General features: G+C 42.6%; 2 protein-coding genes and 3 long non-coding RNA genes across 8 annotated transcripts; 3 read left to right on the top strand and 2 right to left on the bottom strand.

The window, feature by feature from the left end:
• The first annotated feature begins 7,409 nt into the window (after positions 1-7,409).
• On the top strand, positions 7,410-12,693 carry ACTC1 (actin alpha cardiac muscle 1). The gene is made up of 7 exons (XM_005559097.5): positions 7,410-7,468; positions 8,116-8,266; positions 9,379-9,703; positions 10,381-10,542; positions 10,671-10,862; positions 11,624-11,805; positions 12,364-12,693. The coding sequence occupies exons 2-7, from the start codon at positions 8,138-8,140 to the stop codon at positions 12,505-12,507; spliced, it is 1,134 nt and encodes a 377-aa protein (XP_005559154.1). The 5' UTR covers positions 7,410-7,468; positions 8,116-8,137; the 3' UTR covers positions 12,508-12,693.
• A 1,112-nt stretch (positions 12,694-13,805) lies between these two features.
• LOC123574410 (uncharacterized) lies at positions 13,806-22,564 on the bottom strand. The gene is made up of 2 exons (XR_006699265.3): positions 22,415-22,564; positions 13,806-16,656 (listed from the first exon to the last, which is right to left on the bottom strand). It is a non-coding gene; the product is annotated as an uncharacterized lncRNA (long non-coding RNA).
• Positions 22,565-25,055: 2,491 nt separating this feature from the next.
• On the bottom strand, positions 25,056-54,016 carry LOC135971773 (uncharacterized). Of its 2 annotated transcripts, none has more exons than XR_010588007.2 (4): positions 53,912-54,016; positions 52,305-53,090; positions 39,310-39,544; positions 25,056-25,607 (listed from the first exon to the last, which is right to left on the bottom strand). It is a non-coding gene; the product is annotated as an uncharacterized lncRNA (long non-coding RNA). The 2 variants fall into 2 exon arrangements; XR_012414740.1 differs by lacking the exon at positions 25,056-25,607 and adding an exon at positions 31,041-37,239.
• GJD2 (gap junction protein delta 2) lies at positions 52,529-56,451 on the top strand. Its single transcript, XM_005559096.5, has 2 exons — positions 52,529-53,103; positions 54,097-56,451. Exons 1-2 carry the CDS (start codon positions 53,033-53,035, stop codon positions 54,989-54,991), a joined length of 966 nt encoding a protein of 321 aa, XP_005559153.1. The 5' UTR covers positions 52,529-53,032; the 3' UTR covers positions 54,992-56,451.
• Positions 56,452-86,240: 29,789 nt separating this feature from the next.
• LOC123574409 (uncharacterized) lies at positions 86,241-91,705 on the top strand. Of its 3 annotated transcripts, none has more exons than XR_012414738.1 (3): positions 86,241-86,459; positions 86,761-86,878; positions 91,556-91,705. It is a non-coding gene; the product is annotated as an uncharacterized lncRNA (long non-coding RNA). The 3 variants fall into 3 exon arrangements; XR_012414739.1 differs by having other exon boundaries at positions 86,270-86,341; XR_006699264.3 differs by lacking the exon at positions 86,241-86,459 and having other exon boundaries at positions 86,657-86,878.
• The last annotated feature ends 30,191 nt before the right edge of the window (positions 91,706-121,896 follow it).

The following is a 121,896-nucleotide window of genomic DNA, read 5'->3' as shown; positions in this document are numbered from 1 at the left end:
TTAAATAAGAGGTGGTTAAGATGAACTGGTTATTCGTAGTCTTAGTTAAGAACGATTTTGATCATAAAATAGCTGTAAAGATGTTTTCCTAAAAGAAGTGCTTTCAGACTCTCCACATGAAGACAAAGCCTTCAGCAGTACATTCATATGGTTTAGTTTTATGTTTGTGATAGACCAATTTTTAAACTACAAGTTCAACAGCTGACTTGGAAACCAGAACCCACCCTCTGAAATATATAAGTGGGATATATACAGATGGTATAATCCCAAGGGCAGAGCCTGCTCTGATTTTGACGTTCTTTACTTCCAGCTGTTGACTAGAGATAATTTACATTATAATAGTAGGACCAAGAAATGCTTTTAATGCAAATTCCTTGCATTGCATGTCTCTCTTTGAAGAACAAGTGGACATTCTTGCAGACTACCAGAATAGGAGGCTGTTTGTCTTTTCCCAGCCCAGCGGCTATAAGTAGATATGGAAGCCGAGGCCTTATGAATTTTATGCCACATTTAGTTTTATCTTAGGGAGGTTACAATATAGAGCTTTACAAACTCCCCCAGACACATTATTTTCTTTGTACTTTTCTGTTCACTGTTTTTCCTAGTTTATCACAATGAACACATACTATATTAATAATGAGGGAAATATTATCTTAGATTGCCAGTTATACTTACCATGTTAAGAGGAAAATCAAAATGATATTATAGCTTACAGGTAATTGTTTTTTCATTAAACAATATATGCTATTTATTTATTTATGTTTGAGTCAGGGTCTTGCTTTGTCACTCAGGCTGCAGTGCAGTGGTGTGATCACGGCTCACTGCAACCTGGACATCTCAAGCTCAAGCAATCCTTCCACCTTAGCCTCTGGAGTAGCTAGGACCACAGGCATGTGCCACCATGCCCAGTTAATTATTGTCTTTTTGTAGAGATGGGGTTTTGTCAGGTTGCCCAGACTGGTCTTGGACTCCTGGATTCAAGCAATCCCCCTGCCTTGGCCTCCAAAATTGCTGGGATTACAGGTATGAACTACCACATCTGGCCTGTGCTTTCACTGGGATGGAAAAAATTACATATATATATGCAAGTAATGGTGGACTGTTAGCTATTTGTAAAATGGCCATCCCAATTGTAATTTCAAATGTTCTCTTCATTGTTCTCGTAAATTCATTCTTATCTATTCATTCATTCTTTGTTTTGTCCCACACAAGATTTGTGCCAGCTTACAAAGATAGAGAGAAAAATGAAAACTAAAAGTAGAAGAAAAATTAAAAAAAAATAGAGATGGGTGTGTAAAACAGATCAAAATGACCAATAATCGCTGTAACAATTGGGCCACATAAGTGGTTCTCTAAAATTTTTCTTAGCCAACACCAAAAGTGAAACCTTAGCTGGTCACTAGATTCAGGGACCACAGATCAAAACAAACTAGTTGGTTGGTAGATGTGCTTCTGCCCTTGGTACTGGAGTTAGACAGGGAATTCTCCCAAGGAGGCTTATAAAGAAGATTGTGTCCTATGATGAATGTCCATGAAAACATCCTTACAAGGTCCTTACAATAGAGACGGTGACCTACTCTCACACAGCCCCTCAACATAGGCTGGTGACATCATATCAAAGAACAGTTGGGGCTGGGGGCTGGGTGCAGTGGCTCACACCTATAATCCCAGCACTTTGGGAGGCCAAGGCAATGGGATCACCTGAGCTCAAGGGTTCGAGACCAGCCTGGGCAACATGGGGAAACCCTGTCTCCATGTACAAAAAAATTATAAACAAAAAAAAAAACAGAGAATAGTTGGGTAAAAATGGCTTCTACATAGAAGTCTGCCCAGCTTCATCTAGAAACTGACCTTGTTGACCATACACACATAGAAAGTGGCAGGATAGTGCCAGCCTCTAGGAAAGTCTCAGGAAATGTCAACGATTAGTGTTACCATTACCAACATTGTGTGTCAGATGAGCGCCTGATCTTTGCTGGGGAAGAGATGGGCGCTACGTGACGCAGGTGAGTGAAAGTGGCCCGCAGGTGGTTTTCCGAGCTCACAGCTCTTACTTCTGATGCAGGTCTTCCAGCTCTTCTACTTGCAGGTCAGGCTTACATTGGACATTGTCATGGTTGGGCTCTCTAGGATAGATGGGTTTGCTCCAGGTGATACTTGAAAAACGGAAACTCCATAAACAAAGCCACTGCCAGTGTGCAGAGCAAGTCAAATCTGAGCTAAGAGCAGTAGCTTCCAAGCAGAAACCCATGGGCGTGAGCATTTCATTCTTCACAGACAAACTCCTTTTAAGGAATTTAAAAGGCTATCTAGAAATCCTTTCTGACTCTTCCCCCTGACTTCACCAGGATAGAGGAGAATACAAATGTGGTCTTTAGGCTGAGTGCGGTGGCTCACGCCTGTAATCCCAACAATTTGGGAGGCCGAGGCGGGCAGATCTCTTGAGGCCAGAGCTCAAGACCAACCTGGCCAACCTGGTGAGACCCCATCTCTACTAAAAATACAAAAATTAGGCAGGCATGGTGGTGCGTGCCTGTGTTCCCAGTTACTCAGGAGGCTGAGACAAGAGAATCACTTGAAACTTGCAGTGAGCTGAGATTGCACCACTGCACTCCAGCCTGGGGGCCAGAGCAACACTGTCTCCAAAAAAAAAAAAAAAAAAAAATGTGGTCACCAGGATCCAGAGAAGCATCTCCAGTCTATGTTCCCTTCTATATTCTCCCTCCCCCGTACCCCTTCCTCCTTCCCCTGTCCTCCTTTTCTGAATCGTATTAACTGGTTCATTACAGTTGGTCCTATCATGTTAGAAGACAGTGACGGCTGGGATCTACCAAGAGCAGAATCCATCTGGGGCCAAATACCCTCTGCCTGGGTTAATCCTCTTGGTGGTTGCATATAAAACACGGGGAAGTATGCTGTGAAGATTAGCCATGCCTCATATATTGGATTCTGAACACCAGGATGCGTGGGGGCCTGCAGCCCTCATCATCCCGTCACTTTCTCCTTTTAATGAAAACTGAAACCCAGCTCCAGTCAGAGGGCGGAGGGGGTGAACAAATGTGTAGGCAAAGAAAATAGGAATGTTTAGGAAGGCTAGATCCTCCCCCCCCGATCTGATCTAAACCGAGGCTCTCCCTCCCTCTGGCACACAGACTGCAGGAGGGACGGGAGGGGATGGGGAGGGCTCATGGGCAGGAATTAAGTGTGGCTCTGTCTGTTTCTGGCTTCTCTGTAAATACTGTGACACCTCCGAATGGAGGAACAGCTGAGATAAGTGACTGCTAATCCCCCAGTGCCGGGGAGGAGGCCGGGCCGCTCCCTTCCAGATCCCAGCAGATGGTGGATGAAACAGACTTCCCCCTAGGCAAGGGCAGTGGGAACTGTCCCACCTTCTGTTCCTTCGGTTTGCCCTGCACGTCTCCCTCATGGCCAGTCCATGCCGAGAAGGGCCTCGCTGGCCCTCGAAAGCCCTGGGGACCCGCCCCAGCTCTGCCATCCCACTGGGATCTACAAGGTCAGCCAACCTGGCCTCCAGCCAGCACTGGCAGCTTGTACAGCATCCAGCAAAGCTCTGTGGGCTTCGGAGAGAACAGCCAAGCAGTGCCGCTAAGTTTTTCACTCTGCAGAGAAACGTACCTGGGGGAAAAGGGTTAGGGCTCATTGAAAATGCAGATTCAATCTTCCAGGGTGGAACCCAGGAATCGGAATTTCTATTAGGCGGTCTAGGTAATTTGGCTGGAGGCAGTTTTAGCATCACATTCTGAGAAATAGCAGACCAAGTATATGTGAAGGTAGTTTTGGTGGTGGTTGGGAACAGGGCTTAAAGCCAGGTGCCCGAGTTTGAATTGTCACTCTACCATTTGCTCACCTGTGTGACCTCGGACAAAAAAGGCTCAGTGGTTCCCCAACTCACAGGATAGAAACCAGTCTTTCTCAAACTGCAGGAAGCACAGTTTCGTCACAATTAGCAATAAAAAAATAACATTGGGACTGATGTGAATGCACTGAGCACTTTTGAACTGTGTATTTCTAAATGGTTAAGAGAGTAAATTTGATATTATGCATATTTTACCATAATAAAAAAAAATCTAGAATGCACCAAAGAGGAGATGTCACTTTTTTTTTCTTTGTTTTGTAATTTTTTTTGGTTTTGAGATGTCATTTTTATATACTTAAAAAGCCAATCTCAATTTTCAAATTAAGTGGATCCATAAAAAGTTGTTTAAATAAAAGTCAGTCATGAAATCTTACTTTCCTGTTGCTTTACATTTTAAAATATATAAAATAAGGTTCAAAGTTTTTAAAATGTGGAACTCAAGGCTGGGCTTGGTGGCTCATGCCTGTAATCCCAGCACTTTGGGAAACTGAGGCTGGCAGATCACTTGAGTCCAGGAGCTTGAGACCAGTCTAGGCAACACAGTGAAACCCCGTCACTTCAACAAATACAAAAATTAGTTGGGTGTGTTGGCGTGTACCTGTAGTCCCAGCTGTTTGGGAGGCTGAGGTGGGAGGATCAGCTAAGATGGGAGGATCACCTGAGCCTGGGAGGTCGAGGCTGCAGTGAGTCCTGATTATACCGCTGCACCTCATTATACCTGATTATACCTGGGTAACAGAGGGAGACGCTGTCTGAAGCAAACACACAAATACATAAAAATAAAATAAAATGTGGAAATCGAGCAGTAATACAAATAGTAAATATCAAATAAGCATTCTTTCTTGCCACACACATAATACATATGAAAATACAGTGTTTTGAGTGTTAAGCGGTGAAAATGAGTGGAATGGGAAATATATTTTTCAAATATTTTAAGGGTGAATATTGTTCCACAAAACTGCTGTGAGTCCTCCACTGTTCTACCCGCCTCCCACTAGAGCCAGTGGGCCTGAGATGAGGGAGCTGGAAGTGGCCTCCTAGGCCCCGGAAGCCTGTGTGAAGGACTGAGGTCAATAACCATGGTTTTCCATTCCTGAGAGTGCTTGCACCTATAGCAGTGAAAGTGGGACTCTCTCATCAGCCGTTCCCATGTAGAAACTCTTTTTCTCACACAAATGTTCATAAACTTCAGTTCTGCTCTACTTTTAAAAACGAACAACATTCCTCAGGAAGCCTTTCTTGGAAACTCTTTCAGACTCCCCTTCCCTTTTTGTGACTATCCTGCTGATACCTCTTTTTCCTTCCCAGTTTGTGCCATAGCTGTCTGACTTTGCTGTAATTGCCACGGAGGATGAGTCCTGTTCTGTTTTATTTATCACTGAATCCTTAACTAGTACAGTTCTCGTCCTGCAAAGATTTGCTGAGTCAATGAAGAATGAAATCAACCTGATTCTTTAAAAGGCAGAGCTACTACTGCCTCCAAAAGTATCATTATTACGCATACAATTTGCTTTGTATCTTCCATCTCACATACAGCATTTGTTTCTAATTATTACAATACACAATCACCTCTGCGGGAAGTGTTAGGGTATCGCTTTTGAGAGGGAAAACTTGGGGCTTGGGAAGGTTAAGTGTCTTGCTCAAGACCAAACAGATAGTAAGTAGTAAGTGATGGAGGCAGCATTTGAGCCCAGGTCTGTCTGACTGACACCAGTCCCATTTCTCCTTTTCCTTGGTTTTTCTATATTTTCACGAGAGGAGGCAGTTCTACCCTTGGCATCCTGTCGATAAACATTTTTACTGTAAAATGCCTGCTGTGCTGCACGGAGTAATCTCAGCCAGGCCTCTTACCCAGTCCCACCACACAGCTGCCCTCGCGTTTCTTCTCCAGACCAACCCAAACATGGTTGGGGAGTTCAGAGGGGAGGGCCCAGCATTCCCCAGTCGGGACAAGTATCTAATCAGCAGGCCTCCTCAGCATATCAACCCAAGACCACTCTAGAGAGAGATGCCAGTGCCCAGTTTTCTATTTTTAACTGGTGTGAACTGGAGGAAAAACACAAGCATTAAAAATCAAAGCGCCAGTCAAGAACTGAGAATGCAGGGCACCCCAGGGCAAACTAGTGATCTGTGTCCTTCTTACATCTCCCTCTTCCTTCCCCCTCTCCTTATTTCATGCCATTTTTCTTTTTCCTTCTCAAAACTTCAAGATCCTGCAAAATCTGTTTTCCACAGAGGAGTTGATATCTGTCATTTACGCCAATGCTTCTCACACTTTAATGTACACACCAAGCAAATGAGGATCTTGCTGAAAAGCGGATTGGGATGGCACTTGAGACTGCATTTCTAGCTCATTTCCGGGTTATGACAATACTGCTTGTCCACAGGCTGCACTTTGAGTGGCAAGGATTGGTGTATTCTCAGTTTAAGTTGCTGCTATGTTCTCCATCAAAGTATTTGCCTTTTCAGTCTTGTCTCCACCTGGAATGAAGGCCTCTGCCCCCAGTTGAAAGATGCTCATCTCCCCACCATCAGGTGAGCAAGCTATTTTTGGCATTTGTTCCTTTATTCACTTTGGCAGCAGGGGATCCTTTTCTGACCTGAAGACCAGAGTCTGAATTGGAGCAAGACTCCCGCAGCATGGATGAGGGCTACCCAATAATTGGGCTGGGGTAAACCTGGTCCCTTCTCCAGGAAGACTTGGTCAAGCTCTCACAGAAACCCTTTTCTGACTCTTCCCTGGCCAGACCCTGATCCATGCATGGGCCGGAACTGGGGTGGCCTTGGTTAATCTCAGCTTTCTGACCTAGATGAGCCCAGCCCTAGCTCTCTGAGTAAAGCCATCCAGGCTGGTGGGGAATAGACGAGAAGGGTGCCCTGTCCCGGGTGCCCCTTTTGCAGCCACTCAGATGTGCTGCTGTGGTGTCCTTTGTGCTCCTGGCAGCCCTGGAAGATGAGAAGCCGCTGTTGCTCCCCTGCTGCCCTGGCCCAGCTGTCAGGACCCCTCAGCAGAGGGCAGGGCGCCAAGCCTTCCCACTGCATGTGGCTTATTGTCCCCAAGGCTGGCTGGGCTGCGGAGGACCGAATCCACAGCCCATCCAGGGAGCACCCCCACCCCAGAAAGGGGGAGGGGAGGGGAGGGGAGGGGAGGGGAGGGGAGGGGAGGGGAGGGGAGGGGAGGGGAGGGGAGGGGAGGGGAGGGGAGGGGAGGGGAGGGGAGGGGAGGGGAGGGGTGGGCTGGCGTCACTCAGTCTTCCCCTGCCCCCTACCCTTCACCGCCTGCCCCTCCCCAGCTCCCTATTTGGCCATCCCCCTGGCTGCCCCCTCCCCTTCCTTACATGGTCTGGGGGCCCCCTGGCTGATCCTCTCCCCTGCCCTTGGCTCCATGAATGGCCTCGGCAGTCCTAGCGGGTGCGAAGGGGACCAAATAAGGCAAGGTGGCAGACCGGGCCCCCCACTCCTGCCCCCGGCTGCTCCAACTGACCCTGTCCATCAGCGTTCTATAAAGCGGCCCTCCTGGAGCCAGCCACCCAGAGCCCGCCGCCGCCCGAGCCGAGCTGAGCCGAGCCGAGCCGACCCGCCCCGCCGACGGTGAGTCAGCGCCCGGCCTTGCGCGCTCACTTCTCGCCAGGTCCGCGGGCCGCGCCGGACTCCAGCCCCGCGCCGCCACCTGGCCCGCTCGGCCGGTCCTCAGCCAGCGCCCCGGCTCCTGCCGCTCTACGACTCCCTTTTTTTTTTTTTAAGCCCACACTTTATTTGGTTCTAGCTTATTTTGTCCTGGGCGTCGGTCCTCGCAGGACCTCGCAGGGGCTCTAAGAAGGGGAATTTTGTGGCTCCCCAAGGGTCGTGCTTTCCCCTCCATCTGGGGCACAGGCATGGCGATACGGACAGGGCTGGAGATCGTGCTCCCAGTTGGTGAAAAGAAAGAAAGTTAAAGGGCTGGGGAGGACTAAAGGGCTGGGTTTCATGGGTCCCTCCTTGCACCTGGCACCCTAGGTGGAACTCTTGGCCAGGGAGCCTGGGTGGATTCCTCTGCCCTTCTCTGTCCCCAGTCTCTTCCGCGGTTTCTTCCCTCCCTTTTTTGACTCGAGGGGAAGGGAGGTGGCAGGAGTGTTCCCCGCCCAACCCCCTGTCCAGTCCCCACAAACCCCCTTCTACTCTGTCCCCTCCTCTGGGTGCGGAGAAGGCCAGCTGCACAGGCAGCTGAGCGTGGTCCGCCTCTCCTCCTCAACCTGCAGAACCCCCTGAAGCTGTGCCAAGATGTGTGACGACGAGGAGACCACCGCCCTGGTGTGCGACAACGGCTCTGGGCTGGTGAAGGCCGGCTTTGCGGGCGATGACGCGCCCCGCGCTGTCTTCCCGTCCATCGTGGGCCGCCCGCGGCACCAGGTAAACTTCCCGCGGAGCCCCCAGTCCCACTTGTGACCCTTTCAGTCCAGCGATCTAGGAAATGGCTCTCACCTGACCCTCTTGTTCGATGAACTCTTTAGGCCCAATTTAGAAAAGGCGGATCCACTTCAAATCCAAGCCAAGGCAAGCAATACCACCCCCCCCCAAACCCCAACATACTGAGAAATGTACACCTGAGTGGCAGGCCTCTCAAAGGGTGGCACTCCCGGGTGTGAAGGCCACCAGTTTCTCTCCACTTACGGCCTTTTGGACTTTGAGTCCTTAGTGTCTCCTCTGCCTTATACACTTCATTTTCTTCCTTGTCCTCTCTTTTCAGTCCTGTTTAAAACTTCTAACAATATAACCTCTCCCAACCGACCAGGACCCAATCCACATTCCTCTCTCATGTTCGCAGCCAGTTTACAGGGTTCCCCAAAGGTGTAATCTATCTCCTTCCTGGCTGCTGCATTTTTAGAAGCCAGGCATGACAGAGGCAGCAAGTGCCATGGTGATAGCGACATACCACCTCGTTTATTAAAAGAAATGCCATGCTCTCTGGGTTTGTCACATGCCTGGCCAGACAGGCTGCCAAGGAGGAGAGCTTAGTTCTCAGAGCTGACGAATGACTCCAGGACAGCTCTGGACAGGCTGAATTTCACTGTTGGAGTGAGGATGGCATAGCAGCCCATCATTATGTGTTCACTTGAATGTCAAAATCTTTTTCTTAGGAGAAATACAATGTGTCATTAATTCAGTCATTCCAAAATGCAGTCATCTATATCCCAGTTGACATGGGTGATGAGCTTAATAATTTAATGAAGGCATATGATATTTTTAAGGTGAGGTGAGGCTCTGCTTCTTCAGTGAAACAGCTTCATTCTCTCCTGAGTTCTATTCTCAACAATAGAATTATACATCTTTGGGGGAGTGGGGAGAAGGTAAAAGACTGATTTTTAAATAATTCTTCTAAATTGGGATAAAATCCTATTGCTTATTATTTCTGGTATTTAAATATGTTCCTTGACTTGGGCAGTTAGATATAAATGGACAAGACACTGATTATATTCTTGACATGGCGAGGACATGATTTTCTCATTTTTTCCTTCTCATAGGGAGTTATGGTGGGTATGGGTCAGAAGGACTCCTATGTAGGTGATGAAGCCCAGAGCAAGCGAGGCATCCTGACCCTGAAGTACCCCATCGAGCACGGTATCATCACCAACTGGGACGACATGGAGAAGATCTGGCACCACACCTTCTACAACGAGCTCCGGGTGGCTCCCGAGGAGCACCCCACCCTGCTCACAGAGGCCCCGCTGAACCCCAAGGCCAACCGGGAGAAGATGACTCAGATCATGTTTGAGACCTTCAATGTCCCTGCCATGTACGTGGCCATCCAGGCAGTGCTATCCCTGTATGCTTCTGGCCGCACCACAGGTATGCAGGGCTCTGGGGACAGTTACTGACTAATCACATTCCCAAGTCACCGACCTTGCTGTGAATCAGATCCCCCAATTGAAAAAGGGATAATTCCTTTCCTCCCATTCCCTAGCAAGGTCTGTGCTAAGAGAGAGAGGCAACAATAGTGCCCTGAGGTTAGATTCAGAGCACACTTACTGTGGGAGCTGATAGCTTGTGGAGTTAGGTCTTTCCCTTATTTAAAGCTCAGCGCAATGTAGCAACTTGGAGTGCAGCAGTCATTGTTATGTGTTTAAACCATCATATCACCTGGGCAAGCATCCCCAAGGAGAATACATTCCCTGTGGGGTCTGAGTCAAAAGAGAGAGAAAGATGTAAGTTCAATAGGAGCAAAGAAAAACACACTTGGGTGCTTACATAATGTGCGCTCATGGCTGATAAGAAGGATGGTCATTTGAAAGTGTCCCTGGGAATTTTTTCTACTATAATAGTTAAAAGGATGAGCTGCAGTTTTCTTCAGATTTAGTATCCATGATGCTCATTTTTATTCTTTGTGTGTAAGGAATCTAATTTCATCTGGATCAATGCCCATTGCTAGCATCTCTTAGCCAAGATTGGAAGCAGGCTTTGCCATGGCTAAAGCAGTGGTGTTGTCCTCAGGAATTTACCTTGTTCTTGTCTGCTTCCCTGGGCAGGCATTGTTCTGGACTCTGGGGATGGTGTAACTCACAATGTCCCCATCTACGAGGGCTATGCTTTGCCCCATGCCATCATGCGTCTGGATCTGGCTGGTCGGGACCTCACTGACTACCTCATGAAGATCCTCACTGAGCGTGGCTACTCCTTTGTCACCACTGGTGAGTGTGTGTGTGTCTCATCTGCCACAGTGTGGGTCTGCTTTCTTCCTCCCTCACTGAATCCACCTACCTCCCGACAGTTGACTTCTTGCTGCAGAGCATGACTGTGATACTCTTTATTTCTGCAGCTGAACGTGAAATTGTCCGTGACATTAAGGAGAAGCTGTGCTATGTCGCCCTGGATTTTGAGAATGAGATGGCCACAGCTGCCTCTTCCTCCTCCCTGGAGAAGAGCTATGAACTGCCTGATGGCCAAGTCATCACTATTGGCAATGAGCGCTTCCGCTGTCCTGAGACGCTCTTCCAGCCCTCCTTCATTGGTGAGTTGTAGGGTCTGGTGCAGAGGCACGATTTTCCCTGGAAATCTTAGGGTCTCCCAGAGTGAAATCTAGAAGGCTCAAGAAGCTCTTGAGTTAAAAGAAGTCAAAGTTTGGACTCCCACACAGCTCAACCTCAAGTCCTGATGGCTCATTAAAGGGAAAGTCTATGTTCTGCTCTAGTGATATAAAGGATGACACACTGAGTTCATCTCAAAATAAAGGATGACACAGAGTAGTAACTGAATATCACATATCTGCAGGAAAAGGGCTATTTCACAAGAGCTGACTTATTCCAGTAAGTTTCATTACCAAGTAGCTGGATTTTCCAAGTTACTCATCATTAAATGCAATAACATTCCTACTCATATTAATAACTGGACACTGGTATGTCAACAAATATCCTTCCTAAGCAATGCTTTCCACGAGGAACTTTGTCAGGATCTGATTTAAGTCCATAAAATCACATTCATTGTAAGTTTAAACGTGTATCTTTTCCTTTTCCAATACATCTTCATACATCTGATAGTTTCAGGAGGTGTTTACACGAAACAGGTGCTAAGCACAGTTGCTCCTTTCTTGGCATTGTATTTTGGATTAACTGTGAGGCATCCATTGCACCCTGCAGTGTGTCTTATAGGGCAACATATGTTTCAGAGACAAATGGTGACAGCTCACCCACACAAAGAAGTCCTGTTCTCTTCCCCCTACCTTGACCCGAATGCACTGTGATGTGTGTGTGTGTGTGTGTGACTTGTTCCTAGGTATGGAATCTGCTGGCATCCATGAAACAACTTACAATAGCATCATGAAGTGTGACATTGATATCCGCAAGGACCTGTATGCCAACAATGTCTTATCTGGAGGCACCACTATGTACCCTGGTATTGCTGATCGTATGCAGAAGGAAATCACTGCCCTGGCTCCTAGCACCATGAAGATTAAGGTAAAGAACTTTTGTGAGTGGGAGATCCAAGGCAAGTCTTGGTATTCTAAGCAGAATTACGTTCCTAATTCCTTTTCCCCTCATACTCAGTTTCCTGTCTCCTACAAACTTTACCTATTAGTTTTTCTACCACTTTTTCTGATTTTCTTAGCACTTTTCCCAAGATAGGTAACTTCCAAAATGCTTTTAAGCAGTGAATAAAAATAAATCTTTGACCAAAAAAGACACACACACACGCAACAAAATCTTTGAATACATTTTTAAAGCCCCAACTTTTGGGCTAGCCTCCACTATATATTTAGCTTGTTGCCAAATTATACTCTAGATAAGTGGAGAAATTCCATTTTAATAATAGAATATATCTTTAATAATAGAAATGATGAAATAGAGGTGAGTTCATATAACTTGATTGGCCACATTATTTTGTGGTATGACATATCCCACATTGTAGCGAATTAGTATCTAATGTTTTTTTTCTGTGAACCCTCCCAACAATGTTATTTGCTCCCTTGCTTGGAACTTCAGAGTTCACTGGAAGTTTTTGTTTTCTTTCTGCAGATTATTGCTCCCCCTGAGCGTAAATACTCTGTCTGGATTGGGGGCTCCATCCTGGCCTCTCTGTCCACCTTCCAGCAGATGTGGATTAGCAAGCAAGAGTACGATGAGGCAGGCCCTTCCATTGTCCACCGCAAATGCTTCTAAGGTGCCTTCTCTCTCTATCTACCTTCCAGTCAGGATGATGCTATTATGCTTCTTGGAGTCTTCCGAACCACCTTCCCTCATCTTTCATCAATCATTGTACAGTTTGTTTACACACGTGCAATTTGTTTGTGCTTCTAATATTTATTGCTTTATAAATAAACCAGACCAGGACTTGCAACCTATAAAGGCCTCTCGTTTGTTTTTGGGGTAGGCGTGGGACGGGGCAGGTGTTTGCTTTGACACACTGAGCATTGTCAGAGTTCAGTACCACAAAATTCATCCAGATGAATTAATATGACAGTTAGCTGGGAGTTATAATACTAACTTTTGATTTCATATTTTGAGACAGAATCATGAATATATTTCATATCTGAAAAGCAGATTAAGGTTTAGTTCCATATAAGTAAGAAAAGCTATTGAATAAGACAATTCTCTAGAATTAGTTGCTGCAGATGCCACTGAAAATTGTTGTTTTAATGTATGTTCCAGTTTTTGTAACCTTGCAGAAAATACACATATATATTGACAGAGAAAGTCAAACATTATTTTAAGTAAATTGGCTTAACTTCTCAATTCTTTGAACTCTTCAGTTGACTTCCTGGGGGCTATGAAAAACATGAAGGTTGGCTGACAGTTGGGCCAGCCACATCCCGTTGCAAATACCCACTAAATGTATCAAGACCATTGTGTGTGTGCAAAACAAACGTGAGGAAGCAGGAGCCAAACCCTTCTGCCTCATCAGTGACTAACTTGCGAGACAGAAGCCTTCAAGCTCTTCATTTCTTTGAAAACTTGAGATCTTGGGTTGAGTGAACTGAAGGCTGCGAGGTCCTGAGGGAACAAGGGGAGGCGAGAGCCACAGTATTTGCTTTGCTCCGTGTATGGTGGGAAGGCTGCTTGGGGCAGTGTTGAAAAGAATTGAAGGTGTTCCATCCTCAAGGAGTTCACACACCTACACATAATCCCCTAGTGCGTGTGGGCCTGGAGGCTTTAAGGAGATGTATGTGGGTCTGAGTCTTAAAGAATGGTCAGGAATTCGGGAGGTGAGAAGAGCAGAGAGAACATCTCAGCAGAAGGAAGTGTGGCAGAAGCCAGGATATAAGACATGGGACAGGCTGGTAGGTGCTGATGAATTTTAGAAAATCCACTGGGAAAGGTAGATTTCAACTAGATTGCAGAAGCCTTACAGATTTTTGTTTTCAAATTAATTGCCAGTGAATTGTTAGCATTCACACAAATGTTTGAATGAACTTAATTGAGCTTTATTGATGAGGATTCAAGACACATAGATTAAGCAACTGGTGCAATGTTATAAACTTTATTGGTGGAATATGCAAGACAGGAACTCAGATTTTCTGACATCTACCCTGATGGTGTTTCTAAAATAATCTTTCTAACTTTAGTTACAGTTTATCAAGGGTAACCCCATTCTATCACATGCCTTTTGAGAATTTGGGTTCAATATTTGCAGTACTCTGGACTCAGTAGACATCTTTAATAAATTGTAACACATTGCCACTGTCATTCAAGGTCATGTGTGTGTCTTTATGCCCTTTCATACCAAAAATATCTTTTGATCCCTGATTCTGGGTTGGGCGTAGTATTAAGGGCAGGAGACACAAAGATGGATGAGAGCACACTTTCTGTGATTAAAAAGCTTAGAGTTTAGAGTTCTGTATCTAGCATGTCCAAATGGAAGGCCTTCTATGCAATAAAGGCTAAACAATACATTAATTTGTTGGCATTATGTTAGGGCATTATATTCATATGAAGCCCTAACTCCCAATATAACTATTTCTTTAGATAAGGTGTAAACATTATTGTAGATCCACTCCCCGCCCCCGCCACCCCATTGTATCCTATAGCACAGATGAATTGGCTTAAAAGCCATGGATGGGGAGGTATGATTTCACTAGTTTTTGTGTCTCTTTCTTCTCCTCTGTACAAATGAGCGCATAAATATTATGAATTGTATCCTCCGAACACAGTATTAATGCTTTAACTGTAGACGATTGGCTGGGGTATCACCTCTGGCTCTTTCCATTTGTGATTAGAAACGGAGTGGATATTTTTACTTCTATGTAAAAGTAGAAGCTTTGAGAATCAGCTTCTGATATTTGTATCAGAAGAGGTAAGCACCCAGATTCTTGAATTTTGAGGTCTTCTCATCTCTGCTTGATTATAGGGTATAAATTATTAGAACAATTGAATCTTAAAAATTGCGCTTAAGGAAGGTACTAAGACAAAAGTGTCTGCTTAAGGTGATCTTCATATGTACACAATAACTAAGATGTGGATAGTGCCTATGTCTTTGGATAAAGTGCAATAAACAAAGAACTATATAAATTATATTTCTTCTTAATTTATAATGAAGTATTATTTGCAGTTTCTAATACCATTTCTTCACTTATTTTCACTAAACAATGACCATTATGTAAATGTGTTTAAATATTTAAGCGAGTGCAGTGGAGAGAAAAGAAATATTACTGAAGAAAATAAAATATTTCGAGGGGTAGGGCTGACTTATTGTATCCAGAGATACAATGTGAACAATGTGACTGGGTCTCCACCTTTCTTTCTTAGAATTTATTCTCCCATAGAATTTATTATGGTCTGAATTGTGTTCCCTCAAAACTCATATGAAGCCCTAACTCCCAATATGACTGTATTTGCAGACAAGGCCTTAAGAAAGTGATGAAGGTTAAATGAAGTCATAAGTGTGGGGCCCTAATCCAATAGGACTGGTGTTCTTCTAAGAGGGAGAAGAGACACCAAGAGTGCGAGCACAGAGGAAAAGCCACGTGAGGGCAGAGCCAGAAGTGGACCCATCTGTAAGCTGAGGAAAGAAGCCTACTGACACCTTGATCTTAGACATCCAGCCCCCAGAACTGTGAGAAGTAAATGTCTGTTTTTTTAAGCCACTGATATGGTTTGGTTGTGTCCTCACCCAAATCTCATCTTGAATTGTGGTTCCCATAATCCCCACATATCGTGGAGGGACCCAGTGGGAGGTAATTGAATCATGGGGGCGGTTACCCTCATGGTATTCTCATGATAGTGAGTGAGTGCTCATGAGATCTGATAGATTCATAAGGGGCTTTTCCCCCTTTTTCTCGGCACTTCTCCTTCTGGCCATCACATAGAGAAGGATGTGTTTGCTTCCACTTCCACCATGATTGTAAGTTTCCTGAGACCTCCCCAGCCATGCTGAACTGTGAGTCAATTAAACCTCTTTCCCTTATAAATTGCCCACTCTCAGGTATGTCTTTATTAGCAGCATGAAAACAGACTAATATAGCCACCCAGTCTATGGTATTCTGTTATGGCAGCCTTGGCAGACTAATATACGATTTCTCCACCATCCTATAGGTGATATAGGATTTACCAGCTTAGCAGCCTCTGAGACAAAAGAATACCTTCCCATATAGTACTGGCAGAAGCCCCAGGAAAGAGCCTGAGCCTGGTCAGTCTTAGGAACCGAGTCATACCATTCTTACCACAGGGGTTGATCAATAACTATTTATCAGGGGAGGGGTGATTCTCCAAAGGAAGAGGACAAAATAGTGCAAACGCCATACCCAATGAGCTAGAGGAGGAGAAAATTCTGGTGGCTTATAGGGGAAGAACTGATTGTTGGATGGCTCCCACCTTCCAGCTCAGGAGTTTTGATGTGGCAGGTCCTGAGAAGGACTTGAGAAGAGCAATGACTTCATGCAAACAAAACTAGGAGACAAGACTGAGAGTTTTTGGATAATACATTCCAGTGTGGCCTCAGGACTCAGGAACCCAGTGATCTCTATACGATCAGACTATCTGGATTTTTAAAAGGAAATAATAAGTCAGATTCATTTTATGGTTAATGTGATACAAATGCTATAAATATATACCAGTAACTAATAGGGAAGGAAAAAAATTGGGTCTTTTAGGCCTAAAACAGCAAAAGTTGTCTATGTTCACCTTAAGGTCTTCCAGGCTCATTATACAAGAAATCTCTCTTCCAAGCAGAGCTTCTCTGGCTGTTGCTATGGTAACCAAACTCATGGTAGGAAGACATCCAAAACAAAGCTCCTGGGGAGGTTGCAAAAGTACACCTCTGGTCACTGATGAACTTGATGTTAGGAGCCATTCTTTGAAGTTCATTCATTAGCCCTGGGTGCAATAGATGCAAGAAAGGTTGACTCGGAGGATAAAGAGCTTCATTTCAACTATAGTTCTCTGAGTTCTTGTGGTTCTGGGGTGCTTTCCCTCCCTGGTTGAGGCTGGAAGTGAAGGGGAGCTGGGTCAGCTGAGAGTTAAGTAGGAGTGGCCTGCATGTCCTTCAGCAACATTGTCTGCTTATTTTCCTGCATTGTTTTACTGTAACTTCCATGGAAGTCAGGACTAAAGAGAGGAGACAGAAAGAAAACGACCCCAAGGGAAGGCTGAAGTAAAGCGGAATTAAAAGAGGGCTTAGATAGTAGATGAGATGCAAACTCTAGAGTCAACTGTAAGCAAGGAATTGGGTCAACAGGGTAAGTGTTTAACACAGGAAGATGACTTTGGAACTATTACTGCAAGTGGCCTGGAGGCATCATGGAGGTCAGGATATGGTAAAACAGGCATCATGTAGGAAATTTAAGAGCAAATCTGCCTTAGGCAAAATAGTATTCTCCTAAGGCCTCTTGAACTCTAAGATATACACACGTTAGACTTCTTTTCCAGTGTCTTCCACCAAATGCTGGCCATCTGGGACATTCTCCCTATCGCTCCAGTTACAAATTGAAACTTACCTGTTATATTAGTCCATTCTCACATTGTTATAAAGAAATACCTGAGACTGGGTAGTTTATAAAGGAAAGATGCTTGATTGACTCATGGTTCTGCAGACTGTAAAAGAAGCATAGTAGCTTCTGCTTCTGAGGAGGCCTCAGGAAGCTTCCAATCATGACAGAAGGCAAAAGGGGAGTGAGGCATCTCACATGGTGGGAGCAGGAGCTAGGGACAGGGAGGGGCCACACACTTTTAAATGACCAGATCTCATGAGAACTCAGTCACTAACGTGAGGACAGTACCAAGGGAATGGTGCCAAACCATTCATGAGAAATTTGCCTCCATGATCAAATCACCTCCCGCCAGGCCCTCCAACATAAGATTTGGTGGGGACACAGATCCAAACCATATCATCCATCGTTTACCTGCATCCTTAAAAGAGCAGACTGTGCCAATTAAGCAATCTGTTACCTAAACTATGTTCCCAAGGGAATGCTCGAACAGCTCTCCCTGCCAGAACACAAGCATAATTTAACAAAAGTTTTCTACATATAGTTTCTTATTAGACTGCCCAAAGGATTGATGTTGCATGGGCGTTGGGTCAAAAAGATTTGAGTTTAAATCCTAGTTCTGCCACTGATGAGTTGAGTGGTCTTTAAATCACCTAGCTTCTTCAGGAAAGAAGAGCTAATTAAAATCATGTTCTCAGAGTTGTCATGAGAATGGAACAAAATGTGCTTAAGACACTCAGCACCATGCCCAGTACGAGCTGAATTATTTCAACTAGTTAACTCTCCTTCCTTCCCCATTTCCCTCTTTTTAGCATGAACTTTGGAGACTGGGTTGGGAGGTGATGGAGAGGGGCAGAGGTGGGCTACAGAAGTCTCTTCAAATCACATTGTTATGGTTTCTCTATGTTGAGTTTCTCTTGAGAATAGGAAAAATGAATAGGAAACATGAAGGAATAGAAAGCTGAGTCGGGAGAAAACCATTAAAGGGCATTTATAACAGGATGTGAAGGAAGGCAAAGAGGAACACAAAGTCTCTTTCTTGGAGACCTGAAGACAAATTACAGAGAGTCATAGTGTGGGCAGGAGGAGCAGCAGCTATGTGTGTGCACGTGAGTGTGTGCTCCCACACATAATACAGGTGAGAACAATGAACAGAGGGTTGGGCTGATGGCCATGCGAAAAGGATTTGCCCGCTGTTTTTCTTTGCTCTTCAACTCCCATTATTCTCCCCATCCCCTTCTCATCCACATTCAAGAGTCTGGCCTTTCCTCTTTTCCCTTTGTATCTAAGGAATCAGCATAGATGGACAAGTAGATTCACTATTGTCTAAATAAGTTGACATGAGAGAATTTGATTCCACAAGCCAAGACTTCCAACTAACTCCTTTTCCTGCCAGCCGGATCTGTACAGGAGCAGGCACTTAGGGAGAAACACTGTACCCACTCCTACTCCCACTCAACTCCCTGGCTTTGTGCCATGCCTCGGCCTCATGGAATTTCTTCTGTGTTTTTAGGGATTTGGGTTTCATGTTCTTTGGCTCTAGATCCTGGTCAATGCTCTCAGTCTTGAGGAACAGAACTCTCCTCAAACTAGGGAGTTAAGTTAGGAAAGGAGTTTATTAAAGAGATATAGAGGAACTCCTAAAATCTGAGGATATAGAGTTAGACTTCATAGGAAATGGGAATTTAGAACTGCAAAACCATCAGGAACAGCAGGCATTCTGAATTCTCTATCTCTTCAGTTCCCCCTTATAAATGAACTGTACCCATCTCTCCCACACAGATTTACTCATGTAACTCCTCCTGAAGGAATGGCCCTAGGCAAACAAGTTTGTTTCATGAATGGCCCCAGGACTAATGGAACCAGAGGGGAATATGTCTGACATGAGGACTTGTATAGCTAAGCACCAGCAACCAATCAGACATTTTTTTCTCTCTTTAGCTGGAACTAAGAAGCACAGGTGGTGCTGTTAGTTCTTTGTGGTCTCTGGAACTGACACATAGCAGATGGTGGCCAAGATGGGTTGAGAAAGCAAAGAAGGCAAAAAGTTGCCAAGAGAAACAAGAACATGGAGCTGCTACAGCTCAGGGAAAAAACAAGAATGCCTGAACGTACCTCTTGAGTAAGAGTTGTATATGCATGTGGATAAGTTGTTCCTGTATTATGCAGGCATTTTGGTGGAACACCACCTACATATATATTATATCTGTTTTCCTTTAACTCTGGGAAGTATTAGAAACATATTCAAAGTTCAGTTTGAGTAGAGAACAGCCTACATGATCACACCTACTGGAGTCTGCATTATACTTCAAATGAATGAAATGACTAGGTAGGATTTTAGACATCTTCAAACAAGTGGGAAGGATTAGGGTACAGTGGGTAAGGGCTGTCATCTAAAATACCACCAGGATGGCTACATAGTAGAAAGGAGAGCTTTATTGCAGATGTCAGTTTGCAAACCAGGAAGAAATAGACTCCAGTCTGGAGCAAAGGTACTCTGTCTTCAAGGAAGGAAAGGGCAAGTTGGGTTTTATGACCCACACAGTCCATATTACACAACCATGTCATACACATTTAGCAGGTGTGTGGGGAGGCTATCTATATTTATGAGGGGAGCCAAGATACGCACAATGGATAAACACATATGTAACATACATCCCATGTTCACTTTGGGGCAGGGTTTTAGCATTAAAATGAAGTGAAATTTGGCTGTTTACACCAAAAGGTGAACTATAGGACACAAAGACAGTTTGCATATAACCTTTATATGCTGGCAGAAACTGGTTTGTGGTCTGCAATTGAAGAGGATGTTTATAAGGCTGGTCCTGTGCCCCGTCAGAGTTGTAGTGATCTGGGTTGTAAATCAGTTAGGAGAGGTCTGGTAGCTCTTATTATTAGGGAGTTTAGCAAGCTGTAGCCAAATTCTACCAGATCAGACTGAAACTATTCCCAAAAATGGAGGAAGAAGGACTCCTCCCTAACTCATTCTGTGAAGCTAGCACCACCCTGATACCAAAATCTGGCAAAGACACATGAAAAAAGAAAACTACGAGCCAGTATCCCCACTAAACATAGATGCAAAAATCCTCAGCAAAATATTACCAAATCCAACAGCACATCAAAAAGTTAATTCCCCGTGATCAAGTAGGCTTCATTCTCGGGATGCAAGGTTGGTTCAACACAGGCAAATCAATAAATGTGATTCACTACATACACAAAATTAAAATAAAAAATCATAAGATCATCTCAATAGATTTTAAAAAAGCTTTCAGTAAAATATAAAATCCCTTCATGACTAAAAACCCTCCAGAAACTAGGCACTGAAGGAACACACCTCAAAATACTAAGAGCCATCAATGACAAACCCCCAGCCAATATCATACTGAATGGGCAAAAATTGAAAGCATTTCCCCTTGAGAACTAAAACAAGACAAGAATGCCTACTTTCACAATTCCTATTATTCAACATAGTACTGGAAGTCCTAGCCAGAGCAATCAGGCAACAGAAATAAATAAAAGACATCCAAATAGGAAAAGAAGAAGCTAAACGATCTCTCTTCATAGGTGATATGATTCTATATCTTGAAAACCCCAAAGACTCCACCAAAAGGCTCCTGGAAGTGATAAACAACTTTGGTAAAGTTTCAGGATATAAACTCAATGTATAAAAATCAGTATCATTTCTACACACCAATAACAGCCAGGTCAAGAGCCAAATCAAGAATACGATCCCATGCACAATGGTCACAAAAAATTAAAATACCTAGGAATACATCTAAACAAAGAGATGAAAGTTTTCTAAAAGGAGAACTACAAAACACTACTGAAAAAAAATCATAGATTACACAAACAAGTGGAAAACATTCCATACTCATGGATTGGAAGAATCAATATTGTTATCATACCACCCAAAGCAATCTACAGATTCAGTGCTATTCCTATCAAATCACCAGTGCCATTTTTTCACAGAAACAGAAAACACTATTCTAAACTTCATGTGGAACCAAAAGAGATCCTGAACAGCCAAAGCAATCCTAAGCAAAAAGAACACAGCTGGAGGCATCACATTACCAGACTTCAAATTATACTATAAGGCTACAGTAATCAAAACAGCATGGTACTGGTACAAAAACAGACACATAGGGCAATGGAACAGAATGGAGAACCCAGAAATAAAGCTGTACACCTACAGCCACCTGATCTTTGACAAAGTCGACTAAAATAAGCAATAGGAAAAGGACTCTCTATTCAATAAATGATGCTGTGATAGCTGGCTAGTCATGTGCAGAAGAATAAAATTGAACCCATACCTTTCACCATATATAAAAATTAACTCAAGATGGATTAAAGATTTAAATGTAAGACCTCAAAATACAAATATCCTAGAGGAAAACCTAGGAAACACCATTCCGGACATTGGTCTTGGGAAATAATTTATGACTAAGTCCTCAAAAGCAATAGCAACAAAAACAATGATGCGTGGGACCTAATTACATTAAAGAGTTTCTGCACAGCAAAGAAACTATCAACAGAGTAAACAGACAACCTACCAGATAGGAGAAAATATTCTCAAACTATGCATCCAACAAAGGTCTAATATCTAGAATATATAAAGAACTTAAACAATTGAAGAAGCAAAAAACAAATAACCCTATTAAAAATGGGCAAAAGACATGAACAGACACTTCTCAAAAGGCAGCACACAAGCAGCTAACAAACATATGAAAAAATGCTCAACATCACTAATCATCAGAGAAATACAAATCAAAACCATAATGAGATACCATTTCACACCAGTCAGAATGGCTATTAGTAAAAAGTCAAAAGTTACAGATGCTGGTGAGGCTTCAGAGAAAAGGGAGCACTTGTACACTGCTGGTGGGAATGTATATTAGTTCAGTCACTGCAGAAAGCAGTTTGGAGATTTCTCAAAGAACTTAAAACAGAACTACCATTTGATCTACCAATCTTATTACTGGGTACACATCCAAAAGAAAATAAATCATTCTACCAAAAGGATACATGCATGCATATGTTCATCACAGAACTATTCACAATAGCAAAGGCATGGAATCAACCCAGATGTCCATCAATGACAGATTTGATGAAGAAAATGTGGGATATATATGTCATGGAATACTACTCACCCATAAAAAAGAATGAGATAATGTCCTTTGCAGCAACATGGATGCAGCTGGAGGCCATTATCCTGAGTGAATTAATGCAGGAACAGAAAATCAAATACTGCCTGTTCTCAAGGACATTGCATACTCATGCACATAAGGATGTCAACACAAGACACTGGGAACTACTAGAAGAGAGAGGGAGGGAGAAAAGGAGGGAGGGAGAAAAGGAGGGAGGGAGGGAGGGAGGGGAGATCATTTGAAAAACAGTCAGATACTATGCACAACCTGAATGACAGGATGAATTGTACCCCAAATCTCAGCACTACACAATATACCCAAGTAACAAACCTGCACATGTATCCCCTGAATCTAAAATAAAAGTTGAAATTATATTTTTAAAAAGTAATACAGATTGTTAGAATTCAGAAGTGAAATATCATTTAGAAAGTAGAGAACAGATAAAAATAATGTTTAAAAATATAGTAAAATTTTTATATAAATAAAATTATATGTTTATATTTACATGTAAAATTTATACACTTATAAATTTATATAAATAAAAGTTTATAATCACAATATTACTATATTTAAATATATTTATATACTGTATATATAATATATATTACAATGTACATACGTGTGTGTGTGTGTGTGATGTGCAAGAATTTGAAAGACAAGTGTGGAAATTTGGATTTCGTATGAGAGAATATGTGCTTTTACTCAGGAAATGATGACATTTTTTGAGAAGTGGCCCGCTGGAATGATGTTTAAAGAAGGCAAATTCTGGCATTTGTGTCCAGAATGGTTTAGTTAGTGGAGATCCTTATGGAACAATGTAGTCCAAGAGCAACTAGACAATTTAGGTAGCACATACTCTAAAGACCAACAACGTAGAGTCAGATTCTTCTTTGTCTTCCAAAGGAGAGATTGATCTAAATCAATTTATGAAGCAAGAAAGTGTGACTACATGATACAGGGTTTAAAGAGCTCCATTAATAATTACCATGGCCTTACACCGCAGGGTCTATTCAAGAAATCTAAACTGGCTTTCTGAGTTCTCAGTTTAGAAAGGACTTTTCACACCATTTGAATCTCTTTTTGAAATTGAAGGAACTTATTTTAAAACTGTATAAATCTTACAATAAAGAGTAGCCAGATTCCCTTTTATATCCATTACCCTAGAGCGTCAATTCCATTGTGTTATAATAACCGGTTTGATTTTAATACATAAAAGGGAGCTCCATCATTGAAATATATTATAAGGATCCTAGTTTTTAAAAAGAAAACTGTAGGTTCGTAGGGATGGAGTATTCATCAAGAAGAACTTGATGAGTATTTGCTCTAAATATACATCTTAATAGGGAAGATATAAAAAATTATACATATATATATATATATATATATATATATATATATATATATATATATAAACTGGAAGAGAATGAAGCATGATACAAAGAATTTAAAAATCAATTGCAGGACCAGGCATGGTGGCTCATGCCTGTAATCCCAGCACTTTGAGAGGCCAAGGTGGGAAGATCACTTGAGTCCAGAAGTTCAAGACCAGCCTGGGCAACATGGTGAGACCTTGCCTCACCTCTACAAAAATAAAAAATAAAAAATTTGGCCAGGCATGGTGGGGCGTGCCTGTGGTCTCAGCTACAAGAGGCTGAGGTGGGAGGATCCCTTGAGCCTGTGAGGTGGAGGTTGCAGTTAACCAATATTGCACCACAGCACTCCATCCTGGACTACAGAGTAAGACTCTGCCTCAAAAAAAAAAAAAAAAAAAAAAAAATTCCACTTCAATAGTTAAATGTTGTTTTGAACTCTCCATCAACCAGGGTTCACACAGAATTAGAGTGACCAGGGGCACGGCCCCTGCAGACATGAAGCATGAATGAAAAATAAACTGCTGCCATATTAACCACTGAGATTGTGTTCATTACCACTGTGTGACCTAGCCTATTCTCACTGTTATCCTCAGCTTTAGCTATTCACCTCCCCAAGATTTCACTTTTCATTAGGGCTCTTAGGTGATTTTATGCCAGCTGAATAATATATTTAAAATAATAAATGTGACTGGGCACGGTGGTTCACGCCTGTAATCCTAGCACTTTGGGAGGCGGGCAGATCACTTGAGGTCAGGAGTTCGAGACCAGCCTGGTCAATATGGCGAAACTCCGTTTCTACTAAAAATACAAAAATTAAGCAGACATGGTGGCACGTGCCTGTAAATCCCAGGTACTCTCGAAGGAGGCTGAGGGGCAGGAGAATCACTTGAACCCAGGAGGCGGAGATTGCAGTGATCCAAGATCGCACAACTGCATTCCAGCTTGGCGAGAGAGCAAGACTCCGTCTCAAAAACAAAAACAAAACCCAAAAATTAGCCAGGCACGGTGGCGCATACGTGTAATCAAAGCTACTTGGGAGGCTCAGGCAGGAGAATGCTTGAACCCGGGAGGCGGAAGTTGCAGTGAGCCAAGATCACGCCATTGCACTCCAGCCTGGGTGACAGAATGAGACTCCATCTCAAACAATAATAATAATAAAAACAATAATAATAATGTTATCCAGAATTTCTATTTCACTTAAGAGGGTTGTTCAACGTATCCAAAGTGACATGCTGTCAAAAACAGAAGTCTCCTACTGGGTAAAGTTATTCCATTTTTTGGAGGGAGGGGAGTTCAATTTTCCTTTGGCATATGAATGAAATAGAAAATATATTTAAATTTACTCTAGTTACATGTTGTTACTTCAACATATATGATGCTACTAAAATCAAAATGAATGATTTTTTTTTTTCATGTGTTCTTTGCTTTAGTCCACGGCTAAAGTTCACATCCTAACCTTTAAAACTTTAAAAAATTAATAATTTACACACTGTACAATTCACTCATTTAGAGCATACAATTCAATTGTTTTTGGTATAGTCACAGATAAATGCAACCAACCATTAGCACAGTCAATTTCAGAACATTTTTATCACCCCCCCCCCAAAAAAAAAAACTTTGTATTCTTTAGCTAATACTCTCCTATCCCCCTACCTAGAAGGACTTTGGTGGGATGTTCTGGTTGCATTACCTTCTTTCCAGGGAAGAGTAAAAATACTAAAAATACGACTTTCATTTTAATAAAAATGGTGGGTTTTGTCTTCTATGGCAAGGAAAACAATCAGAGCCTTTGCCTACGTGATTCCGCGTTGAGCTCTTTCCTCCTGTCAAAAGATGAAATTTGAACAAATTGAGTTTAGTGACAGAATTGGCTTTTATTAGTAATTCGTGAATCAGGCAGCACCCCATCTATGAAACTTAAAGGTGCTCTGATGAGCTGAGCAAAGGAGGTGAACTTTATAGGCAGAAAAGCCTGAAGAAAGCAGACATAGGGAATAAAACACAGATCACTCATTGCAAAGCTACTTTCTTTATGGGGTTAGAGCAGAGGAGACTTTCTTATCATGCCAGCTCAGGTTGACTGGATCCCTTTGGACTGCTGATCTGAATCTCCTGTTTTCCTGAAAAATGGGCCTGTTTGTAAGTTCAGTGATTACGTAGCAACCAGCACAAGTGACTCACTCAATTCTGATTTGGGCTGGTGTCCTGGGGTCTAGAGCAGAACTTCAGTCCAAAACCACAGTGTCCCATACATTTTATTTAATACTCCTTCCAACAGAGAATGTTATTTGCCAGAAAAGACTTCTCGAGAAACCTCATCTAAGTTGACATCAACTCCACCCCGCTATGTTATCTGGGTTTGCCTCCTTCACAGCATGTGTCACATAATTTTCTGTTTTAACTTAATTTTATTGAAGTGTAATTTACACACAATAAAATGTGTTCATTATAAGTATGCAATTCAATGAGTTTTGACAAATATATATAACTTCCATCCCAATCAAAATATAGTACATTCTAAATCACCTCCCCATATTTCCTCCCGATCCTCCAAATTCAATCTTCTGTACCTTAACCCCAGACAATCCTCTATCACTATAGATTAATCTCGTCTGCTCTGGCATTTCGTATTAACCATAATTCAAGCTATTTGATTGCTTATCTATTTTGTTTTTGTCTCTACTACTGGCCTTTTTTTTTCACACCATGGTTTTCTAGCACAGAGTGTCTAGTACAGAGCCAGGCAGTGCCAGAGTGAATGAATCCGAAATTCTGTTTATCAGCTTTGATTTTAACAATGAAAGCATCTATACATTTGAAGATAACAGTGGGGACTTTATTGTGAGGGTTAACACACAGGAACCTCTTACATCTGCCTTCTTTCCCCTCACCTTTGTCATCACAGCAGTGTCAAAAACAGTCTTAAATAAGGAAGAATGTCATGACAGGGGTCACACTCTTTTACCTTCGGCCACAATGTGTTATCATTTTAAACAAACATGTTGAAATAGTCTCATTTAATTGTAATGTTTTAAAACTTTGACCTTTCAACTTAGTAGGATAAAGACGTTTCTAACGGCATCTTGCAAATCATAATGGGACAGGAGATCAACTCAAAGCACATCCCACTTCTGAAAACATACTCAAGATGCATGTGTTCTTCCTGCAGTGTCAGCTCTGTTAATTTTTTTTTTTTTTTTTGAGATGGAGCCTCGTTCTGTTGCCCAGGCTGGAGTGTGGTGGTGCAATCTCTGCTCACTGCAACCTCCCCCTCCCAGGTCCAGGGGATTCTCCTGCCTCAGCCTCCCGAGTAGCTGGGACTACAGGTGTGCACCACCACACCTGGCTAATTTTTGTATTTTTAGTAGAGACGGGGTTTCACCATATTGGCCAGGCCGGTCTCGAACTCCTGACCTCGTGATCTGCCTACCTCGGCCTTCCAAAGTGCTGGGATTACAGGCGTGAGCCACCCTGCCCGGATGAGCTCTGTTAATTTTTGATAAAAGATTTCTCTTACTATAATATCATCAAACCTTGAATGATATCTATAACTGCTTTTCTCCAAGTGTTTGAAGCCTGTGAACTGGCAGGTCTCTTTCACGCCTTGGGGAGGGAGGGCTCAGTTGGGCATGCCTCCTTCACAGGTGGAGAAGCTGAGGTGGAGTGTCCCTGGTATGGAGTGATTTTCCTCGCTTCCTTTGCATGTCTTCATTTCCGGCATGGCGGTCTGTGCATTCCCCTTCAGCTGAAGTTCTAAATCTCTTTTTCTCTCAACTATCTAGGACACATGAGAATTAACCTACTCATGTAGATTACAGGGCCCAGCCCTCATTAACCTTAATATTGAAAGAAATACAGCTTTTGCAGTTGGAGAAGTGGAACTGCCCTTTCACTCAGCACATCTCCCATGGGCTGAGGAGATGGGGTTTTTAGGGAGTAGTTCATCCAACACCAACTTTTGTTTCCAGTTGGTGAAAACATCACATATATAATACCTCTGGATTTATGGATCCCTTTCTAAAGCATTTAAAATTACATGCCTGAGGTTCTTTTATAGTAGATCGAAGTGCTGTCTATTCTGTATTTTCTTTATGTCTTTTGAATGAATAATTGGGTCCTGAAATTCTCATCTTCCTTCCTAGCAGGTAGTGGATTGCTATTTGTTGACCCTTCATTCTTTTTTTTTTTTTTTTTTTGAGACGGAGTCTCGCTCTGTTGCCCAGACTGGAGTGCAGTGGCCGGATCTCCCTTCATTCTTAAACACTGAAGTCGAATGAACTCTAGACCTCTTCTTTTCCAGGGATCAGGCTCTCTTCTGTCTGTGCCCTGCTTTTCTAGTCTGATCTTTGCTTTAATGGGATTTAAGTGCTGAGCGAATCTCAGCCACGTCCTTATCCCTCCTCTTTGGTAGGTGTTGCTTTTGTCAATGACATTGGGTTTAGGAGGAGAGTCACCATATGGGGGGGTTGGGAAGGGTAAGAGGGGACAGGATGTAAATTCATAACCTGGGCAAGTTGGAGAAATAAATCTCAGAGATGGCAAAACCAGGAAGGATGACTGGGAGTGAGGAGGGGCAGGGAGGGGGAATAAAAGCTTCTCGGAAGCAGGCCAGGCTACAAACTCAAGCTGGTAGGACAGTGTCTAAAAGCAATGAGTCTGTGTAAGAAAGGTTGGGCAACTGGGCCTTGTACACACAAGTGGTAGCCTGTGAAACACTCTCATTTTGGTAAGCCCTGATGACACTTGCCCCCCAAGATAAGGAGCAGATCCTCCCAAGAAGGCTGGTGAAATTTCCATGACTGTTCATTCTCTCTCTCTTTTTTATTATTATTTATTTTTGAGACAGTCTTGCTATGTCGCCCAGGCTGGAGTGCAGTGGTGTGATCTCAGCTCACTGCAACCTCCGCCTCCCTCCTGAGTTCAAGCGATTCTCCGGCTTCAGCCTCCCGAGTAGCTGGGACTACAGGCCTGCACCACTATGCCTGGCTAGTTTTTGTATTTTTAGTAGAGATAGGTTTTCACCATATTGGCCAGGCTGGTCTTGAACTCCTGACCTCAAGTGATCTGCCTGCCTTGGCCTCCCTAAATGCTGGGATTAGAGGCATGAGTCACCGCACCTGGCCCATGACTGTTCATTCTCTTTCATTTCTCTTCAAACAGCCAATTCTCATCTTTTGACCTAGGCCAACAGGCACATATTGAAATATTCCATTTGATTGGCCACCAGAATGATTTGACACTATTAAGATCTATGTTTTTAAAACTATAGGTCACACAAGCCTGGAAATCAGTTGAGTAGGGTCCAACAGCATTTAAAAAAAGTAACCAAGCAGGGAAGAGAGTAGAAGACGTCAGTGTATATTGTAATTAGCGAGGGTAAAGATTTTGTGGGACCTTGTTTTAGTTTATATGCATAGTATGAGGTTACAACATAAAATGTCTTTGTGGATCATGGTGGAAAAAAGTTTGAACGTCATGGGTTTACAACAATCATTTTTGAGATATTCATTTTTTTTGTTGTTGCTTTTCTTTTTTGAGACAGAGACCCTCTCTGTTGCCCAAACTGGAGTGCAGTGAATAACTCACTACAGCCTCCAACTCCTAGGTTCAAGTGATCCTCCTGCATCAGCCTCCTGAGTAGCTGGGACTACAGGTACACATCACCATGCCTGGCTAATTTTTTAAATTTTCTGTAGAGACAGGGTCTTGCTAGGCTCAGGCTGGTCCTGAACTCCTGGCCTCAAGCAATCCTCCCACCTTCGCCTCCCAAAGTGATGGGATTACAGGTGTAAGCCACCATGTCCAACCCAGATATTCCTTAAGAAACTTTTTATTAGGAAAATGTTCAAACATACATAAAAGTAGCAGCAATAGTAAAATGGACCTAGCTGTATCCTCATCCAGTTTCCAAATTGTCTTTTGTAGATCCCAATAATCCCATTCATTTCCTTCAGCAATTTATTTTTATTATTTCTTTGTTCCATCCTACCAAGAGCAGGGAGATTTCCAGCAGAATCAATGTAATCCTTCCTGATGGAGTTGTGAATACACTTACCTGGGAGTCTTCCTGAAAGGCCTCAGGAAGCTGCTGAGAAAAACAAGCTGCTTCCACGGGCTCTTCGCCTTTTGTGAAAGAGACAGTCAGATTATTTGATGGAGTTCAAAATTTCCCCTTCCCCATTCCCGTTTGCCTCATTCCATTTGGAAACAATGGAAGTGGACAACAGGGAAAGGTACAGCTGGGTGCGATCTGAGAACATCTAACCTAACCCTTTGGTTTTACAGATGAAGAAACTGAACTCTAGGTGTGGAAACTGAGTTTTCTAAGAGAGCTTCCCATTTAAAGCTGTCTCTAACAGCTCCGATAAGTATCAGGAGTCTGGCGTGGGGATCGCTCTGTCAGACAGGAAACCAGTATACAAGGAATCAAGCACATCTCCCAGAGCCTCTGACAGCATCATCAGTGAATCAGGAATAAACACGATGGCTCCCTCCTTCCCTCTCAGTACTTTGCTTTTTAGGGTTGGACCAAGTGAGCCATGGTTTGAACACAGTGTGTATGTGTTGTAAGACACCAGTGCATATTGTAATTAGTGAGGGTAAAGATTTTGTGGGACCCTGTTTTAGTTTATATGCATAGTATGAGGTTACAACATAAAATATCTTTTTGTGGATCATGGCGAAAAAAAGTTTGAACGTCATGGGTTTACAACAATCATTTTTGAGATATTCATTTTTTTTTCTTTTTTGAGACAGAGACCCTCTCTGTTGCCCAAGCTGGAGTACAGTTGTGGGGGGAGATGGAACAGAGTGGGGAGTCACCAATGTCCCTGTGGTCCTGCCTTTTTCTCCAAGGCCACTTCAACCAGCCCAGCAGCTTTATCAGTATTGTCCCATCCACTTCTGTTTGCTCAGTTCTTTTCTTGCTCCACTGGGTAGCACTGCCCAGCATATTCCCCAGAATGGCTCTAGGTGGTTTCAGAAGTTATAGGAGTTGGTCATCATTTCATAAATGCCAGCTTCATGTGCAGTGTGGAATTTGAACTAGAGAGTGGACTCCCAGAGAGAAAAAACTAAATTGAATTAAACAAAACCTCATGACATTAGAGACATCATTTGTACCCCTATGTAAGTAGATAATGCATGTAAGCCTAAAGATTCATGTAGAGTCTATGAACACAGAGGAAACAGTCAACAACTGGTAGGCATTTCAAACCACTCTTAAGCTTTTAAACAATTACTCTCACTCATCCTCGTTCTTTTTTGTCCTTCATGACTTGCCCCTTCCAACTCTAAAAAGAAAATTGAAGCCAGCACCTTCAGTTTCTCACACTATGCAGGTTCAAAAGTCTTCCTATTAGAAACCACTCTGCCTAAACCCCACATTCCATTCTAGCCACTGCTCTCTTTCTCTTTTTCATAGCCAACCCCCTCAAAAGGCCTGCTACCTTTCTCTTACTGCCCAGGCATTTCTCAGCCCACTCTGCTTTGCCACTTTATTCCGGCAACATAGCTCTTGTGAAGGTTGCTGATGACCTTCATGTTGCTTTTTTCAATCTTCATCACAGCTCACCACTGCCTCTTGTTGAAATATCCTGTTTTCTGGCTACTTTCTCCTGCTGTTTCTTCAACCTCTAGCTTTTCTGTATCCTTTGTTTCTATCTTCCATCTCCCAGCCTATGGCATAGGCCATATTCTCACGCCATAGTCTCTCCCTAAGTTCGTTTACCAATGCTCCTGTTTTTAAATATCACTTTATACTTTTAACTTTTATATTCAGTTGTCTCCTTGAATCTCCACTTGCATGTCTCAAATGCACTTTAAATTCAACTTGTCCAAAACTAAATTCAAAATCTTATCCCCAAACCTAGTCTTCTTCCAGTGTTCCTCATCTCTCTGAAACAGCAACTGTCCATACAATCATGCAAGGAACTCATCTTTGCCCCCTTTTGCCCATCACTTCCTCATGACCAATCTATCAACGAGTCCTTTGCAATGTAATTCTAAAAATCTCTGGATTCTGTCACATGAATTTCATCTCCTCTTCTTTTTTCTCCCTCATTTCCCCAGTCCTAGTCTCAACCAGACTCCTGCAATAACTCCCACATATCTCCCTCTTGCCCCTCCAGCCCTCCAGTCCGCTCCCTCTTCACTGTATTAAGAATGATCTTCTAGGGCCAGGCGCGGTGGCTCACACCTGTAATCCCAGAACTTTGGGAGGCTGAGGTGGGCGGATCACTTGAGGTCAAGAGTTTGAGACAAGCCTGGCCAATATGGTGAAACGCTGTCTCTAATAAAAATACAAAAATTAGCTGGGCGTGGTGGTGGGTGCCTGTAGTCCCAGCTTCTTGGGAGGCTGACGCATGGGAATTTCTTGAACCCAGGAAGCAGAGGTGACAGTGACCCAAGATCATGCCACTGTGCTCCAGTCTGGAGGACAGAGCAAGATTCTGTCTCAAAAGGAACAAAGCAAAAGATAGTCTATTGTTCTTGTGTTTAACATGTATACAAATAGAGTCATGTACTACTTATTATTTAACATCTTGCTTTTTTCATTCAACATTTAGTTTCAGAAATCTATTCTTATTGATGCACAGATCAATTTCATTCATTTTGACTACTAACTGGTATGCCATCATATGAATTGATCACAATATATTGATACTCCTATCATTAAATTTTGTGTTTTGTTATTGACCATGCTTTTTGTTGTGTTTCCTATTAGCTCTTACTGACCTTTATGAACTGAATGTTAATGTCTTCCTAACTCATTGATGCTCAATGCTCAATGAGCATCCCAACTCATATGCTGAAGCCCTAACCCCCAGTGTGATGATATTTGGAAATGTGACCTTTGGGAAGTAATTAGGGTCAGATGAGGTCATGAGGGTGGGCCTGTCACGATGGGATTAGCATCCTTCTAACAAGTGACACCAGAGACCTTGCTCTCTCTCCCAACCATGTGAGAACACAGCAAGAAGGTGGTGTCTGCAAGCTGGAAAGAGTGCCCTCAGCAATAATTGAATTGGCTGGCACCTTGATCTTCACTTTCAGGCCTCCAGAATTGTGAGAAATAAATGTCTGTTGCATAAGCCATTCGTTATGGTATTTTGTTATGGCAGCTCAAGAAGACTAATGTTCTCACTTCCACTGAATTGTTTTCTTTATTCTTCTCATCTCCCATTTTCATTCTCGACTAGCATGGAAGTTGTACATTCTATTTCTATTCTTCTAGTGCTTGCTCTTAAGCACTTAATATATGTTTAACTCAACACAATCTAAAGTTAACTTCTCTGCTCCTTCTGTTATGATAGTCTTGTATTTATTCTCACTTTACTCACATTAGATACTTAACAATAGATTCTTTTTGAAAGAGGGTTGCCTTTCTTTCCTCATCATTTTTTTCTCACATCCCACTCTGGCTTTAATTTTTTTCTTGACTGACATCTCTGTGTAATTATTTCAGTGAAGTTCTATGAGTAGAAAACCCTTTCCTACTTTGTCTCAAAAAAGAATCTTTATTTTACCCTCCCTCTTGCATATAGTTGGGTATATAGGCATAGGAAAATAACTGCAAGGCAGTGCTTATATCTGAGTAGACAGACTACTGGTAATTTTCCTTATTTATGTGCATATTCTAATTTTTCTTTGCTGAATATTATTTGGATAATTTCTTAAAAGTTAAAAGCTGTACAACAAAACGTGATAAGAAATGAATACTTTGATCACTGGTTCATCGAATCAGTGCCAAATCCTCATGTATTCTGATCCTGTTTCTGCAAGATTTTCTTCAAGAGAACCATGGAAGGTGATGCTGTTGCCATGGCACCATAAAAGTAGTCCCCTTAGATGTTCAAATGGAGGAGCCACATCGTTCTGGGTTCAGATTTCAGCTGCTCTGGGTTGCATTTATTTGCACTACTTCAATGCAAATGTGCCTTTAATCCTGCTTTTCTCTCCTTCCCAGTGCTGGAATGTAGTATCTGCCTTCATGTAAGACCCGAAGCTGGAGTGTGAAAGAATCTTAGCTGGCACCCACTGTACCTGGGATGTATGGCTACATCCCCTCTTTGCTTTCAAAGCAGATTTTTTCTTTTTTTCTTTTTTTACATGAGTGATGCTTCAGCTGGCATTGCAAGCAGCATCTGTTCATGGGATGGAAATCCAGAGTGTAATCCAGGTCTCCTCCAGAATCACCAGCTTTCAAAGGACCATAGTGAAAATCAAATTTCTAAGGAGAGCTCAGAGCCGGTGACATTGAGCTAAAGTCATTTTTCCAGCTGCTCAGGGAGCTGGTCAGCTGGAGAAATCTGAATTCTCTTCACACAGAACTTCAATGAGTCAATTAGTCCACACTGCTATTTTATTTTTAGCAGATTGTGTTTGGATTCTTATTTTCTCTTGGGTTTTGGTTAAAACATTTTTTTCTCTGCTCCTATTACATGAATCCTGCAGCTGATAGGAGCTCCAAATTAACCTCTGATATTTATAATCAGTAGATTTCTTTAAGAGAAAAAAGCAACCAAATCACTCCTGACATCAAAATCCATCTGGTAACATGCACCTCCAAACTGGCCACAAGAGATTCAACAGAATGCAGACATTTTGCCCTGTATGTGGCAGGTGTTCAGTATAGATGCATTGTTTTCATTTGATGATGGGCTTATTGTACTTAGGATTTCCTTTTTGGAAAACACCAGTAAATGCTCAACATGAAAAATAAAATTGTGGGACCTCCATATAACAGATGGAGAAGACAGCACGTGCATTTGCTCTCATTCCCTTCAGAAACCTCACTATTATGGTAGCAAATACATTTTTTAAGAAGCTGTAAATCTATAAAAGCAAAGAGAATAGAAAGCTGGAAGGCAGATAGATGAGTGATATTGACTAAGCAGGCAGTTGTAGAAAAAGCTGAGGTACAGTCTGTTTTATACAACAGAAATCTGCTAGTCCCAAAGGTTCTGGAACTGGGGCTGAAGAGGAGGTAAGGATGTAACTAAAAACAGGAGGATTGTTTGAAAGTCTGTTGAGGAAGAAATTCAAGTTCTATATCCCCCTTCACCATTCCATGTAGACAAGTAATTGCCTTTCCTCCACCACATCAGAAGACTAGATGTTTAGCCTCTGGAGAGGGCTTCTGGACTGGGAGAACACTGGCCTGAGTAGATGGTGAGGAGACAGTATTGTAACAGAGTGATTAAGTGACTTTTATGTACGGGCTATTGAAACCACCAGCCCATTTCACCCTCCGGGCTTCTAGAATGGTGGGAGTCAAGGTTATAGCCCTCAGGCAGGAGACTGGAAGGTTCTTGCCTGCAAAATCTAACCAGCCCAGGAGAAAGATAAAAAATATTAATATCAGGGGTGACTTAACTTAATGGCCCATTGTGATATCTACACTTGGGTTTCTCAACAAAATCTAGTGACCTTTTGGGCAGCATCACTCTGTTATGGGGGCTGTCCTGTGCATTGTAAAATATTCAGCAGCAGGCCTGGCCTCTACACACCAGATGCCAGTACTATCTCCCAGAGTTGTGACAATCACCAGTGTCTTGCCTGCTGTCCATAGCCCTATATTGCCCATAGTTGGTAGGTCCGTCTTGTGCTCTCAGATTTCCTATCAGTTTCTTAGTGTTTTATTCATTCCTAAACATGAGTTGACAACCAAAAGTCAGCAGATATCTGAAGAGAAGAGCTTCTAAGGTGAAATACGGAGATCAAAATAAATATTTAAAAAAGTTTAGAGGAAAGACAGACTATAAAAGGAGATGAGAATGTCAAATATTATCATTATTTTCCTGAGAGCAAGAAAAGACAATGCAAAAGAAATCTCAGAAATTAAAAATGTGACCATAGATATTTTAAAAATGCAACAAACAAAACACAAGAAAAAGCTGAGGAAATCTCTCAGAAAGCAGAGCAAAGAGATGGAGGATTAAAAGAAGATAAAAATTAGAGGATGAGACCAGGAGGACCAAGATTCAAGTGATACCTTCTAGAAGGAAAGAATGGAGTAAATGGAGGTGTTGGTTAGAAGTAAATCAGCAACAAATAATTCAACAACTTTTCCTGGAACTGACGGGCATGAGTTTTGTTGTTGTTGTTGTTGCTGTTGTTGTTTAATTAAAGGACCTCCTTCGTATCTAGCACAGTAGATTAAGCAAAGATTCACACCAAGAAAAACATACTATGGTGAGATTTTAGAATACTAGGGTCGAAGAAAAGATCTCGAAAGCTTTAAAAGAAAAAGTTGCATACACTATTTCAAAAATCAGAATGACTTTGTTTTCAGATGTAACATTGGAAGTTAGAAGACAGTGGAGGAATGCCTTTAAAATTCTGAAGGAAATGATTATGTAACAGTAGACTGAATTCACTTGCAGATGTGAGAGGTCTTTAAAATGTTCCTCCCGTGGACTCTTTCTCAAAAAGCTACTAGAGGAAGTGCTTCACCAAAACAAGAGAGAATATCAAGAAAAAATAAATTACACAGAACTCAATCAGGCCAATTTGAAGAAGTCAGAATGTTGCAAAAGACATTTCTTCATGAACATGTAACTGGTAGAACATGATGTATTCAAATATTTCGAGAGGTGATTGAGGCAACAGAGGAAAATTTGGGGTTTGACGTAGTGATAAGTCCTTAGAAAACCAAGCATACACACAAACAGAAATTTTCATACCAGGGAGAACAGAATTTTGCACAGGAAAGAAAAGAATTATGGAATATAACACTACTAAGTTGTGGACACTGTTTATATAGCTACCATAATATAAACTCTATCTGTTCAACAAAATTATATTGTACCGTAGTTATTTCAGGAAGATGGTAGAACCAGAAAGGTGAGGTATGTGGTGGGGCAGGATAGTGCTGATAGTGATAAACACTGAATCCACTTCTTCCATGTGGGCAAGTGAGACTGTCTAGTACTTGATATCTCTTGTGGGGCCACACCTGTGTACATGTGCACAGATCCTATTGCATGGATATAGGTTTACACTATACACTCATCTCATGGTTTAATACTGTGTGAAACAAGCATTGGCTGAAGCATTAGATTGATGTCGTGGTTCTTGGCTTAACCATTTTCTTGCTGCATGATTTGAGCGGGTCATTTCATCTCTGTAAGCCTCAGGTTGATGACCAGTAAAATGGGAAATTTATTCAGTCCACAGTCATTGAGCATTTCCCGTGGGTCCTGTGGAAAGACAGCTAGACCATACACTTCTAGACTTCAAGTCCAAGGAGGCAGGCAGACCAGGGAGTTAATGGGATATGTCCAGGGTCGAAGGGAGCACAAAGGAGGAACGGAGACCAACATTTATTGATCACTTACAATGTGCCGGGAAATATGTCACGCTATGCTCCCAGAAACCCAGTGATACTACTGGCCTTTTAGTGGAGGATGTCGATGCTCAGAAAAGTTAAGTAATTTAACTTCAGTTGTACAGCTGGAAACAAGTGGCAGAGCAGAATTTAGGCCCAAATTTTTCATGATCCCATTAAATTATCTCTTCAAAAAGAAGCGCCCTCCCATGGACATACAGAGAAGAGCAGACATTGCAGACTGCAAAGACTGGGAGAGTAGTAGGGGGTGAAGGTGAATGCTGAAATTCTACCTATTGGGTACGTTGTATACTGTTCCGGTGCTGGTTACACTAAAAACCCACACTTCACTGTGCAATATATTCATGCAACACAACTGCACTTGTACCCCTAAGTCTATACAAATAAAACAATTCAAAACAGTAACATGTGCCCTCTAAGGGGCACCAAGCCTAAACAAGAAGAGGAAGGGTCAGAAAGGATTCCTGCCGAAGGCTGTGCCTGAGGGGAGGGTTAATGAATGGATTCTGCTGGTCATGGAAAAACCTGGGACATGAAATCTCTCACTCCTGGACGGGCAACCTATGGCTGCTCTATTCATAAAGCTTCACTTAGCAAATATTTGAGTGCCTATTACATGCAGGGCCTATGCTAGGTACTGAAGGAGATAAAAGGAAAACCAAAGCAGAACAGAACAAAACCAAAGCAATTTCCGCTCTGGATAAGCTTATAGTCTATTGGTGAGGACATTTATTATATGGCATAGAAAATTACATGTTGGAAGGAGCATCTGACACAAATACGCAGGGATGTGGTGGGGTAGGAGCAGGGGAGTCTCCCTAGATAGCTAGCTGGACTGAGTCTGGAGGGAGAAGTAGCGGTTAGGAGAAGGCTGAAGAATAGGCTTCCTAGGCAGAAGGCATAGCACATGTGGTGCCCTGAGGCATACTACCGGTGTGAATTTGCAAAACTGTGGCTAGGTCAGTATGACTGAAACTTAGGTGCTCAAAGAGGAGTGGTAAAAGATGAAACCGAAGAGATAAACAAGAACCAGTTTATGTAAGGCCAAACTGCTAAAGACATGGAAAGTTTTACATTAATGGCGAACCATAAATAAGAGAGGAAGGACTGGCCTTTCAATGCAGGACGATCACTCTGCAGCACAAAGGGTGCACGGGAGTGAGACTGGGAGCAGGGAGGCCTGTGGGGAGGCAAATGAATTATTCAGGGAAGAAAGGATAAGTGACCTGAATGAGGGCAGTGATAGAGATGAAGAAAGGCAGATGGATTTGAGAGTGCCACAGAGGTGCTTAGTTCCTGCTAAGATTTCTGACCAATTTCCCCTGACAAAAACTGGTCTGGAACTCGTGAGAGCAGGAAGAACCTATCTGCAGCACCATTTTGTCCACAGTTGCCTTCATTCATGCCATAGCTGCCCTCTGAGGCTACAGAGGGAAAGAAGGCTTGAGGTCAATGAGCTGGAGCCAGCCGGTGGGAAAGGTGAGGAAGGGGCATTCCCTGCAGAGGGAATAGCATGTGTTTTGGGGAACTGCACAAAGATCCCTATGGCTGGAATGTAGGGAGTATGTGGGAAGAGGACAGGTAATTAGGCTAGAACGATACTTTCTTTATTCAGCAGCTTTCTTTATTGGCTTGCTAACGGGTCTGGCCTTTCCAGAAGGCTGTAGGAACCACTGATGAAATGCAAATAAGTTGACCAGATTTCATTAGAGAAAGACCATTTCATTAGCAGTATGAAGGATGTTTACAAGGTAAATAGGGAGGCTATTTTGAAAGGCTTGGGCCAAGTAAGTTATAAAGAGAAGAGAGCAATGAGAATGCTTTTAGAGATATTTAGCGGATAAACAGGTCATAAAGACTTCATATATGGGTGAGGAAGTAGGAGTGGACCTCCAGATTTCTAGCTTGAGCAATTAGTTATATTTTGTGCAATCAGGCTGGCATAAAAATAAACTAAGTAAGGATGGGTGTATATCAGTTAGAGTTCCAGCAGGGAACACATGACTCACTCAGCTGTGATTTTTGAAGAAACTTTTCAATCAAGGAACTTTCTATAGATGTGTGGGCAGGTTTAAGGAACCAACAAAGAATACTGAGATACCCAAGGTCTAGCAACAGTAGGAAGCTTTTACTACCCAAAGGTTCACAGGGACAAGGGAAAGAAATAGAATTACCTGAATGCTGTAAGACCTGGGGCCCACGGAAGAAACTGAAACTCTAGTCACAAAAAGATGGGGCCAGAACTTCACGAAACAGGGAGGAGTAAATGCCTGAACTCGTGCCTCGTCCACCTCTCAATCTTCTGCCACGGCTTCCACTTGGCCAAACTCAAACGCAAACTCCAAGTTGCAGTCTGTAAAAGTCAGCTCCCAGGACACAGATCAGGGCTGAGAATGGCAGAGAATGGATCTGGGGGACAACAGAATAGGAGAGAATTGTGGAAGAAAATAATGAGTCCTGTTATCAACGTTTTGGCTTCTAGGCATCTGTGGGGCAATCACGTGGAGCTCGGCAGAGTTCTGGGCTGCAGATAGGTAACTGGGCACCAATGTCCAGTTTGATGATGACCTATGTTTCATATTCAAGGACTGTTAGGGAGATTAGACATGATATCAGTGCTTTAAAAAGTGCTCTGGATTAATAGGCATTGAATGACCCTCAGAGAGACTGCAGTAGTTCTTGCAGTTTATACATTTAACTAGCAGTAGCTTGAGTATTTCTCTCTCCAGTAGTTGGCAAGATGTATAAAATTATATGGAAGAGAGGGACAAACAAACAAAGCCAGTCTTTTTGGCAGAGATTAAACCTGTTCAATATCTGTTACATTTAAGCACATAGGCATCTAAACTTTTTGCTTTAGGTAATTTATTTTTCTCATACATGTTTCTTGAAGTTTTAAAGACTGTACTAAATGATAAATATCAATTATGTATAATACTTGAGAACATAGTTCCAAGATCTTCTAAATAAAATAAGATATTCTTATAAAAATAACACATCAATAATTAAATAAGTTTTTCCAGGGGAAAAAAGTGCTCTGGAAATGCTAAGGTACTAAGATATGAAGCAAACATAAGGTGGTGATATTGTTGTTGCAATACCATTCTTAGGAAACACACTTTGAATGAAAGGTAAACCTATTCAGTATGATCTGTCCATTCATCACAAAAGCCTGCGCGGACTCTTGCCCCATCTCATCAACACACATAAAGCTTGGTGTGCATAACCACATACTTCAAAGCAGCCCCTCTTGAGTACCATTTGGAAGGTCATGTACATATTACAGCATGCTGCCTCTGCATAGAACGTTTTAGGAACTCATCCGCTGTTTGTTCTGGAGCTGGCAAACATGTTTATAAATATCCTCAGTAAAGGCAAACTCATTATTTGAAGGGGAATTTGATTTTGTAAACAAACAAAAGTCACTGGCTATTTAGTGGTCAACACAAGAAAACCTCCCAACGTGTAAGCTGGAGAACCTGAATCCCAGCTCAGAGTTGGCGAGAAACTCTACATGATACAGGTGTAAATCATTTTGTCTCCTTCCTTTAAATCAGACTCATTAAAATAGGTATTTTCAGAATCCAATAATGAAGAGTAATTGGATAATGAACCTGGCATATACAACTTACAGTAAAAGAAATTAGGTGTGATTTTTCAAGTAATAAGGATTTTCTTACATAACAACAAGGGACTCTGAAAACAGTTTCAAAGGAAGAGTCTCAGAAATTGAGTTATTGCACCAAGTTTGGAGAAATCTATATATTCTTAAGGAGACAGTTTTTATTTTGTTCTGTTCAGGATTTGTTTATAAATAGCAGTATTGATCTCCTTAGTCCTAGTTGGTGATTGTGTCATCTATAAGTAATTTTATTCAAAAGGAACGACCAAATTTCCCAGACATTAATGTCTTAACATGATCTTTATCCTCCAACAAACCCCACCTTCTACCTAGACTTGGCCCTAGCCTTGACTGAACTGTAGAGCTCAGGCAAAACCTGGGTTTCTAAGGAAAAAAAAAGGTGCACAGAAGCCCTGGCCTCCCTAATTGGGGAGCCCACTCTCGCTGCCTCGTTAAAATTGCTGGATACCAGGGGACTGCCTTCTACAATGTGTTTACTGCACCCAGAGAAAAACATGTTTGAAAAAGGCATTGCAACTAGTAATTACCGCTTAAGATTCAACTAATCATGAAGGTATTTATGTTGACCATTATAATTAGGGCTTATTTATTTCCTACATAATTACGATGGTTGACGATGGCTCTGAGGAGTCATCTCTCTTATTTACCTGGCAGCAGACAAGGCTAAATCCTAGAGGTGTTTCTAGTCCTCAAAGGAAGGAAGCTAAGTGCATATGGTTGCTACATGCATACCTTATTTTATTGCACTTTGCAGACGCTGTGCTTAATACAAATTGAAGGTTTGTGGCAACCCTGCATCAAGCAAGTCTAGTGGTGTCATATTTCCAACAGCGTGTGCTCACTTCGTGTCTCTATGTTACATTTTGGAAATTTGAGTACTTATTTCAAGTGTTTTCATTATTAGCATATGTTATGGTGATCCGTGATCAATCATCTTCGATGTTACTATTACAATTGCTTGGGGCACCATGAACTGTGCCCACACATGCCCATACGTGAACGTAATCTATAAACGTGTGTGTTCTGACTGCTCCACTAACCAACCATTCCCTCATCTCTCTCCTTCTCTTTGGGCCTTCTATTCCCTGAGATACAAGAATATTGAAATTCGGTCAGTTAATAATCCTACAGTGGCCTTTAAGTGTTCAAGTGAAAGGATGAGTCATATATCTCTCACTTTAAATCAAAAGCTAGAAATAATTAAGCTTAGTGAGGAAGGCATGTGGAAAGCTGAGACAGGCCAAAAGTAAGGCCTCTTGCTCCAAACAGCCAGGTTGTGAATGCAAAGGAAAAGTTCTTGGGGCCGGGCGCGGTGGCTCATGTCTGTAATCCTAGCACTTTGGGAGGCCAAGGTGGGCGGATCGCGAGGTCAGGAGATCGAGACCATCCTGGCTAAAACGGTGAAACCCCGTTTCTAATAAAAATACAAAAAATTAGCTGGGTGTGGTGGCAAGCGCCTGTAGTCCCAGCTACTCGGGAGGCTGAGGCAGGAGAATTGCTTGAACCCAGGAGGCGGAGGTTGCAGTGAGCCGAGATCGCACCACTGCACTCCAGCCTGGGCGAGAGAGTGAGACTCTGTCCAAAAAAAAAAAAGTTCTTGAAGGAAATTATAAGTGCTATTCCAGGGGACATACCAATGATAAGAGAGTAAAACAGCCTTATTGCTAACATGAAGCAACTTTTAGTGGTCTGGATAGAAGATCAAGCCACAACATTCTTTTCAGCCAAAACCTAATCTAGAGCAAGGCCCTAACTCTTTTCAATTCTATGAAGGCTAAGAGAGGCGAGAAAGCTGCAGAAGAAAAGTTAGAAGCCAGCAGAGGTTGTGGTTCATTACATTTAAGAAAAGAAACTATTTCCGTAACATAAAAGTGCAAGGTGAAGCAGCAAGTGTTGATGTAGAAGCTGCAGCACGTTATCCAGAAGATCTAGTGAAGATCATTGGTGAAGGAAGCTACACTAAACAACAGGTTTTAAATGTAGACAAAACAGCCTTCTATTGGAAAAAGATGCCATGTAGGACTTTTGTAGCTAGAGAGAAGTCAGTGCCTAGCATCAAAGCTTCAAAGGACAGGCTATCTTGTTAAGGTCTAACGTAGCTGGTAAGTTGAAACCAATGCTTATTTATCATTTCAACAATCCTAGGCCCATTACGAATTATGATAAATTTACTCTGCCTATGCTCTGTAAATGGAACAACAAAGCCTGGATGACCGAATATCAGTTTATAGCATGGTTTACTGAAAATTTCAAGCCCACTCTTGAGATTAGTACATCTACCACCACCACCAACAAAAAACAAATAAAACTAATTCCTCTCAAAATATTACTGCTTATTGACATGTGCATAGTCACTCAAGACCTCTGATAGAGATGCACAAGGAGACTAATGTTTTATGTCTGCTAACACAACATCCATTCTGTACCCCGTGAATCAAAGAATAACTTTGACTTTCAAGTCATACTATATAAGAGATACATTTCATAAGACAGTAGCTGTCTTAGACAGTGATTCCGCTGATGGATCTGGGCAAAGTAAATTGAAAACCTTTCTGCAACAGATTCATCATTCTAGATACCATTAAGAACATTCATGATTCATGGGAGGTGGTCAAAATTTTAACGTGAACAGGAGTTTAGGAAAAGTTGATCTCGACCCTCGTAAATGATTTCAAGGAGTTCAAGACTTCAGTGGAGAAATTAACTGCAGATGTGGTAGAAACAGAAGAGAACTAGAATTAGAAGTGGAGCCTAAAGATGCAACTGAATTGAAGCAATTACATGATACGATTTGAAAAGATGTGGAGTTGCTTCTTATGAATGAACAAAGAAAGTGGTTTCTTGAGATAGAATCGACTCCTGGTGAAGATGCTGTGAACATTGTTGAAATGACAACAAAGAATTTAGACTACGACACAAGCTTATTTGATAAAGTAGTAGTAGGGTTTGAGAGGGTTGACTTCAATTTTGAAAGAAGTTTTACTGTGGGTAAAATGCTATTAATATTGCATGTCATAGATAAATCTTTTGTGAAATGAAAAGTTAATAGATGCAGCACACATCGCTTTTGTTTTTGTTTGTTCGTTTTTTGTTTTTGAGATGGAGTCTCACTCTGTCACCCAGGCTGGAGTGCAGTGGCATGATCTCGGCTCACTGCAACCTCCGCCTCCCAGATTCAAGTGATTCTCCTGCCTCAGCCTCCCAAGTGGATGGGATTACAGGCGTGTGCCTCCATGCCCGGCTAATTTTTGTATTTTTAGTAGAGACAGGGTTTCGCCATGTTGGCCAGGCTGGTTTCAAACTCCTGACCTCAGGTGATCCTCCCACCTCGACCTCCCAAAGTGCTGGGATTGCAGGCATGAGCCACCGTGCCTGACCTTTTGTCTTGTTTTTAAAAATTACCACCGCCATCCCAGCCTTTGGCAACCACCACCTTGATCGGTAAGCAGCCATCAACATTGAGGCAAGATCCTCTACCAGCAGAAAAGTTATGCCTGGCAGAAGGCTTGGATGATCATTAGCATTTTTAGCAATAAAGAATTTTGAATTAAGAAATATCCATTGGTTTTTAGACATAATGTTATTGCACACTTAATAGACTACAGTATAGTATAAATATAATGTTGTTGTTTTTGTTTGTTTTGTTTTTGAGACAGGGTGTCACTCTGTTGTCCAGGATGGAGTCCAGTGTCCAGGATGGCACACTGCAGCCTCAAACTTTGGGTCTCAAGTGATGCTCCCACCTCAGCCTCCTGAGTAGCTGGGAATATAGACACGCGCCACCATGCCCAGGTAATTTTTAAATTTTTTGTAGAGACAGGGTCCTCCCAGTGTTGCCCAAACTGGTCTCAAATTCCTGGGCTCAAGCAATTCTCCCGTCTTGGCCTCCTAAAGCACGGGGATTACAGGAGTGAGCCGCTGTGCCAAGCCTAAACATAACGTTTATATGCACCGGAAAACCAAACATTCATGTGACTCACTTTATTGCACTATTTACTTTATTGCAGTGCTCTGGACACACACGATCTCTGAGGTGTGCTTGAACTTGAGTATAACCAATCAGCAGTGTTAGTATTGTCACTAGTTTTCTTGCATGCACTCTTGCCAACCTCCTCCAATGTATTCTAACTGTAATGCAAATAGATTGAACTTAAAGAAACCAGTATCATGACACTTCCCTCTTACACGCCTTCAAATGCTGCACATTACTCTTAGGGAAAATGCCAACATCGCTCTCCTAGCCTATATGGCCCTGCCTGTCTCTTCAGCCTTGTCTCAAACTTCTTTCTCCTTTGCTGTGAACCAGCCAGAGACACCTTGCAGTTCTCTGAATGTGCGACTCTTTCCTGCCACAGGGCCTGTTTACTGCTGTTCCTCCTGCTCAGAAAGCTCTTCTTCCACCTCTTTCATCTGGCTTCCTTTTCCTTTAGATCTCAGCTGAAGATTCCCTCTCAGTCCCTAACCCTTTCCCAGAAAGTAGGTCAACCCCTCCCTGCCCCATTCCACACTCAGGGCTGCACATCTCAGAGCTATCTACAGAAGTTACTTACCACAGTTTTAAAATTACACTTTAGTATTTTAGATTACTTGGTTAATTAATGTTTGATTAAATCGTCTATGCCTCTCTTGCTCGATTTTAAACTCCATGAGGTCAGGGACCATGTTGTTTTGTTTACTGCTACATCTCCCTGGCACCTAGCAAGCAAAGAATAAATCTTCATTCAACAAATGAATGAATGAGAGGGCTAAGAATCTATATGTGCAAAGATTAAATATTAATGGGCTGGAAGAATTTGGTTGTAGCGATGCATGTATACACACAGTAGATATCCATGCACATCTATCCGTTTTTAAAATATGTACTCCAGAAAGGTAGAGGCATAAGAGAGAATGTGACTAGTTGATAGAGACAGAATACCATGCTATTAACTCATTCATCCATTTTTTATTCATATTTGTTCATTCAAGTGTCACAAGAAGGAAAATTTGTTTTTATTTGAACAGCTGGCACTATAATTTTCCTTAGGAAGGGAATTGCCTTCGTTGCAACAATAACACAAAAGGTTGTGGAAAGTATTTGGGTTAAGAAGTGAGTCCCCTTCCCCCACACCATTCGCTATACCACCAAGCAATGAGAGATTAATACCAGTCTAGACATGTAGCTTTCTGATCATCTGACCTGTTGTAGAGACAAAGTTCAGCGAAATTAGAGAAAAAAGTGACTAGCTCAGCTCTTAGTGGATTCCTCCTGTATATCAGTTGTCACAACTTGGTCATTATTATGAACTATTCAACAGACATTTTAAAATAGAGGCCACTAACAAGTATCTGGCTCAGGAAATTCTATGCTTTTGATTGAAACATCTATTCTATAGGACCCCAGACAGCAGTACTGAAATTGTATTGTAAGCAACAACACATTTGATTTATACTCTTACCTTCATGGAAGACCATCCCACTTCTGCATAAAATAGAAAAATGTAATTATTGACATCATGACAGAAACAGTGATGCTGGAGCACAAAATCCATTCTTCTTGTGCTCTGAATAAAAGATGTAATCGGATGCAATCATTTCATTAATACACACATGGCCCTGTAATGGGAATACAGAGGACCAGATGGCCAGGAGTAGACTGAGATGAAATGAGATGGGTGTTTGCAGTTTAGCAACTAACTACTTAGCCTGTATGGATTATATTAAGTACATACAGAGCCACATGAACACATTTTCAGAATGAAATTCTCACTTTGTGTCCAGAAGCACCATTCCCAGCATGGGGGAAAAGCCCTGTAAGGCTGTTATGCCTGAGTAGTGGGTAGCATATATTATTGCATTAGTGCTCAAACGTGACTGCATATTGAAATCACCTGGAGAGTTTTAAAAATATATATTAAAGCATAGATCTCACTTCCAGAAATGCTGAGTTAATTGGTCGGGGTACAGCATAGGCCCTGGGATTTTTCAAAGCTCCCCATGTGATTCTATGGTGTAGTAAAGTTTAAGAATCATTGCATTTCTGTAATTTCTGTATTTCCACAAGTAGGAGCACTTTGTTGATCAATAAAAGAAGCAAGTGCTTGTGTGGTGTCATTTGGGAGGGCTCACAACACTACACCCTTGCCCGCAAATAGCTATTCTCTCCTTATGCATAGCGTTTGGAAAACGACCTAGGAAATTTCATTTCTTTGGATGAAGGCTTTGCAACTTAAATGAGGATAATTCTTCTGAGAAGGATAATACATTAAGTGGTTATCAGTTATTAACACTCTGGTGTGTGCTTGTTTATCGGATTATTTTCCTTTATGGTGGTGGAGTGACATGCAGGGACTGGGTGAAGCACAATGGTGGGAGGCTCTAAGGTCAATAGGATATAAATTCAAGGTGAGTTCCAGGAGAGATTTGACCAAGGCAGTCTATAGTCAAGGTGGAATGATGAGTGTATACCAAAAAAGGACAGTTAGTGTGAGAATCTGAAAGTCAGAAATGACTGAACCAGATCACATGGGCAACTTGGAGTCCATGCTGGTGACAAACCCTTGGCTGAGCATGAGGTGAGTGATGAGTGGGTGGTAGCTCCTTTCCAGCCTCACCTCAGCTGTAGAAACGAGAGGCTCTCCACACTAGATTTGAATGTTGGTCCCTAAGAGTTGATCAGAAGGCAAGTAGTTGACAAGAACTAGAAAAATACAAAAACCTCTGTGCTAAGTAATGCCTGAGCCCCCAGAGTCCCAGCAAAAACAGAAATTAGCTGAATTTCAGGAAGTCAAGATATCAGGCAACCAAGGGAGTCCACATACAATCAGGAGCACAAGAAGGAACCTTGAATGTAAGCTTCAGATCTTAGAGAAGTTTCCTTTGGGATGAATACCAATTCCGCATAATAATCTCGGTACCAGGATGGATCCAACTTTTAGCTCTTGTAGCACTACACTCTGATGTGGAAGAGCAGGAAGGGCACATGTGGGAAAAGAAATATATTCTCCCAGCTTAACAATTCTGTCAAGGGCAGGTGCTACCGATGTGCATTTCCCCTGCAATTTCCTCATCTCTTTCATACAGATTAGAAAGGCTCTCAGCAGGAAGCCCTGCTATATCCTTCCTTGCTGGGCCTCTGGCTGGACAGCAACAATGAGAGTGAAGGGAAGGGTGCCTAGACACCAGGCAGGCAGGCTCTTCTGCACTGTAGCTGAATGCTATTCATGGGAATAGCACTGACTTCAAAGAAATCTCTTTGTGTGGGTTTAATGAGCCCCCCTGGGAAGCTCCTGATGTGAATGGGAATCACGACTTGATATAAAAGTGAAAGATTATGTGTCAGCAGGGATGATTTGATTCTTAATGCAGTGTTAATTTATTTGCTGTGATTTCACACATCTGCTTTGGCCACAATACCATATTACATTAATCCCTGAGATATTATTACACATAGGTATATTCCGTATATACAAGGTAGTCAGGGAACGGGAGGATTTGTATATGTAATTGTTGAAAAAGGAGATATACTCTTTTATTCAACGAACTAGCAGGCAGAGGACTCTAGATTTCCCTACCATTTGGATACATAATCTCTTGGTTATAAGACATGATTTGGCATTTGGGTCCATGAGATGGCAAAATAATTTTGAAGACAGCAGATTCTGGAGAATCTTAGATCACAAAGCAAGCCACTACATTTAGGGCTACTTAAGATTGGTAGGTTGGACAGCTTTACTCTCTTTGGAAACATTACTTCATAAATTTTGTCTGAACAGCAAAAACAAGTGTTTCCCTAAACATTTGAACTGAGGCTTATACATAGGGAAGGACACACGAAAGAAAAAAGAGAAAAACCATTCTGCAACAAAGAAAAATAGATTCCATCTGCCACTTATGTCCTTTTGAGTCTCCCAAGACAGGTTGGGGTTGCCCCTTAAGAAGACAATTTGATGGTTTCATTAGGAAACAGATGTATATAGGCCACTGGGGGAGATAAAGCTCAGTTAATCCTAGCTGTTTGTGAATGAAATGTAGGAGAGCTCAACACAGAGATCAATTCCAAATCAAATGCAGTCCCTCCCAAGCCACACAAATTTCAGGAGGCTACAGATGCTGGCGCTTCCCAGGGCAGAAGTATCCAGGACTGAGCTCAGCTCGCCGGGGTTGCCTCCCTGATGCTGCAGCCCAAGCCTTACCTGCTCAGCAGCACTCCCCGGGTTAGTTCAGCAGGTGTCTGGACTGCAGTAATGAGAGAAGAATGGAAGTGAGGGCAGGGGGCTGGTGGTTAGTAAGAAGGCTTTGTACTGAGGGGTCCAAGCTATCCTAAGTGTGTAGGAACTTTCACTTTGCAAAGGGAGCCCCTTTCTTCTCTGTGACTTGAATATTACTTGTGATTATGGAGGAGACCCAGGACACACTTCTCTTCAGGAAAAGTGCAGCTCTGCCAGGCGGAGGCGACTAGAGAGCCAGAATAGCTGACCTTCTCTTTCAACAAATGCTTGAGTTTAAAGACACTATGAAAAGAACCATGATATATGAGCATGCTCTCTGATCTCTAGGAATTTACGGTCCAGTAGAATAGAAGTCAGTAGATTAATGTTCATTCTTACAACATATACAAAGCTCCTATGAGGTTTCATTTACCAAACATATGAAGCTGCAAAGCTAAAAGGTTCACCTGGGAGTCTGTGGTTGAGAAGAGAATGAAATTTTGAGCACATATAAGGATAAGAGCAAATCCAGACACCCCATATAGTAAATGGAATCATTGTTAGTAGCTCTACATTCTCTCCTGTATTATAACATTCAACCACACCCTTTGCTCCATGCCTTTGCAGTTTTTCCCACTAGATGTGGAGAATATTTCCCCACTCTGTTAATGGAAAATACTCTTTGGTAAGACATAGATTTGCAAGGTCAACAACCTAGGTATTTTTTTCCTCTGAATGTTCGGAGGTGAGCATGTTCCCACTTTAATTCCCCTTTCCTTCTTCAAATTTCACATTTTTTTCATACTTTTAAATAATTTTGATCTTCTCTAGGATTCTGAATACCACATTCTTCATAGCTGTTCCTTTGCTACCCATGATTTTAAGGAAGCGATCTAAACTTTGGGTCATTTTTAACATCTATGAAACAAGTGGATGATAGATTTCCTCGTCCCTAGGATTCATTCCTGCCCTAATAGTCATGGAACTAAAAGTTCTCAGGTTTTTGTTGTTTTTGGAGCCATGGAGGAGGAACCTGTTAATAATACAGCTACCTCAATCTTGTTTCCACAGATTTCAATTTAGCAGAGTTGGTATGGGATTGCAGCATCTGTATTTTTGGTGAAGATCCCCAGACAGTCTGTTTTGCAGCAAAGTTTATTCTATGAGCATTCTATGAATTTCAGTGTTTTTCATCCAAAACTATTACTTTAATAAACAGAATGGTTTTAAATAAGAGGTAATGGAAAGAACTTTCCAGTTCCCTTAAATGGGCATTTTCAATCAGAGGGAAGTTGAGATAATCAGAATCTATCAAGATGATATAATGCCCTGAGGAAACAGAGATGCCTGGATCCACAGAGAACCATTTCACATTTAATGCACATTTAATGCACATTTGTTTTATCAGAACAAACTATTAATTGAAAATGGAGTTGACAGGACTTGAAGGAGGAAGTACAACGTAGTAAGTGTGAAATTTATGAGTGGTTATTGAAAATAAAAATAGTTATTTCCGAAGTGAGGTGGTGATCCTAAGATTTTTATTTAAAAGTAGCCTACACAGTCCAATAGATGAGTTTTAAAATATAGGTTCTATATATATGCGTCTTTGTGCATTTATACACCTATGTTGTTTACACATGTTTATATGTGGAATCTATATGGCATATTAAAGTATATTTCAAAATAATACACAAATGATCAACAATTCAGTCATAGCGTGGTGCTTGAAAGTTGCATTTTCTGCAGTCTATGTTCTTAGGATCATAATCTTTAACGGTTTGGGAAAGCCAACACATAAAATGACAATTTTCAGTTGTGCAGCCTATTTTAGGACATTTAAAGATGTTAAACAGATTTCCCTTTGGACTTACTCATTCACTCCTTGTCTAAGATCATTTACTATAAAAGAGTCTGCCAGACAAGGAGGGAATACAGGGACCTAGGGCCAAGGGGAGTAGAAGGGAAACCTGGGAAAACACACCAAGCTTGGGCTAGGGGATCACATTCCATCTGGAAGCTAACTGAACAATAGGATATCCATTCGTCCTCACCCTTGAACCTCCTCCGTGTTCAGAAGGAAACTAAGAAATGCATGCCCTAGTCCTAATGTTTCATTTACACTTCATCCCTCTCTCCATTGTTAGTGGACACGTTTACTCCTTTGCAGTGAAAGGCTGCTTTCTTGGGGTAAGGGTGTCAACCCTAGCAGAGGATTTCAGTGATCTTTCTGGCGGCGAAGCTTACGCCATGTGTTTAAACATCATTTTATGAAGAAGTACGCTGTGAGTGGACTCAGGGACATGCCCTGCACCTTTCTTCCCAGTCCCTGGGCCACCAGCTACCCAACCACCTCGGTTGTTCCAGAAGTGAAGGCTCACCATGGTGTGGCTTATATAATACACATAGTGCTATGATCCCTGTGGATAATTAAAGCTAGGTCCCTTTATATGCCTAGGACAAGTTAACAACCCTTTCACGGTTGTGTTTTCAAAAGGATGACAACTACTTTCCCATTGTACTTTTGTACATTTACATCAAACACTCCCAACTACAGTGCCTCCTAATACGGACCCCTGGGCTAATTAGCAGCTTACTGTGATTGTTTCAATTTTTCAGCGACCAATTAAGTAGTTGCTCTAGACAGAACTGACAACACAATGTGAATTTTAAAAACCGCGATCTGCTGGTTGAGGGGAGAAAGCCAAACCCAGTAAAGAAAGTGGGGGCAGGGCGAGGCTGTGAGTGGCTCTGTTTCTGCTAGCAGAATACTGGGTCTTAAATTCAGATTAAATCACAGCTTACCTGACGAGTATCCCCCGCCCTTCCCACTAGTAAAATAATAACAATAATTTAAAAAGAGCAGAGCATCTGGGTTACTGCAATGGGAAGCGAGACCTTTAACCATAGCCACCCTACTCGCTCATTGCGAGGCACCTGTTAGATGCGCTCTTGTACCCTGATCCCCATACAGAGAGACAGCTCCACACCTGCATTTACCCTTCAGCCTAAATGGATTCCCATCAAGCCTTTCCCACTTCAGTGTCGGATCCACAGAGGCACCGAACCGCAGCCACTCTCCAGAAGCACTCTCAGCCCCTCCGTCCCCTAAGGGAGATTTAAAAGTGGTCGCCCCCACTCGCCCTCCCTCAGCCAGCATCTCCATCTAGGGAAGGAATTTCAGTTGTCTCCCGAAGGCCAAAAGCGAAAAGGTGAGGGATGCACTGAGAGAAGAGAAGAGAACATATACCCAACTCACTCCCCTCCCCACTCACCCACGCGTCCGCTCCCGGCTCCCCCCTCCGCCTGCTTGGGTCTGGCGGTCAGGTGAGGTTACCTGGGCTCCCCGAGAAGCCCCGAGAGGCGCTGCAGTCCTTTTTCGAAATCGCCCCGCTCCCCGCCGGGCCCCCAGGACTCTTGCCCCTCTCCCCCCCGCGCGCGTCCCCGGCCCCTCGGGCTCCGACGCGCAGCGACAGCCGCACAGCGCGCTCTGCTCCCCTCCGCCGACCTGGCGTGACGCAGGCGGAGACTACTTAAGGGCGGATTAGAGGCGGCGGCCGCGGATCCCCGAGCCCGGCATTCGGCTCCGCGCGCTCAGCCCCGGCCTCGCAGGCTGCCGCGCCGGAGCGCCAGGTGCCCGCCGAAGTAGCAGGAACAGAGCCGGTGCCCGGACCCTCCCCCGGCCCCCAACCTGCGGCAGAGAGCGGCGCCGAGACCCCTCCTGGGCGGGCGAGCGCTCAAAGACCTGCAGGCTGCCACCCCGCCCCTCGTCCCGGCGTCCGCGGGATCCAGACCCGAACCCCGGACGGCGCCCGAGGTTCGTGCTCTCTCTCTGGACCGCGCCAACTGCCCCATCAGTCCGGACGCGTTTGGATTTCTTTCCCCATTTCTTCTGTTTTAAGTACAATAATAGGAAAGGGGGATTCGAGGATTTTTTTAAAAAAATGCTTTTTTAATTGGGAGGCAATTCACTCCCATTCTGGAGGTGCGGCCCGGGGAGGGGCCAGGAGCAGGAACGTGCCCGGTGCTGCCCAGTCTTTGTCTGCTGCCTCCGGATGCACAGCGATGGGGGAATGGACCATCTTGGAGAGGCTGCTGGAAGCCGCGGTGCAGCAGCACTCCACTATGATCGGGAGGTAAGGGCGACAAGCCGGCAGTCAGCGGGCCCCGTCGGGCGGCCCCGGGAGTCCCTTCTCACACCCGGACTGAATCCCCCGCTCCAACCCCCAGCCCGTCCTCTGCCTCCTCCCCATCGTCCTAAGTCAAGGCTCCGGTGTTCCTGGCGATGAGGGATTACTCCTGACCAACTGCCCATCCCTTCCCCATCAAGCACCACTGGGGCTTCACTCTTCCCACATCAGAAAAGAAGCCGCTGGCTCAGTCTTGGTCCCTCCACTCTCCAGAGTCAGAGCCAATCTCCATCCGGTTCCCTAAATAGAATCTACAAAGAAGGCAGGATTGCATTTGGACAGAGAAAGGCAAATGGGGAGATGGATTTGCTCTTCAGAGCAGATGCCTCTTTTCTCAACAAATAATTAGTAAACTAAACTAAACTTATTTGGCCGTGTAAACTTACCGAGCCTACACACCCAATTGCCATTTTTGTGTCTGTATATCTATGTCTCTAGAGTTCAATATATATAAATATATATCTTCATAGCCATCTGCTTATATAAAGCATTAAATTTAATATTCATGTTGAGAATAAACTAAATATACCCATGGAGTAGTTACATGTAACACACCCTGTGTGTAGACCTTGAAGCATGCACCGTCTGTAAAGGTATTCTGTGTGCATTTGCCATATCCAGAGTGAAGGTGTGTTTTGTGTTTCTATACATCCTATATAGAGAGATGAAATCTATCTGTTCCAAGTAGACTATGTCCAGTGTATGATGTTGTGTGTACCTGGGATCTCTATAATATGAAATGTTCCCAGCTTACCAGCACTCAGCAGAAAAGGAAGAGACAAAAAGCTTTCCCAGATTCCCAGTTCAGTACCAGCCGGGGATGGACAGCTCCCCAGTCAAACGACTGGAAAACATCAGCAAAGGGAAGGGAGGAGCAGGGGTTTCCTGTCAGTGACGCAGCCCGTGAGAACCTCTCTCCCTCCCTCTTCCTCTGCTCAGGATCCTGTTGACTGTGGTAGTGATCTTCCGGATCCTCATTGTGGCCATTGTGGGGGAGACGGTGTACGATGATGAGCAGACCATGTTTGTGTGCAACACCCTGCAACCCGGCTGTAACCAGGCCTGCTACGACCGCGCCTTCCCCATCTCCCACATACGTTACTGGGTCTTCCAGATCATAATGGTGTGTACCCCCAGTCTTTGCTTCATCACCTACTCTGTGCATCAGTCCGCCAAGCAGCGAGAACGCCGCTACTCTACTGTCTTCCTAGCCCTGGACAGAGACCCCCCTGAGTCCATAGGAGGTCCTGGAGGAACTGGGGGTGGGGGCAGTGGTGGGGGCAAACGAGAAGATAAGAAGTTGCAAAATGCTATTGTCAATGGGGTGCTGCAGAACACAGAGAACACCAGTAAGGAGACAGAGCCAGATTGTTTAGAGGTTAAGGAGCTGACTCCACACCCATCAGGGCTACGCACTGCATCAAAATCCAAGCTCAGAAGGCAGGAAGGCATCTCCCGCTTCTACATTATCCAAGTGGTGTTCCGAAATGCCCTGGAAATTGGGTTCCTGGTAGGCCAATATTTTCTCTATGGATTTAGTGTCCCAGGGCTGTATGAGTGTAACCGCTACCCCTGCATCAAGGAGGTGGAATGTTATGTGTCCCGGCCAACTGAGAAGACTGTCTTCCTAGTGTTCATGTTTGCTGTAAGTGGCATCTGTGTTGTGCTCAACCTGGCCGAACTCAACCACCTGGGATGGCGCAAGATCAAGCTGGCTGTGCGAGGGGCTCAGGCCAAGAGAAAGTCAATCTATGAGATTCGTAACAAGGACCTGCCCAGGGTCAGTGTTCCCAATTTTGGCAGGACTCAGTCCAGTGACTCTGCCTATGTGTGAGAGGGAAGGTTTCACAAAGGTCTGGGGGATGGCAAGAGCCCCAAGGCAGATGACTGCTCAGAGGTGGCTGTGTCCACCCTCATTTATGTGACTCTCACCATTAAGATGTAGGATAAGACTGGATAAAAGAAGATTTTGCATCAATGGGAGAAGAGGAAAAGTGGAACCATTTTCACATATCACCTAATTGGTTCCACAGAGACAACTGGGTCGAGTGATGAAATGGATGAATTGGACTTCTTTGGGCCCTTTCTGTTCATGGCCCAAGCCTAATCCTGATAACACTGAACTTGCACAGCTACCAAGTAGGACTTAGCCCTGCTGAGCTCTTTATTCTGGTGAATGATGTGAGTTGAGTACTTCATTGATATAAAATTTGTGACCTATCTCAACACGTCCTTTTATCCTGAGCCATGGGACAAACATCCTTGAGGCACCCTTCATGTATCTCCCCCACCAGCATGCCCCTTTCCCTCAATCCAGAATAGCATGCCAGCTGTTTTTTTCAGAATCTGGCCTTACATTAGACCTAATATTGTTTATTTGCAAACTTAGAGGGAATTACATGGGGTGCTTACTGGAGAATGGCCATGGCAGAGGTTTTCATTAGAGCCCCATCTCACTGGCCCTTAGTCATGATGAAAACCTTAGGAATGTCTCAATCTTTCCAATTTTCTAACTCAAACTGCACTGGTGCTGTTTATTAGGGATGGGGGATGGGGGATGGGGGATGGGGGATGGGGGATGGGGGATGGGTGGGAGGGAGGGAACTGCAACATGCAACTACAACACTTTTGTGAGATTGTTGTTGCACTGTTAGGCACATGGTTACGAGCTTCAGGTTATTTCTGCCTTTCAGCTTGTGGGCTTTGGTTAAGATTAAAAAGATTTTTTTTGGCTAATATCAAGGGTGTCTACCTGAGCCACAGCATTTGTAACTGGTGTATCTCACTCATTTTCTTACATAGTTTTGTTGTGCAACACAGCTGCACGGTCATTTTGCCATGATTTGAATTTACCTGTGTGCTTACACCAGAGACCTTAATCATCCCATGTCAATCCTGATTTATTGTTTTTTCAGTTATTTTTTGAAACACACACACACATACACATACACATACAAAATTACTGGCTTAAAAGACCTGGAACTAAACACTATTGGCTAACATGTGTTTACGGTGACTTATTTGAGACATATACCAAAGGTTCAAAAACCTATTGCTTTGGACTGTGAATATGTTTCCTTCTTTTTGCTCTTATTTAAGTGCCATACTGTATATTTCATATCCACTGTATATTTAGTTAAAATATTGGCCAAGAGAAATATCTGGGTAATGTGCTTTTATGAAGCCCTTTGTTCCCTTTGAATTATCATTATCATTTTTGATTTAGATATGGACATGGTGTAACACACAACTAAGGATTTGTTTAAAATAAAATTCTTGCCTTTTTTTGTAAAATAGGAAGAGTCTGCACTTTTTGATTGGAGTATATTTATTTAAATGCACGATCAAAAATGTTTTAACAGCAAAACATTGGGGGTAGGAAGTAAGTGATGGTTGAATATTTGAGGAATGACCAATAAAATTCAATCAGCCACTAACAGATGAAGAGAGACTTTTCATGAATATTTTCTTCCAAATCAATGTTTTATGAATGTTCATAAGGGAGTGGTGAGATATTCAAATAGTATTATTAATAACCCCTTTCCATTTCAGCTCAGAACTTTCCCTGCTTGTCTATTTCTTATAACACAAATGTCAATACTACATCATATTAGCCCATTCCAAGAGTGGAATTTGTTTTTCTTTCCACCACATTTTTTTTTCCTGACATGGATTAATTGTTACACTTGGCAGGCATGCTATTCTCTCCATGATCTCTTCAGGGTCTGAGTCTGATGCTTAACACAATGCTAAGCCGGTAGTCAAGCAGATCTCTCTAGACCAGTGCTGCCAGTAGAACTTTCTGTAATGAAGGGGATTTGTTTTCATGAGGCCCAATGTGGCAACAACTAGCCACACGTGACTACTGAGCTCTTAAAACATGGCTAGTGCAAATCAAGAACAGAATTTCTAATTTTGTTTGATTAACTTAAATAGCCATGTATGGTTAGTTGCTACTCTATTACACAGCACATTTCTCAGTGGGTTCTTCAAAGGAGATTGATCATTTATTTACATGTCATAAGACATTACTTTTTAGCCACAACATTTTACTCTCATTTTTGGTATTTTCTGCCTACATGTGGTCCCATTATTTCAGCAGGCTAGTGTTCTTTCTCAATTCTTCACTTGATCTTAGCCAAAAGGCCGAGAAGCGATCTTTCTCAATTCTTTAGTGCTACTCACCTTCTAATTCCAATGAGCACTTGGCTTGAACATTGTGAAGCAACGTGGGGTTTCCTGGACGATTGCTTTTCAAACACGATTGTTGCGTCTCAACTATGGCAGCACAGATGCCAACTTTAGAATGAAAATATGTTCATTTCAATCTATAGGTTTCTATCTGCAGTATAAATAAGCAGTTGAAGATGATTATCCTTGAGTAAAGAAACAGATCCTCCTCCGTTTTGTGTTTGGTAAGCTAAAAATGTTTTAAGACATCTCCCAGAGATGGAGGAAGAGTGTTGCTTGAGAGCTCTTAGCATATGCTTGGGTGTGAAAGAAATAGGAATCTGTGTGGAAAACAAGGTCTGTTGTATTTATGCCTTGATGTAGGATTAGAAGAACCGTAGTGTTTCCTGGTAGAAATGCATCCCATATCGGTGGGGTTGATCTATTTCAGTTCTGTGATGTTTCCCAACACCTACAAATGGCAAAATTATTAATTCACTTGTCAGCAATGGAGAAGAAAACACTTTCTTTCAGAGTATAGAGTCTTCCCTCAGAATGACCATTGGTGTCGGTCTTTTGCTTTCTATGTAATAAAGAAAATACCCTGACGATTTTACGGTTCACATAGCTACGCAATAGGTGTAACCTTAATTTGTGTTTTGTGAGAGAACATCACTGATACAGCCTCTTAAATTTAAGAGACCTTTGGTGAACTGAAGGCCCTCTTGGCCTGTGCACAGCTGTCTGTGAGCGCATATGTGTGCATGTGTGCATGTGTGTGTGTGTACACTGGTTAAGTAGTGGGTGGCAGTGCATCAAATTGGTTTAAAAGTTTGGAGAATAGCCTGGAGAAACTGAAGTTGCTTAACCTGAGGAAAGAAAAGCTGAAAGGGTGGAATTTGTAATTTGTAAGTGCTTAAATAGTTAAGGGTAAAAAATATGAGGGATAGTTGTACTATCTGTGACCTCTGTGGACAGAGAAAAATGACTGGACTTAAAATCTAGGTGGGAGTGGTTTTAAAAGCACTAGAAAGAACATTGTTACCTTTTCACCTCTCTCTGTCTCTCTCTAACTGTTTTTCTCTGCAGGGAATACCTGCCCGTCTACCTCCTTTCACTGGACGCACCCATTAAAAATCAGTTTGGCTGTGCCCTCACCAAGGAACCTATTCTAACCCTCCTCCAGTCTGGCTTAGTGCTCTTGCTCTGAGTCCTCACAAAAGTCACTTTGTTGGTAACTTGCTGTGTGGAGATGAGAATTCTAGATCAGGGCATGGTTCCTTGAGGACAGAAACTATGCTTTACCCATTGTAACCATATACAACATTTATTGTCACCGTCTCAGTGTTTCATCTGAGAATGGTCTTATAGACTCAGAATGTATGAAAGCTAAACACATCCTGTGAAGACATCAAGGAAAACCTTTTATAGTACAGTTGAAGAAACCAAAAGATCTAAACCCAAGACAGTGGGTTTTTAAAAAAGTGGTGTAAGCATTCATCTTGGAGGGTTGGAAGACTTTATTTGGAGGGAACTTAGAAAACATTATTTACATTGGTTTTGTTTTCTTCACATTTTATTAAGTGTATTAGTTCACTAAAGCTGGTGCCATAACAGAATACCACAGATTGGCTGGCTTGAACAGAAATTTATTTTCTCACTGTTCTGGAGGTTGGAAGTCCAAAACCAAGGTACTGACAAGTTTCATTTCTTCTGAGGCCTCTCTCATTGGCTTGCAGATGATCGTCTTCTCACAATGTCTTCACATGGTTGTTCCTTTATGCATCTGTAGCCGTGGTGTCACCTGGTGTGTCCAAATTTTCTCTTCTTATGAGGACACCAGTCAGATTGAATTAGAGCTTCATTTTAACTTAATCACCTCTTTTAGAGGCCCTGTCTCCAAATAAAGGCACGTACTGGGCGTTAGGATTATCAGTATATGAATTTTTGGTGTGTGTGTTGGGGGGGTTGGCACCACTCAGCCCATAACACAAATTTTCACATCTTTAGGTACCCTTATGGTTGGGAGGATTACATGATTTCTTGTTCAAAACTGGATACCTTTGAGGATGAAAGGGTCAGAGTAGCCAACTGGATGGAACGCCAGAACAATGGGTAGAAATTTGGTCTGTCCTGGGCAAACCCAATTGTACGGATACCTTACTTAAGATAATAACCAAATATTGAGCTCCTGCTGCAGGGCCTGGAACCTTGGAAACACAGGGATAATAACACTTAAGTCTCAGTTTTTGAGAAGGGCTATGAAAAAGCAACTTCTCAGAAAAAAAGAGCAACATTTATGTCAATGAGTAGTGGAAAAATAGTACAGTAAAAACACTGATGCCCCTGCCCCACTCCAGACCTCCTATCTTAGAATCTCTGATGCCGTATGCTGGGCATCAGTATTTTTAATTTTCACACTCATAAGGTTGAGATCAACTGAGTCAGAGCAATAGCACAAGATTAAGAGAATCTCATATTTGGTGGATAAATTATGACAGAAGGAAAAGGGAAGTGGGAGGTTCACACGGCAGAGCTGCGCTTGTTTAAATCATTAGTGATGAGAATATTAGTGATGAGAAGCTGTGGATGGAAGCCTAACCACAATTTTCAGGGCTTGAGCTGTGAGACCAGTGGCCATGGATGCGACTTTCACAGTGGCAAGACGGGCTGGCCACGGGTAGAATCTGGAGTGGACAGAGGAGGAAGCACTAAGACAGAGGTTGAAAAGAGCCAGTTAGCAAACCGGAGTTGTAGGGCAGTGTCATAAAGGTAAGGGAGGTGGAATCTCCAGGAAGAAGATGTGGTATTAGTATTCAATTTTACCACGTCTTTAACCAGATGAAAGAGCAAAATAGAGGCTAGGTAAAGGACTCAAACACATCCAACTAGATTTGTGAGTGGTCTGTGAGAAAATGGAGAGAGGGAGCACAGGCTATCCTTTGCCTTAGATACTTCCAGACCTCCTGTAGGTTGGATGGAAACAATAAGGGCAGGCAAAGGATAAATTATCAATCCCATTGCAGCCAATGCTCTGACAGCCCACCAGGCACAGCAAGCCAGATGTGGGGAGTCAGCTTCGTGACTACCCAACAGTTTATGTTCATTTAGTGGTTACCCCCCGGATGGAGTGTGTATTGGCTAAGACAGACCTGGCTGAACTGAACCTAAATGAGTAGTTAAGGCTAAAATGTACACAGTGGCTCTTGTCAGCTTTGGGTAACGAGGGCTGTAGGTAAGGACAGTGAATAAATGCAGAGGCCTCTGAGAGGACAGTGGAGCTGAAAGTCAACACATGAGTTACTGATGTGACTCAGATCCACTGTTCACCCCCGCCAGTGTTCTGAGTGTCTGGTAGCTGTGGCCAATGAGGTGGTGAGAAATGGACCAGTTCTTCCTGACTCCAAAGGGGAGGGATGTTTTCTCAAACATGTTTATCTAACTTAATACATAAAGGATCTATCATCTGTAAATATACTTCCACTTCCCCAACTTTCAACTCCTTTTCTTAAAAGGTCTAAATCTCCAAAAATACCAAGCAATAGAAAGTCCTTCAATCCAGTGGTATCCTGAGCACCGACGGTGTGCAAGGCTCTGTAATAGGTATTACAGGAAATATACAGACAGATATGATGCCCTCCCTACTCCCACCAGGCCTGCAGCCAACCTGAGAAGAATAAGACAACCCTAGAAGGCAGAATGGGATCTCTGCCTTAGTCAATGCTCAAAGGATTCTGAGTTCCAAGAGGGGAAACATCACATCTGCTGTGTGTACATGTGAGCTGGGGAGGTGGAAGGATAGTAAAGCTTTTTATCAATAAAGCATGGAAAGACTTTTCCATGGAAAAGCATGGAAAGACCAACAAAGTTTTTCTTTACTTTTCGATATTTATGTATATATATTTTGTTTGTTTGTTTGCCAAGGGGGTGAAACAATTCTGAGACTCATCACTCAGCCCAGACACCACTCCATGGATGGCCAGTGCTATCTGCCATTTGTGGGGCCAGTACCTGTGCCATCCCATCACATTGCAGTGGACAGTGGCTGGGTATCCTGGACCTTGCCTTGTGGACAGCCTGGGCTGACCTGGGAGCGGATGTTGTGAGCCAGTTAGTTCTCTGAGCAGATCAGCAGAAGCTGGGTAGACTCCTGGAAGCTGTGACCTAGTTGTGATTTTCTGAATATGAAAAGTCTGGGTGTTGATCAGGGTCTGCAACAGGAGCCACTTCATCTTGAACCTGACTGAGACACGGAGTCCTAGATTAGATTCAGAACAGATAGATATGGTAGAGTAGGTTGGAGAAGCTACCCAAAAAATGTGAGCTGTGCTAAAAAGAGCCGAGCCAATACTCCTGGGCCCATGAGGGAGGCTGGAGAGATGTGAGCTTATTTCATGGAACTGAGAATCTGCAATGTTTGGAAACAATGATGATCCCAGGTTGGTATCAAAAAACTTCACCAAGAAGGTGGTATTGAGGTGGGTCCCCCCAAAGAAGAGAGAAGTGGGTAGGAAACAACAAAAACATTCACCTCCAGCTGAGAACTGGGGAATCTTGTTTTGTCTGGAGCTCACAGAGAGAAGTCATGGGAGGTGAGTTTGGATAATGGACTGTGCTGCACATCAGGCAAAGGAAGCTGAGCTGAATTGGGTAGACAATGTGAAGACATGCCTCTCAACAAAGCCTTTTTTTTTTTTTTTTGAACAGTATCTTGCTGTGTTGCCCAGGCTGGAGTGCAGTAGCATGACTGTGGCTCTCTGCAACCTCAAACTCCTGGGCTGAAGCAATCTCCCACACTTCAGCTTCTAGGGTAGCTGGGACTACCAGCATGCACGACCATGCCTGGCTCCAACAAACCCTCTTAAATACCATTTATTTGAGCACTGCCATGTCCCCAGGCTTCAGCCACACTGTCCCTGTCTAACTATGCAGAGGTTCATTGGGCCCGTTTCAGGATCAGCTTTGATTTGGAAAAGACATTACAATCTCAAAAGTTAGGGATTGGAGCAAATATGCAGGGTGATGGTTGGGGATTTGGCAGCATGGCCCCATTAACATTAGTGGGAGTTAGTCTGCTAAATCCTAGACACTGAACAGAATCCTCATGTTTATTCACGGTGACCTTTCTGCTGTAAATTGATACAATATTTGAGAATCACTTAGAACCGATTAAGCTTTGTAGCATCTCCCTTTCCTAAAAGGGAAATCTTTCTGAAAACTGCTGCTGTGTGCCCTGAAATGTTTGTATTTACGGGCAACTCTGGCAGCAGGAACATATGGATGCCTAAATATAGAGTTTTGATAGCTCTGAGACAGTTGATCTGGGGAGTTTTATCTGCTGTACCTGTCTCCAGGTGGGGACCAAGCTTTTTACAAATGATCGTTTTCTTCAACAAACTTCTTTCCTTTTTGTACAATTTTATGTTATCTTTCCATGTTTATTTTCTGAAAGATAATTTAAAAAAGAAATATCTGAAGCCTTTTTATATGAAATCTAAAGATTCTATTCATAATTTCAAAAGCAGCCGAGTATGTGCTAAATATTTACCATGTTCCAGATCTCATGCTTTACATGAATTACCTCACTCAACCCTAACACATAACCCTGGAAAGAGTGTTAATTGCTATTATATGAATTTTTTTTCAGATGAGGAGAACAAAATATCTAGATGTGATATCAACTTGACAGGTATATGTTGTGAACTGGTCCATTTCTCACAACCTCATTGGCCACAGCCACCAGACACTTGATAGATTCCAGCCCATGCAGTGTGATGTTGAAGCCAAGTTTAACACTTCATGATATTGCCTTCGGGAAGCTGCTAGATGAGGTCTCAGGAGACCTGGAATACTGGTCTGCTACCTCTCTCTCAGGACAGCCTTCATAGGCACTTTTCCCCTCCCACTTTGCCCCACCAAAGGTTCTCTTCTTGTGTGTCTTTGCAGGGCATGAGATAGTGAGGTTTTCCGCGGCAGTGCCACGTAATTGTCATCTTTGAACCTAGAGTTGCTGGCACATAGCACGGCTTCACTCAAGTTTATTGACTGAATAAGTAACTAAAAATATATACTCATGGAACATTGATGTGGATAGGAAAGGTCATCCCATTCACACCTTCATTTTGTAGCTACAACTTAGATCTGGAAAGTAAGCTGGAATAAGGAATTCCAGGTTAGATGGAAGTTGAGGTAGGGTAGAATTAAGATAAAGAGCTTCCCAAATTGTCAGGAAGGTTGACCTGGGCTGGACAGAGGTCATTAGCAGTGGCTGGCAAAATCAGAGGCCCCAGCTCCTAGTTCAGATCTCTCCAACCCCCAGGGGTCATGAGAATCATAAGTTACACAGTGCGAGAAGGAGCTTTCGCCTTGAGTAGGTATGTGGCTCATCAGCTCTGAGGTCTTATGTTCCTGGGCTTAGTCTAGGTCAGAGGATTAACTCTGGGTATGTGTTTATCTCTGGAAGCACCTTGGGCAGCTCTCCCTCTGTCGCCACCCCGAGAAACCAAATTCTTTGCTACTTCTTCCAGAACCCTGGCCAGCATAGTGGTCCTAGACAGAGCTCAGGATCCCCCAGACCTTGAAGATGACTCGTGAATCCCACCCATTCTGACTACAGCTTCTCTGTGGGCTCTTCTCTCTTTTCCAGGAGCCTGTGGGTGCCCTGTACTGCAAGCTTATTTGTTAATGTTTCCCAGTGCTCTTTAGAACTTTCTCTCTTCCCCTGCTTTTTTTCATCACTATGCTTCGCCTAAAAGGTGTTCAGTGAATGTATTTATTCTTTTAGCACCTATCTACTGAATATAATACATGTACATGTTTAGCTCTGAGCTAGCACTAATGACACAGACGATATGTAAGAGAAAACCAAAGGAAATAGCTTGAGGGTGGCCCTTCTTTACAGGGAAAAGAGGCAGAGGTGAGGGGCAGCTAAGAGTAGATGAAAAAGAGCATGAGCAATAGAGTTCAAGGGTCTTCTCCCTAAGAAGCAAGCAGACTATATGCATCTGACATTGTAAAGGCAAGTCTTATCTTTTATAACAATGTGTAAAAATATGATCTCAGGCTAGGCGAGATGGCTCACGCCTGTAATCCCAGCACTTTGAGAGGCTGAGGTGGGTGGATCATGAGGTCAGGAGATCGAGAACATCCTGACTAACACGGTGAAACCCCGTCTCTACTAAAAGGCAAAAAAAAAAAAAAAAAAAAAATTAGCCGGTCATGGTGGTGGGTGCCTGTAATCCCAGCTACTTGGGAGGCTGAGGCAGGAGAATCTCTTGAACCCAGGAGGCAGAGGTTGCAGTGAGCCGAGATGGCACCACTGCACTCCAGCCCGGGCAACAGAGCGAGATCCCATCTCAAAAAAAAAAAAAAAAAAAAAAAAAAAAAAAAAAAAAAGATCTTGATTGATGCCATAGGCCAAGGATAACTTGGTGGACTGGACTTCCAGAATATTCTTTCTCCTTTTCCAGAAAGTAAAGTCAAATTGTAATATCATCTATTTGTTTCTTAAGAGAACAGTAATAGTAACAAGAGGGACAATAATAGCAATCACAATAGTGATAGTAGATATTTGAATAGATCTACTACCTCCTCCTCATGTATTAGCTTATTTGGTTTTTGCAACCTCTGTTTATAGAGTAGGCAGAGTAGACAGAATGGGCAGTACTCATTTTTCTTTAGAGGGGCAGAAACTCTGGGTCTCAGTTTGGGCAATTTGTCCAAAACCACAGTTAGTTTTAACACAGATAAGACAGACTTAGAGTATGGTATTCTTTGACTCTGACTTACGGTATTTATTCGCTGACTTATAGTGTGGTATACTTTCCATTCTACATGGTGTCTCGACTCAAATGTTAAACTTTAGATTGTCAAGAGAGAAATCTAGAAATGTTAGAAGGAAATGCATATATTCTCAAATAGTGGTTTTCTACACTTCTAAAGAGATTGCAAGGAAACACAATTCTAAAAAGAGACTGCAGGCCAATCTTTAGGGAAGGAGTTTAGTCTTAGTCTCATGAGAACTGTGATTTGTTCAGTGCAGTTAGAACAGAGTGGAAACCAAGTGGAAGCTGAAGTGAACATATTGGAGCAGCAGCCGGGTCTGACCTGTGATCCTCTTCTTAGCTAATTTCCAGGATTTCAGAGACAAGAGAAGAAATAAAACGCAGCACTTTTTCTTGTAAAAAGATCATTTGTTTCCCACTAATTAAAAATTAGTGAATATTCAGAGCAGAGAAAAAGTACAATGAACAAAATTCTATCACCCAAAGAGAACTATTGTTAACTTGTGTCTGTCCTTCGGTGTATACCCCTGTAAGAATTTCTACTAGATAGATGGATACACATAGGACCATAGAGGTTGCTTTTTCAGAGGTTGCATCTCTGTACATACTGTTTTATAGCTTTTTTCCACTTAGAAATAGATGGTTAAGGCTGGGTGTGGTGGCTCACGACTGTAATCCAAGCACTTTGGGAGGTCAAAGTGGGCAGATCACTTGAGGCCAGGAGCCCAAGACCAGTCAGGCCAACATGGTGAAACCCTGTCTCTACTAAAAGTACAAAAATTAGCTGGGTGTGATGGCACACATCTGTAACCCCAGCTACTTGGGAGACTGAGGCACTAGAATCGCTTGAGCATGCGAGGTAGAGGTTGCAGTGAGCCAAGATCGTGCCAGTCCACCCAACCTGGGCGAGTGAGACTCTGTCTCAAGAAAAAAAAAAAAAAAAGGAAAAGAAAAAGAGATGGTTAATATTTTCTATACCAACAAATACCTTAACAACATGGTTTTAACTAGTAGACAAGTGTCCTATGATATGGTGGTACCACAACTTACTAGAGCAGATCCCTAATTTTGGACACTTTGGTTGTTATCAGTGGTTGCTATGATACCAATAGTGGAGTGAAAATCTTTGCAGACTTACCAGATTGCGTCTTTAGAAAAGCTGGAGTACAGCGTAGGCATGTCTTAAAGTTTGTTGATGTATTTTGCCAAATCTTCAAAAAGTCAATATGAGAATGTTAGTAGTTAATGAGAATGTTCAAGAAGTAACTAATTTTGGAGATTCTGGAAAAACTGGCTTATGAGACAGAAAGACACAGAAAGTCTCCTTAAATTTGCTTTTGGGAGGAAGAGTGGAGGGAAAAAAGTATTTTTTTTTTTTTTTTTAAATAAATAGAGGTAGAGTCTCCCTATGTTGCCCAGGGAGAACATAGAACTCCTGGGCTCAAGTGATCCTCTCACCTCTGCTTTGCACATTGCTGGGATTGTAGGTGTGAGCCATCATGCCTGGCCTAGGCTCATTTTTGTTTTTGAAAACAAGCAGTAAGTATCACACGCACATGTGTGTATGTGTTCGTTTAAGTAATGGGAGCTAACTCTAAGTACAAGCTGTCAGCACAGAGGCTCCGGGTGCCTATGACTCCTGAGCTTAAGACAAATATCTTGGCCCAAGGGTTGAGGATGGGCATGATGCATAACCAGGCTGGGAAATAATCCTGGAGCATCCCTAAAATGTTGGCAAAGTTGTGCATGAGAAAACAAGCGGGCATAATTAAATTCTCATCTAATGAAATTGAATTCAGCTCATGCATTGGGTCATGAACCAGCCTTGGCTAAAGGAATCATATCATTGGAACTGAGTGATCAAAACCGCACTGGTGAATCACAGGGAAGAGGCAAAGCCCCAATTCCTGGTAGTGGAGGTGGCACTCCACCTGAGTTACAAAGCTTTTCTGTGTTTCCCGTCAGGTTTGCGCCTGGTCTAGAACAAAAAAGCAAGTGGCTGAGATAGAGATTTCATGAAGGAGCAAATGTAAAAATGTACACAAAGGCCTTTCCAACCCCACATGTTACAGGTCTGAGGATAGCTACTAGGCTGGAAAGGGCATACAAGATAGTCTGTATTAGAAGGAACGAAAATTTCCAAAGAAACCCTTTTCTGTCAAGTTTCTCTGCAATTTATTTAAGAGAAGATACATTTGATAAAAATAGTCTCCTTCTCTGTGCCTGGGTGCTAATGAGCTCGGCAGGCATTTATTCCTCACTCTGATATATTTGCTCTCCTTACCACACCTCTCTCTGGCGCTCCTGGGGTCCCAGGGTGTTGAAATGAGGGTGGCTGCTACTTATGAAGACTTTCCTAGGTGAGAAAATACAATGATGTAACAATTTCTTTTTTAAGGAATAAGGAAAAGGGAGGTCAGTAGTGGGTAGAAAAAGTAATAAGAAAAGTGGAAAACAAGTTCTAATTTCATTTGTTCGCATACTTTTTTCAGGGTAAATTTCACATGTAGCTTGTGTTTGGGGGATCTCTAAGGTTGAAGTCATTAAATGAGAAAAATGGGAGGATGACAGGTAGCTGAAGAGTGGTTATAAGCACAGGTTTTAGAGTCAAACTGCCCTATAAAAATCACCCTATAAACTGTAGTGATTTATGACACAAGAGTGTCCCATGATCGTCTCTCTCTGATTAAAATTTGATGTATTCATTCTGCAAGTATTTACTGAATCCCAACTGTGGATCAGACACTGATTTAGCTTCTTGACTCTTCCATTTTCTAGCTATGTGATCTAGGTAGGTACCTAATCTTGCTAAACCTTAGTTTACAGGTATGTAAAATGGGAATAATAAAACCTCACTGGGTTCTTGGAAGTTTTGTTTGATTCTGTTAAGAGCTCTTCACAGTGCCTGATTCGTACTAAGTGCTCAAACCATTATTTACTTTAATAATGATTATCAGTATCAGTAAGAACCTAGGTGATTGAATGTGGCCATTGGCACACTGAGTTTATCAAAGTTCTTCCTGCAAGAAGATACTCGCTCGCTCCCTCACTCTCTCCCTCTCTCCCTCCCTCCCCTCTTCTTTTGCTTCCCACTCAGCGATTTTTATGGGGTTCTATCTTTTTTCTTTCAGAACAGGGGGAAAAAAGATCTTTGTAAGTTCTTTTTTTCCGAGGATGAAATTGTAAAATTATTACGCCTTCCCAAAGAAAGAAAAAGACCTCAGGAAAAGAGAAATGCTTGACTCAAAGGAAGAAATTACTGATGACAGAATTTCAGGTGTCAATGAAGAAGATAGTTTTAAGCAGGATCTTTCCATTTCATTCAAACAATATCACAGAGGAGACCTCCTGTGTTTTGTTTTGAAACCTAGGAGCTCATAGGCTCCTAGGGTTGGCAGGGCCATTTTGTACAACTAGTTCAGCATCTTGTACTTTCAAACTCCCTGTACAGAATCAATTCCAAGTGGTTGCCCACACTCGCTGGTGAGGAACTGATTCTCTTTGAGAGAATCCACTCTAACTTCTGGCCACCCTGATTGCTTGAAAGTTCTTCCTGACGTAGAGCTAGAATCTGCCTCCTCAGAGCGGAGTCAACTTTCAGACAAGAGCCCAACAGAAAAGATGATTTTTGTTCTGGCTTCTTTCTATTGACACTCTCCCACAGGGTTCACTGCCTGAAGTGGAGTTAAGCGCCATATGCTTTCCTCTGGAGAAAATTGTGACTGCTGTGATGCCTGATACAATGTGCTCAGTAGGGAGGAAAGAATCTTCAAGTTCAAATGTTTTGACTTGGAAAAGGCAGCAAATAGGGAAGTGCTCTGGAGTGTCCAGAAACACTCCAGTGGTTCTCTCTCTTTCCCAAGAATAAAGATTGCATTTTGAAAGAATAGAAATAGCTAATAAAATACAAGTAGCAAGAGTGTATTTATCTCCACTCATAGGCGATAATAGTGGTACCAGGTTCATATTTGGAAAAATGGGGGAATTTGTTTGTTCATTCAGATCAAATTGGTACCAAACAACCACAGATTCCATATGTTCCTTTTTCTGTTTTGGTTGCTAGGCACAAGAAATTCATGGGGCGCTTGCTAAATATGTATGACACATTTTTGCATGTGAATGATAAATATTGGTAGATTCTTTGCAAGAGTCGCTGTCATTCACAAATAGATCCTGAATGAAGCTTTCCTGTTCAGTAAAAAGACTTGAATTTCAGGCTGAAAGGAGGTACAACTGGGTGTGGGAGGCAGGTGTCCAGGTATAAGGAGAAGAGTAGTGGAAATGACAGTCCTTTAAAATTGCATGGCATTTTGCAGTTAACAAAATGCCTCCTCATTCACAATCTCATCTGATGCTCACAACTCCCCTGTGAGCTAGGTATTAGGGCTGGCAGCTGCCTCCATTCCAGGAATAAAGTCGTAGGCACCAAAGAGCATGACAGGAGAAGAAACCCCCGTGACGGGAATCTCCTGAGAGTGACTCGAGCTCATCTTGGCAGTTTGGGGCTGTGCTCCCTCAGTACGGGAGAATGCATGCTACCATCCTGCTGAGTCCAGCCTTTTCATTTCTTAACTTGTTCTACTCAGTCCTGAGCCAGTGGTGCTTACATAAATGTCCTTCTGGCATGAGGGAGAGAGAGAGAAAGCAAACAGCAACTGTCAGCAGAGTGTCAGGCTGGGGACCTGCCATCTCATTGAGCAAAGCTCTGGTCAGCTCCAACAGTGTCCTGGGTGCAGCTCTAATAAGGGGTGATGGGATTGTCCCCAGGCCTGGGATTACTTCCTGCCCTAAAAAAGGACAGGGAGAGAGGACCCCTTAGCTGTTTCCAAGGTGTCACTTGTAAATCATTAACTAGGAGCAGAGAAGACCAGAGCGAGGTCAAATGAATCCTGATTCAAGACTGTTTCTCAGATGGTGACATCTGAGCATTAATCTTACTTGGCTATCACAAACATGCAATTTGTTTCGGTGGGAGAAGTGGGCTGTGCTAATTTGCTTTTTTTTTTTTTTAAAAAACTCTAAAGAGTCTTCCAACATTTTGTACTTTCCACTGGGGCTGGAAACACGCCACCCCCTCCCACCAGCATCCAATCCACCTTCCTGCCTTTGATAGAACTGTAGACAGCACAGTTCTCCATGTCTGAGCCTGTTGAACACAGTGCTTGTTTTTCTTCCCTCATTCTCCAAGGACTGAGTAGAACAAGAGAACCCTTGCACAACCATACTATAGACCCCACTCCAATGCCTGAAATCCTACAAAGTTCATTTTTTATTTCTGAGGGTCCACTTAAAAGGCCTTCAAGAAACAAGACTGCTGAATGTGGATAATGATTGAAGCTGATTGATAAGCACATGGGGAATTATTGTACAATTCTCTCTACTTTGTATGTGTAAAAACTCCATAATAAATAAACCATTTTTAACAGACAAAGCATCAGGATGGCTGGACTTCACTGAATGACAGAATGGAAGTCTTAATGCATGCTCTGGAATCAGGCTGGCCTGTGACCAAATCCCAGCTCCGCCACTTTCCTCCAGCAACTGGAGGGAAACATAACCTTCCCAAGTCTTCTTCATCTCCAAAATCAGAAAAAGATGAGCTGCCTCATCGGGTTTCTGTCAGCATTAAATGAATTAGTAAAGTTTTCTTAACAAGTGATAGAAAACTAGCTTTAGTTTGTTTAAGAAAAATGGGAGAATGCAGTATAAGGATCACAGGGGTATTTAAAATTCAAGGAGAGAAGTACAGCTAACTCTCCCGAATGAACTGAAATCAGGGACTCCCAGGGCCTCAGGACTACACTTGATCTCACATCTCTGCGCCTCTCTACAGGCTTGTTCCTCTCTGCCGCAGACCAGCTTTCCTTGTTTGCCAGTCTCCGTGAAGGAAGACTTGGCTTGCCAATAGCAGCTCCCAGGCTTATATTTTCTCAACTCAGTAGAACAACCAGGCTGAGTTTGGATCTCCTGGTCTGGATTCCAAGTTTTCTGAGGCAGGTCTTTGGTTTAGCTTGAGCGATAGGTCTATTCCTGCACCCAACAATGCAGCCCAAGAGCTGGAGCCACTCTGTGTTAACATGGAGGCTCTTATGGTGGCTTTGCTGATGGAGTTGGCAAGGAGAAGTTCTCAGAAGAAGGAACGAAGTCTCCAAAAAATGGTTGAGATGGGATGGTGATGGTACTGGACAGACAAAATGATGAGTCAAAATACAAAATGCTTAGAACAGACTAGCAGTTGATAGATAAGTATTGGCTCCTGATCCATCTGCATGTCTTAATGCCATGAAGTACTGGTGCTGACCTGCCTTTGTGTCTTGAGGGCAATGCATGAGGTTAGCCCATCCATCAGAAAGGGGAGGAGAACTGGAAATACAACATTTAAGTTGTTCCTTCCTTCCAGAGTGCCTACTGTGTGCCAGGCAAAGGGGATATAGGAGCAAACAAAAGAGACAAAAATCCCTGCCCTCTTGGAACTTGGAGTGATACAATAACAAAAATTAAAAATATAAGGTGAGGCACTTCGGAGGAAAATAAAGCATTAAGTGGGATAGGAAGTGCAGGGGTCATATTAAACAGGGCGGCCAATAGGAGAGGGATTTGAACAACATCCTAAAGAAAGTGAAAGAATGAGCCACATGGCTCTTTTAGAGAGAAGCATTCCAGGTAGAGGGAACAGTAGTGCTAAAGCCCTGAGTTAGAAGGAGAACCAGAAACCTAGTGCAGTTGGAATAGGTTAAGAAAAAGAAATCATAACAAGAGACGTGTAAAACCAGCGACATTCACACTAGTCTCCAAAAGCTTTCTGAGGAAGAAGAGAGGTGTGGTAAAATACTAATGCTGGTGGTCAGAGCAAAAGGTGGTCAGAGCAAATTTGTGGTCAGAGCATTAGGTGGTCAGAGCAAAAGCTTTCTGAGGAAGAAGAGAGACCCTAGTCTCCAAAAACTTTCTGAGGAAGAAGAGAGGTGTGGTAAAATACTAATGCTGGTGGTCAGAGCATCAGTCTCATCTATTTTTTAATGATCTCTACATAAGCCATCCCTAATGGAGACAGCTGTAGTAAGTCAGCGTCTCACACTGCTAATAAGAAGAAGCTATAGATTGGATTGAGAATCGAAGATGCAGCTGCATGGATATGTCAAATACAATCCTCATCTCCAAGGTGCTGTTCTTCATCAAGCAACTGAGAGGGTCGTGCAGTGCTAGTGGAAGAGCCACGAATGGGATTCATGAAGAGTGGGTGTCCTTTTGCATACAGGCAGACCATGGCAAGAAACAAAGGCAAAGTATTTCTTACTTTCTTGTAAGAAATAAATCTAATAACTATTTTTTTAAATGCCAGTGTAACAATTTTTAGTGCCTTTAATTCTGCGTATTAATCAGGAGATGGTTGATGTAGTACCAAAGGAGAAAGCCCTTGTTCCCTGGTTGTGGTGATCACTGCCAAATATATTGAATATGGACATTAGCTAATAAAGGGCCAGAAGGAAATAGAAAGGGAGAGACAGAGCCTATGTAAGAGAGAAGCTCTTCTCAGTTCCCAGGAAATCAGTACTAACCTAAAGCCCATACTGACCCAACTCCTCTCTTGAAGCTCTGATTTATAACGCACAAGAGTAGGATCTTGTGCAAAAATGCAGTTTGCTTCTAACCTTGGACAGCTACATTCAAGAAGAACATGTGGCTATTGGATGAGGGAGTTCAGAAGTTGATCACCTGTCATACATCTGGGTGGAATGAAACAGGGAAATGTAATTTAGACAGAGGAAATGAATTACAAAGGAGAAACAGCAAATCCAATCTTCCTGTAGCAGGTGGTCCAGGAAAAGTAGAGGGAGCAGAATAAGCCTCTTAACGGACCTAGATTAGTAACAATATTCTCCCCCCATAATAACTGGTTCTGATGATCAGAGCAAGGAAGTTCTTTCCGTAGTTCAGAATAGGTGGTGTCTCGAAGAAGAATCACTTATAACAGGTAATTTGCATCATCTCTAAATTCATGTGACAAAATATACAAACATATACAAAAATATTGGTTATGTTGAGGAAAGAAATGAAGCAGAACAGAGGAAGTAGTACATTTTTTCCACGTTTTTCTATGTGTGCACTTTGGTACATTGACCCAATATGTAAATTTGGTTTTCTAATTATGATACAGATTATGATAACATTTTTTTCTCCTGGGCATTCTTGATGCCAAAAGCAGAGGACTTGAAGGTAAAATAAGCCAGGTTATACTATATCAGAGAGTAGACCATTGTTAATATATGGGTCTATCTACCTCTGTCTATCTATCCATCCGTCTATCAATTATCTATCGTGTATCTATCTATCTATCTATCTATCCACCCATTTATCTAGTAAGAAACACAAACATATGGCACAAAATTCAAAGATTATACATTCTTTCTCCCCCTCCATTCCCATTCACTTTCTCTGGAGAGAAGACACATTATATGTGCATATATGCATCTATGTATTTTACTCACCCCTTTGTTTAATGGTACCACATACGCTGTTTTCACATTACCTTTTTCACCTAACAGAAAACATTATGAAGGTTTCATAATCAGTGCTGTGCCTTATTTTCCCAAAGGCTGTATAGTATTCCACTGCATGTTTGTTCCATAATTTATTTAACCACTCTCCTAATGATGGATATTTTGGTTGTTTCCAAGCTTTTATCACTGCAAACAATACTTCTGGATGTTAGACATTATGTAAAGACAGCCAATTTAGAAACTGTTCAATCTGTTGATAGATAATGCTTTACAATTGAACTGGAAATGTGGAATGATAGTCTTGTAACTCAGCCCGATGTGATGGGAAGTAACAAAGTGCTGTCTTTTTCTACCATCAATTACCATGAAGTAAATGAACAGTGTTAGCAGGGAAAAAGTGAAATACCCATGATTTTTAAGAGACCATTTTCAATATTTTATTCACCTGAATAGAGTAAGAATAGGATGAATAAAATGATTTTCATTTAGATTTAAGGAACATTTTCAATGCCTTTATTTAAGCTTAAATCTAGACATTAAGTGCAAAACAGATTGTGTGCTATGCTACGTTATGCCATTTCAACTTGGTTAGCTGGTACCTACATGTTCAGAGTTAGAGTTGGTCAAAGGAGAAACCGTGTGAGATTTGGAAGACAGAAGGAAAGCAGCGGTTGTTACTCATAGAAGGTTGTGTGGTCATTATGGTAATGGGTAGAATCAGAGATGTCTGGCGGGTTCCAGCTGGTCTTTGCATTCTTCTGCTCTGCTTCTGGGTCATTTTCTCTGCCTCTGGCCTTGCTGACCAACAGTGGTACCAGGCCTTCCACAGTTCTTGGTCGTGGTCCACATAGTGGCAGGGAGGCAGCACGGCCTCCCTTAGACCTCTCCATGAGCTCCTCCTTTATAGCCTTACTCTGCCAGCTAGACGTGCCTGGCTTCTCAGATTTCCCTGCAAGACCTGACATGTCCATTCATGTCAACGCTTCAGCTGCACGGTTGGTGACACTTGCTCTGCTCGTCTGACTCTTGCTTCCGGACTTTACTCAGATCCTCACAAACTTGTGTATCGTCTCATTCCTATATTCAATTAGTTATTCCAGTAATAATCATTTTGGCTGTGCTTTCCTGCCTGAACCCTGGTTGCTACTTACAGGAAATGCAAGTCACTATGAGTTACCCCCTTCTTGAAGCACCTTAGCCATTTCCAGGATCTGGGTTGTGAAAGACAGATGGGAAACTTAAGAGGTTAGCAACAAACGGATGGTGGCTTCCTGTCTACTTCTAGTTAGTCAGGACAAAAGGAACAGTGTAAATTCCCATCTAGGAGATGTGGATTAGACATCCATGGGACCGGGTGCAGTGGCTCATGCCTGGAATCCCAGGACTTTGGGAGGTCGAGGTGGGCCGATTGCTTGAGCCCAGGAGTTCAAGACCAGCCTGGGCAATATGGCGAAACTCTATCTCTACAAAAAGAACAAAAATTAGCCAGGTGTGGTGACGCACACTCATAATTCTTGCTTCTCAGGAGGCTGAGGTGGGAGGATCAATTGAACCCAAGAGACTGAGGCTGCAGTGAGCCGTGATCGTGTCACTGCACTCGAGCCCAGACGACATAGCAAGATCCTGTCTCCAAAAAAAAAAAAAAAAAAAAAAAAAAAGATACTCCTGGGATCACTTTGGAACTCTTTGGAAAAAGTGTAAGTTCTCAGCTTGAGATGGCTTAATTATGGTCCTGTTTCAAGTTAAAGAAATGAAAAAATGGCGCTGAGAGTCCTTTCTAGTACTAATATCACAGTACAGCCACACGCCACTCAAGAAATGCCACATTAAGTCAGTTCAGTGATTCCAGCCCATCATTCTTTTTCTGCCAGTGGCCCCATGAGATGTTCGTGGGAGGATAGAGTTGTACTCTACTATATCACCCAAAGGTGAAGTGTGCCCTCCAGCAGCCTTCCTCAAACCCTATTGCCATCCCTTCCTCTGCCTCTGATTTATGTCATTGGTTATTATTTCATTGCAGTTGTTTGGAGGACAGTCTTATTTCCTTATAGGATGTTAGTTGTCAAAATCAAAGTCCTGCTGTTAGAGGTTTTTATTATTAGTTTGCTGGGCTAAACACTTGGGTTAAACTTGGCTGTTGGCCTCTCCAAGTGCTATTTTTCTTTTATGTGAGATTTACTGAACTACCAATTCTGTTTTTGAAAATTATGATAAATATATATAACACAAAATTCGCCATCTAAGCCATTTTTAAGTGTACAATTCAGTGGCATTAACTACATTCATAATATTGTGCAGCCATCACCATTATCTATTTCCAAAACTTTGTAATTACTCCAAGCAGAAACTGTGTACTCATAGAGTAATAACTCCTCACATGTCATTCACCCTAGGTCCCTGGTAACCTCCAATCTGCTTTCTGCCTATGAATTTGTCCGTTCTAGATATTTCATTTAAGTGAAATCACACAATATTGGTGCATTTCACTTAGTAAAATGTTGTGGGGTGACACTGTGTTTAAGACCTGAACTCCTCTGTTCAGGTTGAAGATCACGTTCCTCCTCTCTCCCCATCCTTCATCATCTCCTTATGACTTCATCTATCTTGGTTTTTTAACTGTCACTCTAGGAAGAAGACATGGATCTAAAACAATAAGGCCTTGTTCAAATGTGATGCTTGAAAAACACAAAATGATGAAGAAGCAAATTCAACAATACAAATATTTTTTTAAAAGGGTCAATGTTCTTAAAAACAGCTACCAGTCAGGTGTGGTGGCTCACACTTGCAATCCCAGCATTTTAGGAAGCTGAGGGGAGAGGACCGCTTGAGCCCAGGAGTTTAGGACCAGCCTGGGCAACATAGTGAGACCACATCTCTACAAAAAAAAAAAAAAAAAAAAACCCCACAAAAATTAGCCAGGCATGGTAATGTGCACCTGTAGTCCCAGCTACTCTGGAGGCTAAGGTGGGAGGATTTCTTGAGCCCTAGTAGTTTGAGGCTGCAGTGAGCCATGATTGTGTCACCGCACTCCAGCCTGTGTGACAGAGTGAGACCCTGTGTCAAAAACAAGACAAAAACAAAACAGAAACACACAAAACAAAAAACCCCCAAAGAACCAAACTACCATTCCGATGAATTGTCAATGAAATATTTCCGTCTTTGTTTTAAGATGGGTGAGATCATAGAGCTACTACTATAAACGTTACTTCGATGCTGCCAAGCTCTTGACTATCTAATAATGGTCAACAAATATTTAAATATGTCACAGTCCTTCAATATATGAGAGGTAAAACATGTCCATGCGTCTTTAATGCATGATTAATCTTTTTTGACATTTCTCTTCGGTGTCGAGGAAGATGACTGAATTTGCTTGTGGCTGCATTGACAATAACTGATCTCTTCCTCTTTCATTCCTGAAGGGAAATGTCATAACGAGAACTCACCATTAAATAAAACATGTACATTACAGGTTTTTTTTTATTTTTGAAAAACAAAGGAGGCTGACCTCAGAGTCAGAATGAATTTATACTAAGCAAAGAAAAAATGAGACCTAAATATAGAATCTTGCTTATCTGTTTTAGCATTTGCTAGTCTTTCCTGTGGCAAGAAAACTACTCCAGAGCCTATAGCAACAGGAAAGTAGCTTGCAAAATTATCTACTTGTACAAATATCAGCACTGTAACTGTATTATTTACAGTTTGGTTCATTTAGTCACCTATCATCCATCCAGTCAGTAAATGTTACTGAGTATCTACTTTGTGGGAGGCACTGTGGTAGGTGTTGTCTGCTCTGTCCAATGTGGTAGTCACTGGCCACATGGAACTTGTAATGTAAATTAAATACATTCTATAAAATACAAAAATCAGTTTCTGGCTTGCACTAGCTGTGTTTCAAGTACTCAATGGTCACATGTAGCTGGTGGCTACCATATTGGACAGCAGAGATGGTAGACCATTTCCATCATTGCAGAAAGTTATATTGGGCAGCACTGGTAGAGAGTTATATAAAAGTATAAGAAAAAGTTCTAAAGTTCTTTCCTTTAAAGAGCTTGCAATAATGAGAGCATAACTGCATTTTATCTGTGATTCACACGGTCCTATTTCAAAGTTGCATGATGAACAGTGAGCACAGTCCAGTAAGTCTGTGAGCAGAATATATATTTGTAAAGAAAAGAAATGTAATTCTGATTTCATTCTGTGATATGATATAGTAATAAAACAGTAGTAGCTGCCCTTTGAGGGGCTTGTACTATGTGCCAGGTGCCTCTAAATTCTTTACACATATGGCAGAACAAAAATAACACATGTCTGGTATTTTCCCTCTGTTGGTCTTTCCCTCTTTCTCATCCTCTGAGTGTGTGTGGGAGAGTATTAGCCTTTGCCAGATCTGACTGTATTGTTCTGCAACTTTGCAGGAATGGCCAGACACGGAGACCTCGAGAGGGGAGAAGAAAGGGGTGGAGATAAGAACGCAAGACTCTTGCCTTCTGGGGCTGGGAGAGAGGTTACTTGGAAGGCAAGAAAAGAAAGTTCTGAGCAGTTGTGGGGCATAAGAAAAGTGTGTGGAAAAAGAAAGAGGATTATAAAGGGTTTGTTGTGAACTATATATTCCATCCAGGTGTAAAGAAAGGTAAGTTAAAAATCTGAGTTATTTTGAAGTTAATATTTTTTTACTGGACTGTGTCATTGTTCATCACACAACTCTGAAATAGGACCATGTGAGTCACAGATGAAATACAGTTATTCTCATTACTCTCATTCATTTAACCTCACTATTTCTCTGCAAGCCAGGACCTTTTTTTTTTTTTTTGACACAAAGTCTTGCTCTGTCCCTCAAGCTGGAGTGCAGTGGCGCGATCTCAGCTCACTGCAACCTGCGCCTCCCAGGTTCAAGCGATTCTCCTGCCTCAGCCTCCCGTGTAGCTGGGACTAGAGGTGTGCGCCATCATGCCCAGCTAATTTTTGTATTTTTAGTAGAGACAGGGTTTCACTATGTTGGCCACCAGGCTGGTCTTGAATTCCTGACCTTGTGATCTGCCTGCCTCGGCCTTCCAAAGTGCTGGGATTACAGGTGTGAGCCACCGCGCCCAACGGCATTTTTTTTTTTAACCCTGCAACCAACATCTCCCCATCTTCCCCTCTCCTCGGCACTTGGCAACCACCATTTTACTCTCTGCTTCTATGAGTTTGACTTGTGCATTGTCATTCTCATTCTACTAATGTACAGCTTGAAAATCAGAGAAGGTAAATACCCACCCAGGGCTATATAACTAATAAATAGCAAAGTCAGATTTGAACCTAGGTATATATGACACCAATGTACCAACTTTTAATTGTTCTGACTTCCAGCCTCAGTACAAGAAATATTAGATAGTATGTAATAAAGTGGCAAGAAAGCCTTATAACAGGTAGTAAGAGCCATGAAACCTAAAGAAACAGAGATTATCATGAGCTGGAGTGGCTAGCAGCACATGTGTTATGAAGAAGGTGAAATATAAGCTGGCCTTAGCGGACTGGTAGGATTTAGATGGAGAATGGGGAGGGGAATGTGAAAGAATAAACAGGGCATGAACAACATCCAGGGATTCTCACTACAGCAGAGGGCTCATGGGTTTTATAATGATATTCTAGAAGCTGTACCAAATTAAGGGGGTGGTGGAATATATACATACACACGTTATTTGATAACTGCTGTTGGAAGATATTTAAAGATAGTGCTTGAGATAATTATTATTGTTATTTTGAGACAGAGTCTCACTCTGTCACTCAGGCTAGAGTGCAATGGCGTAATCTCGGCTCACTGCACTCTCCACCTCCCAGGTGCCAGTGATTCTCCTGCTTCGGCCTCCCAAGTAGCTGGGAATACAGGCGCCTGCCACCACACCTGGCTAATTTTTGTATTTTTAGTAGAGACAGGGTTTCACCAAGTTAGCCAGGCTGGTCTCCAACTCCTGACCCTCAGATGATCTACCGGCTTTAGCCTCCCAAAGTGCTAGGATTACAGGCATGAGTTACCACGCCCAGCCTGAGATAATGCTTAAATTTCAGTCTAGTTGCAAACTGCGCTGTCTTCCCTGACAGCCTCTCTTAATCAATAGTGAGTAGTAGAGCTGACTCTAAATCATCTTTCCATGAGATCCTATGATGTGATAGTTAATTTGATGTGTCATCTTCACTGGGTCACAGGGTGTCCAGGTATTTGGTCAAACATTATTCTGGGTGTGTCTGCAAGGGTGTTTTTGGATGAGATTACCATTTGAATCAGTGGATTGAGTAAAGCAGATTGCCCTCTCCAATCAATTGGAGGCAGGAATGGATTAAAAAGATGAGAAAGGGAGATTCAAGCTCTCTCTGCCTTCTCTGCACTGAGACATTGGTCTTCTCCTGCCGTTAGACTCACATTCAGACTGGAACTTACACCATTGGCTCTCCTGGTTCTCAGGCCTTCAGGCTGGGACTGGAACAACCAATGTTTGTCCTGGGTCACCAGCTTGGCCTCTGCAGATCTTGGGACTTCTCAGCCTTTATAATGGGATAAGCCAGTTCCTTATAATAAATCATGTAACATCCATATCTGGTTTGTGACCAGACTTGGGCTGAGAATGTTCTATTCATGAGTCCACCTGGTATCACTCTGAAAACCATCTGCAAGTAGAATACAGCAATCCCCAAATTGAAAAATGTCCAAGTTTCAGTTTTTCACCTAAGTAGGGCAATTTGTTGCTCTGAATCAAACTTCTGGATTAGCCCTGTCCCAGCCAGAGTATGATTCAGCTACGAACTTCTTTAATCCAGGCTTTTAAAATGCAGAATACTCTGCCACATGGGCCAGTTAGACCAAGGGTTCTCCACCTGGAGAGATTCAAACAAACAAACTTGAAGCTAGGACTCTGCTTCCAGATATTAAGATTTCTTTTGATAGAAACATAGCATGAATATGTTTTTAACACTCTAGTAATTCTAAAACACAGCCAGGGTTGAGAAACATTCTTATGGTCATTCCATGATAATAACCCATATAGGATCAAGACATTCCTGAATTAGCCAACAAATTCTGAGGCTTAGATTCCTGCAATTCTCTTAGACGTAGTTCTGTCAAGATAAGGCAGAGCCCCCAATCTCCCATCTCTTACTCTCCCTTTTTTTTGTAGTGAGTCAGGAGTGTCTTTTAAGGAACTTTCCTTCCTCCCTTTCTCCCATGTTCCTCTGGTCACTATCATCTTCTTTTTCTTATTTTAGTCCTTTTCTATTCAAAGTATGATCCTCAGACAACCCCAGTGGCATTACCTGGATGTCTGATTGAAATGCAGAATCCCAGGACCCACCAAATAAGTAAGACTCTGCATTTTAATAAAATCCCAAGGGGACTTTTTTTGTACTTTAAAATTTGTGATTCACTGATCTATACTACCTCTAAATGGACCCCACTAGGATAACGCCCTGACCCCAGGACAGTTAGTGTGCAGAGGGGTAGGTGTATGTGTTTCTTCTTTCATCTCCTAAGAAATGAGGTCATTAGTTACCTACCATAAAGGCTACTCTTCCATGTTAGTTAAGTAAAAATTACATATAGTGTGTATTCAGAGTCAAATATATCCATATATAAAAATGGGGAGAGAGCGAGAGAGAGAGACCAGCCAGTTGTCTCTGCAGTTGGTCAGACAACTGGTTGATGGGGAGGGATGGGTGTGGGGAGGGGAAGGAGGTACATTGGAATGCCAAAGCTCAGCACTAAATGATGTACTCAATGCACAACAGCTGAATATATGAGCTATTCACATGCCATCCATATTTCTTGAGTCTCTTGTTTCTACTTGATTTGGCTTGGGTGTCTCCTAGCGTGTGTGGGTTGGGATCTTTTTCTTTTATGGCTTAGTGGCTCAAAGGCAGGTTACTGGCAGCTGGGTCTGAGCAATGCCTTAGATATCTGACTGTTTCAGTAGGACATGTCAAGGGACTCATTGATCCAAAATAAATCTCTTGAGCTCATGCTGCACTTCATCGCATTATTATTAGTTGAGAAAGGAATCTCTTGGTATTGAGAGTAGAAGCCTAGGGAAGCTTAACTCCAGATAAGGTTATTGTCCGTCCTCTCATTCTCTCACCTTGGTCACCACCATTTAGTGAGGTCTGTGTCCCACATTCCAGTAGGAGCAGCATAACAGTATTTAGCATTGCAACTGAGAATATTCATTTTGGAGTCAGATGAATTTTGCTTGATTCCCATTCCTGCCACATTGAAGCTTTAACTTTAGATATGCTTATTCTCAAACATTAGCATATCAGTGTTCTTTTCTGTAGAATAAGAATAGAGAATCTGTCTCATGTAAATATTGTGAAGATTATATACACAGTACATAGCATTGCATCTGGTACATAGAAGTGCTCCATAAATAGTATTAATATGATCATTGTTATTCTCGTAGTCTGCATTAAACACATTAGCAAGTACTGTTGATCCAGAGTGAGTCTGGGATTCCCCCTTAGGGATTGCAATTTAATCTCATGTAGGAATGCATAGTGTTCTCTGTAAGTTTCTTGGAGGTATTACAAGCGTGAAGAACATAGGCATCCTCCTCTTAAAAATAGTAATTATGTTCACTTATATACAGACATCTAGACATCTGAGGAAATACTCTTTCTGAAAAAAACAGTTACAAGCTAGAGCAGTATTGGGAGATTCTTAGGTATCCAAGAATGCACACCAAATTCAAGTCCTAATGCAAAAGGATTTAGCATTGTGTGTATATTTATTTAAAGAAAGCTGCTAGCAAGGTTTATTCATTGTGATCATTTTTGAGCCATGCTCTAGTTCCAAACAAGTGCTAGACTGCATTTACTGTCCCCGCCTGCTCAGTTTCTCTGTGACAGTTCCAAGTCAGCCCTTACTGGAATGCCAGAGCTTGAAGGCAAAGAGTTTGAATCCCCTGATGCCAGGTTATTCTTGGCAATAACCCACCTTGGCCCAGATAGACTCATGAGGCTCTGTCCTCTTTATTTGGGACTGGAACCAGGAGAGAGTTATTCTGTGTAGAGTAATGTAGGCATGGAGATCTCACCTGGGGACACTCAGGGGCACCCCTGCAGATAATGAAGGGGCAGGATGGGATCACTGTGATATTCAAATTATTTTCTTTAAATAACAGAATCTTTAAAAAAAAAAAAAAATCAAACAATGAAGTACCCCAATACATAAAACAAATACCAGTCCTTTGTTCTGATTAAGTATGCATGTGTGCATAAGGGACTTTTGGAGCCTCTGCTTTCCAAATATTCACTGCTATGAGTACTGATCACACATACACATATTCGATGGCCTCTCTAGCTTGCCACCAAGGAATCTCAAGGCTCCTTTAAACATTGATTAAAAATCACGGCAATAAATGGTTTTTAAGGCATAGTCAGCTCCTGTTTTCCATGATACCAATGACCAACTGTAGCTTCCGGTAGATAAGAAGGGATTCTGTGTCTTGAAATTAGAGTGGGAAGCCGAGGCTCAAGAGAGAGAGAGAGAGAGAGGAGAGAAAGAGAGAGAGAAAGCCTGGAGTTGAAGCAGAGAAAAAGTCAAGGGCCAAGGGAAGGGCTGAGTATTAGTGGAGGTGGAGGCCAATCATTAGGAGTAGACAAGGGGGCAGGGGACTGTTAATGAGTTCTCAGTCCTGAAACATATGCCATTAGCCTACCACAGGTTTGACAGTCATCCGTTTGTGGTCTGGATTGATCATTAACCTTCAAAGGACCAAATAGGCTTCCACATCCAGCTTGGCAAGACATTCATCTTGTATGGTTGGTTTCCAGCATAGGGCCAGTCAGGAGTCCTGGGAGGTTGGCAGAGGGCAGAGGCCAGCAGGATGAGCTCAAGTCTCCCTTCAAAGAAGTCCATGTAGAATCCAAAAGCTCTTGGTCTTTCAACCTGTCATTTGCACTGATGAAGCGTGTGAGTGAGAGCATTTTAGAAGCTTTAGTGCTTACTCCCTACTCTGGGATCTGTAAGATATAAGTCTGACATTTGACCAAAGATCTTCTATGACATATCATTGAGTCTTAGAGAAATGGATGGTCTAGATAGAAGCAGAGAAAAACAATAAGTAGAAATTGGGGCTGGGTGCTGTGGCTCAAGTCTGTAATTCCAGCACTTTGGGAGGCCGAGGTGGGGGATCCCCTGAGGTCAGGAGTTCGAGACCAGCCTGGGCAACATAGTGAAACCCTGTCTCTACTAAAAATACAAAAATTAGCCTGGCATGGTGGCAGGTGACTGTAATTCCAGCTTCTTGGGTGGCTGAGGCTGGAGAATTGCTTGAACCCAGGAGGTGGAGGTTGCAGTGAGCCGAGATTGTACCACTGCAACCCAGCCTGGGAGACAAGAGAAAAACTCCATCTCAAAAAAAAAAAAAAAAGAAGAAAGAAAAAAGAAATTGGGTTAGGCAGACATGTTAGAAGGATTAGAAAATTAGAAAATTTGGGGAAAATAATCCCAACCACTTTAAAAACCAAGCCAAGAATATCCACAAAATAGAGATAACCCTTTACCCTTCTAAATGTCATCCTAACATCTCTCTTGGATATTTAAAGCTTTGGCATAAATATATCAAAATACTGTATACTGCAAATAGATACAATTTGTATTTGTAACCTAATAAAACTAGGGGAAAAACATACCCTAAAAATTAATCCAGCAAGCAGACTTTAGAGTTGTTAAATTTTCTGGCAGAATCTCTATTATAACCTGCAAAATGCTCTTCTCCATGACCCAAAATATGCTTCTGTCCCTGGAAGGGACTAATACCTCCAAAGGAGTGTTGTCATGAGTCTGATTTTAAAGAGCAATTGCAAAATTGGGCTTTCTGACCCACAGTATCTAGCTACTGTTTTTCCTTCTTTTTCCTCTCCTCCCTGACATATCTAGAGGGTGCAATCTCAGAATGAATCACTGGGCTGCTCTGTCCCAGTCCAGTGTAAGCAGGAGATCAAACGGTCAAAAGATTACGGGCATGGGGCTGGCCGGCCAGGCCATAATCTCCTATAAGGACACGGAAGTGTTGCTTCACGTCAAAAAATTAGACTTCCAGCCCCTAAAATTCCCTGAGACTGAGTCGATTTCCTTTTCCTAATTTAAAGGCCGGGGTGGTAATTTACTCCAGTTCCCAGTTCTACCGTGGAGTGGACTGGGGAGTGGATTTAGCAGAAAAATTCTGGGGCATGTGGAGTGGCGGGGAGGCTGGAAGGTGGAGTGAGAGGTAAGAAGCGGATTGGATTTGTAAGGAAAGTGGGGTAATTGAAGTGACTTTCTGGATTCTAAACATAGCCTAGGCAAGAAAATTGGATTTCTCAGAATGGCCCACCCAAGACATTCCACCGGCTCCGGCCAGTCTAGTTTTGAAACGCCTAAGGCGTCAACAGGAGCTGCTGCCTGGGTTCAGCTCCTCTCTCCTCATTAGGGAGCAGGGTGGGGTGGAGCGCAGGTCGCGGGCGGCCTGCCTGAGCGCCAGCCCTGCACGCTGCCTCCGCCGGCGCCCAGCATCTGCTCGCGCCGCCTGCCCAGAATAGAACGTCTCATTGTGATGGATTAATCCTTTGGCTCTGGTCCTGCCCGGGTCACCAGCTCAGCCTGCACCCGCCCAGTGCTGGGGGGTGGACAAAGGGCGCTTTAACTCGTTCAGCACATGCCCTCTTCTCTCCTGCAGAAGGGTCCTCTCCAGTTGCGCGGCCCTTGGGTAGAAAACGAGATGGACTTGCAAGGTGGCGCGCCTCCAAAAAGGGGACTGTTTGCTTCCTTTTAAGTGGTTCAGGGACTCCTGGGGGCGGAGAACCAAATTAAGGGAGATCTTTTCCTTTCTCTGATCTCTCTGAATATTTAATTTCCACTTCTTGTTTAACCTCTCTGTATTTTAATTTCCTCATCTGTAAAAGGGGAGTAATGATTTTACTTACCTCATAGGACCATCACTATGATTAAATGAGTTAATGCATATCAAGTGCTTTCGACTTCACCAAAGGACAAATATTGTACCAGTCCACTTATATAAGTATCTGGGGTCGTCAAATTCATAGAGAAATAGAAAGGTGCTTGCAAGGGTCCCAGGGGAAGAAGGAAAGAGGGATTATTGTTAAATGGGCGCAGAGTTTCAATTTGGGAAGATAAAAAGTTTTGGAAATGGATAATGGTGATGGTTGCACCACAAAGTGAATGTACTTAATGCCACTGAACTGCACACTTAAAAATGGTTAAGATGCTAAAAGGTTATGTGTATTTTTTCACAATAAAACAAATATACGCACATACACATACAATGTGCCAGGTGTTAGTATAGGTGCTGTATAAAGGTTGGCTATTGTTTATTATTAGTATTCACTTTAGATACGTATTATTTCCCACTTTATTCTATAAGTATTTGTGTCTATATATTTTCTCCCAAAAAAGCCTCTTGTTCATGCATTAGAGTTTCTGTACCTCACTTAACATAGCAATTTGAACATGGGCAGCTCCAATCCATCCATAAGAAATGAATAAATGAATGAATGAATGAATGAATGAATGAATGAATGAATGAGTGGATGTGTTGGACCAGGAAATACAATATCCCAAAGTAACTTATATAGCCCTTAACCTTCTGACTGATAAAGGAGGCAGTGCCCTCCATCAGTGGATAGTCCTGAAAATAGCCCAGACAAGACACTTGGAAAAGCTCCAACAGAGTGATGCTGATTGCTGGCTCTGTGATTTTCTTCTTGGTGGGTTGGTTCTGAAGCTTAGGAACGATCAAGGTCATCCTAGGAGAGCTGCTCAGGGACCCACCTTAGGGTCATTTTGTATTTGGAGGACTGTTTGCAGACTGAGTCCGAACAGCAGGTACCCCTATGAGTTTGAGCTTACCTCAGGGTGGCCTTGAGGTTCCATTCAATATTCACTGATACCAGGCTCCTAAGGCTGGCCCTTAAGTGACGGAGCTTTGGAGGAAGAAGCAGGGAGTTGTGCATCCTACCACGCATGACAACATTCATCCTTTCAGCAGGGAGCCCTTTCTCCTTTCCTTACTGTCCTGTCTCACCCCATCTGGTGTGAGCAAGCAGGAGAGAGCCAGTCTGTAGTCTTCAGTAAAGGTTACAGACCTAACTGTGCTGAGTTAAGAGACATTACCGAAATGACCTAGGAATCACCTGAAAGAACCGGACAGCTCTGGAAATGAGTGAACGCATCTTGCAAGCAAGGAGAAAACTAGAGGGATCCTTCTGGGACTAGACCGCACCAAATCTCTTGTGTGTCTCACGGTAAGCATTGAGCTATTTTTGTGTGGAATATTTTCACAGACTCATCGGGGCTGTGAGGCTTCATCAGAAAGCAACAGTTCACCTTGTGGGAGATTGAAGTTAATTTTCGGGGACCTTAAACAACCTTTGGCCCTGGCTCAGGAGGCTGGGGAAAGAGAAGGAGTTGAGTGACACTGGGCAGCAGGAATGAAAAGCCACAAGGCAGATGATTAAAATGGTGGCTGAAAAGCGCAGTGAGAAAAGCCGAGCCAAAGGCTTGAAAATTATGAGAGAGCATCTAGTACTGCTGGAGAAGGTCAGGGGGACAGAACACATGTTTAGGCTCCGGTCCCAATGCTCCCATTGACCCGAATAGTCTCTGCCCCAGACTGACCTCCCACTGCGCACACTTTGGTCTCATAAAGTGGGTTTGGTTTCAATGCCCAGCCAGCTAGAGATTACAGATGAGTCACTGTGTCCCAAGGGTTATATACCCTTTGTGCCACCTTGGGAAGGCACTTTCTGCTGAGTAGGCCCAAATGTAGCAGGTGACAAGTCACCTTGTCAGCCAAAGTCTCCCCTTTGAAGACACCCCATGGGGTCTCTGCAGGGACAAGAGCAGTGCAGTATGTAAGAGCTTGGAGCGTGACCCTTATCTGAGCTGCTGTGACTTTAGCTCCTGTGGCTAGGATTAGATGCAAAGATGCTGCCCTCACAGGGGTCCTGAACCCATTTGGGCTCTCAAGATTATCTTTATACATACAAATACCACACACACACACATCCCCTACACAGCACCTGGGACCAGCTTACAAAGCCAGGTCTGGGACCTGATGGGGCTTTGTTCCAGAGGAGGATGGAATTGCCTGCTGGAAATAGCAAGCTGCTGCTTTCAGCACAGGGGCTGAGGTACGCAATCCATGTACACTTTGTGTGCAGACAGAAACCTGAAAGAAAAACTAACTCAAATAAAGGTATTTGACAATTAAGCTAAAGCAAGGAGAGGCAGACTGGCTCACTGCTCAGAGAATCAAGAAGCAGTCATTTCTAAGTCCAGCTCTGCTGTCGGTGACCTTGAACAAATCATTTAACCTGTCTCTCCTTTTCTCTAAGGTTAAATCAAGAACTATAATTCTGACCAGCTAACCAGCCACACAAAGTTTAATTGGCTGAAAGGAGAGAGAGAGAGAGAGAGAAAGAGAGAGAGAGAGAAAGTTAATAAAACTGTTTGCCTATATTCAAAGTACAAAATGTTAAGTAAGGAAAGCAATAAAGCCTTCTTAGTGACATTCTATACCTTCAGGCGAAGTGCTCTCACTAATTCAAGCTGAGATACACCCACCCTCAACACTGAACACCCCACAGTGCTGCTTGTCACAGTGAAAATGGTGTAAGGAAATAGAGCAACACAACCTCACATACCCCAGCTCCAGGTAATCAGGCAAGCCTTTAGGATGGACACTCTGTGGGGTAAGAGTCCAGGATTATCATTCATAAATATCTGTGATTCAGGCTTCTTATTTTGCTCAGGTTTCTTAGAGATTTTTCTCTCCTCATACTCCCGCAACTATAGTATCTGCATAAAAATAAAAATTTCACCATTATATTAATTGACATTTAATTTATCTAAGGACTAACCATTTTGGAATTTGGATCTGAAAATATTCAATTATTCTGCACTTGACAGAAGCAGAAATAATGGCTTCTCCTGAGCCTCATATTCTACTCAAGGGGACTGTGCATTACAAACCAGCTTTAATTCATTCCAAAACATTTATATGTATGAATCTGTTCTTAATGGCTTACGTATTTGGATCTTTGTGGGGATAGGGTGTGAGAGAGAGGATAAAAGATTTGCATAAGATCTATAAATTCTATCAAGGAGTAGGGTAACGGGTGTCATTTATGTAAAATTTTTGTCTATGTCTGCTAGCCAATTTGTTTATAGAATGAAACCTAGCCTTTTTGTTCAGTGCTCTGCAGAGAGATTAATCTAGCATGGTTTTGGTTGACTTTGGGTCCGTGCTCTAAAACGTCAGTTCGATGCTTTGTAAAGAAATGGGTTCATTTCTCTCTAGCCATTGTAGTTATTCCCATTGATGTAAATATCCTGCATGTCTGTGTTATTTTCTCCAGGATTTTAATATAAACGTCTAACAAGGTGACCACTTGAAATAATAAGCTCTTGACATTTACCTCCCCCTCTTGAACAGAACCTAATTATTCCCTGACACCAACTTTCCTTGTCAGGAGAGCCCACAGAGCCTAAAAGCAAGGACATTTGAGCCGTTACAGATTAGCAGAGCTGAGGAATTTGTACGTGTATCTTTAAAATAGCTGAGGTGTCAAACAGGGCTCAATTTTCACGCAGGACATTTATGGCGAAGAGTCTGGTAAGTTACTCACATTGCTTAGAGTATTTATTTATAGTAAATTAACTATTGCAAAACTTGGTCCCAATTTATTTCAGAGGCTATAGGGAAGTCAACCTCACCTCAGAGGGAGCAGTTGCACAAGCATGCAAGTGTTACACACACGTGACATAGACGTCATCTAAACACCTTCTTCAAGTTTACGTTGCCTTCTAATAATCACTTAGAGAAATTCAGAAGAGTTGTCAGAATCAAACATCTAAAGACTTCATGTAGAAATAAGGCTGTGAGCTTACAAAGGGATTTATTTTTAGCCACTTTTGCCCATTCGTGCCTAGCTTAGCATGAGGCTGTCCTAGATGGAGCCGGGGAGGGTGTTTCTTTCAGCCTTCCTCATCTCCTTTCTTCGTCTCCTTGTCTCTCATTACTCACTTTTCCTCCCAGGTCATGCTATCCACGGCCCCATTCCAAATACCTAGAGCTCCCTTATGGAACTAGGGCCGAAAGCAAGCTGGAGAAGTCATGGCCAGTAAGATCTTAGGGGTCAGTTGGTAGGGGGTGCCCTTTGAAAGGTTATGTATGTTACAAGAGAAGCCTCAAAAGGTGGAACTTAGAGGAACTCTGTTTCTAAGGCTGGAATTGCAGGTGTCTTGGCAGGACGGGGATGGAGGAAGAGAGATATGATTGTTTTGGAAGGAGGGGCATCTTCTTTCCAGCGCCCTCAAAAATACACACTATGTGTCATCTTCTGCTCTTCTCCCTTAGAAAGTCACTGCTTGGCCATTCAAATGAAAGGCAATTTGGGTGTTTTTAAAAACTAGGTTTCTTTTTATATTGCTCGATTCTTTCTCAGAAGTTGTTCCTAGACTTGAAAACATGTTTATCAGTAAACATTAGACATACTTTTAGCAACAAGCAGTCTGGTAAACCTTTCCAGGGTTTCTGGCAGATCTGCTCAGTGCAGCCCATTTCTGCTGTTTTTTGTTTGTTTGTTTTAACTCTTTCTTAAAACAATTGTCCTCCAGGAAACCTACCTGGTCCTGCTGATCACATTACTGCATCTCCTGGGCAATCTGGATCAAATAGTTAAACACTCCGTGTTAAAGGGAAAATGCATGCAAGCACACTCAGCACAATGGTCTGCACGTGAGAACTTCCAACATGCTGGGGACCGTGAGGTTTCTGCCTGAGGAACAGCAGGGTCCTGTTTTGAAAGACGAGGGACAGCATGGTCATCAGGGAGGGCTGAAGGGCAGAAAACACCATGTACTTTCCAGTGTCTGTCCAAGCAGTCCTGGCAGCTGGACAGGGCAGAGATGGCTGGAGGCAGCGAGGGCACGTCTGTGCACCAGCTCTGAACCTCTTGAGCCATAGAAACAGATCAGTTGCGAGGAAACGTGTCAGTTTGTACACACGTGACTTCCATCACCCATTTACAAAAGACAGTTCTCAGAAATGATTGTTATGCACATTTTACTTTTCAAGCTAGACCTGGTTTTTATACTCAGTCAATCCAGGGAGACAGTAGCAAGGTGCTGAACAACAGGTTTTAAGATATGAATTAATTCATGTTGCTGATCATGTTTTGATCTGGAAAACATTGACCAGCACTGTTGGTCTGAAAAAAATGGACAGGTCTCAGGTTCTCACTGGAGGTATTTCGCTGGATGCAGGCTTTGCCACCTTCCCTGTAGTTTAACTCAAACTCTTTTTACCCCTGGGTTCTTTGAGTGAATTCAAGCCATTTCTATGAAGTATTTTGTATGGATTAATCTATCAAGATAACTCTGTCTGGTTAACCTGTTTGTCCTTCAACTTTCCTTTCCACATAATTGTTATTTCTCTAACACCACTTAGATGGCAGAACTTGGAGAGCATTGTTTGTTGTTACTGTGTGTTGGTTGAAAATCATTTTTTAAGAGGTCCCATATAATGCAACTCGTGGAACCTAAATTCTGGTTTGGCCTCTGTCCTTCTATGTGATTTGAGCAAACCTCTTTCACATTTTTCTTTCCCAGTTCCTCTGTGTCTGAGATGAGCGTGTAATTTGTCTTCCTCTCTCAGGAATGCTATAAGGTAAGGAGAGAAGGAAGTGAAGAAGTGCTGAGGCTGTGACACTAAGATCCTCCAAGAAGGTGACACTGGTTGCCAAAGTCACTTTGATGAGGAGACATGGATCCTGGATTTAATCCCATCAATATAGACTTTTCTAAGGCTAGAGGGATCAAGCAGCCTGGACTTGGATGTGACATATAAGTATTCTTGTATTGCACAAGTTATACTGCCAGTAGATTCCTGATTTTTTTTTTTTTTTTTTCCATCACAGGATCTCTAATGCCTGGCAGAGAGGAGGTGTTCAACAAACACTTGTGGAATAATTGGCCAACTGACAGATTGACAATACCCTTTTCTGGACTTCAAGTGCAGCACCCTATATGCAGTAGACACTTAATAAAGTTTACTTGATGATGTGCTATTTAACCATCTTTGTACAGTATTTGGAGCCTGCTGTCAACTGATTTAGCATTGCATTGTCCCTAAGATAAATAAGGGGTGGTGTTCAGGGCTGCCCACAACAGTACCCTATTAAAAGAGGGTATAGATATCTGCAAAGTGCAGTGATAGGGAGTGGCATTCTGTGACTTTACGTGGAAAACCCAAGAGATTCCAGAAGTTGCTAGACAGTCCTTGTTGACTCTAAAGAATGAATGGATCTATTCTTTCAATGTATCATTGGGCAAATAAGCCTAACACAGCCATATCTAGTTATACCAAGTCAAGACACTCACTGAGGTCCTAATCTTCAGCGTTTACTCAGAAAACTCAGAACCACGTTTCCACATGCTTCTAAGTCTTTCTCCGGTTGCACAGTGAGGGTGTATAGCTTATTTACAGTACAGCTCTAGGTTTCTACAGCACCAAGGGGCAGAGGCTGCAGGTCCACATACCACACATGTGCTTTACCTGAGATGTTCCGTGCCTTTGGTCCTCTCTCATCTGCAAGTTTTTATGTATATTTGACCAACATTTATCAAGGAAGTCCTTATACGTAAACTGCCTCATGCCTGCATCTGATTGCAAGTATGGTCTCCTCTTTTCATTAGACAAAATGCATTGTATGGAAATTAGCATTAAAGGGGTGATTATTCTGGTTGCTACCAAATTCACCAGCCTCTGGTTAAGGTAATGATAACGATCGTAGAAGTAGAGACTGGGGTAGACAGAAAAGACTCCAAGTTTAAGGACATTATCAGGAAATGAGGGGGGGAAAGTAACATGAATATTGTGACAAAAGGCAAGGAGAAATTCAGACTAGATTCCCCTAAAGTGATGCGCATCTGAATGTGATGATTTCTGCAAAGCTTAACAATTTTAGTTTTAACCACCAGCTTATTGGAATAAATATTTTATAAGCCTCTTAAGGAGGCTACAGAAAGCCTGTGCCTCTTTCCAGCAAGGTGAGCACTGCTTGCCTGCATCTCTGTGTTGGGATGGGTGAAAAGTCTAGCTTGTAAATGCTTCATAGGAACAATTATTATCAAACTACTGAAATAAAAGTGGATTTTCCAAAAGCACCCCAGCCCCCTCTGCTCCATCTGCTGCATGTGCTCAGGGCATTGCATGGTTCAGCATTTAGAATACTTCAATCATCTGAGGGGAAAGTGACCTTCCCCCAGCTTGGAAAACCTTGTGCTGTGACCTCATGAGGACATTCCACGGAGACCTGAGAGCTAGGAACCCTTTCTCCTCTGGGCTCTGATGTGCTCATGACATTTGTGAACCAGTTTGGCTCTTCCACTCCTGTGCGTGCCTTCACAGATAATGGCCCATCAACAATGGAATTATAGCCATTGTTTATATGTGCCTGTATAATGAAGAGGGTAATTCTATAAACTACATCTGAAAGTCAGTCTCATGACTGTTAGGAAATATTGTATATTGAAATTGCAATTCTCTTTTCTCTCCTTTGGGCTCATAAGTAAGTGCTCTGGAGTGAAACAAGTCCTTTTCCTGGTGTATAGTAGCCTCCCCTCCTTTTTTCCATTCCTTCAGGCATCACTGAGCTTCTGTCAACTTAGTCCTAGATGCTAAGAGGAGCTTCCACATCTGCCTCCCACCCCTAGTCACTGTCCTCTCAAAAGGCAGCCTGAACACCTCCTATGGTAACCTCCCCAGTGCACTGCTTTGATCACATTCTCTCCTATTAGAGAACCTTCAATGATCCCACTGACTACTAACTCACACCCAGTTTCCAGAGCCTGGCACTTAAGAGTCTTTCCAATAAATTTCCAGCTTCCTTTTCTAGGCTCATGTCAGCTTACAGCCCACTTTTACTCCACACTGTCATCAGAGGTACTTAGAATTTTCAAGTAAAAAGTGTACTCTCCCTGCCACACACCTAATTCCTCATCTCCTTTTCCACCTTCTAAAGTCCTCTGAAGTCACAGCTGAGCTCATGTACCCCTTCTCCACAAAACCTTCCTGGTTGTCCCAGCAGTACGAAAGTGCTCCATCATCCAAAATCTTTATTTTTTGAGATTTGTTTGTTTGTTTATCTCTCTCTGTCACCCAGCCTGGAGTACAGTGGTGTGCTCACGGCTTACTGCAGCCTCGATCTCTTGGGCTCAAGTGGTTCTCCTGCCTCAGCCTCCCATGAGCTAGGACTCCAGCCTCCCATGTAGCTAGGACTCCAGGCGCTCACCACCATGACCAGCTAATTTTGTATTTTTTGTAGAGATGGGGTTTTGCCATGTTGCCCAGGCTGGTCTTGAACTCCTGGGCTCAAGTGATTCACCCACTTTGGCTTCTCAAAGTATTGGAGTTACAGGTGTGAGTTGCTATGCCTAGCTAATATTTGAGTTTTAAAACATAACTTTCAAAAATTATATATTTATTCTGAAAAATAAAAATTATTCCTACTCCCATTCCCCAAAGACAACCTCATCTCAGTAGAACATGTTGTTAGGCCTACTTCCAGACTTTTTTTCATACATCTGCACAAACAGTTCACACGTTCCAGATCACCTAATTGTCCATGGTTGGTATCATTTTGAATAGTGGATATTATATAAGTGAATGCAGCCTGTACTGGACTGTAGTCTCCCCATGGGCCACAGTTCTTTTACACTGAGTACAATTCTTAGCACCGAGTACAGAGTGATACCGAGTCTAGTTTGTTGCAAAACAGAATGAGTGAATACACTTCCCTGAACACCAGGGAACAAACTGTCAATCAACTAATCCAATGGCAATTAAGTGGCTGTCACACACACACACACAGTGTATTTGGTGAACTACTTTTATAGTTAATTGTAATGAGCCGTTGAGATTTTGGCCCTATAAGGTCAGGAGGAGCCAATAAGCTAAGTCAAGCAATAATCTGAGTTGACTTCTAGGTACTTATTAGATATACAGATTTTCACTTAGTTTCCTAACAGAAGTAGGGATGGTGTAGGTGACGTAGAGTCCTGGGTAGGAGTATGCTTTGAAAATTCCTATTGCTAGTTTAGCTTAGTGTCCCAGATAAGAATGCAAAGCTCCCATCTCTAAACCCTCCACAGCTCCCAGGGCAAAATATGGTTTTAGTTGAGAAACAAAGAGTTTGGATATCTCAATGCCCACATGTTTAAAGTACCTGCCTGGCTGCGGGTGCTCTCTTCTTGTACCCTCAGAAGCTGGTCTCTACCCCTAAATAAAATGCAAATACCTTGTTTTTCAACAGAAGCTAATGTGATTTCTGGGCAGTTATTCAGAAAACATCTTCACGGGAATGGAATGGCTACTGAAGAGCTGAGCTGCCCAGTTCGGTTTTTCAGGTGGCTCAAGTGATGAGAGCTGGACTGTCTGGAGGGAGCCAGCAGCCCGGGTGCAAGGCTGTTAGGTGAGGTGCTGCCCTGGCATTGGGTTGGATGAGTGAGTCATTGCTGTCATTTCCCTTGTTAGGAGTCACAGAAAAAGAAAAGTAATGTAGCTCCCAGAGCCACTCTAAGCATTTCTTAGGAAGAGGAAGATGACTCTAGAATGGAGCTGGGTGAAGTCTGGCAGCGCACATTGAAAAGGAAGGCCTGAGACTCATGAACTATAAAGATGCCAATAGTTGGTGTTTTTGTTCTTGTTATTACGCTTGCTTGCTTGTTTTGAAAATATAACTTTATTCCCTAACTGCTTCAAAGTAAAGTGTAGAAAAAAGAGCAATTCTGATTTACAGTGTGTGCTTACAGAGAGGAAAAGGGAGAATGCATTTATCACAAATGAAAGGTTATTGTTGCCTATTGGCCTGGGATGGCTTATGTTTCTTTTAATCAATTTTTGCTTTACTGCCCCCCCCCTTTTTTTTTTTTTCAGTGACGAGGTCTCTAGTGCAGTGGCTATGCCCAGGTGCTATCATCACACACTACCACCTGAACTTACTCAAAAGTGAACTTATGACAAAAATCAGAAAAAGAGACTGCTTATGTTTGATAAGCATATCAGGCACAGTGGGGAAATTATGCAGAGGTCTAGACACGTAGCAAGAAATGCTTAAAGTTTAAGGCCTAGTTCATTGTAGCTCTTCTTTATTGTAGATCACAGTTTCATATCATTATTGTAGGAGTAACTTGTTCTCATAGTTAACATGGAATAGCTCTTCAGTTTCGTAAATTTGTGGCCTCTAAAGCTACTGAGATTAATTGAATAGGGAATTAGGATATTTTCTTTCTCTTCTTGGCTTAATCTTTCTCCTTCTCCATTGGATTCCCAAGGCAGAGATGCCAAAATAACCCAGATTATCATTATCTGGGTTATTTGGGTATTATCTAGGTAGAAGAGGCTCCTTTAAGATGCTACATAAGCTGATGTCAAGGTGGACAAACTCCATGTCAAGTTGTGGGCATCCTCCTTCTTCTGAGGAAGCACTGAAGAGACAAATATTTTGTGACTAGGTGAATAAATAAATCCAATTCTGATTCTACTGAATTCATTTACAATTTGGACTATCTCCATGTACAGATAGGCCCTTTGTTAATACCTAGTGGGGACCATATTGTGTTATACATCTTCATCTGTAAAATAGGAATATAAAGATGGATTTATCTAAGATAAATGAATTTTTTGTGGGTCTTGGGAAATCTGTCTCATTGTTTTAGCCGTATCTTGTAGCAATGTTATTATTTAACAACAACAAAAAATCCCTGGAAGTGTTAAGAAAAGCTCCAAATAACCAAATGGAAAACATCCTTTTTTTTCTTTAGGGAGACACACTCTGGTAATGGTGATTTTTTGGACAAATTAAAGTAGATTTAAATGCATTTCAGGTACAGGGACTAGGCTGTTGTTCTGGTTGAAGCGATTCTACAAAGGCTTGATATACGCTGTGGGAAATCACAGCTGATGCATTTGCCCAGGTGAGTCAGTGCCTGTCAAGAAATGTTATGTCTTTCTTTAGGAAAGGAAGGTGAGAAGATGTCTCCAGGATGAGAGTTTTCTTCTCAGAGCCATTATAGGCAGGATACTACGTTTCATGGAAACTAGTTCACAAAATGAAGTGTTCTGTTCTCATTCATCAGTCTCCTAATATTTGCTAAGTGGCTGTTTTTGGTAAGAAACTATTTAGGGCCAGGCACAGTGCTTGTAATCCTAACAGTTTGAGAAGCCAAGGCAGGAAGATTGTTTTTAGCTCAGGAGCAGCACAGTGAGATCGCGTCTGTACTAAAAGCAAAAAATTAAAAATTAAAAAATTTAAAAAAATTAACTGCGCACGGTGGCACAGCTATTTGGGAGGCTGAGGTGGGATAATCATTTGAGCCCAGGAGATCAAGGCTGCAATGAACCATGATCCTGCTACTGCAGCCTGGGTAACAGGGCGAGATGCTGTCAAAAAAAAAAAAAAAAAGAAAGAAGGAAAGAGAAAGAAAGACGAAAGAGAGAGAGAGAGAGAAAGAAAAAGAAAAGAAAGAAAAGAAAAGAAAGAAAAGAAAGAGAAAAGAAACTCTACCTGGTGTTATTATCTGTGTATCTGTGTCTTGGTTGAAAACCATGTCCATGGGTTCCATATAAAGTAGCTCATGAAGCCTGGAATTCTAGTTTGGCCTCTGTTCTTCCATGTGACTTGAAAAAAAACCTCTTCTACTTTCTCTTAGTTCTCCCCTATCTGAGATGAGTTGCTGTTTGTCTCTTTCTCTCAAGCATGTTGTCAGGTAGGGAGAGAAGGAAGTAGGGAATGATGAGTCTATAGCATTCAGTTCCTCCAAGAAGATGACATAGGTTGCAGGCAAAAAGTCACTTTGAGTGGGAGACATGGGCCATGACTTGAATCCCATCTATACAGCCTCTTCTAAGGCAGGAGGGGCCAAGCGGCTTGGACTTGGATGTGGTGTGAAAGGGTCTTGCATTACTCAAGCTGTGCTGCATTTGCCACATGTCATTTTCTTCATCACAGGATCCCTAGTGCTTGGCAGATGTTAAAAAAATACTTTTTGAATAGTTGACTGACCAAATGAATGAAAATATCCTTTTCTGGATTTCAAGTATAGTGCCCTTTATGTGATGGACGCTGAATACATGCTTGATGACATGCTGTTCTATTTCAACCTACCTGACATACAGAATTCAGAGCCTGTTAACGGCATTGACATTGCATTGTCCTTAAGATGAATGAGGGAGAGTGCTCAGAGCTGCACACACCAGCACCCCATTAGCAATGGGGGTACATATATCTGTGCAGTGCAGTGACAGGAAGTGGCATTCCGTGGCTTCGCTTGGGAATGGTGAAAGGCACGGTTATTGGTCGTTCTTCTACTTTCCTCTTGGTTTGAGGCTTGGTATTTGCAATGAAGAGCCCTGTTGAAAAGCCGTAACTAGGAGAAAGGCAAACTTAATCAGTCCTGTTGAAATCTGCTAGGATTCTGCATCATAATGACCATGTTCACATGATGACAAAGAAGTCCCCTTAGATAGGAGCTAATGACTCTGAGCAAATGAGTTAATTACTGAGGAAGCAGCACAGTTGGAGGAGAGATGGGAAATTCTGACGCCTAGTGGTCATTACGAAGGGCCAGCTACTAACCACATAGGATTCTAAGGAAACTATCTCAAGAGCATTCTTGAATCTTACATCTAGAAGGGACTTGCAGAGAAATATTTCCAGGTTAAAAAAAATTTTTTTGTTTTAAGGCACCAGATATGAGATCCTGTCTGCACCCTGTCTGTGGTCTACAGGGTGGGGTTGGTTGAATTTGTGGTGCCAGAAAAATATAAATCCATTAAAGAAAAATCAAGAGCTTATAGCATCATATTGGTAGGATAGCATCATGTCAAGTTGCAGACACCATCCTCCAATTCAAAGGAGGACTGAAGAGAGATAGCCCTGGGTTCAAGAATTAATCATACATCTTCCTTCCATGGCTGGGTGCAGCGGCTCATGCCTGTAATCCCAGCACTTTGGGAGGCCGAGGTGGGAGGATCACCTGAGGTCAGAAGTTAGAGACCAGCCTTGGCTAACATGGTGAAACCCTGTGTCTACTAAAAATACAAAAGTTATCCAGGCATGGTGGCATATGCTTGTAATCCCAGCTGCTGGGGAGGCTGAGGCAGGAGAATCACCTGAACCTGCAGGGCAGAGGTTGCAGTGAGCCAAGATCATGCCACTGTACTCCAGCCTGGGTGACAGAGTGAGACTCCATCTTAAAAAAAATTTTAAAAAAGAATTATACACCTTTCTTCCTCAATTGTCTACACAAATGGTAGATTTGGATTAAGTGATTTCAGTGGGTCTCTCTAGTTCCAAAACATTAAGATTTTTAACAGATGGATCTGTAAGCTCCTTGGTGAGTAACTGAATTACCTTCAGCAAGACATTGAATCTCTCCATGCCTTGCTCCGTGCAAAAGTGAAAAGTAACTTGATTCTCTTAAAACCTTTCTGAGGCTGGGTGCCATGCCTCACACCTGTAATCCCAACACTTTGGGAGGCTGAGGCGGGACAATTGCCTGAAGCCCAGAGTTCAAGACCAGCCTGTGCAACCTGAGTCTACAAAAAATTCACTGAGCGTGGTGGGCACACCTGTAGTCCCAGCTACTCAGGAGGTTGAGGCAGGAGGATTGCTTGAACCCAGGAGGTTGAGGCTGCAGTGAGCCATGATTGCACCACTGCACTCCAGCCTGGGTGACAGAGTGAGATTCTAATTCAAAAAGAAAAAAAAAGTTTCTGGAAGTTAATTTAGTTATAGTCAACAAAGCAGTTTGCAAGTGCAAAAACTCTTTGCTCCAGAGTCTAGGAATACCTCCTAAGAAAATAACTAAACATCAGGTCCAAGATTTATAGCTAAATTGTTCATTTTAAAAATATTTGAAGACAATCTAAATGTCCGTCAATAGGGAATTGGTTAAATAAAGTGCCTCTATACAATGGAATACTATGGAAGACAGGTTTTTAAAAATGTTAAAGTATGTCTATATGTTCTAACGTATTTTAACATGTTGAGAATACCTTGAATAAAAAGGATACAAAGATAAGATTTTGGGGGCAATATGTGTTTATATGTATATTGATATGTTTGAAAATCTCAACACTGAATGGTGGGATTGTTTGTGTGATCTCTTACTCTTTATGCCTTTACATATTGGTCTGACTTATTTTTGACAACAAGCACATATAACCTTACAATAAAAAGGATCACCAGTAAAGCTTCTTAAAATTTTCATTCCTATTCTTATATAACCAAGAAGCTGAAAAGACAACAGACGGAAACTGTTAAGTTTTATTCTAAGGCACATGACCCCCAGTAAGGGAGTTTTATTCATGTTATTTATTCTTACTAATAAAGTACTTGTAAATTTTGAAAGTATTTCACCAAGGCAAGCAGGACAGACCACAAGATTTGTCTTCCTGTGATAGATGAACAAGAGAAGCAGGCCCCACACCAATTTCAAGACTGTCCACCCTCTGTTCTTGGTGTTATCTTCAAGGGGAGTTATAAACCTGTCCCAGGTGAAGCAGATGACCTGAAATAAACTGAATCTCTGGAGAAAGAGGGAAGAGAAAAGTCATCTGAAAACAACTAGAATCAATTCCTCCCTTTCTTTCAATCGCCCAGTTAGATGCTGCATACTACACATAAAATGGTTCCTATAGTCCTCCTTTCTGCTCCACCCAACAAGACCAAGGGTGCTCATCTTCACACTTTTCCTGGCAGGCAGAGCTTTGGTCCCTGACTGGCACTCACCAGGAGATGTTCACTTATCACAAGTGGGGTGCCAAGGTATTGTCCTTTGTTGTTCTGCTGTTGAGTGGAGGTGGTAAGGAAAAGAGGGGACAAGGACAGCAATTCCTCTGGGAGGAGTCTGTTTGTGAACATGCCACCTGGAAGAGGTTGGATGAGCAAAACGGGGAGATGGAGCTGTATTTGGCCCCCAGTATATTTCACTGAAATATAAGCAAGAGCCTAAAAATGACCACTTAGACATATTTGGGGAGGGTCAAGGCTCAGTGAGCTCTTTGTCTAGAAAGAACTGTATGAGGGACACAGTTGATCTTTAGTTACTGAGTAGCTTTCTCGTGCTGAAATTTTGCTCTCTTCCCCATGTGATTTCTCAGGGCTCTATGTGATGTGTCCACCGCAGAGATGTAGAGCAGTGTGTAGGGAAAGACACTCATGCAGAACCCGCCTCAGTCTTTTTGTTTTTTGGAAGCTCTTCCTGGGCTATCTTGCTTGCTGTTAGGAGACAGCTAATAAACAGAATTTCTTAGGTTGCAGATTTTTCATTTCTGTTTTTGTTTTTGTCTTGCTTTGCTTTTCATTTAAACTGTGAAGATAAGATCTATTCACCAAGAAAGATCACTAAGGAAAACCAAATTCAGTAAGTATATGTAAACTTTGGACCAAGATCTGCCTGTTTGTATAGGTGTTGTTGGTGATGATGCTGGTGATGATGCTGGTGGTAATGATGATCCCCAGGCAACCTGCTAAGTGCTTTTCATAACCCTTTTCTTATAACCCTTACAAAAACCTGGGGCATAGGTAAAATCATTTTATAGGTGAGGAAGCCAAGACTCAGAGAGGTTACCATAACTTTCCCAAAATAACACTTGTTTCTTCTCACTCAACTCTACTCCTGACTTTCTGAACTCCTCTAGAGAAGACCCTATGGCCACACTATTCATCCTTGAGCTTTTCAGCCTAATTGCTTCAAAATCATTACTTCACCAAGCTGAGGCAGGCAGGATCACTTGAGACCAGGATTTCAAGGCTGTGCTGCACTATGATTGCACCTGTGAATAGCCACTGCACTCCACACTGGGCAACATAGCAAGACTCTGTCTCTTAAAAAAATCACTACTTCAGAATCAAAGTCAACTTTTAAACTTTTATCAGGAGTCAGTCATCAGTAGCAACAACCTAAACATCTAATTGTTTTTGGATAAGATAAGAGGCAATTTCACAATGTAGTCATGAGCTTGGCTTCTGAAATAAGAGTTCCAGCTCCATCACTCACTAGCTGTCCAGATTTGTGCAAACTGCTTTACTTCTCTGTCTCTCAGTTTCTCAAGTACAAAATGAGGAATGGCGCTCTTACCACACAAGGTCATTATGAGTAGTAAATGAGGTATTCATTTAAAGTGCTCAGCAGAGTCTAGCACCCAGTTAACATCAATAAACATTAGTCATTTTATTATCATTACTGTCTTTTTTTTTTTTTTTTTTTTTTTTTTTGAGACGGAGTCTCGCTCTGTCGCCCAGGCTGGAGTGCAGTGGCCGGATCTCAGCTCACTGCAAGCTCCGCCTCCCGGGTTCACGCCATTCTCCGGCCTCAGCCTCCCGAGTAGCTGGGACTACAGGCGCCCGCCACCTCGCCCGGCTAGTTTTTTGTATTTCTTAGTAGAGACGGGGTTTCACCGTGTTATCCAGGATGGTCTCGATCTCCTGACCTCGTGATCCACCCGTCTCGGCCTCCCAAAGGGCTGGGATTACAGGCTTGAGCCACCGCGCCCGGCCCATTACTGTCTTCTTAATGTTAGTATTTTGTATGCATTATCTTATTGAGCCCTTGCAATAAGTCTATTCAGACAAGGTAACTAAGGCCCACAGAGAGATTAAGTGGTTAGCCAAGGAGAAGGGAGCTGACTAGGAGAAGGTCTGGGATTCCAACTCAGATCTGACTCCAGGCCCACCCTATACTACTGCCTTCCCAATATTGCTCACCTAACCTAGACAATATCAAAATATCAGGAAGTGAGGAGGACTGCCAAAATTACTCTCATGTTGTAACAGGAAGATTCGGGTTTCAGAGTATTTTCATACAAGGAAATACTCAAGCTGGTTCCTGAAGTGAGAACTATGTGGTATATTTTTTAAATGCCTGTGTAAGTCAGTAATTTTCAATGTAAGTGACAGCAGCCACTTTATCGGCTGAACTAACTGACAAGTCCAAAGATAGATCTCCCCTACCTTCAGGTATGGCTCAATCCAAGCACTCCAGAGACACCATCAGGAATATTTCTCTCTCCAGTTATGAGCTATCTTTCCCCCTCTGTTGGCTCCTTTTTTCCTAGGCTTTCCCTTCTTAGCAGCAAGATGGCTAGCGGAGTTTCTGAACTTACATCTTAATAGTCACATCCCCAAAGGTAAAAGAGTATCTTTTTCCCAATTGTTCCAGGAGACAGCCTGGATGGCATCTCACTGATCCGAAGTTACGTTCCCCTCCTGAATCAAATTTTATGGCCAGGGTGATGGAATCCTCCGATTGGCCAGGCTTAGGTTGAGTGACACCCTCGCACTCCTCCCACATAAAGTTGATGTACATACACGAAAAATTGGGGTCAGGTGGCTCTCCAAAGAAAGTGCTAGGTTGCTATTACCAGAAGAAGGAGGAATGGATGCTGTTTAGGCAGAAAGGATCTATGCCCACTACTATGCTCTTCACTTATAGAATATGGAGTCTTGGACGGGAATAAGATGACTTGGACTCCACTGCTGACTCGCTGAGGAACCTACACAAATTCCTTAACTGCTCACAACCTCAGCTCTCCCATTTGTAATAACACATCTAATACTTATGTACAGCCTCATTTATTTATCATAATAACCCAATTCTGTAAGTACTTTCGAGAACCTGTAACATTGATTTTATAGCTCAAATAAAGTACAGACAAGTAAATCACCCGTCCAAAGGTTGCACGGTGGAAAGCGGCTGAGCCAGGATTTGAACTCAGGCAGACTAAGACTGCCTCCTGAGCCTCCACTCATAACCACTAAGCTTTACTGCCATTTATCTGTAAAATTATGACTGGACAAGATGATTGCTAACATACATAGTAATTTTTTGGTCTTAGCGTTCAGTATAAAAAAGAGAAGAAGAGGAAGAGGAGAAGGAGGAGGGGAAGGAGGAGGAAGAATAATAATTAATAACAGTGGAAATCCTTGAAAGCCCATTTTATAAATGCTAATTTGGAAGGATAACGCAGACCTGGTCTCTTGGTTTTATGCATTCTTACCTCGAGTGGATGTTCTCCGAGTTTGTAACAGGAAAACTGTTGCTCTGTGATTTCTAAACAAATTTTGGATCTGCCTTCTGTAATAGCCAGCATGCCAAAGTCTTCATCATTGTCAGCTAAGTTGCAGAAATTATACTTCTTAATGAAAACTTAATCATTGAATAGAACTGTAAAGAAGGTATTTTTCTGCATAACGGTAACTTCCTTTTCGTTGTTTCCTTTTACTGAATTATTGAGTAAACATTAAAGCTGACAAATATTCTCTGGCTGTAAGCTGCTTATTTTCAAAATCTACTTCTGTAACTGTGCTTTGTCATCAGTTGACTTAAGCTAAAGGCAGTCTATAAATTAATAACCTACATCAAAGTGAGAAGCAGCTACTTAATGTTGAATAATGAATAAGGCAAAGCCTTTTCAGGTTGCTAATTCATGGTTAGATAAATAAAAATAGTCACGCCGTGTGAAAAGTTAACTTATTTTAGGTGGTTCAACAATATAAAAGGTTAAGTTATAGCCTTTGGTATAAAAATGTCAACATTAAATATATATTATATTCATTTTTTAAAAAACTTTTCCATCAAAAGAAAACTTAAACTTCTTGGTGTCTTGAGGAAATGTTTGAGTCTACAGGTTTCTGTGGTGGAGGGGTGTGTATTCTGACTTGTCCTCTTCTTGCTTGGGATTTCTTGTTCAGTCTTCTCACCAACATGACATAGTAAGATTTTTGAAGAGGGTACAAAGTGCTGTCATAATTCTAGTTATCTGTATGATAATCATGAGATTGATCAGTCCTAAAAAGAATTTAGCAAGCATGTGTAATATTTTTTTTCTAGAGCTCCCTTCCTAAAAACACGACTGGTATATACAACAATATCTATAAATATAACAATAGCAACAACTTCTGCTGTTTTTGTGTCATTTTCCTTGGGACAGACTTTGTGCTAAGTATTTTACTTATGATTGTTTAGTTATGTAATTCTAGCAAGTCTTGAAGTGAGTATGATACTTTTTTTTTTTTTTTTTTTTTAAATAACAAGGGTTAGAGAAGTTCATTGAAGTTCCCAAAGTCACACAGCTACTAAGTGGTAAACTTAGGATTCAAACTTCCTTAAAGTTCTATCCTGAGGATAACACTTTCAAGTTCAGATAAATTTAAATTCTGGACTCTGACACAGGTACTTTATAAAGCCTCGCTCTGTTAAGAGCTGAAGAGTTCCTGAACAGAGAGGAATGTTCTCTATTCATGGCTTCCTGAGGACTGGGTCAGCCGTCTATTTTGTAGGAATAATCCTGAGGGTGAAGAGAAGTGACCATAAGTCGAGGCCCACACAGATCCTATGTCATGTGGAAGTTGTGCTCACATCTCTGGAAAGATTTGCTTTTTCAGCCACTGGCATTGACTTTTTTAGCACAAAACACCACATGTATTATGCTGTCATCAGGGCCATCCTTGGTGATAATTGCAACGTGCCAGCCACGAAACACCCAGCCCTGGCTCCCATGGCCTACTTCTGAAAGGAACTTCATGGCTTTACAATTATCACTCAGACTGGCAGGGAGAAGGGAGGGTGGGAGCAGCAGGGGAAGAGATCATTTCAATCTGGATGAACAGATCAGCTGCCTCGGACACCATGCTGTGCTGGCCAAGCCAGGTTCCTGTGACATCACGCCCCATTCTCATACTGTCAGCAAAATTCCCTGAAGACAACAGCTGGCACTTCTGCTCACTCCACGTGGAAATGTATGCCAGCGCTCCTTTCCGTGAGGCTATTCATCTTCTCTGCTCCTGGAGTCCCTCCCTCCCGCCAAGGGGCAGGGTTCTGTGAGTGCAAGGATACCGGAAGAACTAATTTTCATGACAGAGGACCACGGATAAGGTGGTCCCAAACTGGCATTTCCAGACCTTTTCTTTTTTTTTTTTTTTTTTGAGACGGAGTCTCGCTCTGTCGCCCAGGCTGGAGTGCCGTGGCCGGATCTCAGCTCACTGCAAGCTCCGCTTCCCGGGTTTACGCCATTCTCCTGCCTCAGCCTCCCGAGTAGCTGGGACTACAGGCGCCCGCCACCTCGCCCGGCTAGTTTTTTGTATTTTTAGTAGAGACGGGGTTTCACCATGTTAGCCAGGATGGTCTCGATCTCCTGACCTTGTGATCCGCCCATCTCGGCCTCCCAAAGTGCTGGGATTACAGGCTTGAGCCACCACGCCCGGCCTCCAGACCTTTTCTACCAAGGTACTCTGATGGGTTCTAGGTGAGCAGAGATACAGACAGGTCTCTTTCACCTCTGAGACAGCAAGAAGGGGCACTGGGAGGCCAGAGCCCTAGCGACCTCCTCTATTTTTCTAGGGTGCTATTTACATGTCACTGCTTTCCATGTGTGCTGGGATGTGAAAGAATTTGGGAAGTACTGATAAAACAGTTTGGAAAGACTCAAATATTATTACCGTTATCATTATATAACATATTATACAACATACATAACAACATGCATAGCAACACATCATTATAAAACAATGTAAACACACAAAGACCCTCAAGGACCGCTAAATCCTTGTTTCCTGGAAAACAGGAAAAGCATATCCAATATCTATATTCTACTTCTTTTAATCATCCATCTTGTGATCTATAAGACTGTAATTATGTCCAAATAACCAGAAAGTTCAAATGTCCAGGTTTTTATCACTAGTCATCAGAGAAATGCAACTCAAAACCACAATGAGAGATCATCTCACCCCCAGTTAAAATGGCTTATATCAAAAAGACAGGCAATAACAGATACTGGTGAGAATGTGGAGAAAGGGGAACCCTCATACGCAGTTAGTGGAAATGTAAATTAATAGAGCCACTGTGGAGAGCAGTATGGAAATTCCTCAGAAAACAGAAATTTATGTGATCCAGCAATTCCACTACTGTGTATATATCCAAAAGAAAGGAAATTGATATATCAAAGAGATACCTGCGCTCTCAATTATTGCAGCACTACTCACAATAGCTAAAATACTGAATCAACCTAAGTGCTCATCAACGGATGAATGGATACAGAAAATGGGGCATATATACACAATGGAGTACTATTCAACCATCGAAAAAGAATGAGATTCTATCATTTGCAGCAACATAGATGGAACTGAAAGCCATTATGTTAAATGAAATAAGCCAAGCACAGAATGACCAACATTGCATTGTTCTCACTCAAATGCGGGAACTAAAAAAGTGGATTTCAAGAAGACAGAGAGTAGATTGGTGGTGACCAGAGGACAGGAAGGGGAGAAGGGAGAGGAGAAGGGAGAATGGATGAAGCGGGGGGAGGATAAAAGAGCATAAATGTATTTATTACCACTGAAATGTACAGTTAAATGATAAAGATGGTAAATTATGTAAGTATATTTTACCTCAATGAAAAAAATGTTTTAAATATCCAGGTTTTCAAGATTCAAACAGAAGTAGCGTAACTCTAGAATACTGTGAAATTCTTAAAGGCCTCTGAATTATTGATGATGAAAGTGTTTCCTGTCAATGTTGGGTATTGGTAGTCTAATTCATCATGTAATTGTAATCCATTTATAATGTGACAGTAGAATATTCTAGTGTTTTCACGGTAAGCTTAGCCCTTCTGAGGCAATTTGACTGCAATTAAGGTAAGCTACGAAATCCTCACTAATAAACCAATGAATATGCCTGGATCATGAAGTCTTAACCTTATCAGCCCAGTCTTCTCCTAACTTTGCTGCTTCATGACAAGGTTAATGGAGAGACTGCCATGCTCTTCTCAATAGTCATTATTTTTTTCTTTAAATAAGCATGGCAAATTTTATGGCATATTTCCAAAGAATGACACTTAAGGAGACAGATTTTTAAAAATCAAAACCACAATCAAATGTTTTTATTCTTCGTTCTAAAAACAGACCATTTCTGAGAATTTACTTGTAGGTTCCTAGTTCTGCATAACAATTTGGCACCAAAGGTCTCAGACAACAAGGCAACCTACCACTGTATCCTTTTTTTATTTTGAGATAGGGTCTTACTCTGTTGCATAGGCTGGAGTGCAGTGGTGTGATCACAGCTCACTGCAGCCTTGACTTTCTGGGTTCAAGTGATTCTCACACCTGAGCCTCCCAAGTAGCTGACACTACAGGTGTGCACCACCGCGCCTGGCCAATTTTTTAAATTTTTTTGTAGAGACAGGGTCGTCTCTGTATGTTTCCCAGGCTGGTCTTGAACTCCTGGGCTCAAGTGATCCTTCTGCTTTGGGCTCCCAAAGCGCTGGGATTACAGGAATGAGACACTGCTCCCAGCCTCTGTGCTCATTTGACTGTTGATCCTAAACCAACAACACTGTCATTCTCTTGGGTTCACCAGTTTCCCTTTATTTACATAATGCAAGTGTCAGGACAGATATGTCACGTATGCACTGCATACACAATACTCTCTGGTGTTATCTTTTTAAATCCAGGTTTCTTCTGCTCAAGTTTCAAACAAAATTTCTTCTACAACTCAGTCTTTCAATATTCAGGAGTCTATTTTCTAAATTGTTTACCAGTTACTTGTATGTGATCATGCTCCAAAAATCAACTTGCCTGTGACAAAACACTGGGTTAACAAAATCCTAATTTACACTACAAACTGTTTCCTAAAAGTGCTAGTGTTCAAGGGCATTGCTAAACAAAGACTTTCAAGTACTTCACACATGGTAGATGCTCAATACATTATTAAATTACATATATACAATGTATTTGATATTTCTGTTGCTGTCAACCAGTAAAAATTTACTAGAATGCAGCATCATGCATAGAACCTTAGGGGAAAATGACAAAGAAAATATTGCCTCTGTTTTACTGAGTTGGCAACAAATTGGGATTAAAAACCCATACTTGGCAACAATTAAAAAAAAAAAACCAGTTTGTTTAATTGCATAAATGTATAGCAAAGACTGTGGGCAGAATATGAAAGAAGGGCAGATTTCTTGAGACCTGGAGTGGTCAAGTGTGGGTTTTTAGAGGCAGACAGGTGGGCAACTGGAAAAATCTCAAGCATAGGGAGTGAGAAAGTGGAGGTACAAAGACAAGAGCTCACACAAAAACCATCCCACACCTTAACTATTCTCAATAAATTTGGACTTATATAAAAAAAAATAAATGAATTCAATTCAAACCAGAAAAAGACATAATCACTTGTGTTAAATCAAGTTTAGCCTAAAGCTGCCTCCTTACATATTTTAGCTTTGGCCTAAAGGTTTCTCTGTATATTGTGAACTGTAAGAAGTGAAGGCGTAAACAGACTGTAGCCTACACTTACGTCAATTATCGAGTTTTGGCCAATCAAATGTAGCCAGCTGTTTGAACCACGTTCGGATAAGGCAAACGTCAACGTGTAACCAATCCAGCTGTCTCTGTACTACCTCACTTCCATTTCTGTACGTCACTTTCCTTTTTCTGTCCATAAATCTTTTCCACCATGTGGCTACACTGGAGTCTCTCAGCTTACTCTGGCTCAGGAGCCTGCCCAGTTCACGAATCGTTCATTGCTCAATTATACTCCTTTACATTTAATTCAGCTGAAGGTTTTTTTTTTTAAACACTTTATTAGGAAAGACCTGGAAAGGATGACTAGTGTACCCTCTTGTCCTCCAATAAGTCATTTCTTAGTCCACTTCTAGGCAAATACAAATTGGAGCTACTTTTAAGGACCTAAAGAAGTTAATTTCACACTCACAGCCTCTTTAGATCACCTATCTGTTAACAAGCCTTGCTAATAGAAGGGAGGAAATATAATATTCTACTTTTCACAGTTCTTCATGGACTCACAGTAACAAAACACATGGTCAGAAGTTCAAGAATATGTATATCTCTCCACTATCATAGGAGATAGGGAAATCTCCAAGAGTAAATCTCAAAGAAGCGGCTTTGATTTCAGACTATTTAATAAAGAAGTACTATCCTTTGCTGAAATAAAGAAAGGAAGTGAGGAAAGGCAGGTTATCGGGGAAGGCCAGGAAAAGGACCGTAAACGGGTAGGGTTTATTATGAAGATGTAAGTGGTACCTACTCCATTGATAAGAGTCTAGTGGTTTAGTTGTCCCTGTCTTCCCGGTGAGAGAAGACATTCTGAGAAGTGGAGATTTCCTTTACAGATGTAAATTTGTCATACAGAAGGGTAACTTCTACTCTGTTTTCAGAGCTTCCCCTGTGTCTGCAGTTTCTCAAAATAATCAGCTCAAAATAATCCTTACGCCAAAGAGGAATGTTTTGGGGTGGCATATTCTTGATTGCTACAGTTATATTTTGGGGTGATGGATCCTGAACTCCATCACTAAGAAGCAAGCTCATCTGATCCGTGAAGATAATATTCTGGTCCTGCTGCCCTCTAAGTCTGCTTAGTTCTTGTTATGTCCTTTGCTGATGTTGAACAGAAATGCTTGGTTACGCTTTTGGCCAGGTGCTCTTTATGTAATTAAATCTCTCCTTGGTTTTTCTCTTTGTTTTCAAACTAGTTCTGTCTTCAGGCATTCTCGTCTCCTTTTCTGCATGGCTTTTTCTTGCTTATTCTGACTATGTGTCAGTGAGAGGCTTAGGTCCTCTCCATTCCTTGAAGGCCTAATGGGGACTGATGACTTGACTGTGTGGGGACTGCCCTGTCCCTGTGGCACTCTCAGACCACACTGCACAGCCCCCGCAGGCACCCAGGAAATGCAGGGGTTTAGGAGAGAAGCCTGGTTTCCAGTGAAGGCTATCAAGTGAATAGATTATAGCTGCATCTTATTAGCAGCTCTGGGAACATCTAGCAAACCACATCATCACAGATCTGAGACAGGAGGGTTACACAGAAAATAAGAGCTGTGAAAGGGGAGAAAAATGAACGCCTCCTGTTTCTATGCTGTGCATCTAGGCCACCGGGAGGTTACTTTTCTTCTCTAATTGAGAATGTTCATTTTCATTCAATTGGCTGTATAATGACAAGAAAGATTCGCTTTCACTGCAAATGGCCACTGATTTCTCACCCTAAGAACTATGTTCTCTTCACAATATTCCCCAGCTCAGGATTGTGACAATGACTCTCCCCTGTCTCTAGCACCAAGGTGGGATTTGTCAGGCCTCTGAGCCCGAGCCAAGCCTCGCATCCCCTGTGACTTGCATGTATACGCCCAGATGGCCTGAAGTAACTGAAGAATCACAAAAGAAGTGCAAATGCCCTGCCTCGCCTTAACTGATGACATTCCACCACAAAAGTGAAAATGGCCTGTCCTTGCCTTAAGCGATGATATTATCTTGTGAAATTCCTCTTCCTGGCTTATCCTGGCTCAAAAACTCCCCCACTGAGCACCTTGTGACCCCCACTCCTGCCCGCCAGAGAACCCCCCTTTGATTGTAATTTTCATTTACCTACCCAAATCCTATAAAACGGCCCCACACTTATCTCCCTTCGCAGACTCTTTTCGGACTCAGCCCGCCTGCACCCAGGTGAAATAAACAGCTATGTTGCTCACACAAAGCCTGTTTGGTGGTCTCTTCACACGGACGCGCATATTTTGGTGCCGTGACTCGGATCAGGGGACCTCCCTTGGGAGATCAATCCCCTGTCCTCCTGCTCTTTGTTCCGTGAGAAAGATCCACCTATGACCTCTGGTCCTCAGACCAACCAGCCCAAGGAACATCTCACCAATTTTAAATCAGGTGAGCGGCCCCTTTTTTACTCTCTTCTCCAACCTCTCTATCCCTCAACTTCTTTCTCCTTTCAATCTTGGCACCACCCTTCAATCTCTCCCTTCTCTTAATTTCAATTCCTTTCATTTTCTGGTAGAGACAAAGGAGACACGTTTTATCCGTGGACCCAAAACGCCGGCGCCGGTCATGGACTGGCAAAGGCAGCCTTCCCGTGGTGTTTAAGCATGGCAGGGACGCCTCTCTGATTACTCACCCACATTTCAGGGGTGTCTGACCACGCTACGGGGACGCCTGCCTTGGTCCTTCACCCTAAGCGGCAAGTCCCACTTTTCTGGGGAAGGGGCAAACACCCCAACCCCTTCTCTCCCTGTCTCTACCCCTTCTCTGCTTTTCTGGGGGAGGGGCAGGTACCCCGACCTCTTATTTTTGTGCCCCAGTCCCTTAGTTCCACTCCCCGATCCCTTTCCCGCTTTTCTGGAGGGCAAGAACCCCCGAACTCCTCTTTGAGTCTCTACTCTCTCTTTTCTCTGGGCTTGCCTCCTTCACTATGGGCAACCGTCCACCCTCCATTCCTCCTTCTTCTCCCTTAGCCTGTGTTCTCAAGAACTTAAAACCTCTTCGGCTCACACCTGACCTAAAACTTAAACGCCTTATCTTCTTCTGCAACACTGCTTGGCCCCAAGACAAACTTGACAATGGCTCCAAATAGCCAGAAAATGGCACTTTAGATTTTTCCATCCTACAAGATCTAAATAATTGTTGTAAAATGGGCAAACGGTCTGAGGTGCCTGACGTCCAGGCATTCTTTTACACATTGGTCCCTCCCTAGTCTCTGTTCCCAATGCAACTCATCCCAAATCTTCCTTCTTTCACTCCCGCCTGTCCCCTCAGTCCCAACACCAAGCGTCGCTGAGTCTTTCTAATCTTCCTTTCTACAGACCCATCTGACCTCTCCCCTCCTCGCCAGGCCGAGCTAGGTCCCAATTTTTCCTCAGTCTCTGCTCCCCCACCCTATAATCCTTTTATAACCTCACCTCCTCACACCTGGTCTGGCTTTCAGTTTCGTTATGTGACTAGCCCTCCCCCACCTGCCCAGAAATTTCCTCTTAAAAAAGTGGATAGAGCTAAAGGTATAGTCAAGGTTAATGTTCCTTTTTCTTTATTCTACCTCTCCCAAATCAGTTAGCATTTGGGCTCTTTTTTATCAAATATAAACATTTAGCCCAGTTCATGGCCTGTTTAGGAGCAACCCTGAGACGCTTTTCAGCCCTAGACCCTGAAAGGTCAGAAGGCCGTCTTATTCTTAATATGCATTTTATTTTATTACCCAATCTGCTCCCGACATTAAATAAACCCCAAAATTACATTCCGGCCCTCAAACCCCACAACAGGACTTAATGAACCTCGCCTTCAAGGTGTACAATAATAGAGGCAGCCAAGTAGCAACTTATTTCTGAGTTGCAATTCCTTGCCTCCAGTGTGAGACAAACCCCAGCCACATCTCCAGCACACAACTCCAAACACCTGAACCGCAGCTGCCAGGGGTTCCTCCAGAACCTCCTCCCCTAGGAGCTTGCTACAAGTGCGGGAAAGCTGGCCACTGGGCCAAGGAATGCCTGCAGCCCGGGATTCCTCCTAAGCCGTGTCCCACCTGTGCGGGACTCTACTGGAAATCGGACTGTCCAACTCGCCCAGCAGCCACTCCCAGAGCCCCTGGAGCTCTGGCCCAGGGCTCTCTGACTGACTCCTTCCCAGATATTCTCGGCTTAGCGGCTGAAGATCGATGCTGCCACATCGCCTTGGAAGCCTCCTGGACCATCACAGACACTTTGGGTAACTCTTACAGTGGAGGGTAAGTCCGTCCCCTTCTTAATCAATACGGAGGCTACCTTCTTTTCAAGGGCCTGTTTCCCTTGCCTCCATAACTGTTGTGGGTATTGACGGCCAGGCTGCTAAACCTCTTAAAACTGCCCAACTCTGGTGCCAATTTGGACAACATTCTTTTATGCATTCCTTTTTAGTTATCCCCACCTGCCCAGCTCCTTTATTAGGTCAAGACATTTTAACTAAATTATCTGCTTCCCCGACTATTCCTAGGCTACAGCCACACCTCATTGCTGCCTTTTCCCCCAGTTCAAAGCCTCCTTCACATCCTCCCCTCTTATCCCCCCACCTTAACCCACAAGCATAGGATACCTCTCCTTGGCAACTGATTATGCACCCCTTACCATCTCATTAAAACCTAATCACCCTTACCCCGCTCAATGCCAATATCCCATCCCACAGCACGCTTTAAAAGGATTAAAGCCTGTTATCACTCGCCTGCTACAGCATAGCCTTTTAAAGCCTGTAAACTCCCCTTACAATTCCCCCATTTTACCTGTCCTAAAACCAGACAAGCCTTACAGGTTAATTCAAGATCTCTGTGCCTTATCAACCAAATTGTCTTGCCTCTGGATCTCAAACATACTTGCTTTACTATTCCTTTACACCCTTCATCCCAGCCTCTCATCGCTTTCACTTGGACTAACCCTGACACCCATCAGGCTCAGCAAATTACCTCGGCTGTACAGCTGCAAGGCTTCACAGACAGTCCCCATTACTTCAGTTAAGCCCAAATTTCTTCCTCATCTGTTACCTATCTCGGCATAATTCTCATAAATACACACTTACTCTCCCTACTGATCCTGTCCGACTAATCTCCCAAACCCCAATCGCTTCTACAACAATAACTCCTTTCCTTCCTAGGCATGGTTAGTGCGGTCAGAATTCTTACACAAGAGCCAGGACCGCGTCCTGCAGCCTTTCTGTCCAAACAACTTGACCTTACTGTTTTAGCCTAGCCCTCATGTCTACGCGCAGTGGCTGCCACTGCTTTAATACTGTTAGAGGCCCTAAAAATCACAAACTATGCTCAACTCTCTACAGTTCTCATAACTTCCAAAATCTATTTTCTTCCCCCAACCATCGCTCAGGACAATGCTTATGCTGATAAGTTAGCTAAAAAAGCAGCTAGCGTTCCAACTTCTATCCCTCAAGGCAGTTTCATCCTTCACGTCAGCCACTCCCACCTATTCCCCCGCTGAAACTTCCACCTATCAATCTCTTCACACACAAGGCAAATGGTTCTTAGACCAAGGAAAATATCTCCTTCCAGCCTCACAGGCCCATTCTATTCTGTTGTCATTTCATAACCTCTTCCATGTAGGTTACAAGCTGCTAGTCCACCTCTTAGAACCTCTCATTTCCTTTCCATCATGGAAATCTATCCTCAAGAAGACCACTTCTCAGTGTTCCATCTGCTATTCTACTGCCCCTCAGGGATTGTTCAGGACCCTTCCCTTTCCTACACATCAAGCTGGAGGATTTGCCCCTGCCCAGGACTGGCAAATTGGTTTTGCTCAAATGCCCCGAGTCAGAAAACTAAAATACCTTTTAGTCTAGGTAGACACTTTCACTGGATAAGTAGAGGCCTTTCCCACAGGGTCTGAGAAGGCCACCGTGGTCATTTCAGACATAATTCCTTGGTTTGGCCTTCCTACCTCTATACAGTCTGATAACAGACCAGCCTTTACTAGTCAAATCACCCAAGCAGTTTCTCAGGCTCTTGGTATTCAGTGAAACCTTTATACCCTTTACCGTCCTCAATCTTCAGGAAAGGCAGAACGGACTAATGGTCTTTTAAAAACACACCTCACCAAGCTCAGTCACCAACTTAAAAAGGACTAGACAATACTTTTACCACTTTCCTTTCTCAGAATTCAGGCCTGTCCTCAGAATGCTACAGGGTACAGTCCGTTTGAACTTTTATACGGACGTACTTTCTTACTCAGCCCCAACTTCATCCCAGACCCAGCCCTCTAGGAGACTATCTTCCAGTCCTCCAGCAGGCTAGACAGGAAATTCGCCAGGCTGCTAATCTTCTCTTGCCTACTCCATATGAAGACACCCTAGCTGGACGATCAGTTCTTGTTAAGAATCTGACCCCTCAAACTCTACAACCTTGATGGACCAGACCCTATTTAGTCATCTATAGTACCCCGACTGCCGTCCGCCTGCAGGACCCTCCCCACTGGGTTCACCGTTCCAGAATAAAGCTGTGTCCATCAGACAGCCAGTCTAATCTCTCCTCTTCCCCCTGGAAGTCACAAGTACTCTCCCCTACTTCCCTTAAACTCACTTGTATTTCTGAAGAACAGTAATAACCCTTATGTGCCTAATACATCCCTTCATTCTATTAGGTCTGTTCGTCCTTACCCTACTTTTTAAAACAGGGCCTTACGAAGTCGCTCCCACCATTGGACCGAGCCCCAAACACTAGTCATCCCTACTATCTTCTGTCTAGTCATACTCCTATTCTCTGTTCTCAACTACCTATAAATGCCCTACTCTTGCGTGCACTGCCGGTTTACACTGTTTCTTCGAGCTGCCACAGCTGATATCTCTTGATGCTATCCCCAAACTGCCACTCTTCACTCCTTCGAGTGGATAGATGATGTTTGCTGGCAGGGCATCCTCCAGCACTTCCGCCCTGAAGAAGTTCTATTCTTTCCTTTTGTACTCACTGCTGAAAAAGGAGGACTCTGTATATTCTTAAATGAAGAGTGTTGTTTTTACCTAAATCAATCTGGCCTGGTATATGACAACATAAAAAAAACTCAAGGATAGAGCCCAAAAACTTGCCAACCAAGCAAGTAATTACGCTGAACCCCCTTGGGCACTCTCTAATTGGATGTCCTGGGCCCTCCCAATTCTTAGTCCTTTAATACCCATTTTTCTCCTTGTTTTATTTGGACCTTGTATCTTCCATTTAGTTTCTCAATTCATCCAAAACCGTATCCAGGCCATCACCAATCATTCAATACGACAAATGTTTCTTCTAAAGACCCCACAATATCACCCCTTACCACAAAATCTTCCTTCAGCTTAATCTCTCTCACTCTAGGTTCCCACGCCGCCCCTAATCCCACTTGAAGCAGCCCTGAGAAACATCGCCCATTCTCTCTCCATACCACCCCCTAAAAATTTTCGCCGACCCAACACTCAACACTATTTTATTTTATTTTTCTTATTAATATAAGACTGCAGGAATGTCAGGCCTCTGAGCCCAAGCCAAGCCATTGCATCCTGTGTGACTTGCCCGTATAAGCCCAGATGGCCAGAAGTAACTGAAGAATCACAAAAGAAGTGCAAATGCCCTGCCTCGCCTTAACTGATGACATTCCACCACAAAAGAAGTGAAAATGGCCTGTCCTTGCCTTAAGCAATGATATTATCTTGTGAAATTCCTCTTCCTGGCTCATCCTGGCTCAAAAAGCTGCCCCACTGAGCACCTTGTAACCTCCACTCCTGCCCGCCAGAGAACAACCCCCCTTTGACAGTAATTTTCCTTTACCTACCCAAATCCTATAAAATGGCCCCCCACACTTATCTCCCTTCGCTGACTCTTTTCAGACTCAGCCCACCTGCACCCAGGTGAAATAAACAGCCATGTTGCTCACACAAAGCCTGTTTGGTGGTCTCTTCACACAGACGCGCATGACGGGATTCCTGCCTGATTTTTAAGGGCATCCAATAACCTGGTCCAGACTACCCATCCAACCACATTTCCCCAGAATTTTCTGGAGAGTTTCTTTTGTTGTACTAGAGAGATCTACTCACCCCCACCAAGGTAGGTCAATGCTGTCCTACTGTTATCCTTCACTAACATGATATAGAAAGGTATCCCTTCTTGTCTCCACTCTACAAAATCCAGTGAATTCTTCTAGGCTCACTTCACCTTTCTCCTGGAATTATAGATTCTCAAGATCAGAAGGGATTTTTATGGTTATTCAATCCAGCACCTAGCTCATAGCAGGCACTTTATAAATATTTGTGAATGAATTAATGAGCTACACTTCTCTGAGAAACTCCACCCGGGATGCTCTTTTTGATCATATCTACTGAAAATATATCCATGCATCAAAAGTAGAGGCTAAATAGACTTCCCTGAACTACTCACTGTGGAAAAACTTCGGTTCCACTTTTCAAAGAAATAAGAAAAGCCATTTGAAGGGTGGTGTTGATTATTATAATTCACCAAGTATGAACACTTATAACAATTGTTTCAAATGGTTAGAATTGGCCATGGAGGGTACCCTGGTTCAGTGAGGCCCACAGCAATTAATTAAGAATTTTAGACCAGGGAGCTCTCAGTTAAGAGCATTCACTCTTGCTAATTCTTTTTTTGTGTATGTGCTTTTTTACCTTTTTTATCTTTTATTTTAGGTTTGGGAGTACATGTGAAGATTTGTTGCATAGGATAACATGTGTCATGGGGGTTTGTTGTATGTATTATTTCGTCACCCAGTATTAAGTCCAGTACCCAATAGTTTTTTCTGCTCTTCTCTCTCCTCCTATGGGTAGATAACTAATGGGCCTAATACCTGAGTGATGTTGTTTCCTTCTTTGTATTCACAAGTTATCATTTAGCTCCCATTTATAAGTGAGCACATGTGGTATTTGGTTTCCTCTTCTTGCATCAGTTTGCTAAGGATAATAGCTTCCAGCTCCATCTATGTTCCCAAAAAAGATAGCTCTCATTCTTTTTTTACAGCTGCATAGTATTCCATGGTGTATATGTACCACATTTTCTTTATCCAATCTGTCATTGATGGACATTTAGGTTGATTCCACATCTTTGCTATTGTGACTAGTGCTGCGGTGAATATTCGTGTGCATGAGTATTTATGGTAGAATGATTTACATTCGTCTGGGTATATACCCAGTAATGGGATTGCTGGGTCTAATGGTACTTCTGTTTTTAGCTCTTTGAGGAATCCCCACGCTGCTTTTCACAATGGTTGAACTAATTACACTCCCACCAACAGTGTGTAAGTGTTCCCGTTTCTCCACAACCTTGCCAGCATCTGCTATTTTCTGACTTTTTATGTAATAGCCATTCTGACTGGTGTGAGATGGTATCGGTATCTCATCGTGGTTTTGATTCGCATTTCTCTAATGATCAATGATATTTGGCTTTTTCATATGCTTGTTGGCCGCAAGTATGTCTTCTTTTGAAAAGTGTCTTTTTGTGTCCTTTGCCCACATTTTAATGGGGTTGTTTGTTTTTCTCTCATAAATTTGTTTAAGTTCCTTGCAGATGCTGGATATTAGACTTTATCAAATGCATAGGTTGCAAATATTTTCTCCTATTTTGTAGGTTGTCTGTTTACTCAGTTGATAGTTTCTTTTGCTGTGCGGAAGCTCTTTAGTTAGATCCCACGTCAATTTTTGCTTTTGTTACGATTGCTTTTGGTGTCTTTGTCATGAAATCTTTGCCCGTTTCTACATCCATGATGGTATTGCCTAAATTGGCAGAAAGAGAGGACAGATACGAAGTAAGGAATGCCCACCAAAGACGTGACTACATGGAAGTCATTGTGTCTTCTTGAAGGAAAAAGTGGGAACTTACTTAACAGGGTTCTTTGTGGACTATGGGCAACAAGAGGGTATGATCTTATGTCCTGTAGAGCTTAGTGATTAATAGTTTCTGGAGAAAGACATCCTAGGTTCAAATCCTGCCTCTGCCCCTGTGAACAAGCTGCTATGCCCCAGTTTTCTCCTGTATAGAATGAGGGAAATAACATTACCTTAGAGGATTTTTAGAGAAAAATAAAAGCATCAATAAAGCATTAAGCACTGTACCTGCCACATGGTAACTTTTCATGAAATGTGAGACAAATAATTATTTATTTTATGAAGGAAAACAACAGGCTGTAAAAGAAGTTTCTCACTTTCTGAAATATATATATCTTCCTTTTGGCAGGGGCAGGGAGTAAGGTTTAGGAAGAGAAATGGGTATTTTTCCAGAGGGAGATAGTGAGAATGAATAAATGATTTTGTGACTCATGGGGCATGAGGTCGTATGACAAAGTTTCATGTAGCTTCCCACTGAGGTAGCTCACTGCTGCACAAACAGCGTGGAAGTCTTCGGGCGTGGGGCTAATGAAAAGTGAGAACGGGTCGCTTGGAGGCTGAAGCTAGAGGTGCCGGCAGAACACTTAGGCTAGGAATCCTATGGATAGTGGAGAAAAGGAGAACTAGGACAACCCCTGGGTATGGAAATATGGAGGGAAGAAAGTCAAACTTATTTTTGTAGACTAGTGGCCCAAATACCTGAGGTGGAGTGTTTCTCAGTGACCACGGGATTGGCTCAGAGTAAAGAGTTGACGGGGCAAGGGAATGTAAGTTGAAGAGAGGTGTTGTTGAAATGCAGGAGCAATCGCATGGGTTTAAGGGCCTGAGCAGCTTTCATATTGCTCTTCTATTGAGGTTCAAAGATGGAGGTCTGGAGAGGAGGGCCAGTATAGGCAGAAATTGCCTGCCCCATTTTATAGAATGTGTTCCTCTTGGAATATGCTCTGGGCAGTTCCAGGAGTTCTGAGCAAGGCATACATGACGAAGTTCATGTTTAGTTACTCACATTCTGAAGTCACTGACACCTATTAGTCCATCTTGTCCTTGAGGAAAGACTACTTTGCAAGCTTTGCCTGTGTCTTTCTGTGAGAAGCCAGAAGAGCAACAGGTGTCATTGTTGGCTTCATGAGAGAGGTCATTTTGCTGGGTGAGAGATTATAGGTAAAAATAGAAGCCCCAATGTAGTCTCCTGGGCAAATGACTTATTCATGGGTTCTAAATTATTGAGGTCATTGAAGAGAGTGCTATTTTCAACCTTTGAGAAAGGAAAGAACAGGGTGAACTGGGCTTTAGGGAGGACTGTGTCTCATAGGGCAAAAGGCAATGGTGTAAGCAGGGGCTGAAAAGAAAGGTAGGGGTCAGTGCATGCACCCTGAGAGGGGCATGTGCTCAGTGCATGACCCTCAGAAGTCTTCTGTGTATAGATGGGTATGCCTCATTTGCGACCAGCCAGCCACTTGGAAGGAGACTTTAGAGAGCTGAATTGGCAATGTAGGCAGATTTCTTAGCTAGAGCCATTTTCCAGAGAGCCAGGGAGAACTCTGTGCCACAAAATGCTATTCCCACCTTTTGTCATTCCTTCAGAGCTTAAAGGCTTTGTTTTTCTCTTGAAATGTAAATGTCCCCCGGGAGATTCCACACATTGATGGTTTATCAGCTGCCACCTCAATTATTGGTGAACACCTTTGCAGGAAAAAGAATCCATAGTTGATTGAGAGCAAAAATGGGGTGTAGAATAATGCTTAGGGTGGGAGTAAGGGAGGACAGTTACAGTGGATGAAGCGCCTGGGCTGTAGAAATGTAGGAATGAAGACCCTGAGAAAGTAGAGAAAAATTAACAATGGCAAACTATGTTTGTATTGGGCTCAGAACATGATACCCCAAAGCATGGTGCTTTGGCGTGCTGAGTACTTTGAACTGAAGAAAATTGGAAAGGCCTCAGAACCAAGGTCTTTCCCATCTTCTCCCATCCTCCTGTCTCCTGCTTCTCTTTCTTCCCCAAAGTGAGTCACAGAACCACACTTCCCCTTCCCCTTCCCCAAGGTGGGTCATATAAACTAGAACTCTTCTTTCCCAAAGCAACCCATAAAACCTAGAAAAGGCCATTCTCTCCCTTCTTCCTTGAAGACCCTCATTCCAGAGGGACCCCGTCCCAGGAGGAAGAAATGCTACACACAGAGGCCAAAAGAAGAAGCTGAACGGACAGGTCTTGCTTGCTTTCCCCCTCAATCTGTTGCTCTCGGATTATACCCTTTCTGTCCAATCACATTTTTATACAGCTGCCCATTCTTCATCAGTCCCAAGCATAAAAACAGAAAGTTCTTCCTGGTCTTTGGCTCTTCATTTCTGAAGCCTCCCATGTCATGTAACACTTTGGTTAAACAAATGTGTTATGACTTTCTCTAGTTAACCTGTATTTTTCTTATAGGAATATTGGCCGTGACCCTTATGATGGGTGAGGAATAGTATCACAATTTCCTGTTCTTACATTTGAAAACAATATTTCTGCTGCACTATTTCTGACCTCCTTCAGGAATTCTAGATTATTTCCTCTTCAATCCATTTTTTAATCCCTTATAACAACTTCTCACCCAGATTTGATCCATAAGTATTTATAAATAGCCTATACTTTGCTGGTTCTTTCATTTAATATTCTTTAATTCTTCTTCCTTGGTGGCTTCTGCCCATTTAGCATTCTTTTTGGCTTCCCAGTGTTTAAGTCTCATTTCTCAAAGTGGGAAATCCCTAAACTTGTGAGGCAGAGCTTACCTGCCACTATAGAAGCTTCCTTGTAGCTATGAGTAAGCCCTAACCTACTCCACCCCAGACATGAGCCTCCACCTCAGGTGAGTCTCCACCCATTCCAGCCACGAAATTAGAGGCTGGTGACCCAAGAAAGCAGGGAGGCTACTGGACCCCTGCTGGGGAGAATGGAGGCAGCTACCTCCAGTTTCTATTGGCAGCATCCTGAGTCCCACATCATGGCATCAGCAGAATGTAGCATCTATGGTATCTGTGCCCTTTGTGCCTGTGGTGTCTTCATGGGATCAGCTCTGTGGTCTGCCCATCTATTCCTCCTA

Source organism: Macaca fascicularis, chromosome 7, assembly GCF_037993035.2.
Source record: "Macaca fascicularis isolate 582-1 chromosome 7, T2T-MFA8v1.1".
Lineage (NCBI taxonomy): Eukaryota > Metazoa > Chordata > Mammalia > Primates > Cercopithecidae > Macaca > Macaca fascicularis.
This window is presented reverse-complemented; position numbering and strand designations above follow the sequence as displayed.

Coding starts and splice junctions, on each gene's coding strand:
- GJD2 (XM_005559096.5), top strand. CDS start 53,033: ATGGGGGAATGGACCATCTTGGAGAGGCTGCTGGAAGCCGCGGTGCAG. Junction 53,104..54,096: donor CACTCCACTATGATCGGGAG/GTAAGGGCGACA, acceptor TCCTCTGCTCAG/GATCCTGTTGACTGTGGTAG.
- ACTC1 (XM_005559097.5), top strand. CDS start 8,138: ATGTGTGACGACGAGGAGACCACCGCCCTGGTGTGCGACAACGGCTCT. Junction 9,704..10,380: donor TGCTTCTGGCCGCACCACAG/GTATGCAGGGCT, acceptor TTCCCTGGGCAG/GCATTGTTCTGGACTCTGGG. Junction 10,863..11,623: donor CTTCCAGCCCTCCTTCATTG/GTGAGTTGTAGG, acceptor ACTTGTTCCTAG/GTATGGAATCTGCTGGCATC.